Here is a 144,179-nt window from a genome sequence, read left to right as displayed (position 1 = left end):
TAGGATTTTGTTTTTTAAAATGTTAATGACTTCCTCCTCCTAGGAGATGACTGTTTCTGGGCAAGTTTGTCAATCAGCATTATATTGGTATAGATGATACAGTATTAAACATTATACATTTACATGGCAAATACAAACCATATCAATCAGTTAGCCTCGAGAATTCTCAGTAATCTGTGCCCGTACTTTTCATGGCCCGAGGGAATAATATGAAAGAGATCTGCGAATATTAATTCAAATGCAAATCTGAATTTCACATCACCCTTACTCGTGACCCATTTGTTTTTGCTTTTCCTTGAACGTTAAAGCACTCAAGCAAATACATGAGAAATTGGATCCACCAAAAACTAGACAGAGTCACGTCTGACCTAATCCAGCATTGACCATAGTCCTGCTTCAAGCAGGGGGTTTTCCTAGATGATCTTCCAAGCAATATTTTTATGATTTCATGATTCTGTGATTCTGAACCTAATTTCCACACACACAGGCGTGCAATTCTGCATCCACAAAAATGAACACTGATCTCTACATTACATTCTAGTCGATGATCAAAACCAACAGCAAGTGAATGTGTGTAACTAAATTATAGTTTCTCAGAACTGCACATTTAGTTTGACCACTAGCAAGTCACGCTGAGTTGACAAGCCACCTAAATAAGCTATGCCATTAAAACAATATTTTTCAGGAATCTGTCAAGTTGAAGGAGTTACTGTGCTTGAGAAAAGAGCAAAATAAATTCCTTCATCTTAACAGAGGGAAATATTGTTGAGTAGGTACTGATTTTTTTACTATGTCCATTACTAGGGGAAAAATTGGTGAAAGAGTAGGTTTTCACAGAGACAACAAAAATGATACATTTGATAAAATACAGCCAACTCAAGGGATTGTGTTACAAGGAGTTTTATTGGACTGGAAGGAGGTTTTTACTAGGCTTTCCTAAAAATCTGAGATGGAACTTATTTAACATTTTAATGTCTTGAGTTAGGCAAGCAATATAACTATGTTGAAATGTCATTTGCTGGTGACATGAAGTTGAACTACATATCAGTAAAAAGGAATGTCGCAATACTGTGTAGAAACAGGTAAATGACTCTGGAGATTGCAGTAAAGAAAATGGTTTAAAAAATAATTGTACAACATGCAAAGTGATACACTGAGGGATGAATACCAAGAACTGCTTTAACATCTATAAGTTTACTAGCTAGATATGGCAGAAGAGAGAAACCTGTAGCAATAGCACACATTATGACTGTATCTCTCTGCTACCTATAATGCATCAAGTATTTCTAATTTCTCTCAGTTTATTTTTTTTAATGTTGTTTTAGATTTTCAGTTCACATGACAAAGAATTGACTGTATGAGATCAGGTACTGTCCAGGTTTAAAGCTGGGCTGGCTATGAAATGGACGACAGATGCTCTCTATTAACCATTTCCTTCCCCGGAAGGGGGGAAGGAAAAGAGAAAAGTTATAGAGACTTACAGATTGGGAAGTTGAAACAGTTTTAATAAACAATAACAATGAAAAAGAGTATAATAATAATAATGGAAATAATTAAATATATATAAATATACACAAAACCAAGATCAGGCTCCCCTGATGATGATCATGTCACCACTGTCACCGCAGGGCAGGCTCCAGGAAGGCCCAGACTGGACTCAGCGGTAGATGGGAACTGGATTCAGGAACGCACGGATTGGGATTCAAGGCAGGAGAACAGTCCTCGTCAGACTCCAGCCATAGAAGAAGAGAAGGCGACTCTCATGATCTCTCATCTTTAAACTGAATACGACGTGTATGGATGGAATACTTTGTTGGTCAATTTTGGGTCACCTGTCCTGTCTGCTCCTCCCTGGAGGTGCAACCCTTTTATGCCTTTTCACTTGTGGACATAAGAGATTTAACAGTGACCTTGGTTCTATAGGAATAAGTATAAGCAAGAGTCTTTCTGCATACCATTCTTACCGTTACCTTAGTAATAACTATAAACTTCAAGCGTTATCAATCCTAGAAGTGGACACTGTCTGAAAAACATGCAGTTAGTTGCAGAAAGTGCAGTTACTTAGAAGAAACTTAACTGAAAGGAAAAATCACTGAAAAGAAAATTGGTTGTGTCCTAGTACAAACCAGGACACGTAAGTAGCCAAAAGTACAATTTAGAAACTGCAGATATTCATAATTAAAACAGTTTCTTCTGACAAAAAATGTATTTACCATAAACTGCAATCTGTCCCCTGAAAAATGAATAAAATATAAAATTTGAAATTAAATAAATAGATGAATATAGGTGGTATTGGAAAAGTTCTAAGATAGATCTTTAGTTGTAAGTTCCCTCAAGAAGGTGATCTCATCTCCCTGAAGAACACTATAACTGATCTGTGGACAAAATCAAGCAGGAGATGATATTCATATTCCAGACTAGGAAATAGGAGACGTGCCAAGCTTTCCGTTGCACAGAAAAGTTCCAAAGTTATACAATACTGAGCAACATAAGTTTTTTTACCATATATTTGGGTCTTGCTGGGAATTCATCTGTTGGAAAAGGCACAGAAAGAGAAAGACCTGAAGGCAGAAGTCTGATTTTTTCTTGTGAATATTTTTCCCAAAATATTTCACTTTCACACTATTTCCACCTGGCAATGCATATTCACCACTTTTCCCAAAGATAAAAAAAAGTTGGATAATATTGAGGAGTGAAGTGACAGAGCAAATGACAAACATGTTAACCTTGTTTCCACAGTGAGATACTCTATCTGAGGCCATTGCTAAACACAGGCATCTTGCCTCATTTCAGACACTGTGGGGTATCTCACCTTGGCGTACAGCTGCAGAAGGCTGTGAGTCTCCCATAAATCCTGTGTCAGAGCTACCAGCCCTATGCAGATGTTTTTATACCTTGCAGTATCTCATACAGCACCACATGCCTATGTCTAGGCAACCAAACTGAATGGCTCCACTGACTGTATTGTCTCAAGGTGAGATTCAGCATCTTAAGTAATTCTACAGTATGTGTGATATCTACACCATACTAGCTGACAGGATAGGTGGCCTGGAGGCCAGGTAGGAGCCCAGGATGTCTAAAAATGGCACTATATTTAGGTCATCTATTTACACTGACTTTAATGGCATGCAAAAAACAAGCTTATATACAGACGCCTACGTTTACATACTGAAGGTTGGGTGCCTACAATGTGGAGATGAATTCCCAAACGGTAGCAGGATTGCATTACCTAAACACAGGCACCTACTATCCTTTTAAGCACCGTGGAGTATCTCACTTGGCTTTCACCGTGCCACATGGAGTAGATTTTCTGTAAGACCTGGGTCCATGCATGAGGTCAGTGCACGTATGTCTCCAATGCCACACAGGAAGTCAAACTGCACTACTGGCTTCATGGTTATGAATCACACCAGGAGTGACAATGCTGTGGAGAGAGAGACACATGCTATATCTGCATTAGCAAGTAGTGCAGCCCAAAAAGAAGAGATAACTAGAGCAAAACAGTTGGTGCTGAGATCCCAACATTATTATTAAAGCTTTTTATTTTGGTTTAGCTCTAGACTGGTCCAGGGCCTGGATGCTCATTAGCAACTGGAGCAGACTAGGTGCATGCCTGGAGTACATCTTTCACACATGTTTCAGTCTGAAAAGAAATCTAATTCATGCACGCTCCTTTCTGTGATCATATTTCCATTTCTGTGATGGAAACAAAAGTATGGGAAGTGGAGGGCTGCAGGTAGATTTGTTTCAGAAGGATGCTCCTGCTCCCAACTAAACTGCCATTGTAGACACTCCCACGGTCTAGCTCAGGTAACAAAAAAGATGTAGTTACAATAGCCAAAGGCTTTCTGTCTGCTAATTCGTCCCTTCCCTCCAGAGAAAGAAAAGGCTGAAAATGAAAAGGAAGAGCTTGTCCTTACTGTGTTGAATTAACAAAAATGAGGTTTTTCATTAAAAGAATTCATTGTCAGTGTAACCTTATTTTTCTAGGGGGGGAAATGTATCTTCAACTAGCTTTAGCTATTTGTTATATTGCCCTTCTCTGCAGCATTGGAACTGACTTGTTCCTGGTAGCACAGCACTGAACTTCCATAGGGCAATAGTCCAATCCTCTCTGATAAATGCTGTTCTCCACTGTGGTATATAGCTAAATTCTCCCTGCTCTTAATTAGCTGCACATATCTCATTAACGAGCTTTAAATCAAAGCCAGTCAGAAAGTGGCTACTGTCTCCTCTTGCAGGAGGGAATATTTCCTCCCTGTTACCCTTAGAGAATCACTAAACAATCAGCAAAGGAGATTTCAGAATAATGTGTCTCCTTGTCCCCTAAAGCTATGCAAATGATCTTTTTTATAACACTTTTCAATCTAATTGACACTTGTAATAAAATTCTGCCTGTACTGATCAATCTTACCTTAGAGTCATCCCACACCATCCCTTTAAGTAGTGCCCTTCAATTAAAACTTCCACAAGGCTGTGAAGACTGTAATAATCCACTTGTAGGGAGCGGGAGTTACTTGTTGCTCTGAGGATTTCATTAAAGATATTTAAGACTACATATTTTAGGGCAATGGCTTTGTGAAGGGAGCTTTGTGAGCTTATGAATTCCATGTGCTGTTTAATTATGTCCAGGAGTCCATTGCATGAACTCAATGAAAACCATCTCATCGTTTCAAACAGAATATAGCTCTTTTCCCTGTTTTCTGTAACAGGCAGCTCCAGCTATCTTTATTTGGAGCATTCTGTTACCACGCATCAAAATAATGACAGAAACCACACACTGTCAATAAGTGAAATACTGTTTTAAGCAAATAATCCCAATCACATCATTCTAGATTGATCATCACTTGAAAATGCCGATTAATTATTCTGTGCAAGATGAATCACCACCAGTCACATCCATTTTCGAGAAAACTAGTGAAGTACTTGAAGGAGCATTGGAAAACCCTTCAGATAGCCAAAACAAACTTTACAAGAGAGATAAACCATTCCTTTTTACGCATGAACAAGATATCTACAAAAAGATGTAGCAGTTCTCCAGAGTGGTGGCATAGCTGTCCAAATCATAAAACATTTTATATATCAAATGAACAGTCCTGCACATTGCCAGCCTCAATCTATGTGATCTCTTCCTACAGGGAAACTAGAGGAATTTTAAACTGTTGCCACCTTCACTAGTACTGGTAGCAGAACTGAATGAAAAATGAACATTGTTTTTCACCTTATATTTAAGATAGTTTATAAGACTTTTTACATATTGTTGAAAAAATTGCAAAATGGTATTAAAGAAACAAGGAAATAAAAGCTTAGTGTCTCAATTCTTGCTAGAAATGGAAAAAAATAACGTGTGACTCTCTATAATAAATCCTACATATCAAGGGATAGTTATATGTTATTAACTATAAAAAGCACAGTTTGGGATTGTATCTATAAAAATATTATTACCTGTGTCAGAACTTTGAGAACTTCAATTTTATTTTTTAACCCACTTCTGATAACACTGCAACTCTTTCAACTCCAAACTGTTAACAAAGCATATATCATAACTAAAAGACACTTCTGTGAAGTAAAGGTTAAATGCTTACTTTACAATATGTATTTATTTACTCACTGAGTGACTAAATACCTACAAAACCAACTGGTAATACATTCCTGTCTAGTTTTACTAAGATTTGTGCTGCTAATGTATTGCCGAAGGAAGGAAAATGTATTGGCTTATCATCACAGATTATTCATACATATGAAGTTCTTTATCAAACCACAAATATAGTGACTGGAAAGTGTATCAGAAAAGTTTGCTAAACCTGTCAGATAAGTCCAAACAACAAATGGCAAGAGGAGATTATGAACTAATTACTCAATTTACTTTTTTAAAAAATACCACATTTTTTTTGCTGAAGTGGCATTGTTGTTCAGCTTATAGAGTTGATTTGATCAAAACCAGATATTTACAAAATGGTATCAATTTGTAGAGTGGAGTAAATGCTGTAATTCATAATCAATGCCTGGTTTTGTATCAATTTACAGGAAACATCAGGGATACTTTAACCAGAGGCTTTTGTTTCCCATGAAAAATTAAAAGTGTTAGTTTATTAGAAATGTTAAAAAGAATCAAAGAGAGGAAGCTACATTACTAACTGCTATGAGACAGACCTTTGGGAAAGCAGATGTAATTTGTGATTGACCAAAACCATCCATTGAATTCAATGTAAAAACCCACTTTTAGCTTTGGTGGATTTTAAATCTGGCACCTATTTACTTATCATAGAATCACAGAATCATAGAATGGTTTGGGTTGGAAGGGACCTTAAAGATCATCTAGTTCCAATCCCCCTGCCACAGGCAGGGACACCTGTCCACTAGACCAGGCTGCTCAAAGCCCCATCCAACCTGGCCTTGAACACTGCCAGGGAGGGGGCAGCCACAACTTCTCTGGGTGACCTGGTCCAGTGTCTCACCACCCTCACAGGAAAAAATTTCTTCCTCATATGTAATCTAAATCTACCCTCTTTCAGTTTAAAACCATTTCCCCTCATCCTTTCACTACTTGCCCTTGTAAAAAGTCGCTCTCCTGCTTTCCTGTAGGCCCCCTTCAGGTACTGGAAGGCTGCCATAAGGTCTCCCCAGAACCTTGTCTTCTCCAGGCTGAAGAGCCCCAACTCTCTCAACCTGTCTTCATAGGAGAGGTGCTCCAGCCCTCTGATCATATTCATGGCCCTCCTTTGGACTCGTTCCAACATGTCCATGTCCTTCTTATGTTGGGGACCCCAGAGTTGGACGCAGTACTCCAGGTGGGGTCTTACTAGAGTGGAGTATATGGGCAGAATCACCTCCCTCAACCTGCTGGCCACACTTCTTTTGATGCAGTCCAGGATACGGTTGGCTTTATGGGCTGCAAGCACACACTGCCGGCTCATGTTGAGCTTCTCGTCAACCATCACCCCCAAGTCCTTCTCCTCAGGGCTGTTCTCAATCCATTCTCTGCCCAGTCTGTATTTGTGCTTGGGATTGCCCCGACCCACATACAGGACCTTGCACTTGCCCTTGTTGAACTTCATGCAGTTCGCACAGGCCCAGCTCTCAAGCCTGTCAAGGTGCCTCTGGATGGCATCCCTTCCCTCCAGCGTGTTGACCACACCACACAGTTTGGTGTCGCTGGCAAACTTGCTGAGGGCGCGCTCAATTCCACTGTCCATGTCACTGACAAAAATGTCGAACAGCACTGGTCCCAATACCGACCCCTGAGGAACGCCGCTGAGGAAGTCATTTTGCAACTGATCCAAAGGCGTAACCTTGATTCACACTTACGCTGAAAGCCACACCTAACTGATCCATAGATGGATGTCTGTTTCAGGTGGCTTCAAGCTGGCTGGATATGATTTTAGTCATTGAATGGTTTTGGTTACAGAGAGTGAGATGATTTAACTTTGCTAGCCACCTAAACTCAGTAAGACGTTCAAGCCATCTTGTTTCTAAACTCAAATGTCTTCTATTTAATAAAACTTTTTCCCTAAAAACCACATAAATTTTAATGCATATTTAGCATAACCATTCAATATAACCAAGAGAAGAGAGAGCTGTGTGTTTTGGCATCTGGACAAGTCAGAAATAAACAGATACCAGTGGAGGGCATTTGGGAAAACTTGGTAAAACATGGACATCTATAGGAGATAAGAACATGATCCTGTCCTGCTAATGGCACCATAAAGAGCAAGGCCAACTGCGATCTTGGCTTACACTCTACCTTGCAGTTGCCTTGGCTGCTAAACTTTTAAAAGCATAACAAAACTTCAGGACAGTGGGAAGCATAAACAAGTCTAAACTCAGCTTTTCTTGATTGTGTCAGTTACACTGCATGAAAGAAAATTCAAAGTGCCTTCAGCTGCTCAGTGCAGATGTCTGCATCAGTCTGCCTGGTGGAGAGCAGCAGCATTTGTGACTGTGTGAGTCAGCTCATCATAGGGTGGATATCTAAACTACACCAGAATAACTGAACTCCACAAACTACTTTTTCTCTTTTCATTATCTACAAAGGGAGCCTACAGTGCTTGGCTTAGATGTCGTAATCTGCATTTTAGATATCTAAAATTAGGTTAGATGAATTATGTCCTGTGAGTCTCAGAAAAGAGTTAACTGGCTTGTCCCCCACACATCAAGCCTTCTGAATACATCTGAAAATCAGTCAGATCTCATGTCATGTGCCATGATATTTCCTAGGCACCTGATCAAAATTTGTTATGCATGCTCAGTAATGCCTGAACCTGGGAAGAGGTGAACTTCACCTTATACGGTTTCATTCATTCAGTGTAATCAGATTCTGTCTACATTACTGAAATAGCACTGCATTGATCTCAGAAAGCATAATCAATGGTAGTGTCCACTTTTTATTCCTATCCAGGGGATTTTGTCAGATTGACTGATTTTTAAACCTTCTTTCTGCATACCAGGAATATACCTCACTCATCAGGTTACATATGACTGCAGGACAATAAGGATGTCACCCTATACAGATGCATCTTTGTCGTTCCCCTTATTCTGACTGGTGTGTAGGAAGGGATATAGAATTTACAAAGGTAGATGAGGAGACCAAAAACAGAGACTATAGCTTGATAAGCAAGTGACTTCCCCAAGGAGCACTGAGTTGGTCACTTCTATAATCAACAACTGAAGCAGGAAACACAAGGCTATTTTCTGGGAACCCTCACTAACTGAAGAAGGGGAAAACGGGGGCGCGACTCGCAGGTGCTGGGCGACGGTCCAGAGTAACGACACAATCTCAATGTGAGTATGGAAGTTCTCCGTTTATTCACTAAGCATGCAGCGGGTATATAGGCTGTAAGCTGAGTACATGCTGATCACGCGTCCCGATCGCACTTGTGATTGGTCTATAGATTTACATACTCAGAGCCGTGACCGCCCCCCTCCCCCGGACGTGGTTCTGTTTCTTGCGGATGCAGGCACCGCAGGGTTCCTTGTTTTGCACTGTTCAAGGGGAGTCCAAGGTCGCTAGCTCTGGACTTAACTCTTGCTCAAAGCCTGGGTTGCTCAGACTGCTCAGTGGCACAAGATCGTGCCCCTTCTCACTTAACCAAGCCTCTACAACTAACTAATAAATCTTATGTGTAGGAAGGAACCTCCTCTCTCCACCCTGAGAGGCACCTGCCGTCAGCTTTCTGCACCTCAGCAAGTAAAGGTGCCTCCATGAGATATGTTCAGACCATCCTTGGATCTGCCCATGCCTGAAAGTTACCTCCAGGCTGTTCCAAACACAGTCTCCTGATTCACTGAGCTCCTCTACAGAGATGCTTTAGATCCCTCTGTGGCTGATGCAGAGGAGCAGGCTCCTGACTTGCAGTCCCTTAACTGGTTTTCAGAAACATTATCTCCCTCTTTTAACTATATGAGCTACCTAGGCTTTCAATTCTGGAGGTCTTAATCATCTACAGAGACCAGAAATCCACTCTTAATGTTTGTAATATGGTGTATAGGTCCCTGCATAGGTCACTGAAGATGTCCCTCTGCCTGCAAGCCAAGGACTTGTTCAACTTCTTCTATACTCAAACTTTGGCACTAATTAGGCATAAATAATTGACATGACTAGTCAATAAATTAGAATTATTATAGTTTGTTGTTATTTTACAGATATGAGAAGGCACTAAAGAACACAGCTCCAAATCTGTACATTTCTATAGACATTAGTTTCGGTAAGCTTATGTATTTTAAACCAAAAGTTGCATACGGAAGGAAGCTGCCCCCCTGGAAGTTCCTGTTCTTCGATTCCTAATGAGAAGAAGGCACAGTCAGGAAATGTCAGAGAGCTTCAGAGAATCACAGAATCAGAGAATCACAGAATCACAGAATCAATCAGATTAGAAGAGACCTCTGGGATCATCCTGACACCACCATGTCAACTAGACCATGGCACTAAGTGCCATGTCCAGTCTTTTCTTAAACACATCCAGAGATGGTGACTACCACCTCCCTGGGCAGCCCGTTCCAATGTCTAATGATCCTTTCTGAAAAGAAATTCTTCCTAATGTCCAACCTCAACCTCCCCTGGCGAAGCTTGAGGCTATGTCCTCTTGTCCTATCGCTAGTTGCCTGGGAGAAAAGGCTGACTCCCACTCCACTCCAACATCCCTTCAGGTAGTTGTAGACTGCAATAAGGTCACCTCTGAGCCTCCTCTCAGCCTTCAGTGGCTGAATATCCCAGAGAAGACACCGAATGTTGCGCTTCAAGTGCAGCTCAGATCTAGCTGAGCTGTTGCAGTCCTCAACAGTTACTTGCCATTTTCACCATCTACATTAGTGACATTTCCTAAAAGCATCTCCTTGCTAGCTAACACCAATTCGGTTCCCCTGGGGCTAGCAATAATTTAAAATATATTTATCCACTTAGGAAGAGACAGATCAAAGAGCAGCTGGGTTACAGGGGAGAAAAAGCAACAGCCAAGACTTGAGGGGATTCTTAGGTTTCAACATAGAAAAGGTTGCTTTTATACTTTTTGTTGTTGTTTTTACATTATACATTTTTCTAGCATCTCCACAAATATGCTGATAGAACAAATGAATGTATTGTGTATGAAAAAATCTGTGACAGTTTGAAGGGCACAGGATTCTTCTGTTCCAAGATCTCTCTGTGGACACTGCCCAGAAGTGATGGGAATTCCTAGACTCCAAGTGCATACCACTTACATTAATTATTGAAATAAACTTCATATCAGGTTCAGCATTTTAAAATATATTTATTCACACAGAAGATGAGAGAAATAGGATGCCTCCGATGCTTCTGCCATCTGCTCCTTTGAAAAGAAGACTCGTCTCCTTGTCTCTTGGCATAGATAATTTCTTATTTACAGAGCTGAAAAATTAACTCCAAAAGCCTCCAAACAGCTTAAGGTGAAGCTGACATTGAAAACATGCTCTCCTGGCTTTCCTTCTCTGCTCACCTAACATTCTGTGTAAGACAGCTGACATCTCAAAGTGATTGCTTGTGCTATATTTAAAGCATAGTTATTGAATTAAAATCAAGCTAAGAGTTAAAAAACACTCGTTCTGGTGTTCTAACTCCTCCCCACCCAAAACATCAAGCTTTCAAATTCCTCATTTTTGCACATTGGTTTTCAGTAGGTAGTTGTTTTACTAGTTCACCTCTAAAGGAAGTTGTTATGTATCTGGGATGCTGGTGTCATTCCCACAATTAGGAAATTGATTAATTCTCCACCTACAGATTTTTCTACCATGTTTAAATCACAGGCTGACATCTTAAAAACCAAAAGGAATCAAAATCCAAAAATATAGTATTGGTAAGAAATCTACAATCAGGTTATCACCATGTAACTTAATAGTTGCTTCCCACATACTTGTGCTCAAAACCAATTTGAAAGAAAGTATTGGTAGTTTCATTCAGTGTTCAGCAGAAAATAATTTTCAGTGAGCTAATAATCCCGACCCATGCAGCCCTCAAAACCAGAACACAGTATCAGCTGGCCTTTCTCTCAGTAGCCGATTGATTTTCAATCAGTTTAAAAACTGGGATATGAGAGATATCCCATCACGGAGAATATTGTCACAGTGGAGCACCTAGCAACCTTTCCAGAACCAAAAAGGATGAACGGAGTTTGAAAGATGGGGGTTTGGAGAAGGTGCCAGGAAATCTGTCTGTAAGAACTCTCACCTCCAGTGTAAGTGCCTACAAGCTAGTTACTTTATATGCCCTTTATATACCTGCCAAGATTTTTTTGCTTGTCCTTTGATTGCTAAGGTTCAGTCTTTCCAGGGCCTTCCACAATGCTGCCTGTCCTTTCAAAACTGATTCAAGACTTAGGTACTGAAGACTATGATCATGTTCATCCTTGATCTCAAAATCCCTTTTGATTCCCTTTCTTCTCACAGACCATTCAAATTCATTTCCTTGCCCCCTTCTACAAACTCTGCATGGTATCAGAGAGGGATCAATGCAGCAGGATGTTCCCCCCTCTGTAAACGAAGCACTGTCGTTTGTTCTGCTTGTTCTTGCTCTCTTTGGTCATTATGTGATTAGTATTTTGCCTCAACATTTACAGCATCCTGACAATAACTTAGGTCAGTTCAAAATACTGTAGTTTCTTTGTTTGCTGTGTATGTCTCACCTAAAAACATCAGCAACATTTGTGAAGAAAATGAATTGATTGTAAATCAACTTGGGAGTAACTGTGAACTAATTAGCACAGGGTATTTTAATATAAATTGGATGGATGAGCAAACCTATTCAATTAAACACCTGTTTGTTGAATGAGGTTTGTCCTACTTGATTAATGAGCTTGCAAAGTTAAATAACCACCCAGGTAAATACTCTTTTATCTACTGAACTCTTCATTGCTGTCTATTGAGACTCAAACCAGATGTACAAATTTGGACTTTTTAAGAACTGTTGTCTTGTGATTTTTCATTAAATAGAGGAAATAGCCATATGTTAAATGTTTGGCAATACCTTTCTGTGGTCACTTTCATTTCTGATTGAGTAATAGATGAACAGCTAAGTAGGAAAAGATACGATCTTGATTTAAAATGGTCAGTTTGGTAGCAAACTGGACCCACCTGCTGATGCAGAGTGCACTGCTGGAGGATTTTTTTGGTGAAACTGGGGCAAAACCAGCTTGAAAGTGAAGACTGAAAGATCTTTCTTTGTCACAGAAAATAAAACTGTACACTTTTAAGACTGCAAGACAGAATCACAGAATCAACCAGGTTGGAAGAGACCTCAGGGATCATCGAGTCCAACCGTTGCCCTGACACCACCCTGTCAACTAGACCATGGCACTAAGTGCCATGTGCAGTCTTTTCTTAAACACATCCAGAGATGGTGACTCCACCACCTCCCTGGGCAGCCCATTCCAATGTCTAATAACCCTTTCTGAAAAGAAATTCTTCCTAATGTCCAACCTCAACCTCCCCTGGCGAAGCTTGAGGCTGTGTCCTCTTGTCCTATCACTAGTTGCCTGGGAGAAGAGGCCGACTCCCACTTCACTACAACCTCCCTTCAGGTAGTTGTAGACTGCAATAAGGTCACCTCTGAGCCTCCTCAATAATTATTAAGACGCTATTATAATCATGTAATGTGATCTCCTGGATAATACTGGTTTAAGTGCTTTATTCATGAAACACTATGCAGAGTCCATGATTCCTGTGGGGCATAGCACATTATTTATGAAGACATCTAGTTCTGATTTTTAAAAGAGGGAGAAAGATGTTAGAAGAAAATTCTGTTTTGTTGCTGACCTCTGCTTGGAAAGTGATCTCTTAAAATCTACAGTAATGTTACATTTAATCAGGAGAAGACAGAAAAACAAAGGACCTGGGGAGTTACTTGTGAAAAGTGTTCATGAACAAAAACAAGGGAAAAGACAACTGAAATCAAATACCTATTGTCAATGCAAGAGCAATACCAATTAAAGACGAACTAAACATTCAGTTTAAAAGCAATTCTGCTGAGCCAGAACTGACAGTGGCTGCGATGCTAAGGTACCCTAGAACAATGAGTTTTAAGACTTGCATATATCTTATTTGTTGTTTTGATTTCTGACCTGGAGCATTAAATTCTGGGAGGAGTTTCTAAAGATTATCTTCTAAAGCCACCTGGTCAGTGGTGTTATTTTCTTTCCAAAAACAGCCTAAGGTGTTGTGATTCTCTTCCCCTGCAAAACAGTGTTCTGAAAGATGCTTGATCATCAAAATATTTCTAGGATATAGCAATAACATGTTCTGAAATAATTCTGCCTTGGTTGTTGCAGTGGGGCCTGGTGTGCTAGGGTAAAATTATGACCACTGGCAGCACACTTCAGAGATAGATAGAAAACAGGGAGAAAGGATGTAAAACTGTGAAGAATCTCTTTAAGAATTTAAAGATAAATAGGCAAAAAGTCTGTGGGGGATCACTCTGAAGTAAAGATCACACTAGACTCAATCTGTTTGCTAAGCTGTTCTGTCTGATATTATATAATATTGTTATAAAGTAGTTTGGCTGCCTTTTACTTTTAAAATAATAATTTCCTTAGCTCTCTTTTGTTTCCATCCCTGAGTATTGTAAATTGAGGATAGATTTTCTTTTTGACCACTCTAAAATTATTGCCGTATACAGAAGACCATACCTTAATCTTACTCATGCCTGTTCTACCTGAAATCAATTGACCTGTACAGATGAAAATGTGCGAAAAATTGCAAGACATTTCCTATAACATTCAGAGTTTTTCAAATTTCCCCAGAAATTAGGACCTGCTCTGGAAATGTGCTAGCAAAAGTTTGAACTTTAGCTCTTGACACCAGACGGTTTAGTAAAAGTAAGCCTCAAAGTAGGCCCTAAAAGGCCTACTCTGTGTAACCTTTAGACAGAATCAACTTTTCTTTCAGCAATTTTCCTTTCAGCTAAAATAACAGTACATTCTGAAGCTAACTGCATGTTTTGTAGATAGGGTCTGCTTATGGCACTGATAACACTTAGAGTTATAGTCATCACTGATTCTTGCTTGCACTTAGTCTTAGAGAATCCAAGGTCTCTCTTAAATTCCTCACTAATTACAAAGAAGGGCCAGAGATAAGCAAGACTGTGAACAACATCTTTGTAGTGTCTTAACTGACTTGATTCACAGCGTTGGTAACAGGAGTAGAGATAAAACCTCTAAGAATCAGAACAATATCTTTTCCTTGGAGCTACCTGCATGTGTCAACAGAAAGGCCTCAACCATGCTTGCTCAGAAGCGGGGTCGTACAACGGACAGCATAACTATGGGGGAGTTACGACCACCAGAGCCCAACCAAGACCCCTTCCCCAATTTAGTAAGCATGCGCAAAGACGATTACATAATATATTAGTATATGCATAAAGTTTCTTGGAATAGGTGGGCTTTACTCGGAATTGTAAGAATATTCATTTTTCTATAATGTATATAATGAGTGTATGTGGAGGTTTGGTTGAGTGAGAAGGGGCACGATCCTGTGTCAGTCACTGAGCAGTCTGAGCAACCCAGGCTTTGAGCAAGGGTTAAGCCCAGAGCTAGCGACCTTGCACTCCCCTTGCACGGAGCAGAACAAAGAACCTCGTGGTGCCTGCTTCGCGGGAAGCAAAACTACATCCGGGAGGGGAGGGGGTGGTCACGGCTCTGAATATGTAAACCTATGGACCAATCACAAGTGCGATCGGGGCGCGCGATTAACATATGCATAGTCTATATAACTACTGCTTTCTTTGTTAATAAACGAGAAGCTTCCATACTCACATTGAGATCAAGTAGCTTACTCCGGACCGATCCCCAGCACCCGCGAGCGCGCCTCCCCCGGTTTTCCCCATACTACAACTGGTAGCAGAGGATGGTTCCCTTCGGCGTGTTCTCTCCGAGACTGCGGTAAGCAGCGAAAAGGAGGTGTTGGGAAAAAGACGGCTGGGAGCGGTGATGTTTGGGTCAAATAGGGCAGAACAGACACTGGAAGGGTTGGCCACCCAGCTCCCAGAGTTCAGGTGCTGTTCAGGTTCAAGAAAGGGCAGAGCAGACACTGGAAAAAGGGCAGCCATGGAAATAGAGGCTGCATTCGTGCTGATTGCATATATCTTCTCTAAGAGAAGGAGCAAGACAGTGGAGAAACAGCTAACTAAGCTGATAAAGTTGGGCCAGCGCTGGGGACATTTTAAAGACACAGCGCTTGTATTTTCTGTGGAGGAATGGAAAGAAGTGGGAGACATTATGTGGGAAAAGACTGTTGAGAGGGACCCCGAGGAAGAAGAAATTAAGGAGGTGCGTGAACTCTGGCAAAACGTGATAGAGACTTTAAAAACTATGAGGGCAGAAGGAGAGGTCGCCCGCGCGGCTGCTGAGATGCGGTCGGCGCCGCCGGAGCCCAACCCCCCCGCTAAAACAGAAAAACCTGGGGTTCTGGCTCGTTTCTTCGGGTTACCGGCGGTTAAGGGCATGTCGGCAAACATAAAGCCATCCGTGGCTGAGGTTCGTACGGCGGTAGAAGCGGCGAACTCCCGGGAGAAATGGCGCGGTAAGAATTTAGAGGAGGAGGCTGCGAACAAAGAACCACGTGGCGCTCCTAGGACCGCATGGCAAAGGGAGCGGAAACAGGAGGGGGAGGGGTGGTCAGCCCCTCACCCTGCTCAGCCAGCGTCCGGAGAGGGGGGGGCCGGTCCCTCCCCTCCGCGCCGCCGGAGTACCCGCCCCTCCCGCCTTCACCCTGTCAATCAAGATCGCCAAGCGCCGTTGCGAAAGTGGTCTAACCGCTAGGTTTCTCGGTTTTCACCCCGGCAGCCCAGGTTCGATTCCCGGCATGGGAATCACGTGATTGGAAAATTCTTTAACAAACAAAAGCTGCAGTTACACAGTATGGAGTAAAATCAGACGCTGTAGCTATACCAAATATACAGGTTTAGTACTTTTTTTTGCCTGTTAGTGAATGTTTTACATGTGTAAGGTTTTGGTTGAGATGTTAAATGGTGGAGGAGTACTGTGGATGTGAATGTGGGAAGTAATTTTAGTCATGTGTAATTGGTTATAGGGCCTAAGTTGCAGTAATTAACTTGTTGCTGATTTATTCAACAATGCCTTGTTGCTTTGTATGCATTAATGTTTGGGTGTAAAGAGTGTGTATATCCAACAGGGAGACACAGTATTTAAATTGACCAACCTAATGTTACAACTGCTTTGAGGTGGCCTATGACTGAAGAGCGACTGCAGATTACTAAGGGACTGGTGGAGGAACAGTTAAAAGCAGGACATATCAAACCCTCAGTTAGTCCTTGGAATACACCCATTTTTGTCATCCCTAAGAAAAGTGGAAAGTGGAGATTATTACATGATTTACGGAAAATTAATGAGCAAATGCAAGCAATGGGAGCATTGCAACCAGGTATTCCGTCACCTAACATGTTACCAGCAGGATGGCATATATTGATTGTAGACTTGAAGGACTGTTTTTTCACCATACCTTTACATCCTCAGGACACCATGAGGTTTGCCTTTTCTGTTCCTGTTATCAACAAAGCGGAACCAGCTCAAAGGTATGAATGGGTAGTTCTGCCGCAGGGCATGAAAAATTCACCTACGTTATGTCAGCTTTATGTGGCATGGGCACTGAAACCATTGCGCCAGCTATGGCCACAGACTATCATCTATCATTATATGGATGATATTTTGTTATGTCAGGCTGATCCTTTTTCAGAAGAAAGTCTCCACAAACTAACAACAACGTTGGCGGAGAAAGGTCTCGTGATTGCACCAGAAAAGATTCAACGAACTGATCCCTGGAAATACTTAGGATGGACAATTTCGGATGCTCAAATCCGGCCTCAAAAGGTGGAGCTACATACAGATTTGAAGAACCTGAAGGATGTACAAACACTTCTCGGAGATATTCAGTGGGTCTGTAACTGTGTCGGTATCTCGAACACCGAGATTGCCCCCCTCACCGAACTGCTGCGACGATCACACCCTGCTGACACCATACAGCTGTCTGAGACTCAACAAAGCGCGTTGCGGTCAATCATCGCCAAATTACAAACTGCATGGTCGTCGCGACGCATTCGTGAACTACCTGTGTCTCTGCTTGTAATTAACAGTGAAAATATGGTTTGTGGTGTCATTTGTCAGTGGCAAAACAAAAAGGGGGAACTCCCCCAGGGTTACAACCAATGCCACTACAAATGCCACGATAAAGATGAAGCTTTTTGGGTGTTGGAATAGCAGAAAATGAGGTAAAATCTGTTGTTCAGGCATGTCCAAGGTGTGGGGCTCAGGGACCAGGCATTGGTATTGGTGTAAACCCGAAGGGCTTGGCAGCACTTGAGCTATGGCAGATGGATGTAACACATATTCCAGAGTTTGGGAGACAAAAATATGTACATGTCACAGTAGATACCTTCTCGAGGTTAATCTGGGCATCTGCAATGTCCGGAGAAAAGGCGCAACAGGTTTGTAAACATTTGTTGGCGTGTTTTGCCGTTATGGGGGTGCCAGAACAGATCAAAACAGATAATGGGCCAGCATACACCAGCCAAAAGTTTCGTGTATTTTTAACACGCTGGGGAGTGAAACATGTTACTGGTATACCACACTACCCGACAGGTCAAGGGATCATCGAACGCACCCATAGAACCATAAAGGAATATTTAAGGAGACAGAAGGAGGTAGATACTGATCCAACATCGCGGTTGCATAAAGTGTTGTTTACTTTGAATTTTCTGTGTTTAACAGGGGACCGAGAAGAACCACCGGTTGTTGTACATCACCAGCAGTTGAAATTTAATAACAACACCATTATACCTCAGTTACAGGTGATTTATCGGGAACCTGCTACAGGGGAGTGGAAAGGACCGGTGCCAGTGATCCTTAGTGGCCGGGGATATATGTGCGTGGCCACCGACCAGGGACCACTTTGGGTGCCGAGCCGATCAGTAAAACCACACCTCCCCGAGAAATCGGATGGGTGATGGAACTGGTAAAAATGGTTCTTACAGGAGTTCTTGTGATTGCAGTTATATTGTTAATGTTACCATGTTTATTTTCTTGTTTGCAGAAAGCGTTAATGAAACTTGTGAATCAGGCCTGGCTTGCTCACAAACAAGAAGGGGGAATTGTAGAGGATTGGTTGAGTGAGAAGGGGCACGATCCTGTGTCAGTCACTGAGCAGTCTGAGCAACCCAGGCTTTGAGCAAGGGTTAAGCCCAGAGCTAGCGACCTTGCACTCCCCTTGCACGGAGCAGAACAAAGAACCTCGTGGTGCCTGCTTCGCGGGAAGCAAAACTACATCCGGGAGGGGAGGGGGTGGTCACGGCTCTGAATATGTAAACCTATGGACCAATCACAAGTGCGATCGGGGCGCGCGATTAACATATGCATAGTCTATATAACTACTGCTTTCTTTGTTAATAAACGAGAAGCTTCCATACTCACATTGAGATCGCGTAGCTTACTTCCAGACCGTTCCCCAGCACCCGCGAGCGCGCCTCCCCCGGTTTTCCCCGTACTACAAGTGTACTTTTGTCCCTTGGTGTGCATGCTAGGAGGAGAGATCCCCCATGCACCCAGCACTGCAATAAACCAATGTCGGCTTTCTAAACTATTTGGTTTAGAGAGTTTTCTTGGTTACTATTTCACAGAATCACAGAATCACAGAATGTTAGGGATTGGAAGGGACCTCGAAACATCATCTAGTCCAATCCCCCTGCCGGAGCAGGATTGCCTAGACCATATCACACAGGAACGCGTCCAGGCGGGTTTTGAATGTCTCCAGAGAAGGAGACTCCACAACCTCTCTGGGCAGCCTGTTCCAGTGTTCAGTTACCCTCACCGTAAAGAAGTTTTTCCTCATATTTATGCCGTACCTCCTGTGTTCCAGCTTGCACTCATTGCCCCTTGTCCTGTCAAGGGATGTCACTGAGAAGAGCCTGGCTCCATCCTCATGACACTTGCCCTTTACATATTTATAAACATTAATGAGGTCACCCCTCAGTCTCCTCTTCTCCAACCTAAAGAGACCCAGCTCCCTCAGCCTCTCCTCATAAGGGAGATGTTCCACCCCCTTAATCATCTTCGTGGCTCTGCGCTGGACTCTCTCTAGCAGTTCCCTGTCCTTCTTGAACTGAGGAGCCCAGAACTGGACACAATACTCCAGATACGGCCTCACCAGGGCAGTGTAGAGGGGGAGGAGAACCTCTCTTGACCTGCTAACCACACCCCTTCTAATACACCCCAGGATGCCATTGGCCTTCTTGGCCGCAAGGGCACACTGCTGGCTCATGGTCATCCTGCTGTCCACTAGGACCCCCAGGTCCCTTTCCCCTACGCTGGTCTCCAACAGGTCTGTCCCCAACTTGTACTGGTACATGGGGTTGTTCTTGCCCAGATGCAGGACTCTACACTTGCCCTTGTTATATTTCATTAAATTTCTCCCCGCCCAACTCTCCAGCCTGTCCAGGTCTCTCTGAATGGCTGCGCAGCCTTCCGTTGTGTCAGCCACTCCTCCCAGTTTTGTGTCATCAGCGAACTTGCTGACAGTGCACTCTAATCCCTCATCCAAGTCATTAATGAATATATTGAATAGAACTGGTCCCAGTACCGACCCTTGAGGGACTCCGCTAGACACAGGCCTCCAACTGGACTCTGTCCCATTGACCACCACTCTCTGGCTTCTTTCCTTCAGCCACTTCACAATCCACCTCACTACCCGATCATCCAGACCACACTTCCTCAGTTTAGCTGCGAGGATGCTGTGGGAGACTGTGTCAAATACTTTACTGAAATCAAGATAGACCACATCCACAGCTTTACCATCATCTATCCACCGGGTTATGTCCTCATAAAAGGCTATCAAGTTGGTTAAGCATGACTTTCCCTTGGTGAAGCCATGCTGAGTGCCCCTAATGATCCCCCTGTCCTTGATGTGCCTAGAGACAGCACCAAGGACAAGTTGCTCCATTACCTTTCCGGGGATGGAGGTGAGGCTGACCAGTCTATAGTTACCCGGGTCCTCCTTCTTGCCCTTTTTGAAGACTGGAGTGACATTCGCTTTCCTCCAGTCCTCAGGCACCTCTGCCGTTGCCCACGACTTAGCAAAGATGATGGAGAGTGGCCTAGCAATGACTTCCGCCAGCTCCCTCAGCACCCGCCGGTGCATCCCATCAGGGCCCATGGATTTTCTCTTGAAAAGACACATAACTATGCAAAATTAATCATTGTGCTTCAGCAAACATTGATTCTTTCAGAAAGTACCTTGTGGTGTCAGTCTTCAGACATGGGGATATGCTTATTTTTCTCTTGATTTCTTTCTTAAAAGTCTTTCAGGATATGTTAATATAAAAATTGTCTGGTTTAATACAGTGTGGTTTTGTTTGCCATCACCACAACTTCACAGGGAGCACCACTGAGTGACCATCCTATACCCTCCACTATTCTAAATATCACATAAACATTTCCATACTTTCTTTGCGTGTTCCCTTGAAAGGTGTGGAAAAATTTCCATCAGCATTTTCAGTTACAGCACATCATGCTTCTGGAGTTTCCTTCTGGGTTGCCTGCAGAGAAATGCCTGTTTGTTGTGGTGAGTATGTGGCAAGTTTCATTTTGCATACAGATAATACAAAAATATAATCATTCTTGTGTGTAACTTTCTGTCACACATCTGTTGCACTGTTGTTAGCCTGAATAGTAAGCACAAATTGTTTTTTATTAGATTGTGCAGAGGATGTGTTAGATATTGTCATCATAACAGGTCCTGTTACAGAGTTGAAGACTTCTGAGCCATAAAATGTGGACTAGCTCCATACCTACAAGGAGAGGTCACTTGGGAATGAGGTGGTTGCTATTCTAGCACTTGCTTCTCACAAGGACCATCAGCCAAAATCCTGGCACTCTTACCCACAGACTCTGCTAGATGGTGAAAAGGTGCAGACTATTCCTGAAGCACAGGACAAAGTGAAGAAGTCCTTAAAGGCAGCCCATACTTGATGTTTTGGAGTGAAATGAGGGCTTTCAGAGCCTGCTGCAGCAATAATGGACCCATGTCAAAAAAGGGCACCCTCTCCTGGCACAGTGCCTACAGTCTGTGGTTTTAGTTTCTCCTTTCTATCCACTTGGGGCTCTTGCATTTCCTCCAGCAGCAAGTTGAAAGCTATTACATACAGGCTCATTTTTAAAATATGAGCTGAGCAAAATCATCTCCATGTACTATTTTCCAGTTGCTCAGACTGAGAGATGGTGCCTTGCGTGAGAGTCACAGTGCCTGTGATTGAAATTCAACCAAAAAAGTCCTCCTCTGTCACTTTGCTGTGCTAGAAATATGCTGAGACCTGATGTGGCTTTGCTTTAATATCTCTGCTGCCTATCCTGGGCCTGAAAATGCTGGGTACTTTTGCCGGTTTGTGAGCAGACTCACTGAATGGGGGAAGAGGCCAAAAGACTGTGGACCCTTGCATCCCCTCATTGCAAACAAAAGGTGTACGGACAGAAGGAACTTGGAAAATAACTCATGCCTTGCTGTGCTAGTTGTGTGAATCAGCCTACAAAGGAAACACCTTAGGAAGGTATATGAGGGGATAAGCAGAAGACTGAAAAGGCGTCGTGGCCTTCCCAAGTGATGTGAACCCCTGCTCCTTGCAGAATATTACACTTAAGCAAGAATAATCCACCCCTGCACCCTGCAGTGGTGAGACCCCCCCGCCTCTAAACCATGTGTTTGTGCCACCTTTTCCTCTGTTCCTGTGTCATCCAAAAAAACATTATTAGTAGAAAGGAAGATGTAAGCGAAAGGATCCTGGAAATTTAGGAGGTGCCAAACAGTTTTTGCTGAGCTACAGGACAATATGTTGTAACAACACTACGGAGGAGAAGACAGCACTGTGAAAGAAGTGGCACCCTGCTTTTCTGCAGACACTGAGGAATTTCTTCATGGATTCAAGTGAAGGGTGGGGAAGTGGTGCAGATCTTTCCCTTTCAACCAACCTACTTAGTGCCAATATTTTAAACAACAGGTTTTGGTGGAAACTCCAAGAGCCTGAAAGCATCGCTCAGCATGCAACAGTTCTTTAATCTCGGGACAAAGAGGATCCTTTGGTTGCCTCCAGCCATTAATCGGAAGTTTGGAAATTTTGCTTCTTACACATCTCTATCCCAAGAGCAAAATTAACTTACACCTCTTTCTCACAGAGATAAAAGAGCAGAAAACGTAAAAGATGAGCGATGCTGTGCTAGGGGAATAAGGCAAAGGAAATGTTAAAAACTGATAGCTTATTCCCAGAGAAAAAATATGAGCTCAGCCAAGCAGAAAAATGTGCAAATACAACTCATAATTCACTCTAGACAATTTGTCGTTTATAATATTTTCTTTAGAGTTTGTGAAATCACAAACTTGGTGGGTAAACTGCTGCTTTTTCTCTTGTGTAGTTGTTTACCTGGGGAGAAGAATGGGAACATGGGCAGAGGGTTGTAGAGAGCTATTTAAAAATGATCTGGCACCCTAGAAGTTAACACTGAGGTGCTTGTGGTAGCAGTTCCCTCTCATTTGTGTCTTTCATTTCTTTTAAAGCTCAAATATATGACAGTTAAATCTCAGAATTTCCTTTTATTTTTGCTTATTCATAATGTTGCTTTAATGTTAATGTTATAATACATGCAGTATAGAGAAATCTATACACACTTGTATGTGTAGGAGGTTGGAGGGTAATTTGCTAAAATGATGAAGAGACGTAGACTCTTTAAGTCTTATTGACATTCAGGGGAGCTATATTTAAAGCTAGTCTTTGCAAGGAAATTGATGGACAAAGATTTTTTGTGAGGTAACTGGGCACATTAGTGTTAACAAATATATAGCCAGAAATTTAGGAATAAGTTACCTTAATTTGGGGCTTTTCAAAACATCAGCAAAAAATGTAGTTCTCAATATACAGCCCAGTTCCTTGTGAATTTGGCAAATAGCTGTGATGCAAATAAACAGAAAAACGAATCAGTCAGTAAAGAAATTTATTGAGTGAGAAGTTTTCGTTTCAGTGGTTTTATGATGAAATACTATAGTTTCTTAATTTGAACCTTTTCAGTCAAAAATCTTTTCAAGTCTACCTGAAAGGAAATTTCTTGGTTTTGTTTATTAGCCTGAAGAAAAATAAAAGTTTTTTTTATTTCGTTTAATCTCTTTTTTTCACACTTAATTGGCAGACTAAAAAAAAAAATCTGTCATTCACACTTATCCCATTAATTTTGCTATGATTTCATTTTTAAAATCCCTTCTCTTCTTCCCAATAGTTACACATCCTACATGGAAACTATAATCACTGCAGCAACACAGTTATTCCAAGTAATTATGCATGTCTGTTTCCTCATGAAAAGTGACCCCTCAGGCATGTGAAAGTGAAGTGTGGGCCCTTAAGTTTAGTTACGTACTTCCTAAAGTCTTACTGTTGATTCGGAGGTAAAATTAAGAACTGAAACAGATCTCCTAAATCCAAACTACAATATCAAATTTCTTTCCATAAGCAAATCACTTGATTACCCCTCTGGGTCTTAATCAAGTAGATATAAAGTATGGCTTGATGAGCTAATAAGAAGCAGAGACTACTTTTTTTAAATTATTGCTTCACTGCATTTGAAGATGAGATTTAGGGTCCTAAATCATGTTGGCAATTACTATAAAAGAATCCAGTATATTTTTGTAGATATTTCTTAATAGGAGAAAAAAATCCACAAGAAAAAGCTAGTTTCCAATGATACTTTTAATGGAATTACTTCAATGAGAGCTCTGATGTTGTGTTTATTTCGATGAGCTTTCTCTAGAGTGTTTTCAGGCTTCCACTGAGACCTTAGCTCTCAGCTCTCAAAAAGGAACTGTCCTTCAGGGAATTCCCAAAGGTTAATTAGTAAAAATTTCAGGCTTCTTTCAAAAAATTCTTGTGTCTTATGTTTTGATTTCTCTATATTCCCAATATATTGCAGTTGTCACAGAGATCAACATGTAACTTGTGCACCTCTTGCCCCATACCTACACAATGCAAGGTTTTAATCCTAGTAACTCTGGCTTGAGTTGTTTCTTCCAGACCTAGACATAAAGGAAAGACATCCATGCATGGACTTCAGCAGAAGCCAAGTGGCTGTGCAGGGATAGGCGTCTACCAGAAGAGCACTTTACCAGAACAGGGCTTTTAGTCTCTTGGTTGCTTCACGCTATCTGCATTCTTTGTTCAAAGCTTCCTAAAAAAATGGAGGCCTTTATTACTCATCTGTTCTCCTCTGCATGTGCTACCTAATGTCTTACCATTTGAATACATGGCAAAAGCTTCCTTTCTGGGGGAGGTTTTTTAACTCATCCATTATCCATGGATAATGTTTTTATCTACCAGAGGCAGGGACATAATCTGATGTACATTGTAGAACAAAGTACAAAAGAATCTCATACAAAATACCTTTGTAAGCTTTCTGTCAGTAGACTTTTTCCAGTCATCTTTGACCTTTTCATGTACCTATTGGAAGAGGCACAAAGTGATATTAAATCCTAACACCTAATTAATTTTAACAGTCTGTCTTGTTGATTGGTGTTAAGATGATGATAAAAAGTAGATAGGAAAAGGTCCTTGAGAGTTTATCTTGTCCATTGTACTGTTGCAGTACAGGATCAGCTCTGTTCACATCACTCCTGATCACTTTTTCTGTAACATGCTCTGCAAGGAGAAGTAATCCTTAGTTGATGCATACAGTCTATCCCAGTGCTTCAAAATCCCTTACTATTAAAAGTTGCTTCTGTTATCCAACATGAATCTATTTTTCCTAATTGCAGTGCATTCCTTCTTTTCCTGGTCACATGAATGTGAAAAAGGTGGGGTTTTTTTCCTCTTTGGAAAGAAATTTATGAGAATACAAATTTCCAAGTACATAAATTTTTACCATGTTCCCACTTGAACTATTGTTCTTTGGACTAAACAATCCCAATTCTAAAAGTCAAAAAGCTTTCAAAGTCTCTTATCATTCTTGTAACTCACTGGACTTCTTGCTTTAGTCCACACCTGTCTTGAAATACAGTACCCAGAACAGGACAAACTTTACAGTGGAGACCTTGTCAAGGTTGTCAAGACCAGAAGGATGTATTCATGTGTCTTGAAAGCTATGCTCCTATTGATATATCACATTGTGAAATTTGCCTTTCTAAAAGTGTTATATTTTCAGTCACATTTATTTTGTGATCTGTTATAAACCCTAGATTTTTTTCTGCCAAAAAATCTAACTAGTTTTCTAGACCTTATACATATATAGAATATTACTATAATTCATCAAAATCATGCTGACTTCTTACTTTTTCCTAAAAAAGTATTGCTGTCCTTTTCTGCAGTAGAGTCACACAGAGTCTCATATACTGGGCTATCTCTAGATACAATTTTTAATGTCCCTTGACAAGTGCAATTGCAGCATGGGGAGTCCATGTGGTTATGTTAAGCCATCACAACACTGTCTTCTTGCTGTTCTAACTGCTCCCTTTGATACACGTATTGTGAGGAGCTCAGCTTGATGGCACACCACTCCCTGCTTTCAAACACATTTTCAAAGTCCCTGTTTCTGCCGTAGCATCCTGGAAGAGACACACTTCTGAGTTGTTGTAAAGGCTCATAAGTATGGTCACTGTGAGAAAAGTCAGACTATTGCCTAACGTTAGTTGCGTTAAAAGGGAATGCTGGATGAGCAAGGCTGCTGCTGAGCTTGTCCCTGTTCTCTTCATCTTTGATCTGATTCAGAAGCATCAACTAAACCTTGCTGGTAATCTGGAAAACAGTGAACATAGCTCACCCCACTTCAGAGAGAAGTAAACAAGGAATGGCAGAGCCTGTCTCTGCTGCAGTTCATACCAGCTTGAACAGGGATAGGTAGGTTTGGGGAAGCAGCTCCAGCATAGAAAACATATCCATTTCCCCACTGTTCTTCCCTCAGTTTCACTCTTTCATCACAGAGGTAAAAAGCAGCTCCTGCTAATACCAGGGAGAGAAAAAGAAAATAAACCCAGACAAATACGGATTTAGGGTTTGCCATAGTTTTAAAAATTACGATGAAAAATTGCTATAGGACAAGCTAAGAGAGAAGTATTGTGTTCCCAGATAGTCAAAAATTTGAAAAAAATATAAATTTCAGTTAAAAAAAAAGTTTCAATTCTCAACATTTTACAAGTTTTAAAGTTAAAATAGAAGTAAACTTTAGGGTGAAGAACTGTTTCAAGTGCATGGAACTGAACCATTTTAAGCTCTTAGAAACCAGGGAGGAGTCCTCTTAAATTAAATCATTTGTTGAAAATGAGACACACTGCAAAAGCTGTTAGTGTCTCCAAATTGTCCATCTCCCTCACCCAAGCTGCCCCTCGTAAAAATTCACTTGTATCTTATAAAGAAGATAGCAAGTATAGGGACTTAAATGCAATAAGAAGCAGAAATCCTTAGCAAATGGAAAGGAGACTGATTTTTCAACTTTTACTCCCCAAATAAGGATGAATGTAGAGTCCTTTGGGAAAATGACTGATGTAGAAGGAGCAAAAGACTCTCTTTCCTAGAATAACAAAAATACACATATATTTTAATCTCTCTTCTGGCTTTCATAATGCAACTACATACTTTCGACTCTGTGGTGCTGTCAGCAAAAATTAATTTTAAAAGTAGCACACATGAGTGACTTCAGCCTTTGCCTTAATTTAGTTTTTCACTAAGAGCCGAGATAAGATGTAGCCACGCTGAAGAAGGATGGACGGCTGTACACTATATTGTAGGAGACGGCAGTGTTAAATTAATCATGTTCTATCTGGAATTTGCCATTCTTTCAGAGATGCTCAAGACAATATAAAAAATTTAGTGGTAACAGTGAAAGTAGGCAGGACGTTGCAAGGCAGAAAGCTTCAGAGGGCACTTTAAATGTGAAAGATGCATTACAGTTTCTCACACATGAACAAGATAGCATGCCTTACTAAAAATATAATAAATAAGGAGAGTATTCTGCCAGATGCAGCTGTGAAGGGAGCGCTCTCCCAGTCAGATGTACCGAGCATGACTGACATCCCCTTAGCTTTGCTGTGATAAGACTAAATATGAAAATGAACAGCCTCGGAACGATGTTTGCATTAGGAACAGCATACCATTCTGTTACTCTCAGAAGACCAGCAAATATACCAGAAGTTCTGTTACACGCACTAGAGGAGTCAGTCTGTTCCTCAGTCATGATTTCACTTTTCATTTGCCTTCCTGCTTCTCCTCTGCTTTTCTTTTCTTTTTTTTTCTTTTCTTTTAATTTTCACTGCATTGTTTCATTGCTCGCTCCTACCACAAACATCAGGTGAATGAAAGGAGGTGTAAATTATCCCATTAGTGGCTCACTGCTGACAGTCTGCTGTAATTTGAATAAATCAGTGCATGCCTGGCTGCAGCAGCAACAGGAGGGAGAGACAGACAGGCAGGTTCCCTCTGCTCGGGTACCACTGTCATCCCTGCAAGGGCTTTCAATGCATGCATGGGTTTTGCGAGCCTGCAAGGATCACTACTGCAACAGGGACCCTCTCCTTCCAGAAAGTAAAATATAAAACTCCCCTTTAAGTTTGGAAATAAATAAGTAACTAATGAGTTTCCTTTTCCTTGCAAACCTACCTGCTGCAGTCAGTGGATTACAACCATGTGTTGAAAGTTGCTCTGGGAGTTTCCACAGTAATCAAAGGATCTTCAGAGTAGCCCCAAAGTCACTTAGTTTCTGAGGGAAGAAAATATTGCTACTGACTTGATCAAGATTAGTGAACAAAAGGCTAAATAAGTTCCTCCTTTCCCGTCTGAACACGCTAATGATGCTTTTGAGCCAGGGCCTCTGCTGAGCATCTGCATAGGCTTTTGGCTGTAGGAAGGGACCTTTCTCTTGCCGCAATGGTATCTTTGCATTTGGGGATGCAGGGAAGTGGGGAAAATGCCAACCTTTCACCAGATAGCCCTCTGCAGACCATTTTTAATCTTGACAGTAAAGTGGACTGTGGTTATATAGATGAGTGTAAGACTGCAGGAACTGTGGGAAAGGCAGTAAAAAATATATGGGAGAAAAACTTTTAGAGTACCTTTCCCAAATACAGAGAATGAGTATACAGTTAAATCGTTTCAATGAGCATGGAAACACAAAGAGTGCAGTGAGACAGTGATAGTGACAGTGCGAGTGAGAGAGGCCCTACAGTGTAAGGAAGCCTTTTCTGAAACCATTGCCTTGTGATTTCAAATCTTCTTGCAGGTCCAGATGCATCTTCCGATTTCTGGTTGCAAGACCCTCTTTTGCACTTGAATTTTTCTCTGAGATCACAACAAAAATTACACCTCGCACCTTAGCTTGGGGGCCAGTGGTCTTGGAAACAAGCAGTGCCTTAAAGGATAATTTTGGATCTCCAAATCTCCTCCTCAACAGAGCATCTGGAGTATATGGGCCATTTAAAGAGTAGTTGTGACACTGTATCAGTGCATATCAGACAAATCAGCTACCTCGAGGCTTCATTTTTCACTATACTATTTGTTCTGGGAGACGATGTTGCAAAACTAGTACTGTTAGAAAGGGCTAGGCTGAAAAACCTCTGTTTTTTCACGTTGATCCCTTTTGGCTCTTTCTGCTTTCACCCAGCAGTGTTGTTTTTTGGAAAAGAAAAACTCAAGACCCCACAGGGGAGTCTTTAATGTGCCAATAGCCCTGTAAGCAGATCATTTAAAGAGCAGAGACAGGTGGGCAAATGAAACTGCTGGGCAAAGAAGTTGAGTCTGTCTTGTACTACTGAATCACTCTAGAAAAATACTTCCATCCAGGTTAGTTACAAGACAACGCAATATTTGTTGAGTTACTGCTCATGTTTCAAAAGATTCACTTTTGAGTTACCTGCATCTGGTGAATGTAACCATCTAATACAGTAGTTATTAATAACTGTTTCATTACAATTGACTAATAATTTCTCAAATTCAATTTATGTACAAAATTTCATTTAACTAATGGAATTCATTTAATCATAGAACATGTGAAGCATGTATGTTATTCTAAAAAATCTAATCATTTGTAACAAAGATTGATAAAACATCTCACTAGATACATTTTCATTAGTGTTTACAAAGTAACAAATAAATCATAAAAATTCTTAAAAATTATTTCTTTTCTCAAAGTATGCACACTGTTAAGTGTTGTAAAGATAATCTCGCCTATAAACTTCTAATCTGTTCCAAAAGGGATCCATTTCTGTGCAAAATCAAACATATTCTCAGCTTCTAAGTTATTTTGTGTCTCAATAGCTTTGATTCCCTTCAATTTTTAGAAATATTCATTTGATTTGGAGTATATTAGTATTACTTTATAAGTTTTAGTGTTGCAATAGACACAGTGGGACCCCACCTAGCCAATTCATGAAGTAGAACAGATGGTGGTAGTTTGTCTAAGCAATTTTTACTGCCTGTTCTAGCCTTGTTGTAAATGTCCTTCACATTATTATTTCCTAATTTCATATTATTATTACTAATTATATGATGTTGGCTTTTTTTTTTCCTTTGCAGATAACTCACCTTGACACATGAGCTAATCACTTTTGTTACTATGAATTGCAGAAGTAATTATTTTTTAAGCTAGAGCCTTTAGGTCTCTCCTTGTACAGTCAATGAAGATGTGATTGCAGCAGGAATAAGTAGTAGCTATTTATGCTAGCTTTAATCTTGTCAGCAGGAGTAGCAGCAATAGAGAATCCATCACTGACTCCACTTAGCATGACCTGTACAAGCACACCTGAGACTCTGGGTTTCTCCTTCTGCCCTGAGGTCTCTGCTATCACCATGTTGCAATGATTCTTAAAGACAGTAGTAGAGCACTACAACACTACCGTGAATGTTAACTTAATGAGTGATAACTTGAACTTACCAAATCACCAAACAACTCTTTTTCTGTGTGGAGATACTAAAAAGAGGAAACAGGGCTCTGTGCAAGTTGTCTTGTTATAAAATGACATAAAAGTGTAGTACGGGGAAAACCGGGGGAGGCGCGCTCGCGGGTGCTGGGGATCGGTCCGGAGTAAGCTACTTGATCTCAATGTGAGTATGGAAGCTTCTCGTTTATTAACAAAGAAAGCAGTAGTTATATAGACTATGCATATGTTAATCGCGCGCCCCGATCGCACTTGTGATTGGTCCATAGGTTTACATATTCAGAGCCGTGACCACCCCCTCCCCTCCCGGATGTAGTTTTGCTTCCCGCGAAGCAGGCACCACGAGGTTCTTTGTTCTGCTCCGCGCAAGGGGAGTGCAAGGTCGCTAGCTCTGGGCTTAACCCTTGCTCAAAGCCTGGGTTGCTCAGACTGCTCAGTGACTGACACAGGATCGTGCCCCTTCTCACTCAACCAATCCTCTACAATTCCCCCTTCTTGTTTGTGAGCAAGCCAGGCCTGATTCACAAGTTTCATTAACGCTTTCTGCAAACAAGAAAATAAACATGGTAACATTAACAATATAACTGCAATCACAAGAACTCCTGTAAGAACCATTTTTACCAGTTCCATCACCCATCCAATCTCTCGGGGAGGTGTGGTTTTACTGATCGGCTCGGCACCCAAAGTGGTCCCTGGTCGGTGGCCACGCACATATATCCCCGGCCACTAAGGATCACTGGCACCGGTCCTTTCCACTCCCCTGTAGCAGGTTCCCGATAAATCACCTGTAACTGAGGTATAATGGTGTTGTTATTAAATTTCAACTGCTGGTGATGTACAACAACCGGTGGTTCTTCTCGGTCCCCTGTTAAACACAGAAAATTCAAAGTAAACAACACTTTATGCAACCGCGATGTTGGATCAGTATCTACCTCCTTCTGTCTCCTCAAATATTCCTTTATGGTTCTATGGGTGCGTTCGATGATCCCTTGACCTGTCGGGGAGTGTGGTATACCAGTAACGTGTTTCACTCCCCAGCGTGTTAAAAATACACGAAACTTTTGGCTGGTGTATGCTGGCCCATTATCTGTTTTGATCTGTTCTGGCACCCCCATAATGGCAAAACACGCCAACAAATGTTTACAAACCTGTTGCGCCTTTTCTCCGGACATTGCAGATGCCCAGATTAACCTCGAGAAGGTATCTACTGTGACATGTACATATTTTTGTCTCCCAAACTCTGGAATATGTGTTACATCCATCTGCCATAGCTCAAGTGCTGCCAAGCCCTTCGGGTTTACACCAATACCAATGCCTGGTCCCTGAGCCCCACACCTCGGACATGCTTGAACAATAGATTTTGCTTCATTTTCTGTTATTCCAAATTGTCTCTGTATTCCTTTTGCATTTTGATGGAAATGCTCATGACTTTGTCTAGCTTGTTGAAATTTGTCTAAAGGAGGAATATGGCAAGCAGGGCTAACTAGAGAGTCTGCCACCTGATTGCCCTTCCCCAGACCAAGATCCCATTGATGACTCCGCACATGTATTATGCAACAAGGCGCACTGCGTTGTCGCATAATAGACCGTAATTGCAAGAATAACTGCCCAAGGCGGGGATTTTGTGTGTTTCGGAGCAATGCCTCCTCCAATCGTGGGATGACACCTGCTACGTACATAGAATCTGTGACTATATTTATAGCCCCATCCAGCCAATTTGTCAAGGCCCAGCCTACGGCAGATAGTTCCAGAGTCTGTAAGGTATCATTGGTCTGACCATACAGCATGTGGTGTACCCACTTCCCTTTTTCCTGCCACACACACACCGCTTTGCGCTGTTTCTTTCCCGCATCTGTATAGACCGTTAACCCTTCCACTACTGGTGTTTTCTGTACTTTAGATTTTTCTATCCATTGATTTTTCTGTAATATCTGCCATAATTTACCTTTCGGTTGCTGTGAATGGACTCTTCCTTCGTACCCCAAAAACGCCTCCTGAATGGGTCGAGAATTGCGGAACCACCACCATTCTAGGTCTACAGCATTAACAGGAATACTAATGTCCGCTGGATCCAGTCCTGTTAATTCTACAGTCCTAGATCTACCCTTTCTCACTAGTTCCCCTATGGCTTCTGGTCTAGTCTGTATGCTTGTCTTTGGTTGTACACTAAGAAATACCCATTCCAACACCCAAAAAGCTTCATCTTTATCGTGGCATTTGTAGTGGCATTGGTTGTAACCCTGGGGGAGTTCCCCCTTTTTGTTTTGCCACTGACAAATGACACCACAAACCATATTTTCACTGTTAATTACAAGCAGAGACACAGGTAGTTCACGAATGCGTCGCGACGACCATGCAGTTTGTAATTTGGCGATGATTGACCGCAACGCGCTTTGTTGAGTCTCAGACAGCTGTATGGTGTCAGCAGGGTGTGATCGTCGCAGCAGTTCGGTGAGGGGGGCAATCTCGGTGTTCGAGATACCGACACAGTTACGGACCCACTGAATATCTCCGAGAAGTGTTTGTACATCCTTCAGGTTCTTCAAATCTGTATGTAGCTCCACCTTTTGAGGCCGGATTTGAGCATCCGAAATTGTCCATCCTAAGTATTTCCAGGGATCAGTTCGTTGAATCTTTTCTGGTGCAATCACGAGACCTTTCTCCGCCAACGTTGTTGTTAGTTTGTGGAGACTTTCTTCTGAAAAAGGATCAGCCTGACATAACAAAATATCATCCATATAATGATAGATGATAGTCTGTGGCCATAGCTGGCGCAATGGTTTCAGTGCCCATGCCACATAAAGCTGACATAACGTAGGTGAATTTTTCATGCCCTGCGGCAGAACTACCCATTCATACCTTTGAGCTGGTTCCGCTTTGTTGATAACAGGAACAGAAAAGGCAAACCTCATGGTGTCCTGAGGATGTAAAGGTATGGTGAAAAAACAGTCCTTCAAGTCTACAATCAATATATGCCATCCTGCTGGTAACATGTTAGGTGACGGAATACCTGGTTGCAATGCTCCCATTGCTTGCATTTGCTCATTAATTTTCCGTAAATCATGTAATAATCTCCACTTTCCACTTTTCTTAGGGATGACAAAAATGGGTGTATTCCAAGGACTAACTGAGGGTTTGATATGTCCTGCTTTTAACTGTTCCTCCACCAGTCCCTTAGTAATCTGCAGTCGCTCTTCAGTCATAGGCCACTGGTCAACCCACACAGGCTCATCTGATAACCAAGTTAAGGGTGGACTGGGCGACTGCTCTCCAGCGGCCATTATCAAAAATGGGTGGTTGTAAGAACCGCACCAATCTGACTTAAAACATCTCGCCCTATGAGTGCTTCCAAAACCCCAGGCAAGGACAAGACATAAACTTTCAAAGTTACACGCTGTCCCTCTGGAAAGTGTAAGGTCACAGGGTGATGACTAACAGCCGTCATAGAATTCCCGCCAACGCCAGCAATGTGTGAATCAGGTGTTTCTAGTGTCCAATTACTTGGCCAGACGCGTCGACTGACAATGGTGACGTCGGCACCTGTATCCAACAAGGCCTGTACCTTTATATGAGTGTTGTTCTGAGACATTGTGATTGACATATTTGGTCTGTTGTCCATTCTCGTGGTAAAACATACCGCTGGTCCTGTGGAGCCAAATCCACAATCTCCACGGTAGGTAGTCGTATTAGCACCTTGTTGATAGGCAGAAAGGGGGATTATTTGTCCAACTCGACTACCTTTTGGCACAAACATAGGTGGATTAAGCGTATACATCATAATATATACGATCCCGGTATAGTCTGCATCTATGATTCCTGGAAGTATTATAAGTCCTTTTATACCAGCAGAAGATCGTCCTAACAGAAGTCCTCCCATGGGATCGAAATCCCCGCTTAGCGGACCCTGTACATTAGTAGGGACCTTCTGTACTTCTTGACTTCGCAAGGTGACATCTACTGTAATTTCCACGTCGAACCCCAGGCTTCCTCGGCTTGCTGGTTGGTGCTGTTGTAAAAAACCTTTGGTTCGTATGATGGGTTGACTTGTTTCCTCACGCGGCCCCTCTCCGCGCTCCTTTGGAAGTTTCCCTGACACGCCTTAGCTGAATGATTATTCCTCTGGCAGGTATCACACCAGACAGCAGCTCGGCAATCTTTTCTGACATGTCCGTTCTCTCCACATCGATAGCAATTTCCTTGAAAGGATTGTCCCGCTCGCGTTGGTCGTCGTGTCCCTTTTTGTTGTACCAGCGCTGCCAAAGGTTGAACCACCTCCTTAACAGCACTTTGCACAGCAGCAGCAACGGTATTGTTAGCTCTCTGCATATCAGCACGTTCGACTCGCTTCACCATTTCTTCCACTCCTGCACCTTTAGGTAAGCTAGCGAGCAACTGTTTAGTTTGTCTGTTTGCGTTATCAAAAGCCAGGATCTTTAACATCTGCTGCCTGTTATCCTCATCAAGATCAGGATGATTCATTACGGCTTCCCATAGTCTATTAATAAAGTTCTCATATTTTTCCGTAGCTCCTTGAACCACCGATCCGAATGACGGGATCGCGGAGCCAGGCAAGGCTTGGAATGCTTCAAATGCAAGCTGTGCAGATTTTTGTAGTACTACTGCTGGTAACTGTAACTGTGCTTGCACCGTAGAATAAGCTCCTTGGCCTGTGAGAATATCCATAGTAACTCCATGTAAAGGATCATTTGGATCGTTCATTCTCCGTGCAGCTTCATTGGCTGCTCGTTGTGCCCATTCTGAACCCCACAACAGGAACTGAGTAGGTGTCAGCAACAGTTTCATTAAATTTCGGGAGTCATGCGGGCATAAAAGATCCGCAGAAAAAATCCAGGAGACTATATTCCTTGTAGCATCTGATTTTACTCCATACTGGGTAACTGCAGCTTTTGCTTGTTGGAGAATTTTCCAATCATGTGGTTCCCAAGTAGCTACTCCATTCTGTTGTAGCACTGGAAAAGCTCCTACTCCTCCTAGATTTGCTGCTGTACTCCAGTGTCCTTCTAATATGGCATCACGAATCACCCCACTCCACCTCGGTGCCCTAGGTGCAGGTGGAAGCGGAGCATCCCTGGAGTTGTCTTTGTTTTGTAATCCAGGAGCGGATGCTCTTAATTCGGGTCGCTGTACCTTTAAATCCTGCAATTCCCGCAAAACCTGTTGCAGGAGACTCGTGACATCCGTTTCTAGGTTCCCACGGTCACGTGGTGTGGATCTTGATTGACAGGGCGAGGGCGGAAGGGGCGGGTACTCCGGCGGCGCAGAGGGGATGAGCCCGCCCGCCTCTCCGCCAGCCAGCCGCGCAGCGTCCGGAGGGGCTGACCACCCCTCCCCCTCCTGTTTCCGCTCGCCTTGCCACGCGGTCCTAGGAGCGCCACGTGGTTCTTTGTTTGCAGACTCCTCCTCTAAATTCTTACCGCGCCTTTTCTCCCGGGAGCTCGCTGCTTCTACCGCCGTACGGACCTCAGCCACGGATGGCTTTATGTTTGCCGACATGCCCTTAACCGCCGGTAACCCGAAGAAACGAGCCAGAACCCCAGGTTTTTCTGTTTTAGCGGGGGGGTTGGGCTCCGGCGGCGCCGGCCGCATCTCAGCAGCCGCACGGGTGACCTCTCCTTCTGCCCTCATAGTTTTTAAAGTCTCTATCACTTTTTGCCAGAGTTCACGCACCTCCTTAATTTCTTCTTCCTCGGGGTCCCTCTCAACAGTCTTTTCCCACATAATGTCTCCCACTTCTTTCCATTCCTCCACAGAAAATACAAGCGCTGTGTCTTTAAAATGTCCCCAGTGCTGGCCCAACTTTATCAGCTTAATTAGCTGTTTCTCCACTGTCTTGCTCCCTCTCTTAGAGAGGATATCTGCAAGCAGCATGACTGCAGCCTCTATTTCCATGGCTGCCCTTTTTCCAGTGTCTGCTCTGCCCTTTCTTGAACCTGAACAGCACCTGAACTCTGGGAGCTGGGTGGCCAACCCTTCCAGTGTCTGTTCTGCCCTATTTGACCCGAACATCACCGCTCCCAGCCGTCTTTTTCCCAACACCTCCTTTTCGCTGCTTACCGCAGTCTCGGAGAGAGCACGCCGAAGGGAACCATCCTCTGCTACCAGTTGTAGTATGGGGAAAACCGGGGGAAGCGCGCTCGCGGGTGCTGGGGATCGGTCCGGAGTAAGCTACTTGATCTCAATGTGAGTATGGAAGCTTCTCGTTTATTAACAAAGAAAGCAGTAGTTATATAGACTATGCATATGTTAATCGCGCGCCCCGATCGCACTTGTGATTGGTCCATAGGTTTACATATTCAGAGCCGTGACCACGCCCTCCCCTCCCGGACGTAGTTTTGCTTCCCGCGAAGCAGGCATCATGAGGTTCTTTGTTCTGCTCCGTGCAAGGGGAGTGCAAGGTCGCTAGCTCTGGGCTTAACCCTTGCTCAAAGCCTGGGTTGCTCAGACTGCTCAGTGACTGACACAGGATCGTGCCCCTTCTCACTCAACCAAACCTCTACATAAAAGGGTGAGGATATCTCCAAAGTAATTATGATGGTGTTCTTGAAAATGCTCCACTGGAAAATCACTGTCCAATACTGCCATCAGTTACAAAGAAGAGAAGTTATCTTTAACCACTGGGGTGGCTGGGAAGGAAGAAGTATTAGCTCTTACCCAGTAGGCAGTAATTCAGTGACTTAGTGTGATGGTTGAGTGTTTTTTTTTTTTGTTGAGATTTCATGTTGAAATCATTTTAGAGTGAAAATATTCTGATGTAGAGCGTTAAATCTTGTAGAGAGCCATTTAAAAATAAAACTTTGTTCTGACTCATCAGTATGCTTCTTTGTAAGTGGCCAGAAATTTTTTCACACAAGTAAATACCAGTTTGTAGGTAGTTTGATTTTTTTCTAAGCAGCTCAGTATTTTGGTGTTCCTTCTACAGTAGTCAGTAGTTAAATCCCTTCTTTAAATGAACAATGAAGCACCACCTGAACTCTAGCACTGAAGGGGGTCCTTCCATAATTAAGGTCTTCTTCCCACCATTAGAGCAATAATATTTTAAATTAAATACTGCAAAGCCTGTACACATCATCTGAGCTACAAAAATACATTAGATGGACACATAGAGTATAAAAGGGGGTTTATTGTGGATGGAAATCGGTGCATCTTCAAAAATGCAGGATAAGAATTCCCAGCAATTGCTCTTAACACAAATTTGCTTACTAAGTGGTACTAGATCTCTTCTGTGACTAGGACAGAAAATGTTCCAACTGGGGAAACAAATTATTAAATTTGTTAATTTAAAGCTCTTTTCTGTATGAAGCTGTGAATATCCATGACGTGTTATCGCAAGTTAAATTATTTTCAGCTCTAGAAAAATGTATATTCTTGTGTTACATAAAATATTACTTGTTTGGGATAAGATCTTAGCTTTTCTGGTCTTCTAGAAGATTGAGATAAACCAGCTATATTCCCAAAAAAGTTTTATTTACCAGTCTGTGAAAATGGCAAGCTCTCTTTCTTGTCTTCACTAGGATTTTACATCATAGTAATTACAATATGTTTGCCAAGTGAAAGTAGAAAGCACATTTTTGTGTTGGTGCATGATAAAACTGTCTCTTCCTCTCTCCTGGCATGAGAGAATCTGTAGGAGTTCATACACACCCACTACATTTTCTGTCCTCCCAGTGAAACATCTTTCTGAGCAAGCAGTCCATATAAGTGACCTAAAAAATTTGTATTGAGCAGAAATTATTTTGACTTTTCAGTTTGGCTGCTGTTCATCTACTATGGCAACTCACATTGCAAATTAAATTTTATATAACTTGGAAAATCCACGAATAGCCAAAATGTCTTCAGTCAAGGCTGAAAACATCTTAAGCCTTCAAAACCTGGGCTAGGTCAGAAAAAACCCAAACACCTTCTTGCTGATTTCTGTGTTGGTGTGATACAGCTGTATTGGACTGTGTGGCTAGTGGACACATTGGATGAAGAAGGAGCCACTCAGTCCTTAAGGATATCGGCTAGATCTTTACCCAGAATGTGGAAAAGGTTTCACTTGGGGCCAATGCATTTAAATCTGAAAGATTCTGAAAACCCTGTTTCCCTCCCAAAGACATCAAATAAACAGAATTAGTTGAACCAATTCTACAGTATTCTCACCCATTTAAGAGCATGCCAAACAGCTCCAGTGACACGGATATCCAGTCCTACATTTCCAGTGGGACCTTAAGACTTTGTCCTGTGCATCCTTGCTTCTCCTAATAATCTTGCTTTCTCATCTCTTCTTGACCAGAAGAAGAGGAATGGCGCTGGAGGACACTCTGTCATACTTGTATAAAAAAATGGACCCAGAGAAATCATAGAATCATAGAATGGTTTCGGTTGGAAGGGACCTTAAAGATCATCTAGTTCCAACCCCCCTGCCACCGGCAGGGACACCTTTCCACTAGCCCAGGTTGCTCAAAGCTCAAATCACTGCAAGACTGTCTCAGAGAACCCTGCTCTTCTGCAGGTGCAATGCAGAGGCATCAGTGCCCTTAGAGCACCTTCCCCTCTTCACATCCCTTCCAGTTCCTCCTCTCCCTTGCCCCTGCAAAACTTCTGTCATTACATGCCTAGTGCTTCACCTCTTGTAATCCTCAAATTGTACTGCCCTTCCTGTTCTGTTTCCTTTTCATGTTACTCTGCTATTTCTTCTCCACCCTTCTTTTACTCAATCCTGCTTTTGCTTTTTGCTTTCCTCAAATTGCATATTTTTGCCAACCGTGTCCCATGGCTGGTTGTACCATCCTACCCTATTTCTTCTTCCCCAGACATACCTCCCTCATCTTTATTTTCACCTTTTACTTTCTGTTAAAGGTCAGTTACCCTCGGCATCCCACGCTTAGTGCCACAGGCTCAGTACTTTCTGCACCATAGTGGTTTCTTCCTCCAAATTATTTTGTTTTCTTCTTCTGCGCCTTCTTTTCTCCTAAACAAAACGTGTCTACTCAGTCCACAAAGTGATATATACTTTTTATGAGTTCATGAGATTGTAATAAGAACTTAGAAACCCTGTTGGAGTATCTGACACCCTCCTCTCAACAGCTTTTATCTCAAACAGCTAATTAGAGACAGTTCAGTGTCTCTAATGATGGCTATAGGGTAAGGATGATTTCGATTAAAGAATTCTTCTTGTTACCCTTCACCTGCTTTGGACAATGTCAGATTTCATATGAGAATAGGGCTCCACAGTCAATATTGCACTTATCACTATGCCTTTTTTTTAAGGGGGGGAGGGGGGGGAGGAATTTGTAGAGACCAATATCCAGTGAAGATGGGTGATATGCCCAAGAGCATACCTTGTGGGAAATTTCTCCAGCTGATTGCATAAAACATAAGGGGGTGGAGCAGCAAATAATTAAAGAAATTAACCAGAAGGAGTACTAATGTAACAGTCTTGTTCTTGTTCTACACGCGCATATACAAAATCTGACATGATAATGGTAATGATAGCCAAATGTATGCACTGCAAAATTGTTTAAGGACAGTTATTTACTTATTTATTTATAAATAACTGCCATCTTGTGGCATAGTGTGCCATCTCATACTAGTGTACCATAAGGCTTAACAGAGAGAAAGTTCTTGAGATAGAGAGAATTCAAGGTCCTGAATTTTTAAGTTGTTTGTTTTCACACGAAAATATCATATACACATGCCTTTTAAGCATATTCATTTCCTAGTGTTCTACTGTAGACATAGAGAGTATTTATTACAGCATTTTTTAAAACCCGGTGGCAGTTCTGGCCCGTTCTTTTACTGTTGTCCAGGAGTTTTTCCACCAGTTTGATTTTTAGGCAGATACTATTCATGCTTGATTTTGGCCTGAAGAGTAAACGTTTTTTTGGGAAGTTAGGACAAAAGTGGAACAGCCATGTTGACACAGGGATATATTCCAGCCTGCTTCACCTGGGAATGGAATTTAGTTGAGAAGACTATTCAACCAAGCTTGTTTCTAGAGCTCATCAAAGGATGCCTTGCTCTTGTGACAGCAATAGTAATACCTTCTCATGTCAGTTCCCATTAAGTCAATGGCAGTGTAACCTTTCCCTTACTATGAGTGGCACAGACGATAGAAACTCTACTTTTTGATTAGGAAATACCATATACGCGGATACAAGTATATGGGCAGGAACTCTGTTGACAGCCGCTTCATTTCCCATTATGTTTGCATCTACTCTCTAGTTTTGAGTTGGTATGGGGTGAGGAGAGGCTCTTTGTGGTGACAGGAATAAAAGTTTAGATTAAACTAAATTAGAAGTTTTAAGTTGTCCGTTAAAGAAAAGTGTAAAAGAACTCAATTTTATGCTGAATACAATAAAATACCTCGATTTTAGGGGCTTAGGAGTAAAACAAGGACATGAAAAGATAGATTTGCAGAGAAAGAGTCTTTGTCCTTTTTTATGGTAACCTATTGATTAGGGCATGCATCCAGAGTGTGAAAGATCTGGACACCAGCCCCTTCTCACATTAATATTTAATAGTTATAAAAAGGAAACAGCATCTTAAGAGAAACTAAGAACCTAGTACCATTGCGCTCTCAAGCCAGTCCCTGAGGCAATGGGAGACCGACAGTCAAATATCACATGGAAGAGTGAGTTGAACCTAGGGCTCCTATATCCTGGCATGTCCTAAATGTCAGGTTACTAAGTAAAGGAGGAACATCTTTTCTGCCAATATATCCTACAAAAGTTCACCAGCTTTCCTCTTTCTTCACCCTTGTTTACTTCAAGGTAACAGGTCAGGAGTATGTTTGGAGAATGAGACATACACGTCTGAAAAGTAATTAATGAAAAATAATATAGAAAGGTTTATGACATTGCCTCTGCCCTTGGGCAGCACTGCTGGGGAGTGGTTTCAGAGGTATGTGGACATATTATAACAAAAATAACACAATTGTTATTCAAATTAGTACAGTATTTTTCACAGAAAATGAAATCAGGAAACTCAACTGAAAATCTCTCAGCTAAATTTAAGTTAAATAACTTTTTTAAAAAAGCAACTAAAGAAAACACATGCAAAATCATTAAAGGTAATATGAATTCAGAATTTGGGAATGATGAGCATTCATCCTTCATTCTTTTCTCTTATATAAACATGTGTACTTACATGTATATGTACATTCATATGTACGTTATGGCACATATTTATATGCTTTCAACTATGTTTATTTTCCTTTTCCTGTTAAGTTTGTCACTAATAGAAAACACTTTTAGTTAGAATGTCTTTCTCTTATATGCAATATATCCTGTTCTATATTATCAAGAAGAACTGTGACTGAACAAATTAATGTAGTTATTTTTAGGCTTGCAAAAAAGCAGATGTGATCGATCAGTCTGGGAGTACCCATATTAATCCTTTTCCTACTTTCTACCTCCTCAGACTGGATCTGATCCCTTGGCCAGCATCAGACACAGAGGACAGAGGTTTCAACAATGAGCAGGAGCAAACTGCTCAGTGCCTAACTCAGATCCTGAGGCAGATTTAACCTAGACTTGACTTAACTTTAAGGTGCGGCGCAAAGCAGTCCTCTTAAGTAAGGTAGCTGTTCCCAGTCCACTGGAACAGTGAAGTTCACTCTTTCCTCAGCGGAAAGCAGTGGACGTCTTTCAAGGTTTCAAAAAGCAGGAGATTACATCCAAATTTAGGGTTCCTTCCTTTGGGATCCTTTGAAAGCATCTCCACCCTTCCATTGACTTCATTAGGAAATGAAGTATCTATGGCTGTAGGAATAAGTCACTCGTACTGAGGTTTCAGGCAAAATTAAGTGTCTCTGTTAAGCAGATTGTTTTCGATACTCTGTTTCTACAAGTTCTGTAGGTAGAGCCTGGGATTCAAAAGTACACAAGTTCACCCCATAATAACTTCTGATTTTGTAGGCTGATAGCTGGGGTAAAAGCAGTCTACATTTTGCTATCAAAATACCCTTTCAGAGGAGACTATAAATATGCGTGAAGATGGTATGAAAACAATCTTCTTTAGGTCAAGTGTTCATCTAAATTACCTGATTTTGGAAAGTTTTCTAAGAAACCCACCATGTAAATTCACTTTTTATGTATGCTTCTGAGCTTAAAAGTTAGATATCGAAAACAAAATATATGTTCTGTGTCTTTAAATTGTAGGATTGATCTGCAGTTCTTTACGAGACTTTACAACAAGGTATTCACAAATTGGTGACCTTCCCTATCTCTTCAAGGAGCAGACGTTTAAAGAAAGCTCAGACAAACAGCAACGTAAGTGAAATTCATCAGAAAGTACTGTTTTACCTGCAGCAAACTAATATATATGGGGAGGTTTCTGATATCTGTATTCTGCATTTTGCCCGAACATGGGCCAAGAAGAAGTGGACTGGAAAGCATCCCAAAAATTGGCAATATGGAGGACAGAAGGTTACTCTTCCAGAAGCATGTCCTTTAATTGGAACAAAAGCTCAGAGGAGTGAAACCCACTCTTATGCTGGTTGAACTCCTAATTTACGAATCTGTAGAAATTTGGATCTTGCAAATACTTGTGTCCATGCCTGCTCGATTTTAAGCATAAGCAGCACAGCTGAAATCAGACTACCGACACGCCTGGAGTTCAGATTACAGAACACCTTTGCAGAGCTGGGCACACTTGCTCACCTCACCTTTTAAGCCAGCCAGTATATAATGGCGGTGTCAAGGAGGAGAACATGGGGCACTGGCAGCAGCAAAGGCTGCAAGTAATAAAAAACGCTTTTCTAATTGGCTGCAATAATGTTTAAATTTTCTAATAAATAACATTCACACAGGTCACAAATAAGCCCTGGGTGGAATGTTCCAATAGAGATATTTATTTGCTATACTGAACAGATTACATTTACAGAGTTATACCGTACAGCTGGGAAATCACTCTATACAGAGTGACAGGGCAGCGGCCTTATAGCCATCCAGTCCCTTTTATAGCTAAGCACTTATGCACGCAAGTATTGGTTTCAGTGGAGCAGCTCAAGCTTAGTATTATGGATGTGTACTGCTGAAGCAGGTTGTGGAGCAGTGCAGAAACCAAGGAACCCTTAGGAAAATATTTATAGGATCCAGGTGGGGTGTGATAAGCCCAAGTTCAAGTGAAAGAGGAAGATTGCTTGCTTGCTTCGTTGTTCTTAATATTATGCCCTTATATTACAGGTATAATTGTCAGAGAGCTTATTTTTAAAATGTGTTAAGAATTGCATTCTGCAGAAGCGTAAATGTGTCAAGAGAAATATATTCACAACAATTAATTCATTTTTTAATTAAGAGACTTCATACTATTTGGTACCTTAAGCCATGCAGCTGCTAGTGTTTACTGCATCTCTCTGTGTATGTGTGTTTGGCCCTTACTTCCGTCAAAATGTTCTCCTGTGAGTATTTCTTTTTTTGCTGTTCCGTGCAGGGATGCATGAGGGAACAAGATGAAACCTGACTAATATTGCTTGGTAATATGGTTGTTTGCAGTTTATTTGTTCTCTTGTGGATTTTATTATAGCTGCTGAATTTTTACTCATTAGTTTAATGGTGGTTATTTTGCAGATTTCTTTCATCCTGTATTTTTTATTGAATCCTTATTCACAATACCACAGTGATTTGAATATGTTCTTCATGATGCAAAATTTAATTAGATACTAACTAAGTAAGTGGTCCATTAAAATATTATTCCGATTGTTCAGGGAAATGTTTTGGTAAACATTTTCTTTGGAAGTTGACTTTTTGGTAAGAGAAATGGAAAAAGACAAATGAATGCTGCTGTTTATTTTGTCTCTCAGCATGCAAAGGGTGAGATAGTGTGTGTCTGAATTACATCTCTATTTGCAGTGGGGGAAAGGACCTTGCCATTAGAGGAATCATAGCACCCATTTATTATGCAGGTCAGGTCTAGACTGGCTATACTGTAGTCCATCAAAAAGTATTTTAGGGGAAAGATGCTCATAATGTAGCAGGAAGCTCCACTGTTTGAATGATGATGATGACGATACACTGCAGTTACTGGAGGCACATAATACACATTGCTGGAAAATGTCCTGAAAAAGATTTGAGCTGGAAATAAAGATATACATTGTGTGTATTTAAGTATGGCTCCATCCACTAACAAGAGAGGCTTTAATTATACATGGGTTTTCACAAACAAGTTAGTTCAGAGAGTGTTCAATTCACAAAGGTCTCTTTCTCTATACTCTGGGCTCCCCGTTCTAAGCAGTTTAGAAGCTATTGAAACAGCTGCACAATTTTTGATTTGGTCATGGATAGTTTTTAATGTGCACATAAAATGAAAAGGAGAGGGAGGCAACATCTCTCTGCCAGCTCCATGCAGAAGAGTGAGCCAGCTTGGTATCCGAAGAATATTGAATGGGTCTGTGCTGACCTCATGGAGCTGGAAACCAGACCTCCCTAAATCACATGCACAGCTTTGAAGGTGAGTGGTTCGCCAAGTGGCAGCACATCCTTTGGTGGTGAGAAGGAGGGAGAGAGATTTGTTAAGTAGAGAGGTGAATGGGAAGAGAAAAGGTCAACTGTTCGAAGGGAAGAACAGCATGTGAAGCAAAGGGACTAGAAGAAATGTCAAAATTACAAGGGAAGAAAATTTCTCTCTCAAGACAGTGTACTGAAACCTTTTAGCCAGAGATCTGTGGTCAGAGGCTGTCTCTCATCCCCCAAATAAGCTATTTATTTTAGTACCACGAGGCTTCTTTCTGCATTCAACAATGCCCTGGTGTGAAGCATCAGCTGCTCTCTGCTGAGGTGTGGCCATGCGGAAATATAGTCAACATTTTAGCCATGGTGTTCATGCAGACACAAAGCGTGGAAACATTTATGTCTAGGAAGCATGTTTAAACCAATGCTATGGGTAGAGGGAAAATTAAAGTGGGAGGCAGAGCTCCAAACTGGAAGACCTCTGGCAGGAGCTATTATTCTTTGATGCTACCATTTGGCAGATCAGTAAGCCTGTTGAGGGAGAAGTTAATCTCGGAGTTGAACTGGAATAAAAGACAGGTTTTAGGGGAATATGGAAGAATTGAGCCTTTCTGCATGGCTAGTGGGTTTTTTTTCTATATTAAAGGACATCTTACTGGTCCAAAAAGGAAGCCAAACCCAAGTAACATTCAAGGTGATCTACATGGGAAAGAGCCATGTCCAGGAAAGATGGAAAGGTCTCAGGATACCTTTATAGACAAGACTGGTTTCTCAAAGAACTAATCTATTGGCTTTCTGGCAGTTCCAAAAACAGGTATATTTTTCTGTCAGCACAATAGATGATACCTTATTTGTTGTGAATTTACATCTTTAGGCTCACCTGCCATGTGAATTGTCTGTAGTGTCAGTGCTTGCATTGTAACCTTTCTCTCTTTTGGGGCAGGAATAGGACCACCTACCTATTTTTATAACCACTTACTGCTACAAAAGTTGTACAAATGTAGCACGTTATCAACTGGAATTAAAATTGGATTACATATTTGAAATTATTATGGTGAGAATGACAGATACATATGCATACATGTGTGACGAGGTATATATACATAGATGATGGCAGAGCACTATCATGTGATCTTCATATCCTTGGGAAACCAGATAAATTATACCATTTCAGGTTGAAGAAAATAATTATGTTTGTGTTTTGTTGATCTGAAAGGCTGAGAGTTCTAGTTGTTTAAAGAGTATCAATAAGATTGTAATAAATCAAGAATTTTGGAAATTAACTAGATATTCTAATATTTTCAGGCTTTTTTTTCTCCCAAAGTATCTGCAAGACTACCTTGGTATTGCCAACTTTGTGGTTCTCATCCCATTCCAAAACTTCAGCGGAAAAATTACATCTCAATCCGAAAAAAAGGCCCAAACCCTCCCCCAAAAAGAACAAAAGAACCTCAATTATGGATGCAGGTTTCTAGAGAGTTTTCCCTCTCTCCCATGCCATGTTGGAGCAGTTGGAGTCTCTGGGGGATCAAGATGCCTTCCAGCCATAGAGATTTTATACAAGGGCATGCTGCAGGGTCCCTATGTCATCTTACACAGATGGACAAGACAGCATAATTTCTGCAAAAAGGATCTTCTCCATTTCCCTTCCTTACCTTTCCCCAAGTGAGTGTGGAGAAAACCAGCATCTGTGGGAATTTGTGCCTGATAGCTGTGGGACTCGAAACGGTTAGAGAGATCCTAGAAATTATTCTTCCTGTGAGAGCCAGATTGAACAGGGAAAATGAAACGACATTGCAGGAGATGAGGGTGGAAGAGGGTGACTATTAAGCCCCTGTTATCTATCTCAGACTCCCTCCCTCCCTCCCTCTCTCCTCAATGCAGAACACGATTTACACGTTCTCTTCATCGTTTCAGACATCTCTCTCATGCTTTGCCTGTGGCCTATCTTATATTTAAAGTTGATTGTGGACCTGATGTCTAGAGAGAGAGGTTGTCTGAATCTTACTGAATCCAGTGAAAATTAGCCTCAGAAATAGGGCAGAAGAATTGAGCTCCTATGTTTTGTCTTGATCCTATCTTGACTCCCAAGCTATGTTCTCTGGGTTTCACCCTGTGTGAGTTTTCCAAGAGCATAAAAATCCCTTGTAGGAGGGACTACTACTGATGTAGGTTTTCCTGTTTGTCGTTACTGTCCTAAGCATGAGATAAAATGATTCATCTCAGTTTAGTCACAAAAAAAATGTAATATTCCCTGACTATAGGATTTATTTTCATTATGAAAATGTAGGTCTAATAGGGTCTTCCTGATTTTTCAATCCAGTTCAATATTACCAAGGGTGACGGGTTAGCACACATTATCTCTGTCATGAATTTGACAAGCTCCACATTAAAACTGTTCCTTTGTGGGGGTTGCCCCTATTTTTCATGTGGGAAAGCTTTTTTTGCTGTTCAAATACATAGAAGAAACTATTGTAATTTCTTGTGTACCTTTATTATGAGCTAAACTTATTTTATGTCAAGGCTGATACTTAATTCTTGTTTTTCCCTCCAGAAGTTACCCTGATACACTTCTAGAAGGCAGTCTTATCCTGTTTTGGTCCTTGCTTTGGTCTTCTAATTTCTATTATACATGTGAGCTTAGACCCTGTCTTTTTGTCTCTTATGATAGAAAAGTAAAGATGAAGGATCTTTTCCTTATCATTTAGACAGAAGGAGATGGATATGGAAATAGAGATTGCTGCTACTACAAGTTACATTTTTGTTGTCTTGCTGGTGAATAAAATGAGATACGTATCAAGTTTTTGGGCAAGTCCTTCTATCTCTTTGATTAGTTTTAGAAATGATAGTAGTTAAAAGATCTCTTCTCCTGGTGATTGCTTTGTACTTTCCCACCATTTGTAGTAATAATTGCAAAAGAAAGTGGTGGAATGCGAGGTTTTAACCCATATTTTATGGGTCACAAATGGGCTCTAAAAACACTGCAGTGTTGCAATTTCATCTAGAGATAATTACTAGATAATGCCAGTAGTAAATTATTTGCTGCTCATATACTTCCTAATATTCACTACTTGCAGGCAATTATTCCACCATTTTAAAGAGAAAGTACATTTGAGGCTATTTGCTAGTGCTTTTAAGAATTGTACACACAATGAGCAAACCATTGCCCCAGCTTTATACTCAAAGTAGCTGTATCATTACACATGCTGGACTAGAATCAGATACGCCACTGTCAGTACAGACCAAGAGTCCTGGAGTTACTGACCTGCATTGAGTTGCCTCCTCATCCCTAATGGATCTTGGTAGAATTGCTCTGGGTTCACAAGGGTGTAAGGGAGGCCAGAACTTTCCTTTTCTTGTATCATGTCCTAAATGCACCTAAATGTCTCCATCAAATACATGGGAAGGTTTTCGTTCAGAAAACCTGTTCTGGTTCAGTTGTCTTGTTCAGATGACTGCTATCTGGTATGATAAGAACTCATATAAGACTTTTCTGTCTTAAAGTAGAACTCAAAGGCTGAAAGGGAGGCCATGATGCATTTTGACAGCACAGGCATAAAGGGCTTAAACTTCCTATTTCTGGGTTAATACTGTAAAAGTAAGGAGGATTATCAACTTGCCTTTTTAGAAACGCTAAGTCACTTGGCTGGCATTAACCATTTTATTGCAGAATAATCAACCACATCATTGCCTATAACTTACATGCAGAGTAGACTGTGCACTATATTTCTAATCAAATCCATATTCTATTTGCTTGTCCATTCCAGAGACCTCAAAACCACCTTTTCTGTTTTAAATTATAATAAATTCAGGCAACCCAAATTGTTTCCACACTACCACAGACCCAGCTGTCTCCTGCAAAACAGTTCTTCTACAGTCAAGTAATTTAAATGATAAATTTAATGGTAAATTAAATTAATCCAAAACACACTCTTTACCGCCAAGAAAGCAAGATTGGAAAGAAAAATATGTTGACAGTAATTTCACTACTAATGTGTTGTGCTGAAAGGCCTGCATGAAGTTGGTTCTGCCACTGACAAAAACACTTAGAAGTAATCAACAAAAGTACCAGGGTAGTCTGGACTGAAGCATTCAATATCTCTGTGAGTGAAGGTCTTCTGCAGGAGTCTTTACAATGTCTTATTACTTTTAGTAATGGCATCCAGACTTCCTTTCTAGGCAGACTTTTTTTATGTAAGTATATCTACCGCATGACGCCTCACGTTTTTGTATTAGGATCTGGAACCCCTTCAAAATCCAAAAAATCCTTTAAAAATTCTATTATATTGTCTAAAGCCTCAAAAGAAAAAAACCCACCTGCTTCAATTCTGACTACCAGTAACAATGTCTGAGTCACACTAATAAAGCTATACTCACTCCTCAAAACTGGGACTTAAGGAGTTCCCCTTTACTGAAACCACCAAAACCAGTTCCCTGTTCAGTGTGTTGGGAGTGCACTTTCCACTACTGGATACCTGAAGAACAGGAAATAAGTTCCAAATCCAGGGAAACTCTGTATCTGTATCACCTTTTTGGTTTGAAATCCCCCTTTTTCACAAGACTCACTGCTCGAGCAGATGCCCCTAAAACTGCTGCCGGCAGATGAAGGGGACTTGTCAGAGCTGTGCCTGGAAGCTCACAAGGCACGCTGGCATGGTAACTGTGTTAGCTAATGCCATCAGCATCTCTTTCATGAGTACTTAAGTCATCCCAAATTTTTTAAAAGACTTGTCATTGTTTCTCAAGTAGATAAAAGCTTCACTACATTTCAGGCTACTGATGCTGCTGCCTTCTTGAGTTAGGTGATGTTAAACACCACTAAAAATTGATAAAGAATCAAATCGGTGCCTAATTTACAAAATAACAGTCAACTGACACCACATTAAAAGGCTGATCAGCCTTCAAAATTATTGCAGTGTGTTTATTTTTTAGATCATTTTTAGTCTTTGAAATGTCAAACACAGTGATCCATCTGAGCTGCAAACGTGGATGAACATACACAGGAATGTCATACACTTGGAGAAGAGTTGAAAGCAATTGCACATGGATTCATTACAGAACTTATACTTGTTCTGCATAAAATTCATGAAGAACAATGTAACCAGCCAGCCTCTGCTCTGCTACTTAATCGGTTTAATTTTTGAGAAGGATACTCACGTTTTATCTAACATGCCATTCAGGCATGCAGGAAAGCCAGGGTCATTGTACCTGTCCCCTCCTGTCCCTTCTGCTGCTGAAACTCATGACCCTACAGCCCCTCATCACACATTCCTGATGTAACTCTGAAGCTATGTATGGCGATACACTTTTAAAGCAAGAACCTGAAGCAAGTCTCCTCAAACCGTATTCAGGCTTCACAAGAGTTGAGCTTCTGCAGCCAGAGACCTATATATACCCCTATTTAGGGCATACATACTCATCAACTCTGTGTACAGAGGTAGCTAGGAAACTAACAAACTTTGAGAATATGCAGCCCATTTTATGGGCTCTATAGAAACCATTACTTCTTGTGAATTGCTGTGGCATTACATGAGAGTTTCCACTGACTTTGCAAGTTCTTGAAAGGCTGTGGTTGTTACTGGCTTTATTGCAGAGGCTCATGCTGTACAGTACTAAACAGCTGAGCTCCTTGACACCGAGTGGATGTTGAACAGTGCACCGGAGAAAACAGAACTAAAACTATACTGGAGTATAAAAGTGGAACAGTGGAGTACTTACAAGTACTACCAAGCTGAAACTCTCAGTATGGATGACATCTGGAGAAGGTTGTGAAAATGTTTCACTCTGTCACTGCAAGCAGTGGGTGCCAACAAAAGAAGAAAACAAGGAAGAGGGTGGTTTTATTTCTGAATAATTTGATTTTTTACATAGCTCTCTGTTGACTTGGGCAAAAACGATTAATTATAAACTCACACTTGACACAGCCTGGTGTGTGGTGAATTTTATGTGTCTGACTTCATCTAAATTGTAAGGATAGGGTGGAAATTTTTTTTTATGGTTGAATGTCTTTGTGCACTGTGGTTTCATTGAATAAAGTGGTGTAGAAATAATTCATAACAATGTCAACTATTTTATTTCACAGAAAACCAGATCCTCCTTATCTCTGATATCCCATTTAAACAGCTTGCTGTTATAGATGGTTTAAGGAATTTTAAAATGATGTAAGACAAAATACAATTTGTTTCTTTCAAGCTAATATAAAGACCTTCATTTTTGATCAGTCACACAGAGAAAACCCAGGGAGGTTGTGGAGTCTCCTTCTCTGGAGATATTCAAAAGCTGCCTGGATGCGACCCTGTGCAACGTGCTGTAGGGGAACCTGCTTTAGCAGGGGTTGGACTAGATGATCTCCAGAGGTCCCTTCCAACCCCAACCATTCTGTGATTCTGTGAAAAGGTAGAGAATTCATTTTAACAAACAAACGATTTCTAAAAACCATGCAAGCAAGACTATAATGATGTATACAGAAGGAGGGACACAGAATTCTGCCTTGTCAGATATGAAAATACGCATTCACCATCATTAAAATTTGTTATTAAATGTTGTTAAGAGATTGAAAATGCAACATTTGTGATATTGTTAGTGCTAGAAAGAAAGCTTATATTAAGGCTGTTACCAGCAAAGCACTAAAGAATCTGTTTAAATCTTGGTGAAATCAAAAGGTGTTAAAATCCATGTATAATGTTAAAGATGTGCTTACATCCTTTGTTGAATATGTATGGACTGGAGTGTATGCCTTTCTGAACGTGGGTGTCAATGTGAATGTAATTGCAAGTAGTTTTTCAAGAGTCGTAATTACATTACAAAACGACAGACTTAGTGAATGTGTAGTTCTGGTCCCAATGTGCTATCATCAATAAAAGTTTACCAGAAGCAATTTTCTCAAGAGACTATAAAGTGAAACATTTTTGGAGGCATCTCCAAATAAAACTCTGTAAATAGTAACCATTATCTCAAGTGTCTAGAATAAAAGATTCATTAGCACTGGATTTAAATCAAACAAAGAAGCACCAACAGTTTTCTCTCTAAATGTAAAGTTTAAACTGATAACTATTTTACACTTAATTTTGAGTTGTTGTCACTTCCTGTGTTTCTAATCTAGTGTTTGTACATTTCCCGCCTCTCCCCCCCCTCCCCCCGCTAGTAAATATTCACTTGGTTTTGTTCTGGCAATCCTTGATACCAGCAATTTCTCCATCATGGACTGGGTGGCTGGTTTTCGGTAAGATCTGGTATATAAACAGGCAGATGCATGTTGAGCTACCCCTTTTTTCCTAACATCCTTCAGGCGTGGAAACACCAGAACCAAACACACTGTACCAGCTGCCACATCACATCCTATAAGCTATGGTGTGGTGTCTCTGGTTTGAATACATGTCCAATGTGTATGTGACAGGGAGATGTGTTTCAATGTGGCTGAAAAATTGCACTGAAAACTGCATTCAATACATCATATAACTTAACTCTCAAAAACTTTCCCCTTTGTTGTATTTAATGGATGCATTCTCTCTTGCAAGCTTGACCCATGCACACTCATGCCAAGTCTATGTCTCTTTTGTCTTATTTGTTACACCCTCAGTTTTGACAATTTTTATTAAGAGCAACTGTCCAGTTTCCAATCCATTCACTGCTGGCTCTGTACTGACCCTCCAAAGTCCAGAATTTTTCATCACTACATCACCTGGTGCACATTTGTGGGCTGCGTAGAAACCCAACTGTCACCATAGTTCAGAACCTTTGCTGAACTTTCGCTCTGGTCAGAAGAGCAACACTGGCATTATACAATAAAATGTATTTTCCATAAAATCACAAGAACATCTGAAATTAACTTTGCTATTACACTTCCATTCTTTATTACTCGTGTTCCACCTCAGCCATTCTGCAAGAGAAACCTCAAACTCAATGGCCTACAGTGAGCCAAGCTCAGCCTGTTTGGTTATTGTCACAAATTTTTTCCTGCACTTTTACTTATATAGACAAAGCAAAGCATCAAGCATTAATCATTTAAATAAAAGGCCATGAATTAATGTTTTAAAAATAATTAAGTCAGTTATAACTTTTAGTAGCCAGGCTTCTGTCCACATTTTTGTATATGTTTGCCCTTTGTAAATAAAATAATTGTAAATAAACGAACAGATAAGCTTCCTGTTCTAAGTGTTGAGACAATTAAACACTAGTGAATTAAATCTAAAGATGTGTAATACCATCCAAAAGATTATATTAGCTATTGTTTTAAATAAATTTCTTAGCTTGGTATGTAACAAAAGCAGTGTGCTCACATATACACACACAGAGATGATTTTTGCTTTCAATTCTGTCAAATTAAGCAGGGGTTAATTTCAAAAGAATCAGGCTGATGTGCATTTAAGCACCTTAAAAAGAGTTAGACAGCTTTCCAGTGTGCAGAAATATAGATATTTTTGATAAATCTCCCAAACTCTAAGAAATTACAGATATTGACTGATCAACAGAGGAAATGAAGGCATTTAATTTTATTCACAAGAGAATATGCTAGTGGGTGCATCATTTGGACTTTAAGAAGCTAGGAACTGGGCATAGCACATAGTTGATGTTGAAGGTCTGCCGACTCAGACAAGGGAGTCTGATTTGCATTAAGTTCGAAAACTTCCTAGATTTCCCTTGTTTTCAGCCTGTTGAACTCTTTTCTCACCTACCTGCTCTTTCCAATGTAGGAAGAATGAAAACTCAAAATTTAATAGGGGGCAAAAAAAGGAAAAAATACACTAGATTTGTCGTTCACTTTTATAGAAATGTAAGTATAATAGCGTGTTTTGGAAATTCCAGTTAGCCCACAAAAACACTGTTTCTCCATCATAAGCAGTCATGCTGAAGCAGCGGTTGCTAGGTTTTTGGGTGCCCAGTTCTTTCTGAGAAGCCTTTTCTTGCCACCACTGCCCCGACCAAACTTGCTTCCTTCTTGCAACTCTGAACCATGCAAAGAGCAGTGGAGATACAAAATATTTAACTATTTTGAACTAGAAGTTAGACATTTTCTGAAATGATGGAAGCAGAGGAGGAACTCACTCTGAAGGTTCCTTGTAGCTCAGTATAAAGTCAATCAACCATGTGACACTGTTCTATTGGAAACTAAGCTTCATTAGTTCTGGCACTCATGGTACTACTTGTTTTTAATTAAATTACTAAATGAGGGATTACGTGCAGAGACTGCACTGATATTGTAATTGCTTCCAGTGATGAAATTCAAATTTCAAGCCGCGAGCTTCTGTAATACAAATGGGTCTTTTATCTAGCCAGAATGTAGAGCTGCCGTCAGTTTAAAATAAGGTAATAGCTTTACTCACAACAAAAGGCTTGTTCTGACATTAACATCATGTTTGTTCTGTGACCTTTTCAAATAAACATGCATTTAAACATGTACTCATACCAGTGCATGAGTCGTACAGAAACTAGAGCTAAACTTCTATACTAACAAGAGCTGCCAGTTTTCTTCAGTGACAATCTGAGTATATGAGACGTTAGTATCTGTTTTAACAGACCCAGAGTTTGCAAAGGTAGTAAGAGCCAATGAGAACATCTATTCTGACCTCTATCATAATAGTGACTGTAGAACTTCAATCAGTAGTTTCTGCATCATGTGCATGAATTTATGGTTGAATTACAGCACAGCATTTAGAAGAGAGTTGCAGGAAGAAGGTGCATCCTGCCCTTTTGGCCCTCAGTGCGAAACACACGGAGAGGTAGGTCATTCCAAAACTCCAGGCTTGGGAGCTGAAAATGCTTGTTTGCAAGAGTGGAGCATGGATATGGACATTCACTCAACAGAGAATTGGCTGAGCATTGTTTTTAAGAAGACACCAAATCTTAATTTAAGAATGTCACACAACAGTGAATCATCGTCTAAATTACCATTGTTAATATTTACCCTTGTTAAAATTTCCCCACAGTCAAGTCACTACTCCACCTCCCCACCCCCCTGTTTTTTTACTAAACTAAGAACTACTTACATCTGTCATACAGGACACAATTTTCAGTTTTATTTTTATTTTGGCAATATATTGACATAACTTATTATGGTGCAACTAAGCACCCACCAGCTGCTTGCTCACTTACCCTGCAGTGGGATGGGGGAGAGAATTGGGAGAGCAAAAACTAAAGAAAATCCATGGGTTGTGATAAAGACAGTTTAATAAGTGAAGAAAAAAAAATGAAGCCAGAAAATGAACCCAGAATAAAAGAAATGATGCAAAGGCAATCATTCATCACCTTCCAGCAGCAGACCAACGCTCAGCTTCTCGGCAACCTTGGAAAGACTACTCCCCCAGATTTATTACTGAGCACGACATCATATAGTGGATCGAATACCCCTTTGGTCAGCTGGGGTCAGCTATTCTGGCTGTGTCCCCCTCAACCTCTTGCTCATCCCCAGCCTACTCACTGGTGGGGTTGGGGTGGGGGCACAGTGAGAAACAGAGAAGGCCTTGAAGCTGTGCAGGAGCAGAGGGGTGTCTGAGGGTAAGACCATGGGAAGAGCTGGCTACTGGAAGGACCAGGAGAGTTCCACCCAACTGCTGGAGAGATCTTGGGGCTTGGGAGTTGGCTGACAGACCTGAGTGTGGGTGTGCGTGAGGCACCTGGAGACAAGAGGATCCAGGGGCAGTTACCAGACAGGCTGTGTGTCGGAGCCCAGTTACTGGAGAGACCCACATTGCATATATCTCTATATTTTTCCCACAAATGGGCCTTCAGCCTGATCATCCAGAGAAGAGAATAAGATGAAGCCATGAGTGCCGTTTCTGTTCACGTGTGTCTTCCTGTGCTGATCTGTGTGGCCAGACTGGTACGTGTATTTATATACATGTATTGTACACATGCATTTGTGCACATGCCTACTGGGAATACATCCTCAGCCTCACCACTGGTCAGAGCTGGGAGCCTGGAGCTGTGGGAGCCTCATCTCCATGGGGGTGCCAGATTTGGCAACCCCTACGAACCTGTACTAACATTTCAACATACATTGTCTTACAAATATTGAAGACTTCTGGAACAGCTTTGATCTAAAAATACTATACATACAGAAGCATAACAGCAGTAACTTTTGTTTTGTTCGTTCATGTTGAAGTGCCCCCTTTTTTATTGCTTTACTAAAGCCTGCCTTTCTGCCACGTCTACATTCATATCTTAGTTCGAAAGATATCTCGCAACTTGCTTTATTAGAATATGAGATTTTTTTTCTCTAAGTTGTATAAGTTCATCCAAGTTCAGAGGAACCTTCTGCCACACAGGTAAGAAATATCACTGTTACCTCTATCATCGTCTCTTTACAGCACACCGATAGCGTTGCTCTGGCCCTGCATGTGGAAGGCCAGGCTGTTGAAATCTACTGTGTACGGCATATGCAGATCCCACTTATTTTTATTATTCGTATTAACCTCAGCTCATTTTCATTTTATGTATTTTGATTCAGGTATAAGGCAGTTTTTATTATATAATATGTTTTATTATTATTCTTCCACCTTGCACCCCTAAAGGTCCCAGTGGCCTTCATTTCTGCCATTTGACTATTTGCAGTGTTTCAAAGTAACCATCGGGTGCCTGTCCTTTTTAGCATCTAATTACACTTTGTAAGGGTTTGATTACCAAAATGCATTAAACAATAATTATATAAGGATAATTTACATCCAAACAATAAAGTTGAGAAGAACAATATAACTGGTAATTGGCCTTGACCAAGGTAAATAATGTCCTATTTATTTACATTTGGTTTTCCCCATAAACTGCCTACTGGCTTGTACAGAAGTAAGAGGCTAGCGAAAATCTGAATCCCCATCCATCAGTATTAATCTCACACTTTACTGAGGCCCCATCCATTTATCTTTCCGACACAAATTAGAAATTCAAGAGTTTTAACAAATGAGCCTGCAAATGTAAACTTATTAGGCCATATATTTTTACTACACACTGTGCAGTGCCCTCCACAAAGCTGTCCCTTCAGAGAGTGTTTTCCTATTTTGTGTTATTGATGGCAGCTAACTAATCACATTTTTAATGTTGTCTTTGGGGAGGGCTGTTTGAGTGAATGTGCAAACTAAACTACCCAGAATAAATCTACCTTATTAAATGCTTGAAATTATGTGTCTTTTACGATAAAGAAACTCTCGAGCATTGTTACATTTGCTAACCTTCTTTTTGCAGAAATCAAAAGACTGGGATTAATTAAAATAATACATCAAAACAGAGGTTTGTACAGAATGTGTCTGCGCGTGAGAGAATGGCCAAGAAAAATTGGTTAATTGGTCTCTTCATCCCTGCTCTCTTTCCCTCCATTGAAATATCTTTTAAAATTGCATTTAAACTAACCTTTTTTAGCTAAATGTTGTAATTATCTAGGCTCTCAGACAATTTACTAGTGACTGGATCAAAATGCAGACCTCGAGACACAGCCCTCCTCCTGCACTTGTCACAAGAGTTTGTCAAAGCTTCTGCATAGCAGGGAGACTCTGAACAAAGCATTTCAGATTTTACAAAATCAGGTTTTATTTTACTGATAACTAATTCCTGAAAGTTTCTATTAAGTTATATATTTAGTTTTCTGTCTGGTTTTTGACATAATATATATACTTGTTCATAAGTATATGCCTTTAAATTTGTATTATTTTAGAGAAGACTGGGGAAATAAGGGACAGATCTGAATGGCATAGGCTTTTCTACAAGATCATATTTAAAAGCTTTTAATATGCACAGATAAACATCTTTGACCAATGATATTCATGGTGTTTTATCTCATCATTCTTAGCATTTAACAAAATGATGTAATTACTTCAAGGATCATTATTACTTTGCTAAAAGGTGGGTTAAATCATTTTAACCAATGATCAGTAGGAATGCTAATTGCCCTTTTATTGCTCCCTTCCCAGCAGCAAATACAAACATGGGCGATATCTGGATTCTTATCTTTAAAAATTGGGCATATTATCTGTTTCCAAGATGTGAGCAGTGAAGCTGGTTTGGTTTAATTGGGACCTTTAGGACTGTTGAATGTAGTACATTTCATTAGCGACTCCTATAGAAAACGCAGAGAACATTTTCTGGTTTTCAGATAGGTAGGAAATGAAACTTGAGGACTAAGGTTTTTATTTTTTTAAAAAAGGGAAATATTTTAATTTTAAATATACTTCCTCATATAAAGAAAGGGTGATAGTTTAACAAAGCAAGGCAGGGGATACACTTCAGTTCGCTTTTCATGTGTAACAGTGCAGATGTCCGCTTTTGCACTAGTCACCATTTAAAACCAGTTCCCATTTGTAGCAGTCGTTTATAGCAATGGTTCCATGAAAATGAAAATCAAGCACCATAGTTCTTGATATTAACCCAAAGGAAAAAGAGCTTTAGCACAGGACAAGAGTAAGCCTTGTGAAAGGTATAGAAATTTTCTTTTACTTTTCTCTATTCTTGCTTAAATACTTCAGTTAGTGTAATGGACCAGTTAGTCATCATTTTTCTTTACTTAATTAGACTTCAGATTCTACAGTACATGGTGATTAATAAATTACTTGACTTATTTTGTATCAACTGTATTTTCACATTGAACATATGGTTTTGCAGCTGTTGTCCCAAGCAGATTTATTAGATGTAATCACATTTTTAGCAAATTATTTGAAATTCTGTTTGAATTTTTTTTATTATTAACATGTACCAACTGAGAATGCAGTATGTGCCACTACAGTAGTAAAATTATCTAGCAGAATTTCAGAGCAATGAATATTCTTCCGTTTCAATACAATATATATCCTATAAATAGCACTCTAATGCATATGAAATTACAAATACTGTTATGTTGTCGAAACCCTATGGCTTGTGCTATAGAGGAGGTCAGGCAAGATGATCATAATGGCCCCATTTGGCCTTACGATCTATGAATTTCCAAGAGTTATAGGTATAGTTTAAGTGCACCCTCAGCATGAGTTGCTTTATTATTTAGCAGAAAGGGGGAAAAAGTAACCTTGTTCATGCTTATACTGTAATACAGTAGGTCAACACACATTTTACCCATAGGGTTAATAAGTTTTCTTTTTTATATAAAAAGAGTAGGCAATTTAACATATCTCTTTCTTTGCATATACCCACGGACCATGGAGGTGTGTATGTGTAACCTGCTAATTTTTCTGTGCGTGCTTATTCTGTTGCATCTCGCTACAGTCAAGAGCTAAGCTCATGGAAAGGGGGTCAGCTTTATGTTATAGAATATGTAGGGAGAGATGGAGCAGTTGTCTCTCTTACATACTGATGAAGTTACTTGCAATCTAAAGCAAAACAAAAAGCACGTTAATGGAAGTTTGTTTATTCTAACATCCAACCTAAGAGACTGAGCTAAGGAGAAACCTCTGTTTACCCAAGCAGACCTGGGAAAATGAGAAAATCCCCATGAATTACAGGAAGGTACTTACAGAAGCAGGGGAGATTGTTTTTAATCAAACATCAATAGATATCTACTTGAAGGATAAATGGAAAGCGTACATTTTATTAGCGCTGAGGGAATATGGCATAACATTTTCCATTAATACTTGTTCAAAATTTTAAATGCATTTCTTGTTCTTGCTCTGTTGTGTTTCTCTGACTTGCCTGGCAAAACATTTTATGGATAAGGATATTGAAGGATACAGAACTTGAAGAAATTTTGCAATGTAGTTTCTAAAATTATAAATCATGTGTTCACATTTACTTAGGAGACAGATGAACTTACTGAAGAAAGTTTAAAATCTAATTTCCCTTTTCAGAAACTGCCATTAAGTTCTACTGTTACAAATATTTTGACTGCAAAACTTACCCTCAGCACTGATACTTTGTTTTGTGGCTGTTGTCGTCATTCTCTTCGATTCTCCTTTTCTTGCACTACTTCAGAATAAATCTAACAAAATACATAACTAAGTTCAGAGAGAGGCAAAGGAAGCAAAACAAGGGATGAGGATTTTTTTTTTTAATGAATGAAAAAAATCCAGGATTGAACAATAAAATTTCCACATTCCAATATGGCTAAATTAGAAACAAAATGTCTTGTTTTCTTGTTAAAATCTGAGAAAAAGCAGAGGACAGAATCCTGTCCATGAACATAGATCTTCCTAAGACCAATATGGTGCACGAGCCAAAATATTTATTCTGTTCTACCAGCTTTAACATATCTATGAGATTTCCAGATCAAATCATTTCATGGTAAGAAGAGATAACAGTTTATCAATAGATATTAACCCCACTGTTGAAGAACAGGGTAACTAAGGAAATTTTTATTGCCCTCTTTATATGAAGAAAATGGCGTTTGAAAATGGTACCTATTTTCATGAGCAGGTAAATCTTCTGCCTCTTTGATCACAAAGATATCTCAGGACATTTCAGCTATTGGGATGTATTTTGCAAGCGGGAGAAGCTGGGAGGGAATATTAGATTCACTATGGAACATCTTGTTGAAGGTTACTCACAGTAATCTAAAAGATGTAACAACATTCTGGAAATCTGCAAGCCACCTTTTTGGTCTGGACCAAGAGCTGCTACTTCAGATTTTCAGAATCAAACCTGTCGGCAATGTAGTTGCAGTTTGTCAAGTACAGAATTGGGTTTTTTTTAGCTAACTAATTTCTTGGATTTCCATTGCTCCTCCATTTGATGCTGTGGGCCTGACATGCTAACAAATAGTCTCTTCCAAACACGTCTGTATCCCTCTTTTCCAAATATTTTATTTTGGAAATATGATTTGTGTATTTAATGTAATTCATTGGCAAACTCGAGAAAGAGGGCAGGAAAGGAGGACAACTTTGGAAAGTTATTAATGAGGAAGGAGATAAAGTGATGTGAAGGAAGGGTGTGAAAAAGGAAACTGATAGCATTCTAGTGATCACAAACAAACAAAATGTAGTGAGTGGAGAGTACAGCATGAGTTATTTCTTCAGCTGCATTTTTAATGACAGTAGAATTCAGTAGTAAAAATTAGGAAAAGAGCAAAATTTAATGGAAAAATAAAGGACAGTGATCTTCAACACACTGAGCTGTGAATGTTAGTATCTCAAAATGCTGCAGTTAAAGACATCAGACTTTGTCTGTCAAAGCCCTTTAACAGTTCAGCTTGTTTAGTCTAGTAAAATGAAGGTGGCAACAACATGACAGCTGTTCGTGAATGTATCAAAGGAGCACCACGAACGTATCACGAAGGGAGAAAAGCTATTCAAAACAAAGGATAGCTAACCATAGGTAACCGGGATGTAAATCAGTTTAGGCTACAAATTCTTAATAATCAGAAGAAATATACATTTTTTTTTACAACCTTACCAGAGAAACAGATGAAAACATCCTACAGTTTTAAGATAGGTCTTGATCAGTTTATGAAAGGGATCATGCCACATTACCACCACTGTCATCAGTGAACTGCACTTGACATGAAGGTCACTTCAGGGAGTTTGACCCCTTCACAAACAGAATGAAATTAAATTAAAAAGCTTAAGCAAAATGTTTTCAATTTTATTTCTAAACAATACTTCAGCCATATCTGCTGACTAATTGTTTTCTTCATTTGAAAACAATTAGCTTGATATTTTAGTACTGCCAGAAAAATATCAATGATTTGTATATGTCTAAATACCAGCTTTTCTTACCAGGTTGTTTTTAGAAGCTTTCTGTGGTCTTTATAGATATGTATCCACTATGTCCATGTTATCATCCACCTTCTTAAATGATGACAGTTATGGGCATTCGGAGTATAACCAATAACGATACCAAAGGGATGGATGATTTGGATACATAGGTTAGGTTTTTTGCATATTTGTATAGATAATTGTTTGGCTGAACCTCTTCTCCCCTCACAAAAAAGCAACATGACATTCAACTGTTTTAATTTGTGACCTTTTGGTATATATTATAAGAAGTGATGTGTAAATTATACAGATAAGAGAAGGTGATCTGAAATAGAAGTATGACAGCAATTGTAACTACATTTGGAACACTAAGTCAAAACCCAGAATTTTGAACAATCACAATAATTTGAATAATACAATCCATGAGCTTTCAATGCCAGTTCAAAAATGGGTCGTAATTTCAAAGGAATACAGCACCTCTGTAATAGCCTGCCACAAAGTACCCAGAAATAAGAATGTGTTTTTATTTACTATTCCCTTTTGAGAAGAAAATTTTAGTCTTCATTTTGAAATAATATATGTTCCTCCTATATATAATCAAAAGCAAAGATATTTTCAGGGTTTATAGGAGGATAAGATAAAATGGCAAAGTGCAAAGGCATATACCAGTAATAGACTGCAAAAAATCAGTTTAAGAAGTGCAACTGCAGTTGTCTTTCCCAGGTTTTTAATTATGTGTTTGTTTGCCATGGTGGCCTAATTTAGTCAAGTAGATGAGCCAACATTAAAAGCTGGTAGGAGAGGTAAGTAATCCCCAGGGTGGGCTGCTTGTGTAGAGAGTTTAAAAGCTACATGTACAGAAGCAGAAGCCAAGGCAAATTTGAGAAGGGGGTCCACATGATAAACAGTGAAAAGCCAGCAAATCAAATTTTTCACAATTAGTTGAACAACAACTGTGACAGGTTCAGCGCTTAGCATTTTCATTTGTGTGCTCAAATTTGGTTATCCGTCCTCTTTTATGCAAATGTGATGTGACAGGAGAAGCTGGGAGCACTCAAGCAGGCCGATCACTCACAACAGGAGCTAGGTCTGTACAGCTGAGAGGCCTGGATTAAATGGACTGAGTGCTGAGGGATAAATGACATAAGCCAGGCTGAAAGCCTCATGAAGTGATTTAGAACTTCCACAAGATGATGCCCAGAACATAAACTGTACTTTATCCTCAAACGTAAAAATTGAGGGGAGAAAAACATCAGCTTCTGCTAGTAAATAACCATGCTTATAATCTCACTAAATCCAGCACGCTTGTCACCTGCTAGAATACAAAAGTTGGGAGAACTACCTCTAATAACCGCTTATGGACCACCATGTAACTATACAACTCACTGTGGTGTTTTTCTGCCTGCATGGTAGACCCAGAAAGCTGATTAAGCAATTAAAGCATCCACCCTACTTTGACAGGTTGGGAGCGTAGCTGATGAAATACACCCACAGACAGAGAAAATATTTGCACAATGTATGTGCAAGTAATTTGGCAACAAAAAATATCTGGTCAGAAAATTCTCTCCTGCTGCAGAAGGTATAATAACTAAGGTGATGTGTTGTGCTAGAAAGCACTTACACATGAAGGGCTAAAGGACAAATCATCTGTGTATAGCTCCCCCTTTGTCAGTTTATAGGAAACTGCAATTCTATAGGTAGGCTTGCCAGAAAAGTATCACAGCTTGCCCCTTTGATTACAGCATTGCGTTATTGCTAGGTTAGTTTTTAAGATGGTTGGTAGCGGATAGTTCAAGAGACCTCCAAACCTTACTAATGATAGGGAAGTTTGAATATAATGGCCTATGTGTATTTCAACTTTAAGATTTTTATTCATGTTCTTTAATAAGGTTTCTTCTAACCCTGTATCTCACAAGACCATCATGTATTTTACACTTCCCATTAAATCCAGTAGTTACTATAGTCTATAAAATTTTGATTGCTAATTGCCATTTATTGGTATGTTAGCAAAAGTACTAGGATTTTTTTTAAAAAGTACCCTTTCTCTCTTTTATCTAGTGACATTTATCGCTAGAGAGGATGGATTCAAGAAAGATGTTGAGGTGTTGGAGCGAGTCCAGAGGAGGGCGACCAAGCTGGTGAAGGGTCTGGAGGGTCTGACCTCTGAGGAATGGCTGAGGGAGCTGGGGGTGTTTAGCCTGGAGAAGAGGAGGCTCAGAGGTGACCTTATTGCAGTCTACAACTACCTGAAGGGAGGTTGTAGCGGAATGGGAGTCAGCCTCTTCTCCCAGGCACCTAGCGATAGGACAAGAGGACACAGCCTCAAGCTTCGCCAGGGGAGGTTGAGGTTGGACATTAGGAAGAATTTCTTTTCAGAAAGGGTTATTAGACATTGGAATGGGCTGCCCAGGGAGGTGGTGGAGTCACCATCCCTGGATGTGTTTAAGAAAAGACTGGACATGGCACTTAGTGCCATGGTCTAGTTGACAGGGTGGTGTCAGGGCAATGGTTGGACTCGATGATCCCAGAGGTCTTTCCAACCTGATTGATTCTGTGATTCTGTGATTCCTTACAGAACAGTGTTGTCAGTTGTCACTGCCTTTCCAAAGAACAGATCTTCCTCCAGGCCCCTACCTCTACCAGTGGAGCTAGACGCCATTACCTGCTGCTGTCGGACAAAGCTTGGCATTTAAATAAACTGCACAACTCGGACCACATCTAATTAGTAAAACAAACAGGTCCAGCATATAGCATAGGCACTGGAACTTTATTGTCAGTACTATTAAATTGTTAGGCCTTAGCACGGCAGAGACCTGGATTAGCTATCCCAAGGCAGAGACCATTCCCAGCAGACAATGTGGATATGGTTGTCCTGTTTTGAAGCCTAATAGCATGTATGAGAGTTGTTCCATACCAGTTGGCCTCAGCATCAGAGAACAGTCCCAGACATGTTTAATTTACTAGTATTGATGTAGACTAAGAGGCTGAATACCAACATTCAGACAGGGAACAAGGCACTGGAATAACCTATGTCTCCCGTGAGTTCTGCTAAAAGCAAAAGCTACAAAGACATGCTGAAATGTGATAGTGCCAGATAGGCAGCAGACTAAACCACAGCATGACTGCATGACACCAAGGCATTCGGAAGCCACCACAGCCTACCACCTTGCAAAATCTTCAGGCAAGGTGCTACAGGCAGGAGCAGTTGGTGTTCCAAGAACATCGACGGGCTTTTCTCACCATTTGATTGTTGGGGTAGAACTGCAAGTCGTATGCAACTATTTGTCCTTTGTCCTACAAACATTTGGTGTAAAATTCAGAAGGACCTGAGATACCCACGTAATTTAAAAATTCATTATTTTTGTAATCAAAATTACAGAATTCATGCTGAGGGTTTCTAACACATTATCCCCATAACCACTAAACAATACTAAACAGAGTGGCTTGAGAAGACTACTCATTTTTTGTTTGGACATTTGGAAGGAAACAAACTGTTAAGTTCTTCAAAAGGCAATGTGTATTTTCACAAGTAACAGTAAATATGGTATTTGGGTAGATTTTAGAGATTTGCATATGTGTTACTGTCAGCTTTGAGAACTTTTTAAATTGATCAGTGGATCCACGGAGCTAAAAGTAGAAAACTTCTCATTGTGATTTTTGGACTCCAACAAAGATGTAAGATTACAGTCTACCTTTCCTTTCATATTAATATTTTCATTTTGAATGCTTTTGATTACCTGATTTTAGAAATCAGTCATCAAAACATACACAACCTCTCTCAGATAAGACAGTACTTGGGATGGCTCCTAACACTTCAAATGTTTGGATGAGATCCCAATCTGTTCAGAGAAAGAAGGGCAAGACAGGACCATTGATTCTTTGGACAGCTGGAGATATACCTGAAAGGAGTTAAGCACTGAAATGCTTTGCACTGCACAAAGTGTTCACTTCTAAAGGTTCAATTGACACAAGCTCTTGTTAATGTAACTGTAAGAGTTTAGATCTGTACCTTCCAGCTTATTCTGCAGCCATGATAACCAAAGAGGATCCTGTATTCTTATACTACAATAGCTCATAATCATTCATTTTCCCATCTGCAATTATGATCTGGACGCTAAGTTGCTCACGTAACTGCTTCCTAACTTGCTCACTCAAGCGACAGGGTCAAACAGTTCAGATAACAGCAAAGATCCATTACTTGACCTGTTTAAGCTAACCTAACCTGGACTAACAGGCTTGAACACACAAACACCATTTGACTGGAAAAGGACATCAGTCTTTCAAAACAGCAACTGACTGATGACATAACACACTCCATAGGGATTCATAACAAGGAACACTGAATTCTGCGATCCCTAACCCATCCAGAAAGAACCACTAAAGGTTTCTCTAAAGCGTTAGGTCTCTTGGATGCTATTTTAAAATTCCAGAAGGAAGCCTCTGTGAAAGCACAAGGCAGAGAATCAATATTTCCTTGCCCAATTCTGTGGATTTAGCAATATTTCCCAAATCTTTTATAGCAAGTCTTTTCTCTTCTGTAATAAACTGGGCTGTCCACAGGTGTGGCAGACAGTGAGTGGATTGCAGGAAAGAAAACATGCACATAACCAATTGTTTGGCCAAAATTTGAAACCTCGGCTTCCATCTGCCTAATCACCTCCTTCTAGCAATTTAATATTGGTAGTTTATTTCACCACCACCCAACAAACTTCAACAAAACCAGCCTTGATGCTGTCTAACCTAACTGCAAGTCCTAGAGCTATACTTATTCCACTTTCTTCCCACCTGCTTGGTTCTCCGACTGGCTAAGGTCCCTAAATGCCATTGGAATTGTCTACGTTCCCTTCCAATGGTTTAGCTTGTCTACGCAGATCCATTAGAGGCAATGATGTCTTCCTGCTGCAGCCTAGCCTCAGAGCTGTTTAACCCAGCTGGCAAACCCGAGTTCTCCTAGGAAGCGAAAGTGCAGGCACTGTGGCCCTGCTGCACAATGGTGATGTGGAGGAGGAAGCATCTCCTAAGTAGCTTGCTGCTACTGCATTAGCACTGCACTGACGTACAAATCAGCCTTTGACACAAAACTACTACACTCACAATAAGCTAAGCAAAGATCCAAAAGGTCTGACAAGATTTTTCCAAGGTTCCTCACTCCTCCTTTGGAGGCGATCCTTAACTCATCTGAGAATGCCCTTCCCCTCCACCCCAACAGAACTCACTGAGGGATATGCCAGAAGGAGCCAGAGCCCCCGCACCGAAGTCCCTGTTTATAAGGCTATTAAGACTACCATTTTACTGACTTCCAACTGGGTACAGAGGGTCAGCTCAAATGCAAGGCCATGCAGCTTTCAATTTAGCAGGTCACTGTTGAACCACAGCATGCCTTGTGTTTCTGAGGAGCCTGTGCAAGTGCCTCTGTTCTCAGTTGCTCTTCTGATCTTCTATGGAAGTGCTTCAGCTTCCACATTTTTCTCACTAAATGCTTTGTTAAATGTTTTGTCCTGGCTCCTGTAAATTGGGGGAAGAGAAAAAACAGGAGTGGAAGCCAAACACACCTGAGAACAGTACAGTGGTGCTCGTGTTTCCAATGTAAGTCACCTGGTGAAGTAGATTAGGAAGATAATTCTGTTGGACTATCCCATTTAAAAAGCATAGCCCAGCTCCTCAATTACTACATTGTCACACAAATAACTGCTCTGGGTTATGGGCAGAAGTGACCAGCCAGGGTCATCTTTAACAGTGGCATGGAACAAGGCTATTTATGAGAACATTTTGTGCAACTTAGTCCTGGCCATGAAAGAGTTACTCCTGCTTTATCTAGAAAATGAGTTCTTGAAAAACACTATCAAGTTCAGTAGTGGGCAGAAATTATTTAACAAAAAGAGTCAAAAGCTAAAAGACAGCTCAGCATTTGTTAATTCAGGGTGACTCCAGAGAGTAATTCATAAGCTTCTAAATTAATATTTTTAAGAAGGTCATAAAATGTGAACTTTAGTAACTGCTACAGCCAATCAAGCTGCCATCAATCCTGCTTTAGACTACTAAAAACACTAGTAATTACCTACTCAAATTACTTTAAAAGTTTAACAAAAGCTTATCTACAGATAGTATTGTAGCATGATATACTGCTATCTTAAAAATGGCAGTGTAGTGAATGTTACTGGTGAATCTTTTTATTATTTCAGATTCCAGTTTCTCTAACTTATTCCCCTAATACAAAGCTATTCCTTCAGTGTTTTCCTGGCAAGCTGTCTTCAAAAAATTCAATACACAGTAAATTTGAAGAGAAGGGCCAGTACAAGAGCAAACACATCAGCATTTTCAGTACAGGAAGCACTACAGTAAGTGAGGATGGAAAAGAAATAGCACTTACTTTAAACTCACTTGGAAAGATGTTTAGAGATAGTTCAACACAGAAACAGAAGAAACTAATACATTTTAAATTATTTTAATATTAAAGTTATCAAAAAATAAATTTAGCGAAGACATACAAATAATATTGTGGGAAGTTCACCAATACAAAATTGCAAATACAGACAGCATTAACCTGTTAAAAGTTAACAAGGTCTAATGGTGACTTATGTTCCTTAATTTTTCACTATATACTGACATAGAAAAGTGCTCAGTTTCATTCTGCTATACCACCAATATCCTTACATAATTCCTAATTGAAAAATTATTCTGTAATTCGGGTCGGGCAGTAAGCCTAATGACCAGCACTTTGCGCGTTAACCATCTCAGCTTATTCCACCATAAAGGCTACTGCTATTGCTCTTTGCTCTTTAATCTCACTTTTTTCAGTAACAGAATACTCCTACACATATATTTGGCTACATCACAATAATACATCTAAATACACTTTGTACAGGATGTTGCTTCTGGGAAAAAAGGATTCCAAACTCTAAAATCAGAAAATGCCTTTTTCAGATTCCAAAAGGTAGTTTTGCAAACTAACTGATGAAATTTTACCACAGGAAAAAAACACCAACAAAAGCAGCCTGTAGGATCCCCAGTGTTCAGATTCCTGAATACTGAAAACAAATATTCACCAATTATTGACTTAATATTTTAAAAGTAGACAGATTTTTTTTTTCTCCAAAAAGATACTGAATAAGTACTCTTGGATATAGCTGCAAAAGAAGTTTTTTATTCTCTTTGTAGGAAGGTTAACCCATTTTAAAGGTGTTCCGGTAGGTAAACAGTTACGATTCCATACCCAGACCCATTCAATCACTGGAATAATGCATGCAAGCAAAGTTTTCAGGTATGAGCAGGTAACGTTTCCCTTCACTGTATGAATATGTTTGAAAGATGGTCAAGATTTCAATTACTCAAGTATGGAAAATCCACCTTTGCGAACATTTGTACTGCACAATTCTATACTGCAGCAAAGTTTCTAAAACTGCTCACTTTCTGCTTACTGGGTATTTCTATTTTTGTGTCTTGATAAAACTTGCAATTCTGCCTAACCTTACACAACTTTTTTTGTCTTATACATGAAGGATAGTATGGCCTATGAGGGTGTTTTGAAAATAGCAGCAATGAGAAAGGTTAAGATTGTAGAACTTTGCAAATAAATAATAGTATCCTACCACTCTTCTCTGTTTTCCAAGGTAAAATATAACCATAGAGAATATAGATGGAAAAATATCATTAAAAATTGTATCAAAACAGATATGAAGATAGCATGCCTCTTTTATTTGCTACCAAACTGGTAGAAATAGCACATGGGGGATATATAATTTTAAACATTATCTAATACCTCTCTGAGAGCATCGCTCGGTAAATGTTAATCATCTATCAGATCTGAACGCAAACAGATAATTGTGATTAAAAACCCAATTTTTTCAACAAGAATTTCTCTTCTCACAATCCCTTCTGGCAAGCAAGGTTTCGATCTTTAAGTGAATTCAGATACTGTCTTCTTGGAAGTTTTTCAGCATTTTACAATGTCTACCCACAGGTGACAATACAGCTGCCATCTTGCAAGAAAAAAGAGAGCGTATCATAATCTCCAAATAGCTGAATTTGTGAGTTAGGAGGAGTGTAACAAAATTTGTGATACCTCAGCATTTTCTGATATCACACTAATGACTGAAAGGGAAAAGGAAACAAAACAGAATGAGTCATGTTGTTGGCCTAAACGTGATTTGTGTGCATGGACGTTGCACATTCAGAGTTCCAAGAGTAGGGATGCATGGGCTACCAGTGCCTTCCCAATGCACTTGGGGCAAGACAGTAACAGTGTATCAGAAGCACCAGGATGAACAAGTATTCCATATCATAGTTGAAGAATTGTTTCATGTAGTTACACTGCACCATTGGCGGAGCTACAGTAGTAATTCTTTGATGCATTTAACACAACTCTACCATAAAGCAAAGATAACTGGTTACAGTGGTGAAATTTCTTCACACCATGTTAGGCTGGCAATTTCTTTTTTTAGTTTATATAAAAAAAGTAGTATCATCTGCCATTTCTGCCCCCCCACTTTCCAGTAATGTTTTAGCTTTCCATTCACTGCACATGCCCTACTCCAGAGCATAAACACATGCTTAAAAGATTTTTTGTGAAAAGCTTTGACAAACAGAATGTAGAAACCCAAAGTTTTCTATAACTTCAACTGTAATCTATCAAAAACTAATTCAACTCCCAGAACAGAAAAGGAGATGGATATATGTCTCTTGCAACACAGAAATGTTCTTCTGTTTTATTCAGATTTAAACACCTGGAGTCATGTTTTATCGTTGGTACCTAAACCCAAAGAGAGATACTTTGTTTCAGTTCACACAAATAGAATTTCTGCTGACATGGTAGAGATGTATACAGGTTTCTGCAAGAAATGCAAATATTAGTATGAGAACTGAAACAGGAAAAATATCACAGAAGCATTGAAATGGGAGCAAATTACTTCCAGTTATTGTTTCACTTGTGTAGCCATAGTGCCCTCTAGCATTCGAAAGAGAAAACACAGGGCTTTATCTCAAGGAAAAAAAAAAAAAAAAACACAAAATCAGAACTGTCTTTTTTTTAAGCATACAAAGGACAGTTTGCAAATGTGAGGAAGAACATTTCTTCATTTTAAAACAAGGTACTTTAATGGAAAGGACACTTCTCTCAGCTTTTATGCAGCAGAGTCCTGCAGAGCTGGGAGGCTCTGTAAAATGAGAGTTCTTGTGCCCTAAAGGCATTTCTGTGCTTCTGTAGATCTCGCCTACACGGTACATGCATTAGCAACATGCACACGATTTTGGCAAAAGGATATAGATTTTTACATGCACAGATCAACATATGCTTTTGCGAAGTCTTTGTTTTCTCTACAAGGAGGAAACACTTTGGCCTAAACATCTTTACCGCACAAAATTCCATGCAGATGAAGAATAAATTATGACCTTTAAAACCTTAAGAAACTTTTCTCATTTCCCTAGGGAGCAAATTATTGTATAACGAGAAGAGTTAGTATGCCTTAGAGCTGAGAAATTTTTTGTCTAGCTGCAGATCATTAGGAAAACATTTTCAAGAAGTTAGTTTTTCTTTTTTCCTTTGCATTTAAAAGAACACTAAGTCTAAGCAGAATTCATTCTTTAGCAACTGAGAAATGGTCATCTGCACTGTTCGAGTTTTGAAGCCTGTAAATAGCATTTCTGATTTCAAATAATCTCCACAGCTTGTCAGGAGAAACTGTAAATACCAGTTGGTTTTTTTTTCCCCTTCCCTTTTAAAGAAAAGTATATACTAGATTATATAAAAAGATCTGACCTTTTAAAGAAAGTATTTACCCATCAAATTACTATCCAAAAATGTTATGTGAAACAGTCACGTAGAAAAGTAAAATAGCATAAAAGGGTAAAAAGACAATTTTACCTTCTCTGCACCACAAAGGTCAAAATTGAAAAAATGTCCATTGCAGATGTTTCTCAGAAAAATGAATTTTGAAGAGTACATGCCTCAAAATTTTTTTCTCCCAGTTGCTGACAGGGAAATACTAAAATCCAGATCATCAACTAGCACAGACAGATTTGCCAGACAAAGGTGAGAAACTGAATTAGCCTGTTGTGCTAACAAAGCAGGAAGGATCTCAGAATTCAAGAATTCAAACTTTAACATCAAGATTATTATAAAATATCCCAGGGTCAGATGAGATGATTTTCAAAGACATCAACTGGTCTCAGCATTACAAGCTTACTGAAAGAAGAAAAAAAAAAAATTAATCTTCACTCACATGGACAAAGAATGAAGTGCCAACGTTCAGATAAGCTTTAGCATTAACACATATAGAAGGATTTTACAATAATGATCCATCAGGAAAAAAAGAGAAACTTCTTGTGCAGTATGTTCTTGAAATCCCTCTCGTTAGCATTCCAATTAGAGCTAAAGAGAATTCAAAAAGAAGACTGAAATCACCCAAGTCTATTTTTGTTGCAAGCATTTTTGATGTCTACAGATTTAAAACACGGTTCAGAATAAAACATGCCACGACATACTAAAGTCAAAAAAAGAAAATAATTATTTTATAAAACTACAGTATTTAGGCAACTGTGTGAGAAGCACACTAGTGTGTTTAGAGAGGTCTACATGAGTCCACAAAAACGAAACAGTTCATTTCCATCAAGGATCAGTTTACAGCTATACTGGCTCAACTGAAAAAGATTTTTTTCTTTTAATTTTGATCAAGAACTACTTTGTCTAACTTAACAGGTTCATCTGAAGGTAATCAAGTGCTATAACATGAGTAAAGAAACAGCTACACTCAAAATAGGATGATGAATAATAATCAAAATTGTTCAGATTTTCACACATTTTTTTCCCCCACAAAGCCCTCAAATTTCTGCTATTTGTTCCAGTTGTTCTAATCTTGTTAATTGTAACTTAATTAGCTAATTGTAATAAAAGGTAAGTGATATAGGATTAAATCTGACCATTTCTTTAGCTTCAACATTAAACCAATGTTGTATTACTGTAAAAGAGGTGCTTCATTGAAGGTCTATGTCCTTTTATGTTGTGTATTGGTACAACAATAGTGTATGACTAGTGTATGAAAAAAAAAAAATCCCCTGCCCCTCCCTATTTTTGGTGAGACCTACTAGTTCAGGGATTAAACACATACAGGTAACATCCTTGAGTCAAAACCAAATTCTTGTGCATCTTTTTGTGCTCTTTTATGCTCATGAGACAACTGACAATTAGAAATTGTCCATTCCATCTAAAAAAACCCTCAAATAAATGTACAGTTATTAAAAGTTATCCAACGGCTGACAAGAATAGTAAGCTTAGCCAGTTTGGGGACCTCTTGAGAGTAGATGGTCAATAACAAAATTGGATTTTTTAAATTGTGTGCAATCATGCTATGCTGTTCTCAGATACCTAAGTTACCTGGATAATATTTTTTTCAGTCTGTTTCTAGTTAAGGAATAGAGGTTGTTTTAAGAGTGTGGTTTAGAACAGAAACCTATTTTAAGTGCCTGCAATTATACAAATACTTTTCAACGGGTGCTTTTGTGATTTAAGAAATAGACCTGCTCAGACTTGGTTGTAAAGTACGTCCTGTACCTTTGTGTTTCACTAATAACTAACTTGTATTTCTTCTATGGGTTTTCTGATTTGGTAAGTAATGCTTCAAAGAGGTATTCTTGTTACTTTACTGTTTTGTGGGTAGACTGTAATATATAGTCTGAATTACTGACTCCCATTACTTAAAATTTTTTTGTAGTTCGACCAGGTGTAGTTAACTACAATATTGTCACTGAATCCTGTCAGATCACATCCTATTCAAGCCCTTCAGCATCTAGCTAGAAAAGAAAATACCTTCTTAAATGTTTACCTTTTTTTCCACAGAAATTTTGAAAAGCTGTCTGGGGAAAACCAAGGTAATCCCGCTCTTGGTGTTTCAGACTAGGAAAATCCATTTGTGGAACTGTTAAAAAAATACAATGATTTAGCTAATCACATTGGAGGCATACTTGGGAATGCATTCAGAAGGATGAACTAAGTAAAGAAAGGAATAAAAGTCAGCAGGATGCTTGGTTTGTTGATTCAAACAAGGAAGGATGCTGCTCCAGGTGATAACAGATTTCACTAAAGGCTATGCTAATAAGGATCTGACTGAACTGAAATGACAAGAGTTGGCTAAGGCAGTAGCAAAAAAGTGAGAGCAGAGCTAGACAAGGAATACAAGGACAGAGTAAGCCAAAAAAGAAATCAAATCAAGAAAGTCATTTGATAATGACAGAAATACATACAGAATCCACTTAGATGGCAACTGGACGCCGTTCTCTTAACACTGAATGGCAAACAGTCACAGATTAGTTTTAACTGGAACAAACATTTGCGTTTGTTTCTTGAAGCGAGAATAAACCAAGCTGTTCTGATCCAGATGGTTTTCAATCAGAGTGTCACAAGGCAACAGCAGGGAACAAAATACACACCAGTAAGAATTCCCCCCCGACACCTTTCATTGATGGAAGTTTGGGGGAGGAAGGTGGTAAAAAGAATTTCAAAAGGTTTCATCGCCTTACAGGTAGAACAGGGTGCAAACAGTTATTAAGAAATGAATCTTCCATGGATGCATTACCAGTCTGAATTCAAAACAAGCTGGCAACTTGGAATACTAATTTTAGAATTACATGACACAGCAATTTCAGATGATTCATAAGAAGCATCCATGTAAAGAACACACTAACAGTTGTCATTAGCTTGTGTTGATTGACTGAAGTGAAAAGGCAGGTTTCAGCACCAAAGCATATCACACAACCACGTTAAGGGAGCATCCACAGTCCTTTCCTCTGCTGCATCTGTTCTTTAAGACAACACATGAAAAACTTCCACCTGTCAGACTGTCAATCTGGCACCCTTCAGATGTACTAAAATATTAAAAAAGAAAAGTAGGAAAGCTTGTATTTAATTCAGTGAACTAGAACAGCTCATTCTGAGCACTGGATAAAAAGGTTCTTAAAATATTTTATTTTGCCCAAAATTCAGTGTAAAAGGAAATAAATTTCCCAAATACTATTCCTTATGGCAAGATTTAGAACTTACTGTAACAAGCATGGCAGTCAATTGTGAAATTTCAATGTGAAACTAAGACTATACAAAAATTTTAAGTGCATATTTTTGCAACAAGATATGCATACACACAGGGATGTAGGAAAAAAACCCAAAACCAACAAAAACCCTACAAAACAGGATTCGTGTCTCAAAAACCCCTCAAATAACTGAAAAGCACAGAACAAAAATTCTACAGCCAGAGCTCTTCTCTCTGGGATACTACTACTTCTACTTTCCTCCATTCCTATTTTGGAATTAAAAAACAGGACATGGACATGACTTATAGCACATAAGTTCTCCCTCATCTCCCCCCTGCCCCCAAAGACAAAAAACACAGACTAAAGAAAATGTACTGTTAACTGAAGTACTATCCCTTGCATCTATTTGATAAATGAGACAGTGGTTTTATGCTGCACTGATTAATGAGTTGATCGGGGGGGAAAAATAACCCCACAACTCTAACACTTAATAAATTGACTTTCTTTTGAAAACAGACCAGCAGAATTCCACTAAATGAAAATTTAAAAAAGTCTTTCTACTGAGAGAAGTCCTTTATTGCAAAGGACTAAGCAGTTCTCCTTCCTAAGATGAGGAGAAACTTCAGATGTCATATAACAGAATGCCCCGTTAGAAAGAGCCAATTAAGTATTTCTGTGGAGTAGAAATTCTATTACCATTTCATGTATGTACTTTTTAAAATTATGAATATACACTATGGTGTGAACTTAGTATCTGCTGAGTATTACTTTGGAAATGGAAAAATGTAATCATAGAAACACAGGAATAAAAAAGATGCATTAGTGTGCATAGTCAAAGTTTTCAGAATAATACCTACCAAACATTCCACTTCACCTAATGTATTTTTCTAAATTACATTTCAGTACTGCAGATATTTCTGTGGGATCAAATTTTCTTCTACAGTTGCACAGTGCAGGGATATCGAATAAATTCCTTATTGTTGGAATACTATTCTGTTTACCATTTGACTTAAAATCAGTTTAAAATTCAGAAGACATCCAAAAGCTTTTATGCAAGAGTAGAGTACACCTGTGTGTTAATGTAAATGAAACATCATTATGTTGAGGTTTTTTTATATTCAATACTATTTTAGTGTAAGTGATAGTGATTAGAGCTCCTTTTGTGAATATGGGGGTGGGGGTTGCCATTTGGAATGGTCTTTTATATTTTCTTTTTTTTTTTTTTTTCTTTTTTTTTTTTTCATTATGAAGGACCATTGCCTCAGCTTTTTTGGTTATTGCTTTTTTTTTTCTTTTTTTTTTTTTGAAGACCATTCCATTTATTTATTTTTTAACATCTTAAAGTCATAAGGACTTATATGCAAAGCAGTCATACACTTTATCATTAAAACCCATAGGTAAAATACGTACACAAATCCAACAAAAGGCTAGTACATAGTAAAGCCTAAGCATACTACTATGCAATATTATGAATACATAACTTTAGAGACTTCGGTTTAGTACTGTTATCTATTAATTTCTGAAAACATTCACAAAGATTTTAAATGCAAATTTTCATTCCGTATCTGGAATAGAACAAAAATTATCTATGTTATAACAACTTTTGGTCATTTGTGTTTGACCAATTTGGTAAATTACAAAGAACCCAAAGAATTCTGTAACTTTCTGTAGAACTATGTAATAAAAACATTGCATATGTTCCTAGTATGATGTCTTTAGCAATCATTTACTGAAATGTAACTCAAACATCAATCTCTCTAAACGTATAACCGACCAGCTGCTTTTTAGTCTATATCCGAACCCAATTTCATCACAAAACCCCTTTTAATACAAAGATGCAGAAGTACATTAGGTAATACTAATGCAACACAGGTGCAGTTCTAGCATTGTCACTGATCAGCTGAATCATCTTCTCCATGAACGAGATTCATTATCCTCTTCCTCTTCATCATCATCTTGAAGCAGCGAGTCATCCACCAAAGATTCTTCCTGAAACTTCAAGAGAAAAACGTGATACTGTTACGTCAGAAAATGTTAACGATCAAAAGGCAAAATACAAATCTCTGATGCTTGTGATTCAATAAAGAACAAATTTTTTTTAATAGGTAAACAGTAATGCTTTCAAAAAAGTATGCTGTATGTATATGTATTATATACATAAATAAATGGCAAAGGAAACCTTTTTTTTTTTCTTTTCAGTGAACTTCAAAATGACCAGGACATATGTACCTCATACTTAAACAGCTCTTCTGATTCTTCACCATATTCATGCCCAAGCTGCAATGTTCCCATGAAACTTAAGGTGCTATACTGAAAACTAACATTAGAGTTTTTGCATGTTCACAATAACTATGCCTGTTTTCATCCAAGAGCTTAATCTACCTGTGCCACAGTGTCAAAAGGGTTGAATATGAGACATTTTGATTCTGACAACATAATCAAGCTTAAACCAATATAAAGATTTAAAAGTTTGAGGTGGGGAGACAAGTATTTACAGAGATTTAGACAAAATATATTAATGTATTTTCACTTGCTTTCAGTAACAATATAGTAACTTAACAGATTTCACAAAACCCCTAACATTTCAGGTCGACAGTTACAGGCATCAGAGAGGCAAAGTTAAAAAAAAAAAAATATAAACAGTGAGTTGTTTTAATTTTTGTCTACATACAGACACAGGGGTGTATGCATAAACTAACCTGTCTCAGAACTTTTTTTGATGATTATACCTATCACAGCAATTTCTGCATTAGCTAAAGAAAGGACTAAAACACAAGGATGTCTTTCCCAAGCAAAGTCTCCCAGCTGTTAGATTAACAGTTACGGTCTTCGTTGCTTATTCTTCTTGTCCCAGTAATTGTAGTTTTTTGCTACAGAATTTCAAAATTCAACAGGAGATGTAAAGGTTGATTTGTGAAGTTAGGGAGCCTTCTGGAGAGATGTGAGGCTCTAGGCTGAAGAAAGCCTAGAACTAAGCCTTCTCTCTTTCCAGTAGGCTGTTTTACAAGAGGGCGAAAACTACTACCTTCATTACTTTTGCCTATGGAAAGTGCATTTTAAAAAGCAACCTGTCTGTCAATGTAGGCTTGGGTACTCTGAGCCAGACTAAAACACAGAAGCTTTCTGAGGACTTAGCTGCTTCCCCTGGTGTCTAGATGTCCAGCAGGCTAAAATATGACAGTGCTGTCAAAAAGTCCTGGGCAGCACACAATGCAGAACTCTAAGGTGCACAAGGCTGAGTGGCAGTAGGGACGATTGAAAAGCCTGGAATAACTTCCTTATAGGGCAACAACTATAGGGACTCTCTGTCCTGAGAGAAAGTAACTGAGGGGAAGTATGACAGAAGTCCATATATATTAAGTGTCTCAGACAAAGTGAGACAGAACGATGGTTTTGATGCAAGAGCAGGAGAACATTAAAATTACACATGCAGGTGGCAGGTCCCATATAAAGACATGTATTCTTTGTAGACATAGTTGAACAGCAGCATTCCCTGCTGCAGGACACTATAGATGCTACTCAGATTCAAAAAAACCCCAGACAAATTTGTAAAATAAACACCTATCAAGGGCTTTCAACTACAAAGACACCACACCTCTGACTAAACAGGTCCCCGAACTGCAAACCGCTGATGATTAAAAGCTTATCTGTACTTACACATCTTATACTCTTCCTAGGCGTCTGATGTTGACTCAGTAGAGTCAACTCTCTTGTTAGGCACCCAGGTGTAGAACGCAAGGCATCCAGGAAGATTCGGTGCTTTCATAATTAAGTGGCTACTCACCAGGGATTTTCTACAGTATCCAAGTCCAAAAGACCTACCTCGTATTTTCATAAATGGACATAACTTAATGTTTCGTTATTAAGAATGTCACTCTGCTGAACGATCTAGCTCCCTTTTTTCTTTTTTTTTTTTAAAACATCAAGGTACTTAGTTTCTCACAAGTCTGAAGCCAGCTATCCCTCTTTAGCACAGTATTCCTTAGCTGAACTAAAATGGTAGTTTAGTTGTGGAAAATGAAGGAAACCTTCTTCATGCATTTACAATAGCTGTTATAAAATGAAGTTAAATACGTAGCATGATGAATTGTAGGCATGCAGAACTCAAGACATTTTACATGTATAAAGACTGTATGACTGAAATTCAGGCCACTGACTATAAGAACCTACTCTCCCTCAATCAAATCCTGCGTTAAGTACCAAATTTTAACCAAAAACTATGTACATTTTTTTTAGGCAATTGGTTGAACTTCAGCACATGAACATGAAGTTCTTGAACTCATCCATCCGGGACCTGGGGATCATAACACTATACTTCAAATACTAACTTAACCAAATGCTAGAAGCAATACAAAGCTCACAGAAGGAAATAATGGCATTCAAATGCAAAATTTCCCAAGGATTACTGAATAGAAATCCCTCATGTAAAGACATATGGTGAAGGTTAGGAGGACTAATTCAGTTGTAGAAAATTCAAATAAAATCCAATCTCATTACACAAAGAAGACAGGAGAGCTACATGTATCTGGCTTGTTTTAAAAATGGGAAAGGGTCACAGATAAGTACATCAATTATGTTAAATAAAAAAAAAATCTGTAAACACTGGGCCAAGTAAGAATCCAGCACTATTAACAAAAATATAGGTAAACTAGTATTTTTATACTACACATCTGCTATTGCAAAGATTTCAGCAAGCATACAAAAGCAATGAACAGTTAGGGTTTTTGATCCAAGATCAACTATACATTTTCCATAAGAATAATTAGCCAAGGAATGACTGCAGAAACAGTGCCGAGAGGAACAAAAATAGTTAAAGAACAATGTCAGATCTCAAGAAAAGTGTTAGAAAAATAAATGGTCAGGAAAAAAAAAAAATCTACAATAAAGGTAAGCATTCAAATCATGAAATTATTTCTTAATAACAAAAAAACCTTTACTTCCCCTTTTTGCTTAAATTTTGAAAATCTGGAAAGTTTTAGATGAATCCATCAATTTATGAATTACAGAAAACAGTCTCATGCAGTCTTTTCACAGTGTTTTCTTTCCATACCTGATGACTCCTGTTAAGGAGAACAACCATCACTAAACCAGATGTATCCCACTATCACAAACACTTCTCATCTGACAAGATGTCATCAAGCATCTAGGCCCAAGGTCTTTGCAAATCTGTCCTTTCCCTTTGCCAGGGCAGCCAGTGCATGTAGCTTGTTACTACCTTCATTCCTTTTCCCCCACTACCTGTAACTTAGAGGTTCCCTCCTACACTCAGTTTCTTCAGGTGGGGTTAAAAGATGAATCTCACTGTAGTTCACCTACCAGTGAATCTTCACTTTCCTTCCTTTACTCTGCTAAAGTGTTTGCATATCCCTGCACGCCCTTCCTACATTATGGAAAATGGAGAAGTGGTTACTCAATGACACCTCTCAACAAGGTAGACTCCTTGCAGCAACAAAAGTTGCTGTTGATCTTCACAGGCAATGCATCCCTGAAGGAAAAGTGACAAAATATCTAAGATGCTCTGACAATTCCCCTATGAGGCCTCTTGTTCACGCACAGCTCATTACTATCTGGCAGTCCTTGAGGTTTGTGTATACAAGGGAAATACTATTTAGTAAGTCAGAATGCACAAATGCCTAATATGAATACACAGTGGTGGAGGTAGTCTACCTGTCTTTGGTAGTCTACTGCATCTTCTTTTGGAGAAGAAAGCACAGAGACAAACTTTTTTTTTCAGAAAAAAAAAAAAAGAAAGTGAATACTACAAAATGTAAAAAGAATAACTGAATTTAGTTATATCAAAACAAACTTGTGAAGCCAAAATATAACAGGAAAAAGATACAGACAAAATACTATCACCAAGTAAGTCAAAGTATACTTCAACTATTCTTTGGCGATTATGTCTATACAGTTAACTGATGGTAAATGAATTAGAAAAAAGATTGCTTGACCTCTTCCTCAAGTGGCATTTATTTTTCGGAATTCACAAACATCGGTATTTTGAGAGTTGTTAAGTTAAATCCGTCAACAAATGTTGCCCCACTATTCCTACCTTAACCAGTTAAGGTATTTGGACAAGGCTTTAACTTTCATGCACCATGCTGAAGACTAACACTCAACAGGGGTACTTTAGATGTCTGAATGCAGTTAGTAAATGCTCTGAATTATTCCTTCGCTTGTATCCTCCAAGCCATATCTCTCTATAAAGGAAAATTAGATTCTGAACTTTGATCCTCTAAGAAATTAGTGCTTAAGGTAGATGGTTGAAAACCCCATGTTTTGGACAAAATCATCCATCTCTCTCATGCAAGTTCAAACCCACCCCTTCCATTTTCTAGATATATCCTCCACGGTTTTTTGTTGTATAAGAAACGAAACATTACTGAAATGAAAAGTAAAGTATCTGGCCTTTCAATAGCCTAGAAAATAGAAATGTATTTATAGATAAATTCACTTTCTGATATGAAAAAAAGAAGCATGAATCAACAGATCATTTTCTTTGAAAAAGTTTCATTATTTCTTTTTTAAGATGAAATAATGTAAGGAAAAAACAAAAAGCAAGCTTACTTCTTCTTCATCAGGTTCAGCTTCCTCTGTTTCAACAGCTGACATACTAGCAACAGGCTTGTTCCATGCCAACTTTAACTCTTGTCCTTTAAAACGAGATCCATGAATTGCAGCCTAAAACAAGATTAAACGTTTTAGTTATGTATTTCTTTGTCAGGGGCAAAATTAACTTCGGTAATACTTAAATGCCAGAAATAAACCAAGAGCCTGCTTTTTCAAAAGAAAATCCCAGTTGTAACATGTTCGTACTGAATTACTGTTAATAGGTTAAAATAAAACAACTTCATTCACTGCACGTGGAATTCACACATCTTCTCAGGAAAATGATCAAAATATGTTCAGAAAAAAATAAGCTTTGAAAATCATAAATCATTTGGTGATTTGGGTAACATACTGAATCAACACCTTCCTGGTTTTTAATATTAACTTGATGGGTTCCTCACCTTTCAAAGACGGACATAAAACCGTTAATGCGTAACTTACTGCAAGAAGCAAGACATCCCACAAATGCAAATGATTTAATATATTTAAAAAAAAAAAAAACACCAACAAATTCAGACAACTAAAAAAAGCCCCTTTGTGATTACAACTTCATCTATTGGACAACGTTCCACTTCCTGTAAAGCTGTTGTAATTGAAATGTAAAAATTTTTAACTTATGGGATATTCATGCCCTTCTAAGTACCAGCTACATTAAGTGGCTGCTTTGGAAATAGTATGTTCAAATTAAAGTAACATGAATGAGCATAAATCAGCGTTAGCAACATTCAGAAATAACCGTCATGGTCACAAAAGATTTATAGTACAATCTGAAAGCACAGCATAATGTGAAATGTAGAAACAATTACATGTTCAATGACATCTGAACATGAATTGTGTGATATTAAAGTCCCCAGGTATAAATTTTAAATCTGTACATATAAATTTATGATAAATTTAAAAGATTCTATGCTTATTAAAATGCAGCTCCGGAGCTTTTTGTCCATGGTCTCATCACAATGTCACACAACTAGAATTTTTAAAAGTACTTACATATGACATTTAGGTGCAGAAACAACTTGTAATCTTTGGAAGAAATTACTACTACATAAAAATGCAACATTTTACAGTAGGGAATCCTCCTCGTCCTTCCAGGCTAGAACATATATGGTCATAAAGCCTAGGCCTATTTTCACTTAAAAAGGTAAAATATTAGCTGCATTTACTTCACAACTGGCCTCAACAGAGGTTTTTAATTATTACCTTCTACAATTTCTCCAATTGCCAGTCTTAAAAGTCTGCTTTAGTAGTAAACACAGAAATTCCAGTGGAAATATATTTAATATATAAGAATATCTTAAGGAAAATACAGATTTTACTATATTTGATCAAACAGTTTTCATAAAGTTTTAATTTAAAAATGAAGTTCCAATTAGACACAAAGTCATTTGACAATTAAAGTTTTAATGCTAACTAGAACGTGGACGTGTCATACATCAATCGTGAATTCTGACCCAGCTAAAATATCCCCACTTCCCAGAGCATATTCTGAACTTCACCTTGAATACAGCTTGAAAGCTCCACCTATTCTATTTGAGAATGATTGAGGGAAAACATACTGCTTTTCAAATGCAGTGAAATGTATCATAAAGGAAGAAAAACATCAGACAGAAGTACATAATGTTGACTTCAGCTTCAACCTTTCCATCAACCATATCTCACTTCTCCCCCTGCCCACATCTTCATTCTCTGCACTACCTTCTTTTTCAGGTGCTTCCTGTCTCCACACTTCTGTGTTTGGTTCCAAAATACTACCATTCCCTGCTTTTTGGGTACAGAAATTTAGCTAAGGTTGAAAAGATTTTCCATGCCAATTTTTAGGCAAAACAAATTATTATCAGCAAAATACAGTTTTTACTATTAACAAGTATCTATAGTAAGATACTGTCAAGATTCTTGTTATGAATCATATTCCACCTGGGAGAAGTAAAGACTTTATTTGGACAGTCCATAAAAACAGATTATTGTTCTAGGTGACCTATTTTTATTTTCAGGGAAGCCGAAGTTCCTCTCAATACTTAGAATATTTCTTATGTAAACAACATCATCAAGAATACGCAGCTGCAAAATGAAGTACCCAATGCCAGGAAGCACCAAAACTAAAATTCCAACCTTAATTCAGTCCACTTGTGAGTATACTAATTATAACAGCTTTTATCTGTGAGCAGGTATTTCTTATTCTCCACAGAACTTTTGTTCACTGTTGAACTGTGTTCCTTGCATACAGTTGTACAGTACTGGTTTTCCCTATCAGACAGTAGATACTATGTACCATTAATTACACTTCCTTTTTTTTACAGAGCAATTACAATCTCTGCAAGTGCTCCTCATTGCTATATCTAAGTTTCACAAAATTTCTGTGCTTCTGTAAAACATCTTCAGCACATGCATCGAACTGTTTCTCAAAATATGTAACTGTAAATGATACTGTAAGTGTTCAAAACTATTGTCTCCATTGGCTTAATTTGCATTGTAAATATCAGTATTTCTGTCAATCAGGTCACTGGTGTCCCAAGATAAAGCATACAAAAAGAGAACAGTCTGTCCCGGTATGAAATTTGTGTTCAAGCAAACTCCACAAGATGAACTCTGTGCAAAAATAGAAACTTTGTGCAAAATATAAATATAAAATGACATCTTTCCATACAACCATACCGTAAATATGAATTCATTCTTTTTGGAGTCCCTATTATTTTCAGGATACTTCTTCTCACCAGCGATGCAAGGATTTTAAAGAAAATAAAATCATTTGCAGAACAACTATGTTCGTTATTTTGCGCAGGTTCACATACTGCCTACAACATGGACTAAGTCAGGAGTCATGCTGAGCCAAACGTATAAAGTCCTAATGAATCACACATAAGGATGCTGCATTACAACATACCTCAACTCTGGATTTTAGTCTCTAAAAGTTACTTCTACAATTCTATACTTCTGTAATTTCCCAAATTTCTAAAAAAAATGCTAAAAAAAGAAAAAAAAAAAAGAAAAAAGCAAACCCCATCACATCAAATCACATTTGCACTATCACAGGTTTTCAGGCAAAGGTAAATCTAACTGATCCCAAACGAAATATACAGTCTCACTCTGCAGGATGTCAGTGAAACCTCAGGAAGACTGTGAGGGTACCAAGTCTTCAGGTGAAAACAACTGGCAATTAAATAAACCAAGACATTCAGCTATCAATTCTCAAGTGTTTCTCTTAATTTTTCTCTTATATCCTATACCTGAGTTTGCTATAAACATCCTCATTTCCCAAGGATTTCAGTAATATGCTATTCTGACAGATTTGTTTAATCTAGAATTAAACTTTTATAATACTCACAGCTTCAGCTTCTGCTCTTGTCTTAAAGGTAATCACCGCATGGAGAGAAGAGTCATCTATCTGGCAATCTTCAATTTCACCATATTGCTTTTAACAAATAATAAAAAAAAAGCTTAGTGAAATAGTTCTCCACCTCTAAAAATGCTGTCCTAAATCAAATGTTCTCAAAAATCATATAAAATTAGAATAGTGTACCTTTCACAGCCTTAATGCCAATCAGAGTACTTGTCTTTGCAAGGAATACAGTTAACTTTTACTCGCATTTCTAAACCACAAAAGTGCTGTAGCCTCTGGATTTCCTGATTGTAAACATACAGGTATGAAGTAGAATTATGACAGAAAAATAGCTGCTTCTGCTTTCAATACTTCTCTCTCGATCAGAAAGAAGGGATCTTGAGATGATTCCACTAGTCTATTATGAAACTCTTCCACAAAAAGATTTATTAAATGCAGGGACTGTAGAAAAAGTTTCAAAGCTTAACTTGATTTCAGCATCCTAAGAACCTGACCCATCTATTCCTGTAATGGTCTCTGTGGTATTGCTACCTTTAATGCTGCCATCACTGTAAGCTGCAATGCCCAACACATCTGTACAGGTGCAGTGCACTGCTGATGTGCAGAGTTGTGATATCATATCACAGAAATAGAAATACAGCTTAGTGCATTTTCATGGAATTTGGAGCAAGTTTAAAACAGCAAATGTACAACCTGCAAAATGAAATAATTAACCTTTTTTCTCAGTGTTATACCACTAACACTGTGAATAGAACTGTATTTGTTGATGCTACTAAACTTTTTTTTTGGTTAATATTTTTGTGTGTTAAAGATAGTAAGTTTAATACTCCTGGCAATAAAACCAAAGTATAAGAAAACGCTAAGTTTTGAATGGAAATTTAAGCAAATTTATGACCATAAACTGACACCACATAGCAAGCTTTTAACAGTGTCAGATTCTCTGCCTTAATTTTTATATTCTTTGCAATCAGTAAGAGAAGTACATAGTGAAATGAAAAATATGAAAGTTGATCAGCAAAATTTACTTTAGCAATATTCATAAGGCAGACTAAATCACAATATAATGCTGTAGATTAAAAATAAGTTTTTTCTTATACTCATCATTGAAACTGGACTCAGAAACATCCCATGGTTGACCAAGTGGATTGTATTGCTTCATTTTAAAGTTATACATTCTTAGTTTTACACCACCAATTTGTAAAGTCATTGCTCAAATGTTCAGTCCATCATACATCTCTATAGAAAGTATGTTTGTTCACATCAAATACACACATACATATATATATGTATGTAGGTATGTACAAATGTTTGGTCTGTCATTCATCTCTATAGGAAGAAACTTTGCTCCCCTTATGGGTATGATGGTTCCCTCTTTGTTCCTCTATAGAGGTATGATGTGGTACATTTAAGAACAAAATATATATGTACACTTATGTATATGTATATAAATATAGCTCCTGGAAACATGACACCTTAAAAAACCCAGTATAATAGGGGCAGATTTTTTATTGTGTGTTTTTTGTTTGGTTGGGTTTTGTTGGTTATTTTTTTTTTTTTTTAATTTTAAAAAGGAGAGACAGGTCCCTATTGGCTCTTGTTCTTTGGAAAACCTGCTTGCACGGCTGCCAGACAGGAAATATCAAGTACACTGACTGGAGTAGAATTTACTGGACTTACTGGCTCTTGCAGTTCTACCTTCAGAGAGGACCACTGCAATTTAATATTGTAAAAAAAAAAACCAAACCAAAACCTGAAACCAAAACACAATGGGGTGGAGGGACAGTACAGAGATGAAGATTCACACAATTTATGCTATTATATATTCTTAGCATTCATTCCACAAAATAAACATATTTCCTTTTATTATAGCCTTTTTTTATGGAGGATAAGGGTTTTTATAAATTTCTGTTGATTTCTCACTTCATTATATTTGCAAATAAAAATTTGCTAAAAAATTATGTATGTCAATTTATCATTTTTTAGACTAAACACAGGAAAAAAATGCAGAAAATGCTCTGACTTCTTAAGCTTACAGAGATGAACAGACAGAAACCTTTGGCTGCCCTGACAAGGTCTGCATATAGCTGCACAATTCTCATCTTGATTTTTAAATTCAGCAAGTTAGGCAAAAGCACTGAAAATTTTCAGTGAAAAATTTTATTAAGCACTTGTTAAGATACTTCAAGTATCTTAAAAATATCAAGTATCTTAAGATTCAAGTATCTTAAAAATAAATAGACTTCAGGTATTGAAAGTTTGACAGTGAATTACTCTTTGTTCTCACCATCTCTTCAGTTATTTTATCTTTCTATACCTAAAAATTTGTAATAATTTTACGTATTATGCCACCCAAAAGAATATTACAGGTTATTACTTTATATTCTCAATTTCCTTTAAGAAAAAACCCAAGCCTTGTAAATGCCATGTGGTTACAGTTATAACTAGTTGAATCAATGGCATAATTTCTCTTTGTTTCACCTTTTCCTGACGCATTCTTTTTCCATGAACAAGTATACCACGTTAAAGATTCATTTCTAAATAATATTTCCAGATGAATTGAATCAAGAGAAAATAAGTCATTCAATAGAAAAACGTCCAAAGAACAGAAAAAGTGAAATTGCCACATACCGCAAAATGAGGAAGAAGATCTTCTCTATCACTTTCTGTAAATGCAGAGATTTCTAATGCCCTAGGTCGATGATCCACAACTGCATGCACAGGAACTCCTCTGCCTCTACCCCGGCCTCGTATTCCTCTACCTCTGCTACGTGATGCACCCCGACCTCTTGCATGAACCCCTCTACCACGAACTGAAGAAAGAATCCCTCGTTTGGCAGCCTAAGATGTTTATACATAACATATTGATGCATTAAAATTCATAATCTAAATATTTAGATAAAATTAACAAACACGTATTCTGATGTTTCTTAAAAACACATCCCCAAACAAGCCTCAGAAAGAGCAGCTTACAGGTCTTAAAATAACAAAAGGTGAACATGTTAAAAACATTAAAAAGCTAATACTGTTAATTATTAACAGATCAAAAATAGGATGGAAATAGAAAAAAAGAACCAGGTATTAAAAAGAGATATCAAAAGAGCCCTTATCTGTGAGGATAATTCCTCACAGGAGAAAAGAACTGCAGCACAACATTTGAAATTTCATTAACAAATTTTCTTGATGTGGTGACTAACTACTTAATTTGTCTGTTTACCTTTGTCTCTTAATTTGCCTCTGAAAGTCCAGCCAGGACTTTTGTTCTAACCAGAATTAATGCAGCGTAATAGCTTTTGGCCACAGAATTGTGAGGTATGAAACAGAGGCTCTAAGGAGCACCTTCAAAGATAAAGTATTCGCTAAAAATTTGGCTCTATGTACTCACTAATTTCCATTCCCACAATAGCTGTGTATCCCTTCTAAAGAACTGGCATTCACTCTCCAAGAAAAGACAAAAGGCCGATGACAGTATCTCTGACAGCCATTAAAAAATACTTCGTAAAGATCTTAAGTTTCAAAACAGGACTTTCAAGGATTTAATTTCAATGTTTATAACAAGAAAAAACATTCTTTTCAAACCAAAAAAGATCTGACATCGGAATCAAATGTTAAATGAAAACCCCATAACAATATTTTTAACATACCCTACAGTGTTTACAACTCAAGCACTGATAGCACTACTTTAATTCATGCCAGTGATATCACCCATGAAGAGATCAATCTGTTATGGCTTTATTCACGAAATTATTCAGATAATTTTACAAGAGCATATAGTTCACTTTTTATTTTTTGTAAAGGGAATCCTGTGGGCTTTTTTTTTTTTTAAAAAACTTTTTTAAATGGTTAGATGAATAATCCAAAAAGTTAAAGATTATGCTGACTCAACAATCAAGCTGTATACTGTGGGTTTTCTCACAGTACAATCAGGGCTACCTGGAACAGAACAGCAGGTTATAAGCCACACAAGCAACACATGTATATTACAGGAGTTAAAGTCACCAAGACAATGTGTGAATAAAAGTTGAATAAATTTTTTTTTTAAAGAATTTGTAAGAACACTGAACAATCAAACAAACATCAAGGGAAAAAAACCCATATCCCTGTATGTAAATTATACAAGGGATACATTTCATGCTGTCCCTGGAAACATACTGGTATGCTTTACTAATAACCCTGTTTTTCTCCATCTGCTTTGATCAGTATTTGCTAAAGGCCTCAGAATATTCATTTTACTAGCAAAAGTTATTCTCCTTAAGTACAATTTTTTTCCCAACTCAAAATACAGACTCAGTGAGAGATGGAGTAGGATTAACACATTCAACTACAGTGTAACTTTATCTTGAACAAACACCTACTTTTCTACTGCTATTTTACAGATCATTCAATTCACATATTTTCTAAAATGTAGGATTTATAAATAAGCTTTCAGTACACCTATGAAATAGTGTTCACCACAAGAATATATATGTTAACATAAGCTTTTATGTCATCTCTATTGGCTAGGCTTATTAACAAACCTATTTTCACAACTACCAAAGCTGCATAACAACTTAACTTTAAAGTAAGATTTTAATGCAACTTAGCCATACGTATGTGCACTGTGTTCATATGTAGTTATATGTAAGACATGACCAAACTTCATTAAGACAAGAGGGATTTAAGCGACACAGCAGCCTGCTTAACAGTTTACTAAAGAGATAAGATTATCATGCAATTAAGTAGATATTACACAATCATATAGGCAAGACAGTGCAATATAACACAGAATAACACCCAGAGCATTCAGAATTTCTCAAAATAAGACACAGATATGAAGAATCTTGCACAGCCTTCTGAATTTTTTTAAAAGCAAGCACTTTAAGAAAAAGTGTGTTTCTATACATGGAACACTCCTTGAAACATTGTACTGGGTTAAGTCCTCTTTTTCTTGAAACCAATGCTGTAATAATATTACTTTTGGCACTTCAGTCTTTTTGGTTAATCTCATTAAACGGATACTAACACTTAAGAATAAAAGATCAAGCAGTGTTTTTTAACTCTTCTGTATCAAATACAACACCACCTACAGGCAACAATTTAAAAACACTCGACACTCTAAAGGAAGTAGTACTACCACAAATCTATAAAATACCACGTCATCTAAATAGTGACAGAATTTAAATAGTTTAGCAATCAAAGACAATACTATTTCTCTACCTCTGTGGAATTCAGAAACTGATTTTGTAAAATATTATTGCTAAATACCTCCATCTACATGCAACTTAATATTGCACTCTGGAAGAAAATAGTTTATGATACAATACACAAGCTAATAAACATATGAAAATATTTGATTAAAAATTAATTGCTACAAAAGAAGAGACAAACATACTTCCAGCTGTAGCTCTGTATATTTTCGTCTTAATTCAGTAACTTCCTCCCCAGCTTGCATCTTCTTGTATAAATCCAGTTCAGTATCTAGTAACTCTTTCTGCATCTAAGAAATTGTTATGGTAAATTATTAGTTCCACAGTTCACATTCTCTACTGAGGAAATAATCTTCCAATAAAACCCAAGAATCTACTGCTATGCTCCTATCAGCAGGCTATTCCAAAAATAAATGACGACTTAAGGATTGGCCAGTGTTGGCCTCCAGGTAAGGCAGAAGTCTGCCACAGCACCTCTATCTGGAAATCAAGTTCCTAGTAACTCTAAGGAAAGGGAATTTGAAAACTAGAAGCTGTAGTGAAATTTTAAACTTAACCAAGTTGTGGCTTATTAATTCAGATCACAGCTCTAACTTTGCAGGTATAGTGCTTCCTATGCTAGGTTTCCACCTTCAAAAACAAACCAAGCACAAGCTTAGGAGCCTTCTTGGCAAGATAAAACTTCAATGTGTAGTAGTACATTTCTGAGCTTGGTGATGTCAAAGCTTTTAGACTACCACACAAAGCCAAAGCCAAAGCCAATGGATTTTTTTCTAAACTAGAGATATAGAAAATAGAAAATGCAAAATTATATGGTAGTGATGATGAGATAAAAGGGATTCTACAAAAAAAATGCAGTACAATTATGAATGAATACAAAATCTATAATCAGTAATGAGAAAAAGCATCTAAGTGTATCACAATTCCATAATGCAAAAAACACAAATGGTAGTTCTGTTCAGATCACAGTAGAAAAAAGCACAGTAACAAGACCTCTGCTAACAAAAGGTTGGTCTCTGATGCACCCAGAGTTGCCTTCCAGCATACAGCACCTTAAAAAAATTATTAGAAAGTTCAAAAATATATATGAAATGGAAAGGTGTCTCTGAACTCAAAGTTAGATATGTTCATCACAACCACTGAAGTGCAGGTGCCAGTACAGATACAGGAAAGGGCCTTATGTGATCATGAAAATTTTATTTGCAGTTCTGTTCCAAATTGGAAGCTTTCTTTTTCTTTTTAATGGAAAAAGCAGCAGCCAAATGTTCCAGTGACATCATAAATGAAGGATAAAATTATAGATGATTGTGAAACAGTTTTACGTTTACACCTGTTGATTCAAAACCACAGCATGTAAAGTATTCAAAGGCTGGTTGTCAAGAGATGAAGGTTTCGCAGTTGTGACAGTTGGAAACCAAGTATCACCACTGAATGATAAAGAAGGGCTTTTTTTTTGTTTCTTTGTTTTTTTCCTGGAAGCTTTAAAAGAAAAAAAGCTGGATTATTCAACTGGCAACTTCAACCTGAACCCCTTTTCAGCCCCATTTTCTGATCATCTACAGCAACCACAGAAAAAAATCCATTATCTCCTGTATAACGGTTTTCAGAAACAGAGTTTCTCTCAAATCCCACTGTGTTGCAACACATCAATGACATGGCAAAACAACCACTTCTGAAGTTCAATTATGACCAGCAGTTAGAACTCACAAAGCAGCCAGTGAAATGGGTGTCGTAAAGAAAGTCTCCAGACTTTTGAGGTTTATTTCTAGTGCTCTTAATGAAGACTTCCCTTTTATAGAGCTGTGCCAGGTCTCAAGAAGAAAATACCTCCTTGGAGACATACCAAGAAGCAGCAACGGTTTCTACACTCAGGGAGAAGAGTATTTTGTAATCTGCATGAACTGGAACAAGACAAAAAATAGGTAAAGATAATGGTACAGCCACACGGGCCTCGTCTACCTAATGCTTCAAAGTCTGCAGGATCTTCTGAGCTGCACAGGTTTTAAACGCTAAGAAAATCCAAGAGAACCTAGAGCAAAGTCTTTCAGAAAACTGTCGAAGTTGTAAATTTTAACTGTTACTTCTTCACTTTCACAAAAGTCAGATGGGACTGATTGTTTTCTCTCTTTCTCTCTCACAATCTCCCTGAGAGGGAAGCTAACAATAAAATCAACTCTACTACAGTTTGGATATTTCATCCATTATGAAGTAGGTTTGCTTAAAATGTTTCTTTGCTTTCCATATTACAAAGGAAATGGAAAACCAGCTCAAAAACTTCATTAAAATTGTAATTCAAATTAGCATATCACCTCACTTGACTAAGTAAAAAACCAATCACACAAGGAAGTGGTGGACCAGGTTGCCAAGCAAAGGGTGATGTGGGCAGAAGAGATCTCAAGATCAGCAAAACTGGGTTGAAGCATACACATACCAATCCACATAAATGAGGGGGGGCATACAGAACAGTACCATGAGGGGAAGATCTCATTTCTTTTCTGGGAAATCTGTGCCTCTCTGAAGAGCCTGTACACTAATACACACAACATGTGAAACAAAGAGGAGGAATTAGATGTCTGTGTGCAGTTATGGGGCTACAATCTCACTGAGACTACAGAAACATCGTAGGAAAGCTCACATGACTGGAGTGCTGCAGCAGACGGATACGGTCTCTTACCAAAGGACAAGCTAGGATGGCGAGGTGCAGAAGTTGCCCTTTACATGACAGTGCAGTATGAATGCACAGAGCTCTGCCAGGGTACAGATGTTGAGCCAGTCAAAAGTTTGAGTCAGGATTAAGACAGCAGACTGATGCAGGTGATGTTGCAGTGGGTGTGTACTACACACTGCCTGATCAGGTAAAAGAAGTAGATGAGGCCTTCTTCTGACAACTGGAAGAAGCCTCCTGTTTGATGACCCTGGACCTTGATATCTGTCAGACAGGCAGGATGATTTTCAAGAATCACATCCAAGTTCCAGAGCATGCAGGAAATAAAGGTGGCAGGAGGCCTGCCTGGACGAATAAGGAGCTCCTAACAAAACTTAAATCCAAAAACAAGGTGTACAAGAGATGGAAGCAGGGTCAGACCACAGAAGGAATACAGAGAAAGTGTCTGAGCATGCAGGCACTGGTTTGGAAAGCCAAAGCCCATCTGAAGTTGAAGCTGGCAAGGGGGCTGAGGAATAAGAAGAAAGGCTTCTGCAAGCCTATCAGCAGCAAAAGGAACACTATGCTGTGAAAAATATGGGCCAACTGCTGAAAGTGAAAGGGGACCCGGCAACAAAGGACACAGGAACGGTCGAGGTACTCAATACCTCCTACTCCTTAGTCTTTACCAGAAAGACTTGGCTTCAGCAATCCCAGATCCTGAGACCAGTGGAAAAGCCTGGAGTAAGGAAGACTTACCTTTGTTGGACAAGAATCAAGTTAGGAAACATTTAAACAAACCAGACATACACAAATACCTGTGATCCAACAGTATACAACCATAAGTACTGAGTGAACTCACTGATGTCATTGCAAAGCCCATCTCAATTATCTTTCAAAGGTCATGGCATTTGGGGGACGTTCTTTGGGACTGAGAAAAAGCAAATGTCACTCCGATCTTCAAGAAGGGCAAGGAGATCTGGGGAACTACATGTTGGTCAGCCTCACCACAATCCCTGGGAGGATGAAGGAGCAAATAATCTTGGAAACCATTTCCAAACATATGAAGAACAAGAAGGTGATTGGGGAAAGGGAAGGAGTAATCACGCTTGACCTTAACAGCCATTTACAATGAGATGACTGGCTTGGTGGACAAGAGTAGAGTAGTGGAAGTTGTTTATCTTGACTTCAGTAAGGCTTTCAATACTGTTACACACAACATCCTCACAGTCAAAAGGATGACGTGCTAAATAAATAGGTAGACAGTGAGATTGGCTGAAAACTGGCTGAACTGCTGGGTTCAAACGGTTCTGATCAGTAGCAGAAAGTCCATCTGGAGACCAGTCACTAGCGGTGTACCCCAGCAGTCAATACTGTTTATCATCATTAGTGACCTGAATGGTAAGACAGAGTGTGCCTACCGCAAGTTTGTGGACAATACAAAATTTGGAGGAGCGGCTGCTACACCAGCTGGTTGCATTTCCATTCAGAAGGATCTTCACGTGCTGGAGAAATGGGACAGGAGGAGCCTTCTGCATTTCAACAAAGGGAAATGCCAAGTCCTGCACGTGGGGAGGAATAACCCCAGCTACCAGTACACGTTGCAGGTGGCCCAGATGAAAAGGACCTGAGGGGTCCTGGTTGCAGAGAAATAGTTGAACATGAGCCAGCAACGTGTCCTTGTGGCAAAGAAGGTCCACAGCCTCTTGGGCTGCATTAGGAAGAGCACCACCAGCAGGTCAAGGGAGACGATCCTTCTCTACTTTGTGGTGAGGCCACATACAGAGCTCTGTGTCCAGTTCCAGGCTCCCCACAAGAGAGACATACTGAAGAGAGTTCAGAGAAAGGTCACAAAGATGATTAAGTGACTGGAGCATCTACTATATGAGCAGAAGCTGACAGAGTGGGGATTGTTTGATTTCAGGATGAGAAGGTGGCAGGGGGACAAGATCTTATCCATGTGTATAAATACCCAGTGTGGATAAGTAAAGACGACATCTAGACTCTTCTTAGTGGTGCCTGGTGATGGAACACGACGATTCCCAGAGATCCCTTCCAATCTCAACCATTTTGAGCAATTTTATGTTATTGGACTATTTTCTTGTCCACTCTAAAAATTTACTGGACCACTCTCAGGGCAAAATAAGTATCATGGGTTAAAACACTGCATTTACGATTTTCTAGTAAAGAATTTACCAAGTTTTCATGATGCAACTTGCTTTTTTATTTCTATGGGTCTGGATTCTTTCCCTTGTATGTGAGGAAACCCACAACCAACTGTTATTCTTGGATCAAAACTGGTATAAACTATCCTTCCTGTTCAAATTTATGAAGCACTGTACACCACCAGCAGAAGAATATTTCTCAAAAACATGAGGCTTTAATAGTCAAATGTGCTTTGAAAATATTGCCCATTTCTAGGACTTTTGTAGTTCAAATTCACTCTACAGGCAGGTAACTTCCTTCAGACCTCTCAGAAACATTTTCTCACCAAACAACGTCCACTCTCTTTCAAAAAAATTTAAAAAAACCCCTCTTATCTCAAAAAAAAAAAAAAAAGAGGAATTTATGTTATTATAGCAGTGCCTGAGTTCTGGGATTGTTACCAATAGTTCCCCTCTAAAATACTATAGAGTATTCCGCTGCAACTGACATCATTTTAAGAGGTATAACCTGACTTCCAGAAATTATAATCTATGTCCATTTTCAGGATAAAAATACGCTGCTTCAACTTTTTCCTGACTGATTAACGATGTAAGAAGCTGTAGTGAGTACATACAGGTCATTTCAGTATTTTCTTTTGATTTTTCTTTTCGAAATTGTACATCACTGTAATTTACACTGCAGTTACTTTTAATGCCTATATTTCTATGTAAAATAAAGGAGTAAGAAATGCTGTTTCAAACTGAAAACTAATGATCCCGCCTGGATGCGTTCCTGTGTGATATGATCTAGGTAATCCTGCTCTGGCAGGGGGACTGGACTAGATCATCTTTCGAGGTCCTTTCCAATCCCTAACATTCTGTGATTCTGTGTGATCCATTTAAATTAATCTGGGTTGTAATGTTACACCAGCTTTTTACAACGGAATCCCAAACATTAGAAGACTAAGCATTCTGAAGATTTAAGAACTAAATGAAAACAGCAAGAAAAGATCAAGACTTTTTGTCTTCTACTGGAAAATATACTGTACAAAAATCTGATCTTTTATTAGTATGTAATTCCTCACTTGATAAAGCAAGTAAAGCTTGCAATGTACTTAAAAGAACACATTAATTTCTTAAAATGTTATTTCTCAAAGTCTCGCTTAATTCTTAATCACCTTGTGACCCATTTAGGAGCAAACATTTATATAAAAAGCAAAATACTGGATTTTTAAAAGGTAATGCAATTGTATCTTTAAGCAGTTGGGAGACTGGTTCTAGCCATATACTAACAAGAATGATAGCTGAGGAGGGAAACTCCTCTCACAGGTACAACCCAAACATGGATAGCTAGATCAAAGGAAAACTGATCAGTATAACCTTCAGTCTAAAAAGCTTAATATATCAAAAAGCTGCAGTGACATAAAAAAACCTAGAAAATTGTGTACCAGTAGTCATCTAGTTTCATGAAGCAGTTTGTTTTGTGCATTAAACCTGACCAGAAGAAATGTGTTGCATAATTATAATCCTTTTGCATAAGAAATACTATTTTCATGATTTCTATTAAAAAATGAAGAAAGCAACAGACTATACACAAAAGATCAGATAATGCAAAAGAAAGAATCATAAGATTTTTTTGTTTTGATTTTGTTTTGGGGATGTTTTTTTTTTCATTTTCCAGATGATGTAATACCCGTGTAACACTGGATAAACCTTTTAGACAACTGCATGGTTGTAAATTTAGGTTCCTTTAAAAAGAGGGCAGAATCAATCTCACTTCAAAGAAGACTTCAAAATTAAACCAGTATGGTTCTAAATACTGCTGTGTGGCTCCATATTTTTATTCTGCTGACATAAGCACGTGAATTCATCTTATTAAAAACCTGACCAAAGCTTGAGTACCTGAGTCTTAGTTTTCATGCTTTTTAAAGGAGTCCCTCCTCCTGGTGATACACCTTTTAATTCATCCTTTAACTTGGTAATGCTATTAGTCAAAATTTCCAGTGTTTTCATGATTTCTGCTTTGTCTTCTGACTTCATGGCTTTATTCTTCTCCAGCTTTGAAATCAGCATCTGTCCAATTTAAAAAAAAAAAAAAAAATCTTTTTACTTAGCAACTACTATTAGAGATCTGTTTTCCAGTACTCATTCTAACCAATGGAAAAGCATTTCTTTTGCTGTGATCTTCAAACTCAACATATAGGGCTTTTAGCAGCTTATATTAAATTAAAATCTTCAACTGAATCTCTGATTAATTAATTTGCTAAAGAACATCTGTTATCTTCATTTCACTTGGACAGATTTGCTCAACATACTTAAATTATTTCAAAATTTTTATTCAACTTAAATGACATTTTAGCCTTTTTTCTCCTCCTAAGGCTGAGTGCAGTCATGCATACTTTTCTACATCAATCTCTCCTGCTCTCGTCAAATAGAACTCTCAGGCATTCACTTCTCCCAAAAAACATATGCATGTTGCACCCAAATTAAACAATTTCAACTAAAATTGCATCTAAATTGCGCAAGCTTGTAGTTTTTTAAGTGAGCTAACAAGACAAGTCAGATTAAAACTCTAAACTTAAAGTAATATAATAACACCATTCTAAGAGAATGCTTATTTTATAGTTCAGTTTTGTAGCTCATGCTTACAAATTCTGAAATATTTTAAAGTGAACTGAGACTTTACAACTGAATTGCTGACTGTCTTTAATGCTAGTATTTTACCTTTTGTGTTTCAATGTGCTTCTCTAAGATTTCTTGCTTCTTTTTTCTCACATCTTGTTGAAGTCGTAATGCTTCCTAGAAGCACAAAAAAATCACAGAAAGTTTCTAGATTTTGAAAAATAATGCCATAAGAATAATACACTATACCTGACAACCATACAGTAGCAATCTACAATAACAGGGAAAAAATTAGTAACATAAACTCAAGGTACTAATAGGCAATATTTCAAATTATGTCTTGGAAAACAACGCATAACCAAATCAGTGAAGGATCTAATGATCTTTCTTAGTTACATCTGCACTGGGAAGACTTTATTATTACTTATGTATGAAGTAACCCCTTACACAACTCTACTGAAAGCTGAAAGGCAAAATAATACACTACCGCAAGAGGTACAACATACAAGAGTTTACATGTGCAAGGCCAGTATCTTGAAAGCCACTGTAAATCAAGTCCATCAATTAAAACACATTCTCCAGTACAATACAAGCAAAAAGAAAATACAATCCATTTTCTAAAGTTAAAATGTTGCCCAAAGAAAACCATCTCTTTTGTGTCTGACTACTATAACTTGAAAGTGACAAGTACTACCATTTAATCTGCTAAAACCAGAATCCTGACGTTGCAATGAGCAAATCAAAATGAACTGACACTGATAAATTTGTGACATATTGCACTCAGAAGAAGCAGGAGGAGATGCCACAGCTGCTGTGCTCAGCTCCTACTAATGCTGCTTGAGAGAAAGCAATTGCTTCTTGCTCTCAGACACAGAATGTAGAAGTCTTAGACAGCAGGATACTTGCAGAAAACAATTAAGAGCTTTGATACCAACATATTTAGTGGGATAAAAGAGTAGAGGCAGAAGATGATCACCGATCAACTGGGATCAGACTGCAAGTGGATTATCTTATGGAAAGAGTGTAAATGCACAACAGCCATAAAATACAAAATAGTAATAAGGTTTCTGTATGTCTTCCCAAATACTGACAAATTCTGCTGCATGAAATGTTAGTTTTGCAATACAGTGTGCAATCATTTTTCTGAAGTGAAAGGGAAGATAAGACAAGGTGATGAATGCTAAGAAAAACTAGGGAGACAAGAAGAAAGAAACGAGAGTCCCACAAAATCATGTTTTTCCACAAGTACTAGTATATTATAATAGAAATCTCTGAAGACAGGAAAGAGCACAAGAGCACATGAAAAAAGAGCCAATCACTTAGCATGTTTTCAGTGTCTTCTCTCAAAAAAACCCTACAGCTGTTATGATGAGTCAATAATTTTATTATGAGCTTTTTGCCATTTCACAGGCACTTAGCATCTTAACTTTAAACATATAGGTTTTAATTCTGAAAAACATGTTTTAGGGGACAAATATGAAATGAAATTCCAAAATTAGAAGTTATTTCTTTAAAGTCTGGACCAATGCCAGAACTGACATGCAGCTATAAACTGCTATTTCAGATTGCATTAGACATTAGTTACAGAAGTTTATCAATAGGCTAAAATCTTTGTTTAATGGTTATACTGCTTTCAATACTTATGTTTGAATCTAACTTAGCATTGAAGTCATAATTTGTGGTTTGAAGCCAGTAAGATAAACATTGCCCTATATTTAGTTTTTCTAAATGATAAGAATAAACCTGAAAAAGGAGCTTTACTGGGCTCTAATTTTAAGCAAGCTAAACTACAACTCAGTGACCTATTCAAGGCCAAATGCATTCTTTTTGCATTTCCTCTCTAACATGAAAAAAAAATGAGAAAACCTAGTACTATGCAAAAAAACCAAAATGGATGTAGGAGAACTATAGTTTGGGAATAACAAAATGCAGAGTCTTATGCTTCTCAGTTCTCTCAAGTGAAGAACCTGTTTTGGTCACAAGTACAAAACATACTGAGAACAAAGGCCAGTTTAATGAGAATAAAGGCCAGTTCCAGAGAGGCTTAAGAAAGAAGAATAGTGACTATGCTATACTCCCTTCTCACTCACAATAGACAATTCATGCCTCAACATGGAGATTTTGCTTCCAGGAAAAAGCGTTCCACATTTTGAACTTCTAGAGAGTTTTAAACCTGCTTACGCTACGTGAAAGTACACTGAAAAAATAACAAAACAATGCTGAATTTTCTTGTCCTTTGAAAAGCAACCATTATAGTGAATTTAGTCTTATAACTAGTTTCATCTATGCTCTTGAGATGAATATACATAGTGCACTATCTCTAGTGCTCACAAGTTCCCAGTCTAGGTCCATTTTATAAAGAAGCAGATTTAATTTACCTGTTTTTTCTTCTGTGCTTCATTAGAGTCTAGCACGGAAGTGGAAACAACAGGCAAAGATTTCTGTGCTGCCTTCAAAGCAGCAGGGTTGTACACAGTTTTTGTCAAGCCAGTAGAAGTGGATAAAACCTATAGGAGGAAATCATTTTATTTTTTTGCCAGTGAACTTCAATTTTTTTTAAAAAAAACATGAGTGCTTAAAAATATATAAGCGTCTTTTCTTCTGTCTGTTTTGATGATATGGAATATAAAAATTTGGTGTAACAAATATATTTGGAGTTACTGAAGTTAAACAATTTTTAAAGAGGCAGCATCACATCAGGTATCTAAGAATTATAAACATCAGATTATAAATCCTTTCCATTGAGATTTCAAAGGTACTTCCGAGTTTCAAACATATAAAATTTTACTTATTTGAATATAATTAAGGAAACAGAAGACTTGAGATTTTTGCAAGAATAACTGAAGTTTTTCTTTTGTTTGAAGTTTAAAATACAATTTTTCATGGCTGCATGAAATTTCCAAGCAAAAATTCAACATAAATTTTAGAGATTAAGGTCCAAAGTAGATACAATAGTTCCTCTTCATATGCAGTTTGTGCAAAGTAAATCTTGCACAATCAACAAGAAGTAACTCAAGTACAGGTAAGTCTTCAACATTGTACAACAAAGGAAGAGACTCCTATGTCTCTCTGTTCTCTTTCCTACATTTGTAATGAGGTATGAAAATTTCTCCATGACTTACTGAGAACTCAGTTGTCTGCTTTACAGCCTCTCTGAAGTATACTATGTACATCTCCACAATACCTGAAGATCTGGACTATTCTGTTTTCTTATCATGTTCCTTAAAGGACATTTTGGCCACGTTAGTATTGAAAAATCCATAGCTAAGTGCTGGAGATAATGTAGGCATGATCTTGTCTGCCTTGTTAGCAAATCACAGCAATTATGCAATTGGTGTAATTCCCAGGAGCTTAAAAATACTTTTTTTTATATATATATGTGGAAAATTAAAAGATGCATGCAGAGTCTATTGGTCACCATGCACGCTGTAAAATAGACACAATGTCCACCAACAGGAGGAAAAAAAAAGAGACAGCCAAGAAACATCAGAAAGACAGAAAAGACCAAGAGATCAGAAGAATTTACAACAGGAATACTTCATATAAAAGCTTTTCACTTTGTTGGGCTATTTTTACTATTTCTTCCCACAGTAAAGTATTTTCTAGAGTAGGCAGCGCAGAGAGAACAAAACAAAACAAAAAAAAAATCAAAGCATGTTATGGGATATTATTAAAGGTGATATAAAATGCTCTAAGCAGGCCATTAAAAAGGAGATGAAGGATTTTTTTAACTTAGTAAAGCACATTAATGTATGCACATCCCAATCATGTAGTTGCTATTACAAAGCAGCTTTAGGACAGGCTACATCACAAACAAACAGGACCAAGTAAAGACAAAAATATTGACACACTCCTTTTGCCCTGAACTGTCTTCATGGCAGAGTGAACCATGCTTCCTCTTCTCTTTTAATACAAGGAGAGATGTCACAGCAGACGCACCTGCATCAACTAGTACAGAAGAACAAAAAGCAACACACTAATGTCTTCTAAAACTCTTAATACTATTCAAGAGAAGGAATAGCATGAATCTCTTCACAAGTTCATAAATTGCAAGTCCCTATAAAGATCTTAAAAGGCTTTACGATGACTGTTGCATCTCTGTTTCCTCCTGCTCTTTGGGAAGCACAGCTACTTACTTTCTTACTGGAAAGTTCTTGTCAAACCTTGCACTCAGTCAGAAGCAAAAAAAACATCTAGGGCATGATATTTATGTTTTTTGACAGCTGGCAATCCTTTTAATTTCTAATGGTTATAGACCACTGTCACTGCAAACTAAGCAAGGTATTTCCTTGCAAGGGGACAGCAGTAGGTGAAAACACATCAAGTTTCAGAACCCTACTAAAAATGCCAAAGGAAACTGCTGCTTCACAGCCAGTCCATTGAACAGCCCAGCAGCTCATCAGAATCAGTCTGTACTATAAGACAACACAGCAGAAAGCCATTTTAGCACAAATTTACTCTTTCTAGAGAAGTGTTTGAGGATAACTCAACGCTACAGAATGGGGAAAAAAAGTATTTCCACTCAGATTGAAGCAGACTCCCTATTTCTAAAGTAAGTCTATAGTACGTATGTAAAAGGTAGTTCAGGAATTCACAGTAAGATACTTGTCTGCAACTAATTTAGGGCAACAAGAACGCAACTAATTGAACAACAAAATACAGGCAAGAAGCCAAGATCAGTGGATTTAGGCAGAATTCTTAGCTTGAAACGAGTTGAAGAGACATCCTCTGCAATGACAACTCAAAACTAAGTATTTAAGTATTGCTACCTTTGTATGCTCAGTACAGCATAGCGTCTTTGCAGTGAATTTTACTTGTTAGATTCCACTAAATGCATTAACTGCCATACTGTAAGGGGGCTGGGGGGCAAGTGCAGTGGATGCTTCATTCATTTCAGGTCAAGCCAATTCCCAACAGAAAAGAGACACTCCTAGGCAGAGGACTCTTGTTACCAGGTAAAACTTGCTGCCTTTCTGCCAAAAGTCTTCTCAAATGGATGTTATAAACACTGGGGAAGCCTGTCCTCTAAGGCACTAAATAGATCTGGAAACATGAATCACAAACTTTGCTACTGAAGTAAACACATCAACAACTCCGTGTTCTGAAAATTGCAACCATTGGGCAAAATACATAACTCATAACCACAATTCAGATGCACCTTTCCCACCTTACCTCTCTTTGTCCTTTCTACACTGATTAATTTCCACTTTTATCTTTTCATAAGTACTGAAAATTGTAAGACCAAATAAGAGGGTAAATGTTTACAGCATCACCTTTTAAGGGATACAAAAGCCCAAAAATGTTCTTCTAGAAAGGCTTTCTATAGATTCATATGCAGTGTCAAAATGTATTTATTTTTTGAATTTATTTCTGTATTCTTCTAACTCATGATCCTGGAACATATCTAGTTATTTTCATGACTGAATAAATGGATCCTACTATATTAAAACAAAAACCACAGAACAGCAGCTCCTCTCCTAGCATGTTTTATTCTTCCTACAATCATTTAGCCATCTGCTGAGTTTTGATATACTACACTTCATAAAACTAACCTTTAACAAATAACTTTATTCATAGTTATGAAACAAATCTAATATTGACACAAGCGATTTTATAATAAAATTAATTCTACTGAAATTAAATGTGAGAGGAAGAGAATATGAGACATTCTCTTACCTTTTCAGTTGTTGGAGTAACTGGCTTTGACACAAAACCCAATCTATCCTTCACAGATAATTTAGTCACATTCTAAGAAAACAAAACAAAATTATAGTTTAAATATACTTTACTTTATGAATATTTTACTGTTTCCTGTGTAATTCCAAATGTTAGTAATTTAGAAAAAACATATTTAACTAATAAAATCATAGACTTTTGAGCAACAAAACAAGAAAAATAATATTAAATCAGTTGATAAAATGAATTTTAGATATTTGATTTTACAGTTAATATATATCTATAAATAGACTGGATAAGACAAAGATAAAGCTAAATTTGGAATCAAAGACTATATTGCATATTTTTTGCAAGAAGTCCATGACATGCTAGCTGGCAGAGGATTATCTACACAGGCCCTTTTAAATACACTTCAGTTTTTGAGTTTTATAATCTGGTATTTGCAGGCATCAATTGCAGAAAGTTATTGTTTGAATTTAAACTACAAATGTTTTCTGAAGTGTGGTGGTCTTCCTTTCAGAAGTAAAACTAAAGTAGTGGCTCAATGCTAATAACTAAATACTTCTAATATAACAAAAACTTAAAGGCTATTTCTAATGGGGTAATATGTCAGATTCTGTCATTATTCATATTGGTACTGTGGTTACTTTCTTCCTTGTATTAAGGGTGATGTACAAATACTGAAAACACTTTTAGATGCTGACCATCAGTCTCTAATGGTTTTATCTGTTTAACAGATATAATATCAAAAAACGGATAACTTTTACTTCTTTGTACAGAAACCAACTTTATTTTGAAATCTGAAAACTGCAATTTAACACAACATTACTGTAATATTTTCAGAGTCTCTTGGTTTTTCTTAAACTAAGTAGAAAGCTATGACACTAAAAATTAAGTACCATGCTTGGGAAAGAAAGCCAAATATCACTGCACTTAGGAAAACTTTAACATCGAAACATTACTCAATAAAATTAGATGCACCTACAAGTAGTAAATGTGTGCTTGCACTATATGAGTAACTGTAATGGATACATTCATACACTATGGAACCTATTACAGAAAGAAAAATGTGCAACTCATTTTTTAATTATCATACATACCTGAGTGACTTCTGTATTGGCACTCTGTGCTTCTGCAGGTTCAATATTACTTGCAGGTACCGGACCTAATCGCTCCTTGACTGATTGTTTCACTACTGGTAAGCTAGGTTGCTGAACTAAGGGTTGTATTACCTGCAATTCCGCCCCAGCCCCAAAAAAGCACATCATAATATTAACAACAAAAGGCGGCTACATAAGCAGTTCAATAAATACACAATGAAATTGCTGCAACGGCATTTAGATTTACACTTCTTCCTTTCTATATTCAATAGCTTTTTCACCTGATGGCAAAAAGAAGCCGTTCGTGAGATTTAGGATGTTATACTGACTATTTGTGTAGTGCCTACAGCAATAACATCTATTTTGCACTTGCAGCTCGAAGAAGTCATCAGACAACTCTGATCTATTTCTATTAATCATGTCTACTTAGACTATCTTAATTTCCACCTGTTTGAACCGGGGGAAGTAATAAGCAGTCCTCTGATTCCTTTCACAGATCTTTCATCATCAACCATTTAGTTATGGAAAGGCAGAACACAAACTTGTATCATAAAGACTCTTGCATTTTACAGCAATATGTCACTTTTCATCTCCTATGTGTTTAACTTGAACAAAATAGAAAAAGAAAGGTGGCTGTGGAAATCTGCAGTCATGGGACTGAGGAAAAAAACAGAGCAGCTAATCTTTGAACCTACCATGGATATGCCCTGACAGCCAACACCTTGCCTTTTTTTCCTTTGACAAAAACATTAAACACTTAAGACCAAAAAAAATGCTTCTGAGCAAGCTTTCTGTCATATTTATGACGCTCAGTAGGTCACCCAAACCATTCCTCCACTCCACGGCAAAGTCAGGTATGCCTAAGCGATTACTGACAATAACTATCTATCTAGTTCTTACAGATTTCCAATGAAAGAGGTCCTACCACCTCTCTAGGCAAGAAGTGTTTCAGTATCCTTTCGCATTAGAAAACGTTTCTTAGTATCTAATCCAAAACTCCTGTGCTGCCTTTTAAGCCCAGTATTTCTTGTTTTATCTGCCACAGAAGTGGAAAGCACATTATTTCTGCTTCATGGCAGAAGCCTTTTATTTGATGATTTATTACGGTTGACTCCCACTATCTTTACTAAATGCTTCCACTCCTTTCAGAATTTCCACAGTAAGAATTTTCCAAAGTAATCCTGCTGAGGAAACAGCAATGGTCAAGAAATTGTGCAGGACAAGATACTACCGAAGGGACAACTGAAAAGCCAACCGATTTTACATTGAAGAAAATTCAAAAACTTCTCTTTAGTGCCTGACACAGGAAAAAATCTGTCCTGAAACCATTATACATAGAGCTGGAATTAATTCAGCTGTAATTAATACACCAGAAACCTTGACAAAAATTCAAATACTTATAGTATGTGAAGTACTATAAGAAAAGAGTTTCCACACTACTTGTAGATATGATACCAAATATTAATTTCCATGAAAAGGGAACTAAATATTCATGCTCCTGAAAGGCTTATTACTTAAAAATATCCGTTTACTGACTCAACAATTTGATAATTGTTATATTTTGGGGTAGAGAAAGATGAAAGCATTGCACTTAAAATTCTAATTTCCTATTTAAATTTTTCTTGTCACTGTGCGCCTCCTATCGCCTGTAACAGACTTCGAATTGTAGTTTCCTCACACATGATGAAAGGCCGTCCTTTGTAAAGCAGGAACCCTTAATACTCTCACCTGGTACCAAGGGGAATTCATTCTCAAACCATTAAGGTTAACTTGCCAGAAGTGGCATGCTGGGAAGCTAGTAACGTCACTAAAAGAATGTACAACTATTTAGATTGATGTTTTGCAAAACAACAAATATACAGATCAGATATTTGTTTGAAAATACACAGTTAATACTCCAAGCTGGATAGCATAATCAGCAAATAAGCTGATGTCAACAACTATTCAAACTATCCTTCTCAAGAGAGGTAATGATTGTATGAATGCAAATGACATACTCCACTGCCCTCTTCTGGCTGATCAGATGTAAAACAAGCTTAGAAAATAAATACCATTGAGTAATGCTAGTTCAGCTCAAGCATCAAGGATATTTATAAATTTTAATCCAAACTCAAATCTAAAGGATGATAACTACAGAGACAGGTGTCGTTAAAACTGCATTTTTGTAGATAAAAAGCTGGGCATTTGTTACAAAAGGAGAGAAAGGAAACTGCTACCTAAAATGCCCTACAGCTGGACTGCTATGGAAAACTGGGTCATTTGATTCTGAATGATGATGACATACACGTCCAGAGAAAGAAGGAATTCAAAACTTAGAGCAGCAATTGAAAGAATCCTCTAACAACTCATCTGTTCATTATATCAGCGTATATAAATAAGTGAACGTTTCTTCTACTGAGCCTGCCTTATTATGTTCTAAATGCAGAATGTGTTGTTCCACACTGAGAGCAAATCCAATAAGGCCGGACACACAAGTACGTAGAAGGACTTGCTACACCGGGAGCTAACCGACAAGACTCTATCCAATAACCTACACGACTTGAGAGAATCCAAGCTTCCTCTTGTTTGAGTAGAACCACTACACCTGCTAACAAATCTGCCACGGGTTATAAATCTCAGCTCCACAACAGTAATTGCTGTTTCATATTCTTAAAAAGTTGCCAATGCTACTATGCACATGACAACTACCAATAGGTGCTCCACTATGCAATTCAATCCAAAAATGTAGAATAGAATATAATGGTTCAGTTGGAAGGGACCTACAGCGATCACCTGGTCCAACTGCCTGACCACTTCACAGCTGACCAAAAGTTAAAGCATATTATTAAGGGCATTGTCCAAATGCCTCTTAAACACTGACAGGCACAGGGCATGACCCTCTCTCTAGGAAGCCTGTTCCAGTGTTTGACCACCCTCTCAGTAAAGAAACGTGTCCTAATATCTAGTCTGAATGTCCCCTGATGCAACTTTGAACCATTCCCATGCGTCCTGTCACTGGATACCAGGGAGATCAGCACCTCCCTCTCCACTTAAAAATGTAAAGCATCCCTGATCCATTTCCACAAAATTAGTTTCTCTAATGCAGCTCTCCTCTTACACTGTTGCATGCAAGTCCTCTCTCTCTACATATATATGTGTCTATCTGTATATAAATATAGGTACCCTTGTGTAAAACAAATTCTACTGCTACTTTCTACAGCAGTATGCATGCTCAACAGGAAAGGAAAAAGGAAGAGACTGGAAAAACCAGCACCTTTTGGAAGAAAATGGAGATCATCTTCCAAGAAAAGAAATATAACTCTGCTGTCTTGCTTATGCTCACCAGGAGAAAAAAAAAAAAGCCTATACTAGTTAAAGCAAAATACATGTTATTCAGCAGACAGTAGCATCAAATCTTGCTTCACACGGGATGACAACAGAGTGGAATTCTCCTTAAGTCACAGCAGGGCCTTCTTCAAATACCTTCAGTCTTATCTGGCTAATAAACTCCTGAACCTTGCATCTGAGGTCAAAGAATCTAGAATTAAAGAGTAACTTCTGGAAAAGAATTACATGAAGTATTCATTATTTCAAAAGTACTTAGTTTACTTTCTATAAACATGCTTTAAAAATGTTTAAAAAGATTATATTTTACGTAACATTCTAGATAGACTAGACTTAGATCCTCTACCTTCTGCGTGGTAGTTTGAATTTGTGGTGCACTGCCTTCTCGATGCCAATAAACTTTAATAAAACGATTATTTAATACTGCTTCTGTACTTGATATAGCTTTCTTTGCTTCCTCGTGTGTGGCAAACTGAATAAGGGCACCTTCCGGATCACCTTGATATGCAACCTAAGATTTAAAACAGAAGAACAAAACTTACTGCATGTAGGATTTTCATTCGTGTCTCGATTAGCACAAAGTCACTAGTTTCAAGGCTCAGAAGCTTACGATTTAAACCCAATATGGGTCAGCAGATAAATACTCCCCGTTCATGATTGTGTTTGAAAAGCCTGCTATCAAGAAGCAACCTTGAGATTAACATAATAAACTTTAAGAGTACTTAAAAAAACCAATACAAACAAACTGAAGTAAAATACCTAAACAGTCAAACAGCATTTCTAATTGCAAATACAAATAGCTGTTTGAAAGACAAGAAGAAGTATCACTGAAGTAAAGAAAATTGTTACAAAAAATACAGAGGTCAGTTAATAAATGTCCTATCTAGCACCAGAGCTAGGCAACAAAGTTTGTTTTGGTTTTTCTCCTCTGAGCATTAAGATATTATTTTTGGACACCTACAAGTGACAAAATTTTTCCTTTTGGAAGAAGAGCATAGCTTGCAATATCCATCTGCATGTCTGTCTGTCTCTCTATAGACATCCACACACAATTTTACTTGCCTTACTTAGTCAGTCATACTGCCTGCTAATATACCCATATTCTTAGGTAAACTATGGAAAGGCTTAAGAAATATTTAAGAGCAATTAAGAGAGATTTAAATTTCTTCAGTGTTCAGACAGGCACAGGATGTTTATTTTGTACTGTGTCAGTACGCACAAAAACATTCTGTTACATCTGTTCATCCAACCTCTCGGTGCAAACAAGAAAGCATAGCTAAAAACAACAGCTAGCATCTAAAACTTCCTGTTGATAACGAAACATGATGAAAGATCAGACTGACCAGCTTAGAGACTGGATATGAAATACTGACATTACACATACAGCCTGCAATATGTAACATCAGCATAAGTCAGGCCTTAATATCTCCTTCGTATCTTTAATTGTTTGCTTATTTCTGTTTATAAATGTGGGTCACTCAGATACATCACAAAGTAATTATAAGGGATAAACCGCCACCACTATGGGACTAGAAAGAAATTATATCACAGGGACTTGCCTTCTGCATGAGAAATACAAGTTTTCTGTATTCACAATTTATCTCAAAAAATACAGATGGTTTATGATATCAGATCCAAACTTGAGAAAAGGGGTGAAGGAAAAACACTTCCAATCAATTTTCAATGTTTTAAACAATGTATCTTAAAAGTCTTATCTGTGAGAAAAACATTGGTTCAAAACTAAAAGGAGATGAGAACATTTAATTTCTGCTTCCATTAAAAACAATGAGATCATGTTTAAGAAACAAGTTAGGAAAATTATGAGAATAGTTTCAGGGAACCAGTTAAAACACAACTGGCATTCTCCTTTTAGCAACTACCTCTATCACTAAGTCAAAGCATACTGCCTTCTCTTTGTTAACTCTTACCTGCAAGTTGACTAAGTTTCCAAACTTACTGAAGTGCTCATTAAGTTTGCTGATATTGTTAAGTTCCGGGGGAATCTTCCTCAGTTCAAGTTTTGTATTTTCATTTCCAAACTGCATCTTCTTCTGGAAACCTGGACTATTTGTTCTGTTAAAATTTTGCCTGCAACAAATAAAAATCAAGCCAGAAATCCATAGCAAGCTAGCAAACACAATGTTAAATTGTATATGCTTACACAGGAGCATGCGTGTACAAGACAGAGAAAGATCTGCAGACTTTAAAAAAAAAAGTAATTTTAGAAAAATGTAGAAGCATACAGTGCACAGGCCCTTATACCTGCAGTTTTCCCCACTCATACCCTCAGCATACCCCAGCACAGAAATGTGAGATAATTCAAAATAATTTGCTTGTGTCACTAAGTCCTGACTTCCATGCTGCTTCTCTCCAAAAACTATTTCTCAGCTATTCCATGGAATCTTCCCATTAATGTTTCAAATAACTATTCCTTCAAGGCTCTTCTCAGTCTCAGTAATCTCTTAAAATCCCTTCCAACCTTTTGTCACCCCAGGTACATCTGGACGCTAAGCACTGCACCCTGTATTTTCTGTCAGTAACATACCTGGCAACTCAATCCAAAATAAAAATGACACACTTCACATTTCAAAACTAAAATCAGTCACCCCTACCAACCATCACACTGTCGCTTCTCTGTTTCTTAAATCATTCCAGCTTTCAGGGAAGAGATCTTGGTACCATCCAAAGCAACTTCAGCTATCTCTATACTGCCTCTGAGAGAAGACAGTCAAATACAGATCACTCTATACTGTGATTTAATTTAGTACAGTCAACTTATTCAGAGTTTAATTTGCTTGCAATTTATATAGATTTATATATGTTTCAGGTTACAGGAAAGAGCTCCATGGAATTCCAACTATTAATCCAACCTTGTGTTAATGATCACTCACTTGTCAAACCAAGTCTTCTTTGTAGGAACTCCACCATCCCCTGCACCAATTGTTCTTTTCCTGGATTCAGCATCTACCACTATTCTCATACTACTTTTATTAGGAGGTTTTTCTGTAAACAGACAAAAAGATTTTACAATATTTTTGTATTTTCTGTGTATTTGATTGTAAAAAGGTATTCTGCTCACATTGAATTTGCATTGAAAACCTAACTGTTTATTTTGAAATTACTGTGATCCTTGTTCAAACTGGAAAATATCTTGGTCACAGACTTTTCTTCTTAACTGTCAACAGATGCTGTGGCAGACCAAAACAGCTAATAGCTTTCATTTTGTCACAGTAACTTCATATACAAGGAAAACAAAAGAGGTGTGACAGAAGGCATCTGCCTCAAGACGACTGCACTCACTGATTCTCAATGTCCCATACAATACTCTGAGGCTCACACCATTTCTGCTAATACCTCCATTCTACTATTAGATGGCACATACAAAAATGTTAATGATAGGAAATGTACAGTACTCCAGAGCACTAACACCTAGGAGCAAGATTTAGGGGTGGGAGAGGAGTGGCTCTTGCTAAAGAACAGGAATCATATTGAGGAGCTCCTCACTGAAAATACACCAACAGAAATACAAGATTAAATACAAATACATACAAATGTAAACAAACCCACAATAAAAAAATTGGGTTTATCCCTCTTCCCTTCTCATTTTCTATGCTGCGACTTCTTCATGCATAATTGTCTGCTACCAGATAAAAATTACTCCCTCCTCTCTGCAGCAAAAACTCATCCCGAGTCTGTTACAGAAACATTAACACTTTTCTGTATAAAAGATGTACAAAGTGACCAGTTATTACAGCCAAGTGTAAACCGTGCAATACTCCAGCAAGAGATTTCCTTTTACCTGTAAAAATGCACCCACAAAACAACTATGAGCATAATTCCCTATTCAATGAAACTCCTCTTAATTCCAGAAGATTTTTAAAAATGCAGTGTTTTCCAGTATTACATTCTCTTAAAAAATGCCTCAATCTACATTAATATAAGAAAACCAGCTAAACTAAGTATAGCTTTGAGAGCATACCTCTTGGTGGTAGATCCATATCACCTGATGTGAGTCCTATCAAATTTGGTCTTTGGGCATGTACTCTATGTCTATACATAGGTCTTGAAGTATTTGTTATACTTGGAGCTTCTGGATTATAGCCATCTGTGTCGTACGTTTCTGGTAACAAATAAATTGTCTAATTAAAATAAATTGCAGTTAAAGCCCCTAAAGTTTCAAATAGAATATTTCATTTAATTACAAGACACAATTACAATGGAAGAGTTGTATAACAACTATCGTAAAAAACTGTCATGCCAGGTTTTCTGCTTAAACACAATGAAAATATTATTCCATAGTCAAGGATTCACATTTGACACACAAATTTAACTTCTGTCATAAACTAAGTTAGAAAAAAAGAGTATTAAGTTACTGTCACAGTCTAAACGATACAAACTTATTTTCCCGAACTATGAAATTATAATCTCTAAAACATACAATATAATATGAATCAATGTTATTCTATTTAGCAAACCTTGTGGGCAAAGCCTCAGTACTACACCTGCTGTAAAAAGAGAGGGTGGAGCAGGAGGCGGCTGGTGGTGAATACCCGTTGTAACAACAGTAGGAACTGAGCTAGTTGCTGAGTTTGGGGGAGCATCCATGCCAGCAGGCTGCAAGGGGGGAAGCGGAGGGGGTGGTCCTGTGAAAAACAAAGGAAAACACTGCATTCATTTGTTATCCACTAGACTTACATTACACTGAACTCATAAGGAAAATGATCTGAAATGTTTTTAAGGCTATATAAAAAAAAGGGGGTGAGAGGGCATGTGTGCAGACACCATGCTGTACCATTCATTCATATGAAACCATGCCCACCAGCAAATGACTCAGATTACAGAGAAAAGCATTTGAATAGTTTAACCTTTTTCCAAACACTTTATTTCTAGAAGCAAAATTTAATTGCTAAGTCAGTATTTATCTTCACCAACAGAAGATCTCTAAAGCTCTATAGAACTTCCTCAAAGAAACAAACGCTATTTTTAATAATGTATAACAAAAATATTCTATGATGAAAATAACTAACTTGATTGAAATTATTTTTCCAAACAGCCAAGAAGATACCTACAACTCTGGTAGAAAGTCAAAGGGATCCTTCTTAAAAATGAGGGGTTTTTTTGGTTGGTTGGTTGGTTTGACTTTTTTTTTCCAAAGCGGAGCAGTCAAGCCTGATCTTCAATTTAATCACTGGCAAAACCACATTTTGGAAAGAGATACAAAACCACATATTTGGACTTTCCACACAGATCTGGAAATAGCATGTGAGGCAGAACTTATCACCCCAGCAATACAGTTACTCTCACATTCAGTTCCTACTTAAATATACCATCCAGCAGAAATGGAAACAGCTTAAGAAACTTTCAAGCAATATCACATATCAATTGTTCTTGAATAATTTCACCAAGTGGGACATCTAAGTTAATAAAAAAGAGAGAAAGTAAGAATCACATAGAACTAACATAACGGTTTTTAAACCACACAAGGGAACTGAATACTAAACACCTATTTTATAAATGACAGCCAGGCACACAAGTCTTCATGTAATTTTTAGTACTTGAGCCAACATGCTTTCCAATGAAAGAGTAAGAAAGGTGGAGAATTTTCTTTCTTAATTACTTTACAAATTTAGTTTCAAAATTAATCACAAATGACATTTTCAGGTGTAAATCTGATGGGGTTATGAATTCTCTTTTAGTATTACAAATGAAATGCCAAGTATCCGTTGTTTCCAGGATTTCCCCTTCTCTAACAGTAGTCCGTTTCAGACAACTTCTCCCATAAAACTCAAGGAATTGAGTTTTGCCATGCCATGCTTTTGCTTAAACGCAATTAAAATATTATTCCATATTCAACATTCACATTTAACATGCAAATTTTACAGCAACCAACTATGCAACAATTGCTATAAAAACCAATCATTTTGGGGTAAGTTATACCTTAGTAGAGCATAGTACAACTTTTGAAAATACAGTTGGCATTCTTAAAACAGCTTTTGGCACTGCATACAACCCAAGCAACACCCAGGCTTTTCTACTAAAAAATGGGTTTTAATCTTTTTTAATTACCTGTCACAGGTGGAAGGCTAGGTGGTAAGGGGCCTGGTGGTGGCACTGGAGGCCTAAGGTTAACAGGAGGAGGACTCAGAATTGGTGGAGGGGGAGGAAGTCCAGGAGGAGGTGGTCCTTCGACAACAGGGGGTTGTGCTGGAAAAGGCAGAATGCCAGGAAGATTCACATCTTCTACCACTACTGGATCGCTTCCATGATCAAAAGGGCACATGTCTCCTCTCATACAGAAACCCTTTTCTGAAACATCAAAACCAACAAGAATTGTTGTTAGTATTCAACAGCTGTAGTTTGATTCAGACTAGATATGAGATGTTCTATGTGTAATGCAACAGTTTGTAAATTCAGAGCTTCTCATACCAGCAGAAATTTATATTAGAAAATGAAATTGACTGTTTAACTTTATTTTAACAGTCAGCACACAGAAAGATTGCAGCTCCATTCTAGCAGAATAAATACAGCAGTTAGATATTTCTCAAAGAATTAATTCTGCACTGAATGGTAACAAACTGAAAGCAAAGAATGAAATCTGGGTATCGACACATTAAAAAAAACACAGTGTTTCTAAGTAAAAAGTGCAGACACTGGGACTGAAAAAACCCCTATTAAAGTTAGAAGTTAATATTATAAAATTCCAACATGAGAAAATTCACTCCAATTCTTTTTTCTCTTTTGCAATTATTTCAGTAAGAATTAGAGTATTTTGCCATAGTTCAATAGGATTATGTAAGAGCAAAAAATTTTATTAGTTACACATATATGTATTGTATATGTGTATATATACATATGTAAATATGTAATATACACCTATAAATAAAAATGAATGAGCATTGACTTCTTTTCTTTTACATGCAAGTAAAACACTGGAACGGGTCCAGAGGAGGGCCACAAAAATGATCAGAGGGATGGAACATGTCTCCTACAAGGAAAAGCTGAGAAGAGTTGAGGTTGTTCAGCCTGGACAAGAGAAGGCTCCAGAGAGACCTTGTTGCGGCCTTTCAATACTTACAGGGGGCTTACATGAAAGACAGAGAGAGACTTTTTAGTAGGGCCTGTAGCGATAGGACAAGGGGTAATGGATTAAACTAAAAGAGGGTAGATTTAGACTAGATGTAAAGAAGATATTTTTTACGATGAGGGTGGTGAAACACTGGAACAGGTTGCCCAGAGAGGTGGGAGACGCCTCACCCCTGGAAACATTCAAGGTCAGGTTGGACGGGGCTCTGAGCAACCTGATCTAGTTGAAGATGTCCCTGCTCACTGCAGGGGGGTTGGACTAGACGACCTTTAAAGGTGCTTTCCAATTCAAACCATTCTATGATTATCTGTTTAGCAACGGCCCCCACAAAAAAAATCCAATGCAATGCAATATGTGGGAAAAGTTCAAAACATCTTCTGGAAAATAGGAAGAAAGCTGAGTGTCCACTTCCTCAAAACATGATGCTGAAAAGCAGTCTGTATTACCTCATCTTCAGGAAGAGTTATAGAACATATGAATTGATATGTTAAGGAAAAACAGAAGTTCTGCAGGGAGTCAAGGAGAAAATGTGAAAGTGCAGACAGGAAGAGCAGCATGTTGGAACCAGCTAGCCACTGAAGAGAGATGAGCTTCTAAATTTGGAAGACACAAACAGACACAAGAAAAGCAAATGGAAGAGACATCTACTAAGAGAGTTTAGAAACAGTCAGAAATGTGGGGTAAAAAAACCCTAAAAGTTTGAGGACAACTATATCACAGTTTTCCAACACATTACCATTTGCTTCATACTCAAAAATATGGCAATAATAAGCTGCTATAGAAGACAGACTGTTAGAGATACAAAGTTTCAGTGTCATGCCTGGAGAAGTTATTTCAAAAGTATACTAGCCTGCATTGTTTTGTTCCTTTCTAAAAAACCTGTCAAGCTATGAGACCATGACACAACATTCTGCAGTTCAGTGTGCATTAAAAGAAAACTTCAAATCTACACTTTCACAACTTTACTCACTCCACAGTATTGCTATGATGTATACTGGCAAAGCTATCCTGCACTAGTACAACCCTGCCAACACTCAAGAGCTCAGCCTCCTGTTTTCTTTACTTTTAAAAAAAAAAAAAAATAATCACATTATTCTTCTAATCAGAGTTCTGAATGGAAACTGGCCTAGATCTTAAACTTGTCATTGTGGTATACAACAAAAAAAAAATCCTCAGAAAAAACTTCAGGGGGGGAATTTAAACTCTTTTGAGCTAATAGGTTGACTGGCTGAATTTCGCTAAGTCACTGCCAACTGAAGCAGCCTCTTCAGTGGATTTCAGCATAATACAGGCAAAGTGATAGCTTAAGACACAGATAAGCACAAAAACTCACCCAATTTTAAGAAACGCTTACACTGAAAAAATGGGTTAACATGAGCCTGGGAAGTTGCAGCTCTAGACCTTTCTAGTTAAAAACTCTCTCTTAGGTAGGATGGAATAAAAAATGATGAGGTCAGTAACGTTCTAAGCATGGTCAAAACTATCAAATACAGTACTTGGCTTGAATGTAAGACAGGAAACCTGTGTTAAACTGGACTTTTCCATATAATATTTTTATATAAAATATACTATGTTTCATCTATATAAAATAATTCTAGTAACTAGGAAATGATACAAACACTAATGAAATTGTCTAAAAGCTAAGTGATTAAAGAGTGGGATAAATTTTGCATTCAAGAATTGTGTAATAGAAAAACCACATTATTAGGGGAGATCAGAAAAGAAAGGAAAATTACCTCAATCTTTTCAGAAAGGGGCCAGTCATAGCTGCAGGAAGCAATTAAAAAACAGACAGACTTACCATCGTAATCTCTACAGCGTTTCTTTGGCAGCGGAGGTCTTCCATAGGAGTTGTGATCCAGCTGCTCTTCATGGAACTCTGACCAGCTTTCAGTAGTGTTATTTCCATGATGAGCAGGAGCAATAACAGTAATAGTGCTGCTCAGTGTAGGGACAGGGTAGTGGCCGGATGAAATATTTGTCACAGAAGAAACTGGAGTATAATTGTTCTCTAATGGATCTGTTCTATCCATATCATATTTTGGCTTTCCCAAATCCCTTTCTGTAAAAAAATAAACCAAAACAAAAAACCCCATGGTTACACTGGATGATTCCTTCTCCACATTTTCACCAGAAACAGCCACTAATCTATGTAAGTATCTTTATTCCACATCTATTCAACTCAAAATACAAAAATGATAATTGAAATGTTCTACAGGTTGCCCAGAGTGCCAGCAGTTACCTCTCTCAGTTATTTATAACCCAACCAGACAGGGTCCTGAGCAACTTGCTCCAGTTTAACTGCTTTGAGAAAGTGCATTGGATTAGACCTTCAGAGGTGTTTTCCAACCTCAACTATCCCATGATCCTACATTCCAAAGGTTTAATCAGAAAAATAATAATCTTAAAAGTCCATAGTCAGCCACTGGCTATTTTAATAACAGCTATACCCATGACAAAGCAGAAACCCTATTTAACTTCAAGCAGAGTACATCTTCTGTAGTGATGCATTTATTCTAAGAACTTCAGACGGAAAATTATTCTGAGTAAAGGGAAGCAATGGGCAAGAAAAAGGTAGCCACCACTTGAAAATACCATAAAAGTTACACATCTTTAATGTTTCAAAACACTGTTATTGCTGTATCTTCATGTTGTTTATCTTCATTTTATCTGCATTCAAACGCATACATTTAACCATATGCAAAGCTTTGTCACGACTGGGGAAACAGTAGTACTTGACAGGTGTGGAACACTCCTGGCCAGATACAGCAGCAACATGACCTTCTATTCTGAATACATACAAACTATTCTCTTGATTTTCTAGTACTACCATCAAATAAACAGTAAGCATCCAGATTAAGACAGAGGAGTTCTGTTGCGAGATAAATTGGTAGACTCAAACAACGCCACATTAAAGGAACATTAATAAATACGTCCTAAAGATGGCAGCAAAGTGTGGGTAAAACAGGCTTTTCTTAATGTGCTTAGAAAAAGAAACAAAGCTCTCACTATAAGATATTATCTACAAGATATTACCATTGCAGTTTATGTAAAATATTCCTTAATTTAAGATATAATCACATTGTAATCTTTTAGTTAAACTGCTGCATGCTCATTTGTAAGTCGTTTAGAAAATATCTGCTCGCATATTTTCAGGAACTCCACATTCCTGCTTTTAACGCTGAGTTATCAAGGTTCATTCTACAGAAAGAAAAATAATACATAGGAGACTTAAAACAGACTATTTTTTACCTCTACATTGTTTAAGACAGAATAAAGAGATTATAAAATTACTCTCAATGCTCTTTTTCAATTTATCAGTAACAATTATTGGGGGAAAAAGCATTCTTTTCAGCTGAAGAAACAGCTTTGTTTTTAAAGAAGCTTAATTCGAAAAACTACTGTACTGAAGCTTCAAGTCCTACAGATATGTGTGCAAATGCAAATATTTACAGTAATAATTTCAGCCCCTCTCTATGTCACCAAGGAGGGGAACAAGACAAAAATAACACAGCTGTACTGTTCTGCTTGACAAGTCAGTTGCTGTCAAACAGGTAATTTCTGTCCGTTCTACCTTCGTAGATGGGTATTAATTTCTGTATCTTCCCAAACCAGGCTCTGAGCTTCCTAAAACTTAATGAAATGCAATTAACTTGGATTTTTCTGCCTCTCTTACAACACTGCTTAGAATTGGCCAACACAGTCAAAGGTATTAAAGAAGAATGGAAGGAAAGAGGGGAAAACAAGCACTGGAAACATAATAATATAAGCCTTATTTCCACAGAAAACCAAGTTAAATTTGAACAAAGAAAAGAACACCACAGGAAATTTTGGTACATCTTGAACACAGTGTTTAAGTTTAGTGTCTAAATTTTGTAGGCAACATTCACCGTATTTTAGAGACCAACTGTTGGTACCTCTGCTTCGTGTTCTGCTCCGGCTTCTGCTCCGGTCTCGATCCCGGTCCCGCAATCTCTCTTTGCTCCAACTTCTACTTCGACTCCTGCTGTAGCTCCGACTTCTCCCTCTTCTTCTGTTATATCGATCCCTATAGGAATCTCTTCTGGGAGGATTTCGGTCATAATCTCTCTTCCGAGAACGTTCATCTTTTTTCCTTTCATCACGGCTTCTAAACAAGTAATTTTGTAGGTTAATTACTAAAATTATGAAGCCATAATTTAAAACCTTAACTACCATTAAAAACCTCAAGAAATGGCAATGGAAAATTAGAGAAAAGCTACAAATGGAATCTAACTATGGCACTTCCTTTCTTCTCAGAAGACTTTTAAAATTCTTTTATTTGATTTATGCATTTTACTTTTACCATTCATAAGATTTTAAAACGTATGTAAAATTCTGTTTCTGCCCAATATTGCACCTTCCCCAAGCTGGAAACAGAAGGGAAAGCTTCTAAATTAAAATTATCACACTTCAATCTCAATATGAGCAGAGTAAGTGTTGTAATATAAACTACAAATCTAACATAAAAATGAATGTAAAACTCAAATGTGATCGTTGTGCACAACTCAGAGACAGTTTACACTGTCACTTACATACTCGCTATTTAACTACATATGCATAAAAGCAGAAGTCTTATTTTTACGCTTATTAGGTGACCACACAGAAAGGAAATATTCAATTTAGTAACACCATAAAAATCCAAATCCATCTGCTTACTGATATAATACAAAAGGTTAAGCAAAATTTATCACCTGGTATCTCTGTAGCGAGAACTTGACTGAGGAGGGCTGTGATTCAATCTTCTAGAAAACTTTTTCTCTCGCTCTTCCTCTTTAACTATCTGAATTTAAAGTATATATGTTAGATCAAAACATGAGTACACTATCATGGAGACTTCTGCACAACCAAATAAAAACAAAAAAACACAAAATGCTGAGCAAAGTCAGCAGTAACATTGAATTGTAACAAGATTTTTGCATCTAATGCAATTAGAGAATCTTCACAATGTATTAGATTCCTATTTCTAGGAATATTCAAAGCATGGGTTGGGAAAAAATAAAGCAGAATACACAATCTTTACTGTGCTGCACTGAAAATACATCTGCTTTTGCTACAGGTGGACAAAAATCCATACTAAGATGCAGTGATGATCTAGGAAGACACAAATATTCAACAATTGACACAGCAAGGTCTTTTCTTCATCAGCAGGTTAGCTGGGTCAGATCACAGTTAAACACTTTCATGCAGCCAAACCTAGGCTGCTGTTGAAAAGGACAAACCTACTCTTCTGGCACAAAGAACAATATAAACAGTTGTGTCAGAATAAGGATATTATCTGGATCAAGCAGGTGGAGAAACAAGGTCTGCCATTTGGAACAGCAGCCTGGTTTTATGCTGAATTAAAGGGTAGCATAACTATAACAGCAATCCCGAGCAAAGAACTAACATAGGTTGTACTGCAACTCCTATACTACTCAATAACTTTATTTACACTTGCCTAGTCAGAACTGCTTTGGTTTACCTTTGAACCACCCACTTATATTTAGAAAAATTGTGCAGCACTACTTGACATACTAGGCACAAATCTTCTGACATATTTTAACACTGTCGTGTAAGTTTGGGAACTATTATTAATAAACAAATAAACACTATGAAGTTGAACCACATAAGCAAACTACAGGAATGAGGAAAAAAAAAAAAAAGACATAAATTTAAAATAAAATCAGTGTCTACTTCTTCTTTTTTTGTCTCTTTTTCTTGGTGCTGGAAAAATTCTACTTTCAGGCTTCCTGATGATGGCTGTTCTGGTGGAGGTAGATAGCTTTTGGTATTCACAGCATCAAACAGCTTTTCCACAAATATCTGAGTTTCTAGAAGTAAAGAGTGTACAAATATCCATTATTCAAAAAATAAATACTTTTTTTTTAAAGCAACATTCACCAAAAAGTTAAAACAATGAAGAGTATTTTTTAAATACTGTGCTGCTAATTTTATATTTAAAAAGGACATTTACAGAGCCAAGAAACATGTCAATAATGACAATGTTTCATAAAGGTTTTCAATCATTGAATTATTTAATGTCTCTTAATAAAACATCTAGAAGAATATTTCTGGAATATATATAGAGCTCCAATACTAGCAGACTAGATGTGTCACATAGTGCCATGGTCTAGTTGACACAGTGGTGTTAGGCCAAAGGTTGGACTCAATGATCCCAGAGGTCTGTTTCAACCTAGTTGATTCTGTGATTCTGTGTGATTCTGTAATTCTGGCAATAACTCTTAACATCCATAGTTTTCTTCCAGGAATACCGATAGGCACAAAACATATAGCTAAGATATACATATTGTGCTATACACCTGTTTTTTAAAACACATTACTTCATGAAAACTCAATTCCATACTTCAATAAATGCACGATTCTATGGTAAAAGACTGTTTGAATGAATTAAACAAGACAGACTTTTCACTCAAGTTTAATTGTTATGATAAAGACCATACCTTTCTGAAGAAATACATCCAGCTGATCAACACACAATGCCTTCAGTTCCTTCTCACTTTTATCCTTCTTTACCAAAGCCAGAACATATTTAGCTAGGGCAGATGGATCTGCATCACATCTGCAAACAGATTAATTAAAAAAAAAAAGCAGCAATTAAATTACAGAAGTTAATGTCTGAAATTGATATGACCAATACATATAGAGGACCAAAACCTTTCCTACCACAGTAACCGAAAAACACTCAGGGGTATTTTTTAAGACAGAGTCCAGGTATGTAAGATCACTAAGTATCACCTTTATTTTCCAGAGAAGCAATTGCCTAGAATATTTCCAAACAATATGCCATGGAGCACCTCATAGCACACTAGAAAGAACTATTTACAATGAAACAGCTCCAACTGCTTAATAGTCTTAAAAACAATTACAAATACAACACATATTTTTATAATTTCCCAATGATGAAATCAGTAATTGAGTGTAACACTGACTGTTAACAGTGAAGTCAGTCCATCTAATTACAAATACAATGAAACAGCAGAAGTGATCTATGCTATAAAAAAATTCAGACTCTCAGAGAGACTCTTTCTCTTAAATATGTTTTTGAAGAATCTTATTACTACCTACATATGAACACCATAAAAAGCAGATTAACTGAAAAATCTTAATTTCAAAAGCCGAAGTGTTCAAACAATATTATCACAGAAATCTCCGTAAGAGCTACACAGACAATGAAGTAAAATTTAGGGGATCATTAACGGTTTCAGACATCTAAATTCAATCTAAAATTAAGTATGCAACACTTCAGCAGAGAAGCTGATGGTTTCATGAACATCAACAAAAACTTAATAGTAAGCTGTATATCCACATTAAATAGAGCATTTAATATAACAGATATAATTTTATTATAATGTTCACAAACAGTAATCTACAATGAACTTTCTAGTGGTGTTACAGAGTAAAACCTGCCAAAGCAAGTAGGAATACTGCAGAAAACCATTTCACGCTTCCCAATTCAAACCCAGTAACTAATGAAATGGTTAGACACTCGTTTATCAGGCAGAACAGCAGCATTTTCTTAAACCATTTAATCTCATTATTTAGCAGAAACCAAAGGAAGATCTCAGACCCCAAAAAACGAGGCAGGATTTAACACACGCACACCGTTCATGTGATACAGACAGCTAGTTTGTTTGGGTAGTGATCAAAGTTAATACTAATGTTTTAAAGAACTACAACAAAAGGAAAAAAGTTGCACTGATGCATCCTAACTGTACATTCTCTCTAGCAAAAATAATTGAGAAGTAAAATCAAACTGCGGTCAGGGAGCTGCACTGAATAGGAATATCACACGAACACTGTTCCAGCACAGAAGTCCACTAGTCACAATGACGGAATAGAACTGCAGCTCCCGATCTCTTCCACATTGAAACAAGTGACATTTCAATGCTGAAGTTTAATTATAAATCTGAATGTTGAACATTTTAAATTACATGTATTTTAGATACTGGGCAGAAGAAACCAAATCCTTCACCATATCACACTACCCAATTCCTCTCTCCGAAGAAGCTCTCTCCTGCACAGCAAGCAACATCCTCTGTGAAAACATATCCACTAAGCAAAGGAAGCAGATCTGTCGGCCTTCGTCCTCAGGAGATGCTCTGGATAGCCTGGGCCCAGCACAGAGTGCTCTGAAGTTAAAGGTCAAAGCTTCAAACATAATTCAGCATCCTCTAGAAAGCAGGCAATAGCAGAATTTCAGACCGTAAAAGTAACTTGAGCTGCTAGGGGACAGTATTGCATACTAGTCTGCATTATTCATAGATACAGGAGATGGGAGTTCACAACCAGTCTATGTTCCAGGAGAACCCGCACACACTAAACTGACAAAATGCAAATATATACTGTTAATCCAAAACCAGACTGCACACCGATAGAAAATTCTTCAGAAATGTTTTCCGTCAACTATCACATCTGGTTTGCCCCCGTTCAGATTTAACAATTCAGAAAACAACGCTGTCCGAGCACCAAGCCATCTCAGAAGTAGGCATATAAATAACCTCCTACAGCGAGAGCAGTAGGACTGTACCATTTCTTTTATGCTGCTAGCACCTGAGCACACCACCCAAGCAGATTATCTGAAAGCCCGATGTCGAACACAGTGCTCGTCATAGGCTGCAGTGAGGGTTCTCGTCCTGTACAGCCCCCAGTAGGCCCTAACGCCAGCATTTCGTAACTTCTCAATGCTTGAATTCACACTTTTTTTTTTTTTTACTGTTCCTTAATGTAACTTCAATGTCACTACAGAAGATTTTCAGTCCTCTCCCAGTTTCAAGCTGAATCATACCTCAGAAAATTAAGTGTGCTATTTTCACATTATCTATCTATAGTCATAACAGGAAAACAGTTTTGGGGGGAGGGGACACTTTTCACATCATAAGCCTCAATTCTTTTCTTCTCCTTTCTATTCTCCACAAAAATCAGATAAAACATTACAAGCTTAATTGTTTTATTTCAATTTCCACAAATTTGGTTCTCATCTGATAAGACGAACATTTACCTGTCACTGTTGAAAATCTGCTACAATTTATTTAGTGAAAAAAAAAAAAAAGTCTATAAGGTAAAAATCCACTACTGTTAGCTACTGCAACATACTTTAATTCTCCAGCTCCTACAGTAGTGACTATACAACCACCTCATATTCAGTTTAAAGTAATTCCTCTCATGAGCAGGGTAAAAAACGGAAAATCTCACCTGGAAAGCCATCTACAGTCCAAAGGGTGTAACAAAAAAAATAAAACAAACAAACTCTTGTTTAAAAATAACAAACAATTAGTGCTTTCTTTCCCCCCCCCCGCCCCGTGATGATTTTGGAAATCTTAGCAATGTTGTCCACCCCAGAATGACCTCAGAATTTCAATCCATTCACCCAACTCCAAGATGCTCTCAAGAAAATATCCTCAATAAAAACGTACATAAATGTACTTTTAACTTCCAAAACACAGAATCACTGTCTCCTGTGGCACTGGCTTAGAATTTATCACTCTCTATGCGATACAACCACATATGAACAATGCAAAACAATCGTGCTGAACTCTATTATTATTATTCTATATGTCAGTGTAGAAATTCCCCTGTACACAACAGGAAGAACTGACATGCTTTCAAGTTAAAACTCTGTATTTATTTTGGCTATTCAACAAATACTATTTTTTAAGAAATACTAACAGATAAATTACTTCAAATTGATGCTAATTAAGCAATAATGAATACAATGCGTTTTGTGGTAGAGTGAGATGGAGAAAATGTTTTTGTAAATCGACAGTATGATTTTACGTGATTTATTTGCACTTTTTAAAATTAAACTGCTAACGATCTTTACACAGCTGAAGGCTGACTTCCTTTTTTATGTACTGACTTGAAACATAAGTCTTCTCTTCTTTATCTGTTGTTCAAAGCTTGAAAAACCCACAAACAACTGATCTGTTTTCTCCATGCTGTTATGAAGATGATGCTTGTTTCTGTAGCTAGCATTTTAGACAGATTTAACAAGGTTACAGTCCAATCTTTTACTGCTTTTCAGACTCTTATAAAATGCTTTGCCTGTTTTTTTGGTTTTAAGACGATGCTAAAATTAAATTGCTAGCAACCCGAATTGGTGGAAGAGAGGAATAACTGGTCTCAAGAAGTAAAAAAACTGAACTGTGAATACAGGAAGTCTGCCTGATAATTTCTGTTCTTTATAGCTGTTAAGAGTTCTGGATGTTATCGTTAATGGTTTTTCTTGGGGGATAGCTGCTTTTTTTAAAGCAATTCCTTTCTACTTTTTCATTCAAACTGAATTCTGACATGTTGTCTATAAATTCTCCATCCTTTGTTTTAGTCAAAATCTGCTGGTTTGGATTATAGGGGCCTTGAGTTTTTCTAATGAACAAGTTCTTATGTCCTCTAGTTCAACAGTATTTTCTTATAGAATAGCAGCCTTTGTGTGCAAATATGCAATATGCTTGCTGTATCTTTGTTGTGCATACATGGATTTTTCACCCACTTTGAGCTGCACCCATGCCTGTACATTCTCTTGCTAGAGCTCTACATGTTCTTCAGAGTATGATCTGGATACCTCCAACTGCTAACCACCAGTGAAAAGCTTCAAAAAGAAAAGTAGTATCAAATCAAATATTTTGTTCAATTGTAGGAGCAAGAGTTCACAACTGCAACAAACCTCACAGAAAAGTTCAAAATGCCTCTTTCAAAATCCTTTGTTTCTGATCTCATCTGGTTTTGCAGTCGCTATTTGAAATTACTATTTCAAATAAAGAAAATAAAGCAGAAGAGGAAAGCTGAAGTTGTTATGAGTAAATTTAAGCCTTAAATATATATATATATTAATAATGAATGTTTTGAGAAGGGGAAAGTAATTTGGCTGAGGAGGACTCACTTCTCTGTACAGTCTTTTTTTTTTTCGAAATGAATACTTTGCAATTCATTAAACACCACTCAATCTATTTGCTTCCAATACTCAGATTTACACATTTTAAAACATAAAATACTAAATACGTTCTGCGAATCCACTTTGATTTTTATAAACACCATGCAATTACAGGCATCAGCCTTAACTTACAAATTCAGTGGATGTGGAATACATACTAAAGTTGTTTGCAAAAAAAATGTTACTGGTGTAGCTGTACACACAAACCCCCTTAACAACAACAGAGTTCATACTGACTTGGAAAGACTTTACCAAAATAGCTAAAAGTAATTCAACAAGGCAGATAAGCTAAACCAGCAAAATACCTTTGAACATAAATATTGCATAAGAACCATTTTAAAAGATACTGAATAGAAGCATACAGTAAATATCCCTCAAGGCTTAAGAGAGAATAAACACAAACTCTGAATACGGTATGCTGAGGACTTATTTCGCCAGGTTAGTACCTATGAATGTGTTTAAGCATCAGCACAAAAACACATATTAAAATGAAAAGACAAAACATGCTGTTTATCTGAGTATATTTAATGGAAAAGGTATCAAAAGGGAAGGCAGATCTGAAACTCTCTGTTGGACTATTTCACTACCAACTGAGAACTTTGGGGACGTCTCCCTAAGAGGGCCCCGAACTCTCCACCAAGTAAATACTGAATACGAGGCCACTAGGACTCCTGTTAATAGCACTCACACCAACAGCAAAAAACAATCCAAAAACCTGATGAATTCTTAAGCCAAGAGAAGAAGGAAGAAACGCGAAGAACTAAAAAATGGCAAGCAGACTCAAGAATCATAGTTGTGAAGCGGATGAGAATATACCTGAAAAAATAAGATATTTAGGTAACTTATTAATGTTGCCTATCCTGCTCCAGTCTGACTTCCTCGAATAACGTCTTCCAACATGACAAAGCACAGAATGAGTAAAGATACATATTCTAGGTATCCTACATATATACCAAGCTGAAGCCTTTTAAAGTATTAACTAATAAGCTTGAGGAAAGGTCTGAAATATCTAAACCCAGACATTTTCCTCTCAGAAAAACCCACATCTCCAGTACTATGAAGTTTCTCACACTGCAATTCATCGTTTACATCAGTTCTTACTAAGCAAAGTAGCCACTTTGAACTGGAGCCTTAAAAAAAGTACTTATATCAGGTCAATTTTTAAATGTAGTATCTGCAGTATTGGTGCAGATGTGGTACTATGGCACTGTAGTAAATGCTACAGAAATCAGCTTAACAAGAGGACAATCCTTTATTTTGCTAAAAATCTCAGTGGCATGGCAAAACAAATTGCTGCTTAAATTTTACAGTTATTAGACAACAACTCAACCATTACACAGAAAATGAATTTGATTTTTTTAAGCTTTTTCACAACATAACTTAATTCATACTTTTCTACGGGCCTTTTCTATGAAGAAAAATCTAGCATTTCAAAGTCTACCCTCTGGTGAAAATGATTGGCAAATATATGCAAATTCCCAAAGGGAGATATATATAAGTAGTGTTTAACTATAGGGTAACGTAACCTTTTTACCATCTGAAAAAAGAAAAAAACAATTCCCATGCTGAAGCTGTCAAACTGTAGTCTGACAGTTTTCAGAAAATGAACATGGTTACTCACTTAGGGGAAAAAGTAGGCTTGAGGGAGGGAGAAGAGTGAGGACAGAAAAGAAACTTCCATAAAGTTTCCTTGTTCATTTCAGATATATTTCAGAACCACTACTTGTTCATTTCAGATACATTTCACTGCTTTTATTTCAAGCTAATGCCAAGACCCTCTATCTAGACTTCATTTTGGACACAGCTAGTGCGCACACGTTACTTTTTAAAAATGGTAAAAGAAGCTTCACAATGTGTTTTTTTCTTCATTTTTTAAAATGAATGTACAGACAAAAAGGTCCTGCAAGTCCTGAAACCAGTTCCTTGACAAATTTAAACTACCACAATGCATTGAAACCGCAAAAGCAGGTCTGAAGTTCTCCAGGCAGTGAATGGTCTTTCTATAAAGGAAATAACATGCCGCTGCACGTTATTTGTCGTACTCTGATCCTGGGAATTCCCAACCTAAATTTCAGAGTCTAGTTTTGTTGCCTAAAGATTAATATTTACACTTCTCTAGAATACTGCTCAGTTCTTGACATTAGCCAAGATGGACATGGTTATGTTTGAAGGCTGAGAGATGTGCTTTGTATCTGGAGGGCTGAGTGGGTGCAGAAAAATGTACGTTGCATATTGGGCAAAGCAGCTAGTCTAATTTAGGCAGCTGCACCATTCTCTTGAGGTGCTACTAAAAAAAAAAAAAATCCATACAAAGCTAGTGTTCAATAAGTAAAATGAATGACAGGCTCACTCAGCAAGATCTGACTTTTATCTTGAGAAACCACTGTAGATGAGAAGGACCACTCTTATAATGCTTGCTTTCATTAACTCTTTAACAGTACTTAAAGTAATAGAAATACACTGAGGAATGCAACAGCCTCCAATGCTGTTACATAAGTTACTGACGTCATTACAATAGTTCTCTATTATCATGATACCCAGATCTGACATGTTCATACAGCTGCAACCAGTAACTGGCAGCTTAAAATGCCACCTCTAGATTCAAGACAGCTCTCATGAGGCAGGACAGCTGTTAGCTTGCTGGCTGTCCAACACACATTCAATGCAGAAAGCAAAAATCATCGCAGTGTCTCTACGACTTGCAATGCAGCCAAGGGGTTCCATTTTGCTGCTGATGCTTAGTATAAGAACAAGAAAGGTTTCTTGTAACAAGAGTAATTTTCTCCTCTTTATTTTCTGCTTTCAACTACACCTTATAATATCAATATTTTAATTCTATCATAGCATTTTTACACAGAAGCTCAGCAGTATCAGCACTCTGAGTTAGGAACCTCAATTTCTCAAATACAGCAGCTCTCCATGAGTCAGGTGAACAAACTATCAAGTTTCATAACAGATGTAGAAGAGCAACTCCCCAGTGTTAAGAAAGGGACATATCAATGACGTGTATTTGTGCTTTATTTATCTTAGTTATAAATAGCTTAATGTAAACTGTTAACAGAGTAAATGAAATGAAGAGAAACATCTATTGCCTTTGAACTTCTTAGGAAGTTTAATGGGACATGAGAGTGAAAACTCCTGGTGGGCCAATGAGTGTTACTGGCAGGATGGTGTGCTACATACACGTGGAAAGGAATGACAAAGTTTTTCATTTTAACTTATTTCTATTCTTTCAGTATCTTGGCTTATTAGCATATTCCTTACACCACTGTTAAACCTTTTTTATTCACTATGTTTCTTAAGTAACTAGGTGAACATAACTAACCAGTAACCTATTAACAACTAAGCAAATACCCAAACAGATGAAAAATATGATGAGCTTTAACAAAGAAAGGCTGAAAAGCATGACAAACAGAAATAGAACAGTGAAGGCATAACTGAATACCAGAGCATACTGTTTGCCATCAAATATTCCAATGATAAATATACTCAAAATATTCTTTAAATGATTCGGATTTTATTCCCTCTGACATAAGGAGTTACAATACCATGATCACTTACAGAGTTAACCAATGAAAAAAAACCTTTCCATTTTAATGAGGTATGCCTAAATACTGCATAAACATTGTTTTAGGTATTTTTTCATCTTCCTTACAAGTTTCATTTAGTACATGAACATAAATACAGTGAAGTGGAGAAAATTAGATACGGGAACCTTAATCAAGTTGTAAGTAAAATTCAGTGGGCTAGCAGAAGATTTTAATTAAATTTATTTTACACAAAGTAATTAAAAACAAGAAAATTTTTCACTGTAAGGAATTAGGGCAAGGGGGAGAAATGTCTTTCAAGGCAAAACAGTGAGTGCAGCTTTAGTAAAAAAGAGCTAATTTTTTCACAGGTGGAGATTCAAACAAATTCAAGAAAAAATTAAAAAGACATCCCTACTTGGAACTTTGCCAAGCTAGATCCTGATACTCCAGCAAGGATTACATACACAGTTTATACAGTATCTAGAATGGACTTGCAGACAAGAAACCCATCACAATAGATACGGCTCAGCGAAGATCATGTTAGTACAGAAATTAGAAGTGACAGACATAAGGTTACATTCCAAGTTTAACATTATTTTCAAACACTTTAAAGACGTCATGGCATGGACAAGAAAAAGTGTGTAGCACTAGAAATTAAGCATACTGCTGTCTGCAAGCAACGAAGACGACTGTTGGCAAATGCCTTCTTTACAGAGCTGGCTGGAGTTAAACATACAAGATAGTTCTAGTCAAATACAGAGCAGCCACAGCACAAAAAAAATACTCTTGCCACTTTTGTTTACACTGGTGCTACATTCACATAGATGTATCTGTAATGGTCCTGTGCGCATATTTAGTAATTCTCTGTACACCAAACTGAGCTGCTCAAATAGCTATTTCCAAAACCACAAAGCAGCCTCTCTTTGGAGAACGGTAGAATTTTACTAGATAACCACTACCCGTCAAGCGGAGCTGGACTGCGTAAATGCTCCAGCGTGGTAGCATTTGCAATTTCTGCCTCACTGCAACACAACTAAACTCAGATAAGGAGTGTTTGTCTGGAGGATCAGCAAGGCTTTGCCAAAGGCACTAAAGCAGTCCAAAACAAACAAACAAAACACCTCAACAACCCACCACAAACAAAAATTCCAAAACTTAAATCCTCCATCATCCCTCTCCTCCAAACGTTCTTGTCTATGTACAGTACTTCCCAGAGGCACCACGTGAAAGCAATCCAACAACCAAAAGATCTCTAGTCCATACAATTATATAACACACTTGTTTAATCACACTGAAAAGTTAGCATTCTTGATAATACTTTAAAATACCTTAGAGATAAAAGTTCATGACAAAATGAAACCACCTTTATGGATATTGCTGTCTTCTAGTTCTGAAACATTATGTTTTGGAAGCACATGTGTTATGGCCTTTGGAACAAGCTATACATCCTGACTAAAAACTGCTAGCTACTTGGAAACAGGCAACTTGGAAAATAAAGCATGTTCTTACTACTCAGCTCTAGATATCTAGCACATCAATATAGACCTACAGACAGGTGTATATTCTGTATGTTCTTAAATACACTTCTCCCCTTAAAACTACCGAGGCAACGCCTCCATAATGGTCTAATACAGTGGTGTCTTCCTTAGTCTAGTTAGGAAATTCCGCTGTCTCGCATCTAAAGGTTCTTGAAAGAATCACGAGATAAAAACAGCTGGCACATTTTTTTGCTTCATTAAAAGACAAGTAAAAAATTATTTTCAGGCTATGGTAACACCTCCAGACGACTAGCACTTAGGGCTTCATTGTACTAGTATTGCACCAACAGCAGTGGCTTCTTTAGAAGTAGCTGCACACTAAAATTTTCATACAGCCAGAAGCTATGGCTCTAGGCAAACATTTCGGATAGCTGAGATCAGAAGCAGCTCCAAGAGTGTTTGACTGCTAGGAAATGATAATACTTCTCCTCTAATTTAGTGGAATAATGCAGTTACAAAGCACTCTGCACAAAACTGAATGACAGTTGAATTTAACAGTCCCTGTTGGCTTGTTTCCTCCCAAAGCTAAAAATTCAGAGAACCCAACATCCTCCAGGTCAGCAATTCCCTACCCCACAACATAGTTTTCCAGCATGAGAACCCCACTGGAACTGCTCACACACCACCTTTAACTTAACAGAAACACGTTGGTCCTTTTGGTGCTAAAAAGCAGAAAATTGCACTGATCACAAAAGCTGAAAAATCCCAATTTCACCCTTTAACTGCTGATTATCACTAGCAGATTATCACAGTGGGATATTAAAACAAACAGAGGAACACTGAACAACCTGAGTCTGTTACCAGAATAAGAAGTTACTACAACATGACAGTAATGAATGGAGCTTGAGGAGAAAAACTGAGGAACCACGCTGACCTCCAGCTAAACAGTAACTGGCAAACTTCTGATACTTGTTATATTGTGAATAGGAAACTTTTATTATTCGCTGGTAAAGTCAAGCTTCAGCTCCTGATACATAACACTCAAGAAAAAGCAGAAAAACTGTATAAAGCTATTTTGCATACAGATCTGCAAAATCCAAAGAACCTAACGTATTTATTCAATAAAGGGATTTTGAAGTCAACTGAAGCCCTCCTGTAAATGCCACTAGCAGACTTCCAGTTTCAGATTTCACAGAATTTAAACACTTTCCTTGTAAACTGCTTGAAGCTGACATATCACTCTCCAGCTGCTGATGAACTGAGAGGTAAGCATGTATGATTTATCATTTCAAATTATCAACATGTATTTTCAAAACGACAAGATTTTCCAAAGTTAAATATTGTCTCTTCCAAGCCTCTCGACCAGCATGCTGTAAATACTTGGTATCAAACTGCTGATCACCATTAACAGAATATTCATGCAAGTATCCAGGACTGAGAGGGAGCATTCTGCACCAGAGGACTCACTGGATCTATTACCACAGAACACAATGTGCTCCGTTATTCTAATATTACCTTACCAATGTGCTTTGTTATTCTAATGTTACCTTACACTGACACAAGAAGATTAGTTCACCTTCCCAAAACTACACCTTTAGAAGAAGAAGATGCACTTTTTTTTTGCAAATAAAAAAAATTCTACCACAGTGTTAAGGGTCAAACCTTTTATATAAAGGCTCTCAGTGTAATTTGTCGCAGGCCTAATTCAAAGTCCACTGAAATTAAGTTCAAGACTCATTTCAGTGTGGTTTGGATTAGGGCCCATGGAAAAAAAGACCACCACAGGCCCGCTCCAAAACACAAGTGAAGCCTTCCTAAAAATGTCACAGCGTTTTATAACTTATTCAAGTTATTTCAGCACAAGTCATACAAACTATACACGTACATACAGATACTCAACTAATGGCTATGGAAGCCATAAAGCAGACTTTCCCCCCCACCCCATTCGGTAGCATCAGAGCAAAACCAACAGTGGCCAAACACCTCAGAAAAAACGTTAATACCAGAATTGATTTATATGTTCTAGTTCTATTGACTCAAATGAAGCTCCAGCAATTTAATTCAGACATGTTAAAATGGTGTTTCAGAATGACAAGTGAAGTGCATGCTTTGATCTAAAATGTCTACAGACACCATACTTCCAGAAAACGATATCTTTAAAGCCAAGTTCATGTCTCAGTTCCACTAAAGTATCATTCAGAGAAGGAAGACATGGACTATTTGTAGAAGAGCCCCAATTACTCACATGAATGTTATGCTTAGAAGCCAAGCAGGTATTCACAAATATGCAAATTATTCTCTGGGGCTCCCTACTCCCAATCGCTCTACTGATCAATTTTTATTCGGGGGGAGGGGAAACAAGACAGCGTCAAATAATCAAAACAGCGAACGACGTGCGACGAGTCTATGGAAAATGCTACCGGGAAGACCCCAGGATCCTGGAAAACGTCCCGATGGCACCTGAGCTCGTTCAGAGAAGGTCACTGGACAGGGCGGCCCGCCGTGGTTATTAAGCTGGCCTCTCCGGGGGCTGAGAGCAGGGACCAGCGACGTGCCCAGGCAGAGACATTATCTCCCGCTTAGCCTGGGCTACAAAGGGACCGGCGAAGGCGGTCGCTAGGGGGGGAAGCTGCACCCTCCGGAGAAAGCCGGTCCTACCTCCGCGCCTAAGACGGCGCCGGGAGAGCGGGGAAACGACGTAGCCCCGCGGGGTCCCCACAGAAGGGGGCCAGGGGAGAAGGGCGCCGGGAGGGCATCTCCCTGGATGCCCTCACGGGCCTCTCCGGCACAGCGCTTCCCTCCCCTGAGGATCCCCGTCTTTTTCGAGGGATTTTGGAGAGGGCGGGGGGGAGAGGAAGGGTCGAGACTACTTACATGGGCTCCAAGGTTTTGCTGAGCCAGGATTTCAGCGCCTCGAAGTTTTCTATGATCATTTTAACCACCATCCAGAGCGGCCCGGGCCCCCCGCCTCCCCGGCAGCAGCAGCAGCAACAACGGCGGCGGGGTCCGCACCGCCCCGCCGGCCGGGACCCCGGCTCCCGCCGCGCCTCCCCCCCACCCGCCGAGGCCGCGGCCGCCTCCCGGTTCGGCAGAGGCCGCCTGGCAGGGGCCGGAGGCCCAGCGCCACGAAGGGGGCGGAACCAGCCGAGCGGCGGTTGCTCCCTGCGGGCCCCGCTCTCGCCGCTCCTTGGCTGGGGAGCGCGGTCCGGCGGCTCCGCAGTTTCCCCCCGCCTCAGCGGCGGGCAGAAGGCAGCGGGCCCGACGAGCGGCGGTCCCTGAGCACACCGCCCCCCCCCACCCCCCTCTCCCCTCAGCCGCAGAGACAGACAGAGCGAGCGGGCGAACAGGTAAGATGGCGGCGCCCCGCTGTCGCGAGAATAAGGAGTCTCGCGAGGACGGGCGCCGTGCGGGGGCTGCCGGGAGGCGGGGCCGGGCGGGGCGGGGAGGCAGCGGCGCTGAGGTGCGGCCTGTGGCGGCCGTGGGCGCGGCCCTGCGCGGCCGGGAGCGGCCTGTCGCCGTCCCCCTATGAGGGGAGAGGGGTACCCCGGCCTCCCGGGCAGTCGGGGGAGTGCTGTAGTAAGGAAAGGCGCTCTGGAGAAGCAGAAAGGGTGGCACAGCGAGTGCTCCCTCCCCGTGGCGCGATCTCCCGTACATGTGTGAAACTGACAGAAAAAAAATGATTTTTTTTTTTTAAAGTAAAAAATTTCTCTGAAAACACGGAAGTTGGCAGCAGAGTCCCGTGCCTTCCCCCGACGTCGGCCCTGCGTGGGGTGGGCTGGGGCGCTACTGTAGGCCGGCGGGTGCCGAGGCTGACCCGCACGTGGCAGTTCCCTCACCTATTCAGGCCCCACAAGGGCGACCTGACGGAGGAGCTGAGCCCACACGGCTGCTCGGTCACCCCCAGGGACAGCGGCGGTGGGGGTGTATGGACTGGCCCCCCGAAAACCAGTGCCCACCGGTGTGGGGCCTTCCCCTGAAAAGTTACATACGCCACTGCTTTCGCCGGTCCCCTGGATTAACCGAGTGCTGAAAGAAAATGTCCACAGTGAATGTACCTCAGGCAGTTTGGTGGGCTTCCGAAAGACCCGCGTCTCACCTGAGCTCCCAAGTGAGGCGTTTTGTGCAGTAGATGAACAAAGGGGAGTATTTAAAGGGAATCGTTCGCGCTGCCTGTCTCAGGGCAGAGTGGATGACACTCGAGCTGCCTGCCTGGTTTTCTCAGATAGAGAACTTCAGTTAATTGACTTAGATTAGAAGGCAACCATGGCCTTGGCTGACCTGTGAATTTATGAGCATCCTAAAGTCCTACCTTTGTCATGCAGAGTTGAGATAACAGCAGCAGGAGCCCTAGAGAGCAGGGGTGAAGGCGCAAAGGCGTGTTTGGATATAAAGTAGGATGTCTGCCTGTTCTCACGGCATGGGAACTCCTTAAAATCCATCCCCAGCTTCATACTGTCCATGGGAACCCACCATGGACCGTTTGTACTTATCTCTGTTTCAAAAAGCTCAACTTTACTTCACTGCATCTGTAACGAAGCAAGAGTCATCGGCAGTTATGACCCCTATTTACAATTTTCCATGCTACCGAGAAGCACTTGCCCTCAGCAGAGGGACTGCCAAGAAATCTAGTATCCAAGACAGCTAAATAAGAGCTGGAGGAGGCTGAGGCTGCCTGCATGTCATTATTTGTGGCTTGATTATCATCCTTGAAAGTTTTTTGAAAACTGGAGAGTGTAGCAAGCCAACCAAATAAACTGCCAGCTTAGTAAGTACTTCAGTGAGGACTTCCCAATTACAAGATGTACTTTGGTTTCCTTGCATAGTGGAGAGTGAACAGCACATCCAGTCAGTAGACAGAAAATCACCAGAGCCTGAAATTCTCTGGAGACTGTTCTGTAGACATCTAAAAAGTCCTCGGCTCACAGTCATCAACTTGTAAATTAACTCCTCCTGAACAAGTAAAAAGGGTCACTAAACTTGGGATTCTGATGGATCTTTGAAGGGACAGGCACATAGAAATTAGGCATTCTGATAAGAATCTAAATTTGGTTTTGGATCTGGCCCTTAATCCTTTGCAAAAGCCAGTGTCTAGTGGAAATAATTCAGGCAAGCACTGTGTTAGTCCACTTCACTCTCATCTTTGTAACTACCATTGATCCTTGAATATACAACGGCCAGCAAGAAAACACAGCCTCTAAGGCTTCCCCACATAAAATGTATGGATATAATCATGGTAGCAACTTCTCTGTGTTTGATGTTTCATTTTCTAAGCTGCTTTCCAGCCATTCAGAAGCACAGTGCTGTAAGTAAATGAAATTTGTGATCAGCAAAAGGATTTTCATGAATACCATTTATGCACTGGATAAGGTGTGTGTGCATGTGGTAATTTTTGAACATTACTGTATTGATACAAGTATGCTGTTATCACACTTTTGTGGCGATATTCAGAGTAACTATAATAAATAAATAAATAAATACAAGCTGCTGACAGTCCCAGTTCTAGAGTTTGCAGACTTAAAATCTTAAGGCCTTTTAAAGATTTAGATCACACATCTTCAGAAGTGACTGCGATGTTCTGTAGTATCTTTCAGGCAATTTTCATTTCATTTCACGGCAGGAATTAGAGGATTACAAAGTAAAACTATTTATTAGATCTGAGGAAACGATTTCCTTTGAAATATAAAGTGGCTTCTATACATAAGGTGGTTTCTGTTGAAGACATAACATCTTTATGGTCTTAATAACAATTTTAAAAACACAAAATAAGGACTTTGTGTTCATGGTTGATGAGAAGCTCAACGTGAGCTGGCAATGTGTGCTTGCAGCCCAGGAGGCCAACCATATCCTAGGCTGCATCAAAACCAGCATGGCCAGCAGGTCGAGGGAGGTGATTCTGCCCCTCTACTCTGCTCTCGTGAGATCCCACCTTGAGTACTGTGTCCAGCTCTGGAGCCCCCAACATAAGAAGGACATGGAGGTGTTGGAACGAGTCCAGAGGAGGGCCACAAAGGTGATCAGAGGGCTGGAGCAACTCTGCTATGAAGACAGGCTGAGAGAGTTGGGGCTGTTCAGCCTGGAGAAGACAAGGCTCCAGGAAGACCTTATGGCAGCCTTCCAGTACCTGAAGGGGGCCTACAGGAAAGTGGGAGAGGGGCTTTTTACAAGGGCATGTAGTGATAGGATAAGAGGTAACGGTTTTAAACTGAAAGAGGGTAGATTTAGATTAGATATTAGGAAAAAATTCTTTCCTGTGAGGGTGGTGAGACACTGAAATAGGCTACCCAGAGAAGTTGTGGCTGCCCCCTCCCTGGCAGTGTTCAAGGCCAGGTTGGATGAGGCTTTGAGCAACCTGGTCTAGTGGACAGGTGTCCCTGCCTGTGGCAGGGGGCTTGGAACTAGATGATCTTTAAGGTCCCTTCCAACTGAAACCATTCTATGATTCTATGAATAGTCTTTACTTAAATCAAAATTTAGTCACACGTGAAATCAGTACTTTAACTGAAAAAAATCCTGAAGATCATGTTTCATTTAATGCAACATAACAGAGAATCTGTGCAAAGGGTCAAAGTAATTATTAACTTCTACAATGTCATATTTCCGTGAGACAAATAAGTTTCTATTTCTCCTGTAGCTGTTCAATGTAAAATTCATGAACTGTCCAAGGGAAAATAAAACATACCCTAAATTTTATCCCTACTTGTACAATTAAAGCCCTGAAGAAGATAACAAGGAAAAACACAAATCTTTGAAAAGATTGGAAAGCAGCAAAAGAAGAATTGTACACACTCTCCTCAGTTTTCAACAATTTAACACCTTCATTTAAAAAATCAGTTTCTGTTGCTCAATTATAGTGATATTCTGTATCATGTATGTGATCTATGGATACCAAACATTAAATAGGAACTAAATAATAGAAATCTCAAAAATACAAAAATCGACATATATATTCTGTGGATTAATATTAAAAATGCAGTTTAACATCAATAATCTTAAAATATAAACAAATTATGTTAAAAAAGTAATACAAATCTAATTCCCTTATTTATTCATGCATTAGAATTACAGATTCCTAACAGCTCATTTGACTTATAAAAACTTTGTTAAGTTCTTCAGAGTAGTATAGATGTTTTCATATATAATAACGCCCGAAGTTCATAGGTTTGGTGTGTGCTTAGTTTGCAGTAGTCTTATCTAACTAACTCAATTTAGTGACCTTCGACATCTGAAAATAATGGGTTGTATTTATTCACATTTTTATTGTTTCCCCTACTCACGTGAGAGCTGAATGTTGCCAGCCAAGACAGAGATATCAATCCTTCCTGAGATTTCTGAGTTTTTATTTCTGCTGACTCATCTCCAACAACATTGGACTTGTGCTTATAAACAATCTTTGCCAGTGTGTAAAGCTGCAGTTTTTAAGTGTTAAAAATTTTTATTTGAAAGCTGACATTTTCTTAAATGTCCATAGATCTCTTTTTGATTCAGATTTGTCCCTTTAATTTTTTAATACAAAAAGTAGTTGTAGAAGAGAATAACTCATCATTTTGCCAAACCTATCCTACCTTCATCAGTCAGTGTTTATGTCATACAGAAAAAAGCTTAACTATTCTTTTTTATTTGTTTGTGTGTTTGGTTTTTTTTGTTTTAAATGAGTTTAATTTTTTTGAAGCTGCCAGACTGGTCTATGGAATTATGAAATTCTTCAATCTATCCTTCTAATGTTTCATCTTTTTGTTTAGGAAAATGTGATTGCATTTGCAGTTGGATTTAAACATTCATTTCTGATTGTAGGTTTTCTACTGGTGTTAAATGTGATTCTGGTTTTGCATGGCAGACGTAATCCACCTGTTCCAGACTTGGGGCCCCTAATGTCTCCCAGAAAAAGCATTTAAGCATCACAGGCCTCAGCTGTATCTAAGTGAATGATCTGGAGATGAAGTGTTCCACATCCTTGCAGCATGCCACGGCCCCTAGCATCAGAGCACAGGCTAAAACAGCAGCGCTGATGAAACCGGATGGCATCAGGATGGCTTGATGGCACAAAACCATTTTTGTATGTTGTTCGAATTTTTAGTTTGTACTTTCTTTGAGTTTTGGGTTTTGCTGTTAGTTGCTTTTTAGATATGCATAGCTGTACATTTGTACATCTGTAGATATACTGCCTTTGCTCTGTGTAGAAGGGTCAAATGATATTCCTCCTGATACTCTTTGTCTACTCTATAGTGAGTTTCATCTCAGGAGGCATCAATATGAGTTTTGAGGATAATATCACGGAATGGATCCAGACCTGAAGACTCCACCTTCCGTCCTTCACAAATAGCAAATGTCTATCAATTCCTGAGCATCTGAAAGCTGAGGCACTTCTGCCTTTCCCCATAAGTACACCTACTGATGCTTCAACAGAGCAGCAGGTCAGCTTTGTATTACTCTTACTTGGCTGTGCCTCAAAAAGATGAATGTTTGGTCCTTTGCTTTTTTACTGTTGAGTCCTGCATAGTGAATTGAACCAAACTGAGCCATTGCTGCTTAAAAACGGGCCTGTAAAAGCTCTCAGAGCAGATGGTCTTCAAGGTCTGAATGTCTTCCTCTAATCCACAAAAACGTAATAATGAAATATGGTGTGGACATTAGATGACTTTCCGTGACCATGGTCTTTCTATACAACAGACCTAAGCTATGGGATTGTGTATCTCTCCTGCTTTCTTTTGCTGCAGGAAGAAGATAGGTGATAATAGATGGAGAAAAGGGCTCTACATGGCCCTGCTTGAGCAGGGGGGCTGGACCAGATGACCTCCAGAGGTCCCTTCCAACCTCAACCATCCCATGATTCTATGAAAGGCTTTTGGCAGAGTGTCCCAAAGCCACAGGTGTTTGAAATATTTGTAGCTGGCGCATGTAGCATTTAGCCTGAGCTTGCAAGTCATAGAACTGAGCGTTGCTTTTTTGAACCGACATAACAGTTGTTTAACAGGTTTTCTTGAAAGCCAAGGTCAGAACAGGTCGTTACAGTCAAAAGTCAAATCTACAAAATCTGTGATTTTATTTTTGTTTAAATATAGAGACATTACCAGTAGTGGATATTTAACAACATACATCACACTTCTGAAGTCACTATGCTAAGTCTATATTTTGTATACCTAAATGGCCTTGTGTTTTAAAAAATAAAATGGGTCAGCTTTGTAATACAAGATGCTCATGTTGTGGAACCTCATTAGCTTGTTGTGTACTTGCTCATTAGCTTGTACTAATGCAGGGACAGGATTGCTTCACTTTGCCGATGGCAGCAAAATTAAGCTTAGCCCCTGCTTGTGCCTATGGGAAGGATGACTGGGAAAGGGCCCAGGGTGTAATTAATACCTCTTCTTCCCAAAACGCGGTGGAGCAGGAAAGGAAAGACGTAGCTCATAGCTCTGCCCTTATGACACCAACCAGCAGAGCTTCATCTTCCAGAAGCCTTCTTAGGGCAGTCAGCAGGTACCAGCTGTGTCATTCTGGTCTGCACAAGTAATTATGGGGCAGAGCCACACCTGGATTTGTGCCTGCACATGGGGTAAGCAGCCGCCCACATTCCCCAATTCCCTCAGGCAAACCGTTGTGGTGGAGACGGCCGTGAGGCCCGTGCCTAGCAGGAACACGGTGGCTCCATGAGCCTGGCTAGAGGCAGCTGTGTCGCTGATGGCGGCACTGCAGTCTTATACACCAGCTAATGCTCTGCCCTGTTTTTGGCCATAAGCCTACAGTTTGGGGCCACATTGCACAGCACGTGGACTGTTGACTCCTGGAGTGGCACATTTTGAGTTGGCACTGACTAGTGTATTTTGCTGTGCAAATCCTATGCAGAAATAGAAGGCACATTATCCGTTCCATTTCAGATGTTAGTCGTACACAAACCATAGGAGGAAGCATGCAGGATCCTGATTTTGCCCTTCTTGCTACCCCTTATGCCCAGCCCACCTTCCCATTAAATTGAACAAGCAAAGAGAAAAATTGTTTTTCTGAGTCAGCGTTTGTGCAGGATACACCACGCTGGAGGTATGGCATTCCTGAGCTACGGTGTGAACCTCCTTTGCCTCTGAGATGGCTCAGCTATCTAAGATCACAATCGAACTTGTAGTAAATGAAAAGAATAATCACAGCGGCAGAATGGACTTTATCCATTTATTTTGAAACCACTAATTTAGTTTTAATTATAAATAAATAATCTTTTCAGTTAAAACTGAATCCAGCCATTGTTAAGACTGCTCTGATGAGCCACATGACTGACTCAGCCAGGATGGCTTCGTGCTACAGATGTAAGAGCTCCGTGTTGAACATATTAGAAACACTGTCAAAGAATTTTAAAGGATACCTTCTGTTGGTATCTATTTGAGGTGAAAGTTGTATTGTTTACACTACCTATTCTTCTTCACAGTAGACTACTGTATACAGAACCACGTATGGTGAAGCCGCAGTCTTGGTTGTATGAGTTCTTCCTACAGAAATATACAAATAAATTGCTCCTGAGAGGATGAGACTATCTGTTTTTTATTTCTGTTACTGTTTGTTTTGGAGGAGTTACTGGGTTTACAATTAGACAATTAAGAAGACTGTAATTTTAGCATTAAAAAGGTTATTAAATCTTCTTTGTGAACAATTTATTAGATAAACTGTTATTTTAAAGCTTTCAGGTTTCCCACCATAGAGATCAGGATTTCTAGAACTGATTGAATTATTAAAAATTACTGCAGTGTTACCAATACTGAAAAAGTGCTGTCACCCATTGTGCAAGGCATTTTTATATTTTTCAGCTGTCAGATCTTGGAAAAAACTTTTCAGGAAGTTTGGAAATAAAATATTGTTTTGACCATTCTAATTTCCATTTGAAGCAACTTTTAATTTTTCTTTTTACGGAAGCTCAAACGGTGCGGTGCTTTACGTTTTTGTTCTCTCTGTGGGTGTTCTCAGGCCTCAGCCCTGATGTCAGAACGTGTGGATTTGCTTAGGTCAGTGCTGCTGCAGAGCCAGAAGAGGGAGCGCAGGCATTGTTTCTTCTTGATCATGCTGTCGAGGCGATTTGGGATTATTTCGCAGAGGAAAATGACTAAATCTATTTTTGGAGGAGGTATTGTAGAATACTTTTTCCTTCTTTTTTTTAAAAAAGATTTTTAAATAAGACTTACGGGAAAATTAAGAACTGGATATTTCCATCAATTCTTATCAAGCAAAAAAATCTGTTCATAATTTTATGAATGGCTGGTATGCTATTTTAACATTTTCAACAGCTTTTACAAAGTATTTTTACATTTTCTTCTGCAGCAGCTGAGGGAGGTGAAGGGTATCAGAATCCAAATATAGTACAAAATCTTGATTCACTTCACTCTAATATTAGAAAGTGTCTTTAAGCATGTTATTATATTTGTATTCTAACTTCGGATCATATATTTACTCACTAATTTTCAGATATATTTGTATTAAAAACGTTATTTTAAAGGCACAGAGGATACATAAATTCTCTCCAACTTTTTAATAGTAATTATTAGAACTTCTCATATCTCACCTCTGTCATAATTTCTTATATTTCTCAGTTGTTATAGTTTCTCATACCACTTAGATGTTCCTGACTTTTAGGGAAAGTCATCAGAAAGTGCCTTGTTGCACCCTGATAATCATTTCTACTACTTCATCTGTTGATATAGGAGAGTCACATTGCTTTCCTGTAACAGGACTTGTGTGAAGCTTTTTTTAAGAATTCCCTGAATAAAATTAAAATGTATAAGCTGTGTGATGGCTTTGTGGTACTGAAAAAAGATTCACTCTTAAGACTTTGGTTTTGCCTAAACTGTCTTCCGTGTGGGATTTGTGAGAGCAGGACCCAAGATCATCTATGGATTACTCTTTCCAAAAGTGGACATTTGCAAGGGATGTGTGGCATTATGACCTTGGTCTTGTCTTCTTGGATAAGCAGTTAAATACTGCACTTACTCTTCAAACATTGGTCCTTTTGCTACTCCCTGTGAGATAAATTACAGCCCCAGTAAATGAATGAAAGCTTAACCAGCGAGTTTTGGCCTCACAGAAGTGTCAGTAGATTTTGCAATAGGTTTAAAAGAAACTAGCTTTTTTCCTTATTTTCTTTCATGCCAATGTCTGTCTTTTGAATAGCACCATACGTGTTCCTTCAAATCTCTTCCTAAAGTCACTGTTCTTTGCAGAACTGCTTGTAGTGATCAGATTATTAATGATGTTTATTTGAAATTAATCTTATAGATTCTATTGACTAGGCTTGAACTTCAAGACCACAAATAGAATTATTTTGGTTGGCATTGAAATAAGATAGGGAGAACATTACTTATACTGTATTCTGGATATGCTACTGAATGTGTTATATTTTGAACACATACTCCTATGCGGACACTGCAGGATGGTCACATTCACAAATCCAAAAGTTTATACCTTAGCACAGCATAGTTCTGTTGAAGCTGATGGAACTGCAGCCTACAGGAGTCTTTTCATTTGGCATGTTCATCCCTAGCATAGCCCTACTGCCATAGTGGTTGAACTTGGTTGAAAATTCCCAAATTTTACAGTTAAACTATTACCAAAAAAAGAAGAAACAGAAAAAAAGAAAGAAAACCAAACAGAAACAAAGCACATAGAACCCCACATTAGGGAAAAGGATTTGTAAATGCCTATTAAGAGTTGTAAGGGTGAAGGTATGCCCTGTAACCAAAGAACATTTGTGTTAGCCACTATGTAGATGTAGGATAACTTGCTAAATCTCAGTAAAGTGGAGGATTTTCTGGTGGACAGAAGTGAGTATTTTGAGACTTCTGTGCTCACAATACAGTCCTTTGGTAGAAGACCCCCACTAGTAGCGGTCCCCATTTGAGAAGTATTGGATACTTTGCTGAGCTCCCAGTCAGTAATTCTCCTGTAATTTGTCACTGAAGAGAAAACATACCAAAGAGAAAGCCACAAACCTTATCAAATTGAAAACGTAACAGATCATGACAGTGCATGTTCTGGCAGCCGGCACAAAAGTCATTGTCATCAAAGACACGATGGAGACACAACATCCCAGAAGCACAATTCCAGCAGTCTGTGGTTATCTGTAGACTAACAGATCCTATTCCAGAGGTCATTTTTCTCTACAGATTGTCAGTGGCCGAGGTCCAGGCAGCACGGAGCCTCACAGTGATGGCCATGACTAACAATTCAGCTTCTTACATGCAAAGGGTTGTAGTGAATGGGACTGTATCTGGCTGGTGCCAGTCACCAGTGGTGTTCCTCAGGGCTCAGTTCTAGGGTCAGTTCTGTTCAATATTTTTATCAATGATCTGGATGCAGGAGTTCAATGCACCCCTGTTAAGTTTGCTGATGATACTGAACTGGGAGGTGCTGTTGACTCTCAAGGAACAAGAGGACTTGCAGAGGGATCTGGATAGATTGGAGCGTTGGACAATCATCAAAGGCATGAAATTTAATAAGAACAAATGCCGGATTCTGCATCTGGGACAGAGTAACGCTGGACACAGGTATAAATTGGGGGAGAGGTGGCTGGAGAGCAGCCCTGCAGAAAGGGATCTTGGGGTGCTGGTTGAGCAGGCTCAATGGCAGTCAGCAGTGTACCCTGGCGGCCAAGAGGGCAAACCACATCCTGGGGTGCATCAAACACAGCATAACCAGCCGGTCAAAAGAGGTGATTATGCTGCTGTATTCAGCATTGGTGCGCCCTCACCTTGAATATTGTGGGCAGTTCTGGGCCTCACAATTCAGGAAGGATGTGAAGGTCCTTGAGGGCATCCAGAGGAGGGCAACAAAGCTGGTGAAGGAAGGCATGTCCTGTGAGGAGCAGATAAGGACTTTGGGCTTGTCAAGTTCGGAGAAAGGGAGGCTGAGGAGTGACCTCATTGCTCTCTAAAGCTTCCTGAGGAGGGGAAGAGGGAGGTGCTGATCTCTTGTCCCTGGGATCCAGTGGCAGGACATGTGGGAATGGTTCAAAGCTGCGTCAGGGGTCATTCAGACTGGACATTAGGAAACATTTCTTTACTGAGAAGGTAGTC

The 144,179-nt window shown here is 38.7% G+C and overlaps 1 protein-coding gene across 4 annotated transcripts; it reads right to left on the bottom strand.

The window, feature by feature from the left end:
* Window positions 1-75,655: 75,655 nt before the first annotated feature.
* On the bottom strand, window positions 75,656-133,437 carry RBM26 (RNA binding motif protein 26). Of its 4 annotated transcripts, none has more exons than XM_068419866.1 (22): window positions 133,012-133,437; window positions 120,643-120,761; window positions 119,876-120,012; window positions 118,894-118,982; window positions 118,099-118,310; window positions 115,983-116,243; window positions 113,164-113,403; window positions 111,573-111,740; window positions 111,077-111,217; window positions 109,989-110,100; window positions 109,026-109,185; window positions 107,444-107,608; window positions 103,774-103,905; window positions 102,674-102,745; window positions 99,376-99,504; window positions 97,100-97,174; window positions 96,278-96,448; window positions 89,773-89,877; window positions 87,033-87,242; window positions 84,390-84,476; window positions 81,026-81,139; window positions 75,656-76,456 (listed from the first exon to the last, which is right to left on the bottom strand). In XM_068419866.1, exons 1-22 carry the CDS (start codon window positions 133,080-133,082, stop codon window positions 76,367-76,369), a joined length of 3,060 nt encoding a protein of 1,019 aa, XP_068275967.1. In that variant the 5' UTR covers window positions 133,083-133,437; the 3' UTR covers window positions 75,656-76,366. The 4 variants fall into 4 exon arrangements, with proteins under 4 accessions (XP_068275967.1, XP_068275976.1, XP_068275985.1 ...); XM_068419875.1 differs by having other exon boundaries at window positions 111,600-111,740; XM_068419884.1 differs by lacking the exon at window positions 99,376-99,504.
* Window positions 133,438-144,179: the final 10,742 nt, after the last annotated feature.

This window comes from Nyctibius grandis, chromosome 2, assembly GCF_013368605.1.
Source record: "Nyctibius grandis isolate bNycGra1 chromosome 2, bNycGra1.pri, whole genome shotgun sequence".
Classification (NCBI taxonomy): domain Eukaryota; kingdom Metazoa; phylum Chordata; class Aves; order Nyctibiiformes; family Nyctibiidae; genus Nyctibius; species Nyctibius grandis.
This window is presented reverse-complemented; position numbering and strand designations above follow the sequence as displayed.

What these genes read in the sequence shown, in the direction of transcription:
- RBM26 (XM_068419866.1), bottom strand. Translation starts at nt 133,082, where the DNA reads ATGGTGGTTAAAATGATCATAGAAAACTTCGAGGCGCTGAAATCCTGG. An exon ending in AGCAAAACCTTGGAGCCCAT is followed by an intron (nt 120,762 to 133,011) that starts GTAAGTAGTCTC and finishes ATCTGTTTGCAG; the next exon opens with ATGTGATGCAGATCCATCTG. An exon ending in CAAGAGCAGAAGCTGAAGCT is followed by an intron (nt 81,140 to 84,389) that starts GTGAGTATTATA and finishes ATCTTGTTTTAG; the next exon opens with GCTGCAATTCATGGATCTCG.